Consider the following 142,505-nt stretch of genomic DNA (forward strand, 5'->3'; position numbering starts at 1 on the left):
GCAGGTAAAGATGCGAGACTTGGAGGCGGAAAGAGAGAAGGGAATGGCACAGAGATGAAGGACAAGGAGAGATAGGGGGGAGTTGGAGGGAGAGAGAGGAGAACCCTGGGGGTGGGGGGCTTGTCCAGATCAAGGGGACAAATGGACGGGGCCTCAGAGCAGGAGTCGGGGAAGTGGGAGGGGGAGAAGAGGCCTGTGGGGAGTATTGAGGGGCAAGGGAAGTGAGGAGAGAAGAAAGAAGAAAAGCAATGGGAGTACAGGCCGAGAGACAAAGGAGGAAGAGCAGTATCTGGAGAAACAGCAAGCCGAGCTGGTGCAGCTCATTACACAAACGTGATTCCAGGCACCGCTCAGCTGCCCCCTCCTCGGCTTTCATTTTCAGCTTGGCTTCCCCCTGGCCTCCCTCCTGCATCCTCCTGCCAGCCTCTACCTTCTCAGCACCTCGCCCAGGGGCAGATGTGGCAGCAGAAGGGTGAGGGGCTTGGGCTCTGCTCCCCAGGGTGTGAGGAGGAGAGGAAGGAAACAGTCCCCAAAACAGAACAGAACCTGGGGGTCCTCCCCGCCTTCTGGCAGCTTCCCCCTTCATCAGCATAAATACAAGACAGTGGCCGAAAGAAATGCAAGAATGGAATAATAGTAATAGCAGCTAAAGCATTAGCAGTCTGCAGTTTACAAAGTGTTTTACAAGCCCTGAGTCTCCCAGCACCCCTTGTGATGTAGGCAATATCACCCCCATGTATCACTATCATTATCATCAAGGTTTCTATAATGCTTACAACCTGCTAAGCACTATATTCTCTTACTCCTGACAACTCCATTATCCCCATTTTACAGCTGACAAGCTGGGGCCTAGATCCTATGCCCCTACCCCTTTGCCTCATCTCTGACCTCTCCCGGCTTTGCTCAACCCTCTTTTCTATTCTCTCATCTCCTCTTGTCCTCCCTTGATTCCCCTCTTCCAATCATGCTGCCTCATTAAACTTCAACTTGGCATTTTGTTCACTCTCCAGGCACTTCCCCCCTCACAGTGACCTGCAGGAACTGGTGTGATTACAGATGACTGGCAGCCCCTTCACTGGGAGGGGCCACCTGACAGGGAGGGACAAAAAAGAAATCACATGGCGGTGGAAGTGAACAATGACAATGTCTTCAGAGATGCTGTTTTTTCCCCACATTCTTCTCCAAAAGACCTGAGACGATCTAGCATGTAAGACACATAAAACAGAACCATTAAAACACACATGAAAGGGCTTCCCTGGTGGCGCAGTGGTTAAGAATCCGCCTGCCAGTGCAGGGGACACGGGTTCAAGCCCTGGTCCAGGAAGATCCCACATGCCGCGGAGCAACTAAGCCTGTGTGCCACAACTACTGAGCCTGCGCTCTAGAGCCCGTGAGCCACAACTACTGAAGCCCGCGAGGCACAACAACTGAGCCCATGTGCCACAACGACTGAAGCCTGCGTGCCTAGAGCCCATGCTCCGCAACAAGAGAAGCCACCTCAATGAGAAGCCCGTGCACTGCAATGAAGAGTAGCCCCCACTCGCCACAACTAGAGAAAGTCCGTGCAGCAACAAAGACCCAACGCAGCCAAAAATAAAATAAATAAAATAAAATTTTAAAAACTGTTTTAAAAAAAACACATGAAAGAGTAAGACAAGATCAACAAGTCGGGGTGAGAGAATGTCCCCCAAAAAGGAAACCTAAGGTTGGAGAATTACCACCGAGGAAACAAAAACTTAGCCCTCAGCTCTTGAACACTGAAAATAAATGAAACCAGGGAGTAGCTAAAATCCTCCTCGCCTCCACCGGAATCCCTTCACCTGTTCATTGGTCATGAACTCAGCACCCACTGTGTGCCACAGATCAAAGACGTGATCAACACCAAGGACATGGGCTTTTCACTCTACAAGTTCAAGGAGGTTTTACCTGAGATGCGCTGGGTGCAGTTGGTGTAGAAGAACTGACAGGACTCTGGGCTGAATGAGGTGGAGAGCAGTGAGGACTGCAAAGGTCAGAGGCCGTGGGACGCAGGGAGAGGAAGGGCCCACACACAACGTTGTCCCAGAACTGAGAAACCGAGGCTGGGGTGTGTCAGTGGCAGCCCTTGGTTTCCTGCCCCTGAGCCCTTTCCGGAGCGGCCTATTTGGGATGAGGCCCCTGCCGGCCCGTGAATCCGTCCACCTTGCACACCATGCTGATGACGGCTGCTCCTGGCTGCTTCTGCTTGTTAGCACATCAGCATGGGGATCATCAGGAATGAAAATAAATCAGATGAAAATAATATTCCATGCTCTCCCACAGAAACAAAATCTGCCCTCCGTGTTGGCACAATTTCCAGCCTGCGGGAAAGGTGAGCATAGGTGAGAGTGACAGAGGGCAGGGGCATGCAGGGAGGAAAGACATGGACCCCTGTCAGGGAAAACCCCAGATCTGTGCGGGGGGGGGTACCCTTCCACAATCACAAAGATGCCACCCCTTCCCCAGCAGCCAGCAAAACAGGGCCTACACCCACACGTGTCTGTGGATGACATACATACGTGTTAAACTGAAAAGCTGGTTCTTAGGAAGGCTGACACCTGGCCTGGCCAGCGCTGGAGGTACCTAAGTATATGGCACTGGTGATACGCCCACTCCAATGTCTTAAAATGCTTCGAGGGGTTGTGAATGGCTGGTGTGGCTTAAGACTGAAGCACAGTCCTGGGCAGGTAGGTGGGTCCGAGCATTCACCAGCTCGGAGCACGCACGCTTCACCTGCTCAGCCACCATGGAAAACTGGCCTCCTTTTTCCCCTCCCGCTCCCTTTCCTGAAGCATAGTTTGTCCTCATCAGGGACTCCTGGGTAAAAGAACCTGGAGTTAGGACAGAAGATCATTAAACTTCCCACAGAACAAAATTAGCTCTTTCCCACAGTGGGGGAAAAAAAACACCACCACCCCTAGCTCCTCCCAAACCAGGCACCACTGTCACCTTCAGAGCCTGACCAAGCCTCCAGAGATGAACAAGACAACTCACAGAGCACAGTTCCTCCCTGGTAGGCCAGGTAAACCAAGAGATGGCAAAGCCTTTCCTCCAAGCACCTCTTCCAATACACAGACCTGCCTTCCACGGCTCTCTAATGCATGCAGAATAAACCTGACTTCATGCCACAGCGCTGATTCCTCAGACCAACATTTAAAGCCCTCCTTAATACAGACCCATACTGAGCTCCTACAGTTTCTCCTTCCTCCATCACCTCCCCTCTCCCCAGCTACTGATCCCCATGTGCTTCAAGGACCATGCCCTGAACCATCCTGCTTCCAGCCCATGTTGCCTGGAATGCCCTCTCCACCACTTCCTGGAGCTCCCATAGGCTCATCAAAGCTCTCCCCATCCTCCTCCAGGGCAAATGCAAACCCCACCTTCTTTCACTCATGCAAGCTGTCTCCCTGCCCACTAGACGGGCCTCCTGGCTCTTGTTCACCCGTGTGCCTGGTACTGAGAGGCAGTCTGGGAAATGTTCGTGGAATTGAGTGAAAACTCCAAACCTGTTCCCAGCTGAGCTTTCTTTCCTGGGACTCACAGTGGTCTCAGAAATAAGGAGGCCAATCAGGGACGCAGAGGTGGCAGATGTCTCTAGAGCCCCATTGCCCCAAGTCAGGGTAGGACCCTGGGGAGACGGAGGCTTCTGCGGGAGACGTTACAGGTGCTTCTAGGCTTCCTGAGACCATTGGGATGGGCACTGCTGAGGGGCTCTAGGGGCCGTTAGACCAGCAGTGGAGGGTTTCCTTTCTTCCTCTGGCTCCTCTCTCTGTCACTCTCTCTCAGTCCCTTGCAATCGTCATCATTCTCTCTTTCAATTAGACGGGGGCTTCCTTCTGCCTGAGAGACACCTCCCCTTAGAGCTTTGCTACTCAGAATGTGATCTGAGAACCAGCAGCAACATCATCGCTGAAAATGCGCTAGAAATGCCAACTCTCCGGCCCCAGCCCAGACTGGTCAATCCAATCCTTCAGTTCAGCAAGATTCCCAGGTGGTTTGTGTATACATTAAAGTTTGAAAGAACTCATTTAAAGAACCAGAAAAGCTAGGCCCAGGGCCCAACAGGGAAGCTGAATGCTTCAGCTGTTCATTCATTTATCCTTTCAATAAATATTTAATAAGCACCTACTGGGTGCAAAGTGCGGTGCTAGGCATTGGGGAGGAAATGGTGAATGATTCAGCCCCGGGTGCACAGGCTGGAGGGGGTGAGATCAGTGTTCCCAAGCTGGTTGTCCCAGCTCCGCAGGGTTGGGGGGCTTAGATCAGGAACAGGGGTGCATTCCACTGGAGACTCTCTCAAGACCCTGAGGCTAGTGGGAGGGATCCCTCCCACTTCCCAATACAAAGACAGAGAATCAGTCAGTGAGATGGAAGGGAAAGAGTGAGAGCGAGGGAGAATGCTGAGTGGGAAGAAACGGAGGATGGAAATGAGGAAACGTGAGCCTACAACAGCCTCTCTGAACCACCCCTGCCGGCCACTGCAGAGACACACTCGGTCTTACTTCCCAAGCTCCCTGTTGAGTGCCCCCTCCAGGACGTGCCCCATCCCAACTCCAGGCAGATGGCCTCCCACAACAGGGGTCCTCAGTGGCCCATGAACGAAGGACAGCCCCAGCCCTCCAGCACCCTCCACCCCAGGGGCTGAGAGGGGAGAAGATAGGTCACACCCGGAGGAGAAGTGTCCACGGCAGGGGGACTGTTTGGAAGGGCGTAGGGATAGTAAGAAGCACACAGACTCAGGAGACGGGGTGGGGCTCCAGGTGAAAGGGACTGCGGTGTGGAGAGTGAACTCTAGGGAGGCCCATCAGGGGTCCCTGTGCTCAGCAGTGCAGGCAAGCCGGTGTCTTGGCTAGAATTGTACAAGTGGAGATTGTGAGATGTGGTCAGATCTGGGATCTCCTTGGATGATAAGGCTGATAGAACTTGCATATGGATTCAGTATGAGAAGCGAGGGAAGGAGAGTTAACGAAGATGGGCCTGAGCTACCTGTCAGATTAGGGTAATCCAAGGTGATCTGGGAAGGGCTCCAGAAGAAAGGGTTGGGGCAGGGTTTGGAGGGAAGGAAAGACCTAGGGCATAGAGTGGGGAAGAAGAGAGTCCATGCTGGGAAGTCATAAGGAATGAGAGTGAAGAGATGGGAAAAGAAGGGAACAACTATTCAGGGGTCCTTAGTTCAAGCTTCTCGAGGGCAAGATTGCATCATCTGTTTCCACTGGATCCCTTAGGGTCTTCCATTGATACTCTGCACATGGTGGGTTTAATCAGGTACTCAGTAAACATTTGTTGATTGTTGAGAAGTGACTGAAAAGGCAGGGTAGGGTGGTATAAAGAGCACTCGACTGTGTCTTGGGAGCCCTGACCACCTACTGGCAGAGGGACCTTGGGCAAGTCACTGTCTCTCAGGGTCTCAGATCTTCAGTCCTTTCTCACCCCAATCCTCTTTCCTTGGCTCTAAGACCAGAATGCTGAGCTTCGGGAGCCACTGTAGGTCGTTGAGCAGAGGTGGCATGAGGTGGGCAGTGTGGAGGGGAATGAAGCCAAGACCCAGAGAGTGGGTCGGAACCATCTAGATATGGGTCAACGAGAGTTCACCCACCAGGGTAGCTGGGAATGAAGAAAAATGATCAAGCCAAGAGCCCCACACATGCCATGCTCAAATTTTCCTTGCTGAGATGTCTCAGCATTTTGGGGGAGTTTTTGCAACTCCATAACTTCTAAATATTGAAATGCTTGGACTCAGTCATTGGATGCCCTTTATTTTCTATCTGTTCTCACTCCTTAGGGGATCTCATTCAATGACACTGATGACCCCAAATTTATATCTCCAGCCTGGACTTCACCAGGAAACCCAGACCTGTACATCCCTCTGCCTACCAGACGCCTCCACTTGGTTGCTTAACAGGCATCTCAAACCTAACATGTCCAAACTGACTCCCCCCAGACCAGCTCCTCCTGCAGTATTCCCCAAATCTCCATGGTTCTGGTCACTCAGGCTAAATCCCTTGGTCTCATGCTGATTCCCCTCTTTCTCTCACACCCTCCATCCAGCCCATCAGCAAATCACTGGGCTCTCTGAAAAGTACATCCAGAATTTGACCACTCGTCACCGCCTTCACTGCCACCTCCCTGGTCCAGGCCACCATCATCTCTTACCTGGTACTGCAATGGGCTCCTGCCTGGTCCCCCTCCCCCACCGCCCTTGTTTCCTCAATCGAGTCTCAACAGAACAGTAAGAATTTTCTATACAAACACAAGGCAGATCATGTCAAACCTTCTGCCCTGCTCCAAACCTTCCAGTGACTCTCCATCTTACCCAGAGCTAAAGCTAAAGCCTCACGGGGGTTATTAGTCCCCACGTGATCTGGTTCCCATTACCTCTCAGTCCCACCATTCACTCTCTCCCTTATTCTCTCTGCTCCAGCTGTATCAGCCTCATCACTGTTCTCCAACAGTAGACACGCTCGCATCAGGGCCTTTGCCCTTGCTGTTCTCTTTGTCAGGAATGCTCTTCCCCCAGAAATCTGCATGGGCCCATAGCATCTGGTAAATGGCAGGCTCCATATGCTGGGGGCCTGAGCAGGGAAAAGAAAGGGAATGAGGAGGAAGAGGAGATGATAATGGAGTCTGGTCCCACACAAGAAACAAAATGGTTCATCTTGCTTTCTCTGTCTTCCTCCTTATAGGGAACTTGCTCCACCCTGGTTCCTCAGTAAGCACCCCACTCTCCATCCCACCCTCAGGAGAGCCTCAAGCTCCAATGGCATCACATCCCTCCAGGACTCGTGGACCTCCTGAAAAGGAAACACCTCACTCCCCTGACGCTGAATGGGACAGCCCTCTCTGCTCTGCTCCCCGGGGATGTGGGGAAGAACGGTCTCATCCAATCATTCACGCAGACACACTTATCTCCACCACCGTCCTGCTGGGCCTGAGCCCATCACGTCCATCACCGCTCCCCGCCCTCTTCTTAACCTCTGCTTACTTTCCCTCCTCGGCCCTGCCCTGCTACTCCCAATCATCAGGGCCCCATTAGCACACACTGGAGGCAGGCTGAGGCGTGAAGGCTGGTGTGATGAGGCCAGAACAGCCCGGCCACGGGCCTCCAAGTCGTGGGGGAAGGCCAGTAGACTTGTGGGGCAGGCTTTGGGGGTGGGAGGCTGCAGAGGCCAGAGAGACAAGGAAACAAGCAAAGAGAATCAGAAGCCGTAATGAGATGGTGATCTAGAGGGATGCCGAGAGGGCATCGGCCAAAAAATGGGGGTCACACTCAGAAGCAGAAATGGGGAGAGAAGCAAGAGCCGACAGACGTCAGGAGCTGGAGACAGGGGGTGCGACAGAGAGTCTGACCCCCAGAGACAGACAGACGGACAGAGACAGACCAGAGGAAAGAGACAGAGACGCAGGAGCAAGACCGCTATAGGCGGGGAGGGACGGCGGCAGAGGCTACCCAAAGAGATGGAGAGATGCACGGACAGACCAGAAGGCTGCAAGGAAGGCGAGAGAGAAGAAAGAGCGGAGGCGGGAGTGGCGGGAAGCGGCGGGCGCGGGGCGGGCGCAGCGGAGCGGGCGCGGGAGCCGGGAGCCGGCTCGTAAAAGCCGCGCCGAGCGGGGAAATTGCCGCCAGAATCGCTGAGCTCCACAAAACGCTGCCCACGCGGCCCGCCGCCGCACCCGCTCCAATCTCCAGCCTCATCGCCGCGCGGGCTGGTTATGCATTTAAATGTTATTTAATTGGATTGCGGAGGAGCTGGGGGCCAGAGCGGCCCCCGCCCCCGCCCCGCACACGCCGCGCGCAGGGGCTGCTGCCTCCACCACAAATCTGTTTTCCGAGTCACAGATTGCAGCGCACCCCCTCCCTACCTCCTCCCCCAGCCCGACGGCTCCCCTCCGCGTTTGGGGTCCTTCTTCTGTTCCCCCCTCCCAAACGGAGCCAGAGGACACTCAGAAAGACACAAGTCCCCAGAAGATGCGTGAAAAGGCAGGGGCTACACAAAAAGACTCCAGACGCACAGAGACCCAACGGCAGCAAAAATGGGTCACACTGAATTACACGAGTGTCCATCTGGGAGATTTTTCAAAATGTAGAGACAAAGAAGATCCCCAGGGATCACAAAAGTACACAAATGCATGTAATACACTGGAGACCCGCGCTCTGTAAGGAACACATCACCGTTCCCCTTGGAATGGTTCTTACGAAGTGACACGACCACACAGGGGGGCAAGATCTTGCTAACTCAGTGACTTTCATAGACCTTCCTAAAGCTAGGTAAGGAGTAAAACGCACATTCACTCTCACACTCAGAGCCACCATCACACCCCAATCGCTCCACTGCGGTGCCTTTCCACGGTTGGAAGGCAAACCCTTTCTTCAAAGACTTGTGCCTCTCCCAGTGCACAGCAGAAAGCATCATCGGATGAGGTTCTGAGAGGCAACTGCATCAGTCATCAAGTTTCTTAAAACCGAACAAAGAAACAAAACTGAGCCAAAATCACAACAGGTAGGCTTGAGGGTAAACACCGGGAAGGCCCTCCTCAGAAGACAAAGTTTGAGATCCCAAGGGGTGAGACTGGGCTTCTCCCCTATCAACTGCAATGAGAGACCCATTTCTGCAGCCTGGACCAGGAGTCAGCACCATCAAGGTAGATGGAAGGACAAAATGACCTGCTGAGGCATGTCCCCCACACACTCCCAACCAGTCGACAGGAAATTGCTGGCCTGAAATGATCAGGGTCAAGATGCTTCAATTAATGAAAATGGAAATGGCAACCCAGCTTGGCGCAGGCCACCATGGAGGACTGTTCTGGGCTCTCGGCCACCCCCTCTGTGAGCTGGGCGTAGAGACTGACATCAGGCTGAGATCCTTGAGGAGGAGTTAGGGGCAGAAGAACAGGCAAGAAGATGTGCAGGAAAATTCTATTGCAGTTGTTTTGTTTGTTTTGTTTTTGACAGAATGAGGGCCAAAACAAGGAGAGAGAAAAGAAAAAGGGAGAGAAAGTTTCCCCAAATACATAATTCAACCTTGACTGGTAAGCTTGGGCTGGGGCCAGGCTGGAATAAAGACCTCTGAAGAAGAAAGCAATTCAGCCTCCCCCAAAGCAATTTATTTCTGTATCACCTGATGGTCATAGCTGGGACGTTTATCCATGTGTCTAACCTCAATGTCTTATGCTCCAACTGAAATTATTTCCTTCTTTCGGGCATTAGGAAAAAATAGAAAACAGCTGGCCTACATCTTCCCAAACAGGAATATTTGGAGAATTGAGGCCTAGTCTGGGCTGGGCCACAATCTCTATTCCCTCCCTCCATTCCACTCATCTTCTCTGCCCGGCAATGCCCAGGCTGAGTTTCTGGCCTTTTTTGCTTCAGCACCTGGACACCCCGTGACACACGTATTGCTGTTTTCCATCCCAGAGGTTCACAGAACAAGAGATCAAAAAGGAAGCCCCATTTCCCATCTCCCATAGAGCCACGCCCAACACCTGGTTCCGGCCAATCCTGGCCCCTGAGCGCCCCCCCCCAACCTTGCGGTTGGGGCTGAGAAATTCTTGGGGCAATCTGACACCACTGGATGTTCTCCTTTTCCGAACACCCATGCCATGGAGGTGGCAAGATTGAGCAAGTGATGAGAGAAGAACTTTCCAATCATTGCCCTCTTTCAGTGGCACACAGCCTCCTATCCACACTGAGGGCTAATCCCTTCCTCAGTCAGTGTGCCCAGAGCACTGTGTTTAGAACTTGCTCACAGCATGTTTTCCATTTGATTTATACTATAATTATATGCTTGTATCTCCCAGCACCAGACAGTGAGCAACATGAGGGCAAAGAATCATCTAATTCACCTCTGTCACTCACTACAGTGTCTAGCGTGGGGCATGGCACATAGCAGACATCAGTAAGTGTTTGTCAAACTGGGAAAGGAAAGTCAAGGACCACACAGTGGTCAAACTCAAGACTCAATCTTGGGTCTTCACTGGTGGCTCAGTGGTTGAGAATCCCCCTGCCAGTGCAGGGGACATGGGTTCTAATCCCTAGTCCGGGAAGATCCCACATGCCGCCGAGCAACTAAACCCGTGCGCCACAACTACTGAGCCTGTGCTCTAGAGCCCACGAGCCACAACTACGGAAGCCCACACGCCTAGAGCCCGTGCTCCGCAACAAGAGAAGCCACCGCAATGAGAAGCCCGTGCACCACAAAGAAGAGTAGCCTCCGCTCGCCACAACTAGAGAAAGCCTGCGTGCAGCAATGAAGACCCAACACAGCCATAAATAAATAAATTAATTAATTAATTAATTTAAAAAAAAAGACTCAATCTTGCTTTAGGCCATCCTGTTTCAGTAAGGAAAAAAAACAGGAAGAGCCCCTTTCCTCCCCAACACACTCCATCCTGCAGAGTCTCAGAAGCACTCCCACCCCAAGCACAGTTTGGTTTCTATCAAGTTGAGTGTGTGTAATTGTGTGCGTGTGTGTGCGCATGCATACATGTTGGAGTGGGACCTTGAAGACCCCATCACTCCTCTGAACCAGAATTCGCGTCACCATCACTGGGCAAACACAACAAACTCTGGAGATGCTCATGTTACTGGATGGGTACCCTGGGGTAGATCTCCAAACCCAGATGTGAGCACCCAGATGTGTGCACCCAGATGTGCGCACCCAGATGTGCCTTCGTCCTGGACACCTACTTTGTACCAGGTGTGGGGTTACATACGGGGAAAGGAATATGAGGCCCTCTCCTTGCCTTCAGGGCATCCAGTGCAATCCTGTCTTCACCTTGGCTGCATATCCACAGCACAAAGAGAAAAATAGATGTGAGGCTATACTTCAGACCTCCCTAATCAACATCTCTTAAAGTGGAGCTGGGACACTTGCCTTTTTTAAAACCTCTACAGGTGAATTGATTCACATTATATCCAACAGAACCTTCCAAGAGGATGGAATGTTCTGTATCTGCATCACCCAATCAGTAGCCACTAGCCATGTGTGGCTATTGAGCACTTGAAATATGGCAAGTGACTCAAGAGTTGAATTTTTAATTTTGCTTAATTTTAATTAAACAGTCACATATGGCTAGTGGCCAACAGATCAGACTGCAAAACTCTTGACTATCCCAAATCACTTCAATTTGGCTTTAAAATACTTTTCACAACATTGTGTGTGGGGTGGGGTGGGGTGGGGTGGGGTGGGGTGGGGTGGGGGTGGGGGTTGCCACGCCGTGCGGCTTGCAGGATCTTAGTTCCCTGACAAGGGATCAAACCCCGGCCCGGGGAGTGAAAGCACCTGAGTCCTAACCACTGGTCTGCGGGGGAATTCCCTTCCAATATTGTTTTGTAGTAGCTGACATCACCATTCCCTTTGGCCCAGGAGAAAACAATGAGCTTTCCCTCCTTAAGGACACTCTCATTTGTACTGAAGAAACTGTTCGAAAATGGATTTGGGGGTAGGGGCCAGTCTGGTATTTTAAGGCCTATTAGCCAGCGAAGCCACCACACCAGCCCCCATGACCAGACTGGAGGAAAGGCACGGAGTACCCATTTGTTAGAGGTTGACATTGGTCAGGGAAGAAAAAGCGGTGACATGATTTTAGGTGCCTGTTATGGACTAATTGTGACCCCCCCCCAAATTCCTATTGAAGCCAAGTTAAACGAGGTCATAAGGGTGGGTGGCACCTTAATCCAATACGACTGGTGTCCTTCTAAGAAGAGAGATACCAGGGAGGTGCACACAGAGAAAAGGCCATGGGAGGACACAGCGAGAAGGCAGCCACCTGCACACCCAGGAGAGAGGCCTCAGGGGAAACCAAACCTGCTGACATCTGCATCTTGGACTTCCAGCCTCCAGCACTGTGAGAAAATAAATTGTTCAAGCCCCCCAGTCTGTGGCATTTTGTTATGGAAGCCCTAGCAGACTAACATGGTGCCCTTGGGAAAAAGCAGGCCCAGGACCCTATTCAGCCTCTCCCTGAAAAGATGCACCCCAAGAATTGAGGGCAACAACCCTCTAGAAGCCAGATCCAGCAGTGACTCTGCCACATCTAAGTCTTCAAGTCATCATCTTGGTCACCACTATTCAAGAACCTCTACGCACTGCCCAACCCTACCTCCACGACCTCATGATTCTCACCCCAATGCTAGGCTTTCACCCCAACCAACTCTATCCCCCTGAGACATCTTCCCTACATACTAATCCCCTCCCTTCCCATTCCTGACCCCACTGCACCTACACTGCCTCCTATATGGCTTGCCCCTCCATCCCCCATCTGTTGGGTGTTTTAAGTGCATGTTCTGTGCATCTCACTTCCTTCACTGGACTTCAAATTCTCAAAGATTAGTCTAGCATTCAAGACCTTTCACAAGCTGGCCCCAACTTAGCTATCCACCTTGTTCTCCCAACTGGGCCAAGTCAACATTAATCTACTCGCCAGCCCTTGAACAATGCTCTTCTCTAAGCTCTCCAAAACTTTCCCAGTCTCTAAAGCCACCTGAAATGCCACCTCCTCCAGAAAGCTCTCCCTGACTACCTTAGCTAAATAAGAGAACAATGGCTCCTATCTCTGTGCAATTATTCCAGTGCCCAGTTCTAGTGCTCTAACTGGGGCAATAACTACTTAGAAAGAGAGGAAAGGAGTCTAAGGAACATGGGGGTGCAAAACTGTAATGTAATTCGGATGCCAACCACCCAGAGTTAGCACAGACCCCTCAGGTTTAAGGACAGAGCCCCCAACAAGACTGCCCTCACTGTAGATGCCAACTTCAAGTTTGGAGGTCCCCAGGCCACCTGCACTGCTGACTAACTGGCTACAAATTCAAGGGTTCCCACACCCTCCTCAGGCTCAATAACTTGCTAGAATGACACAGAACTCAGGAAAGCACTCCACTTACAATTACGGTTTTATTATAAAGGATACAAATCAGGACCAGCCAAATGAAGAGACACATAATGCAAGATCTGGCAGGCTCCCAGTTTCCACGTCCTTTCTCCCAGAGTCAGGACACATCACCCTCCTGACACATCCATGTGTTCACCAACCAGGAAGCTCACCAAAGCTTCCATGTCCAGAGTCTTTATTAGGGTTTCATTATGCAGGCATAAGTGATTGAAATCATTGACCACGTGGCTGAGCTCAGCCTCCAGCCCCACCTCCCCTCTCTGGAGGGCAGGCTGATATCACCTGGCTTGAAGCCCCAGCCCTCTAATCACACTGTTGGTCTTTCGGGCATGGTCAGCCCTCCTGAGTCAAATTTCAGCATAACCTCAAGTGTGGTCTGAGGGTCCCACCATGGATGACAAACTCCCAGCACTTGGGAAATTCTGAGGATCTAGAGGCTCCCTCCCAAGAACCAAAAATGGAGGCCACTCAAATTATTTATTATACAATGGGGGGGACATATATTAAAAATCTTATTTATTTTGAGGGCTTCCCTGGTGGCACAGTGGTTGAGAGTCCGCCTGCCGCTGCAGGGGACACGGGTTCGTGCCCCGGTCCGGGAAGATCCCACATGCTGCGGAGCAGCTGGGCCTGTGAGGCATGGCCGCTGAGCCTGCGCGTCCGGAGCCTGTGCTCCGCAACGGGAGAGGCCACAACAGTGAGAGGCCCGCGTACCGCAAAAAAAAAAAAAAAAAAAAAAAATCTTATTCATTTTGAGAGCTGGAGATGACCTGTCCTAGGAGCTAGAGTCCAACCATGTGTTCCTTATTAAGCTGGTCTCTGCCCCCAACTGAATTCACTCTCCCAGCCCTTACTAAAGGGGCAGCCATTCAGCAGACGTAAGAAATGAGTCAGCTGGAGATACCAGGCTCCCATCCACCCATCACAGTGCCCCAAGTAGCAGACAAACCACTGGACAGGCCCCTAACAGAGACCCTGCAGCTTTGGTAAGGCAATTAGAGACTGTTCATACCACCTCCGGCTACCCAAGAGAACCCTTTGCAAACAGGAAGAGGTAAGAAATGGGAAAATATAAACTACCACCTTCTACCCCTGACATGCAGGAGGGAAAAAGAGCCAACACAAAAGGGTTTAGGAGCTTTTAATGCTTAGATGGAAACATCACAGGCTGGGTTTGTCATAAAGTCATTAGTCCATCTCTGGTGGGGCAAGAATCTGCCCATCACTCAGGCTACAGGTGGAGGCCCAGACCCCTACCCCAACCCGGGTCTTTGGGTCAGAGGGGCTTCCTGTGTAGTGTAGTGCAGTGCCTCCCCAACCTGGGGGCAAGAAAGCTAGAAAAGGTGTAATGAGCACCCACGTGCCAGGCAGTACGCAAGGCACTTTTAAGGGTTACCTCAGTTAATCCCCACACCAGCCCCATGAGGCAGGGACCCCATTTTATAGACGAGGATCCTGAGGCTTGGAGAGGTCAAGCAACTTGTCCAAAGTCATAAAGTGCACAAGTCTCAAAGCTGGCACGGAAATCCAGGTCTTCTGGCCATTCCCACGCTGCCACACTGAATTGTCTCTCTCTGATGCAGCCTCAGTCTCCCATCAGAAGCTCACTCTCAGCAGCCACGACCCACGCTTTGTCCTGGTCCCTGTGAGGCAAGGGGTGAGCTGAAGGAAGCCATTCTAGGAGGACGGGTGGGGATCCTGGCAGGATCTTTCCTCTAAAACAGCAAAAATGACCTCGGAAGTCACAGTTCAGGTCACTCTCCGCCGAAGAGAGGCTCCAGGGAAACACTGAGGCGGAGCAGTTTGCAGGTGCTGGCTCTCTGTGGAGCTGGGTACCACAGACCAAAGAAGCAACGCTCAAAGGAAGGTGAGGCGGGCAGGAATCGGGAGGGCAAACAGGAGTAGTGTCCAAACTGCCAGGGAGCCGAGGGGGACCTCGTCGCTCCAGTCCAGGAGGCGCGCGGCCATCTGCTTGCCCCAAAGGACCCAGGGGACCTTGAACACGTCCTGTGCCGGCCGCAGGGGCGCTCACTTCGTTAACAGCGGTAGCAGCCCCAGCTCGTTCAGTCTCTCCTTGGCCACCACCTCCCAGCCCTTGTTGGCCTGAGGGCTGCGAGGGGAGGGGTGCAGGAGCCCCTCCACCTGGACCTCGGGCATCAGGCCGGCCAGAGCTCGCCGCGCCCGCTGCTCGGCCAGGCGGCCCACGCCCACCACCAGCCTCACCCCTAGCAGCTGCACCTGCCGGCACAGGGCCGCGTCACAGGCCCCAAGGAGCTGTTCTCGCTGCTTGGCCGGCAGCTCGGCGGGGGTGAGGTTGCGGCCGCTGGGAGCCAGGAGGAGCAGAGGACACAGGTTGTGGACGAAACAGTGACGGAAGAAGACCTCGGGCTGTCCACAGAGGGTGCGGAAAAAGCCCCAGAACCGGGCACCGCTCACCTCGGACTGAGGGCACGCCAGTCCCAGCACTGGCCGCTTGGGGTGCTCTTGGGGAGGGGTCTGCACAGGCCCCCCAATGCCCAACCAGTCCCGGACTACACTCACTTCCCCAAAGGGTACCTGTGGGGAAGGAGAGACACACCAGGGCTTCAGACTGGAGACCTGACGCCTGGGCTCTGAACCAACCAGCCCCTCTCCACCCTCCAAGAGGATCTAGCTGCGCCCCACTCACCCCCCCGCTCCAACCACCTTCACCCAAGGGCCTGAGACACGGATTCCTGGCCCTCGGTTTGAGCCTGTCCCTCTTTCTCCTATTGTTCACGTGGCTTGCGGTCCAGGAGGATCTATTCGTTTGCCTCTACCCCACGAGCCTTTGGGACCAGGTACAGGAAACGCGTGGGGGATATGTGGTCCCACACAGGGCGTGACGGGTAGCAGGGGGGGACAGAGAGATGGCCCGAGACAGAAAGGCGGCCAGAGCTAGAGGAGGCCCAGGGACAGGGCTGACCACTGCTCTCTGGGCGCCCTCTCGGCCCCAGGCCTCAAGCTGTCGTTTCCATCGATCATCATGGATCACCTTTCAGCCCCCAGTTGGGATCAATAAAAGCGATTGAGCCTCCTGCCCTGAAGCCTCTTCCCCTCCCCCACCTGCCGAGCACCCCCACTGAGGGGCAGTCACTCATCCGGAGGTCTGAGAGGGAAGCAGGCAGGCCCTGGAGTCTGCTCTGTTCCGAAGCTCTCCTCAAGCTAAGAAGCAGAACCCGGGTTGCCGGAAAGTCCTGCATCTCTTCCCTACCCACCCTGGTCAACCAGTCTCCCCACGGACCCCATAAGTCCTGGTCCCTCTCCTGACCCCAAGCACGCTCTAGGGAGAGGGGAGATCCGGCAGGGTAAGGAAAGGATGGGGCTGGCGGAAGGAAGGGCTCTCAGAGGCAATTAGTGGACAGCTCACAGGGGAAGCGGAACTACCATTAATGTGCTTGGTTAACTAGGGGCCGCGAGGCCGGGAGAGTGTCTGAGACCACAGGAGCCAGTGTGTGGGGCGGGGGGGCCCACACACGTCCACAGCCGTGCACAGGCTCCCCACAGCACGCGCGGCCCAGCATCCACCCTGAAGCCTCCCCCTCCACCCAACAGGGGAAGCCGACCTCTTTACCCCAGTCTGGGCCATGCCAAAGGGTCCTGGGTTCATGCCCAAGAAGAGCACTTGCTTGGGCCCCTGGCAGTAGCGGGTCACGTAGCTGCGATGCGGCTCCCACGCATACTCCACAGGATTGTAGATGATGCCCACAGGCTCAGAAAACTGCAGCTGCTTCAGCTCAGCGTTAAGCCGGAGCTCCTCCTCCAAGAAGCCCTCGGCCGAGCTTCGAGGGGAGGGCTGGGGCTCCACCAGGGCACCCCCCTCATGGAGGGGCCCCTGCGGGAAAGCCTGGGGCACAGCCATGCCACTGTCACCTGGAAAAGAGATGGACAGGGGCCCCAACAGCCCCAGTCATAGCGTGGGAGGGTCCAGGCTGGCCAGGGCCCCTACTACCACTTCCTGGGCTCAGAAGAGACTGTCAGTCACCCCCAACCTCCAGGCAAGCCCTCACTCATCTCAGCTCCTGGTAACGAAGGGCCCTTCCTCTTCCGGATTCAAGTATCCTCCCTCTTCATATATTACCTGGTGAGCACAGCCCATAACCACCAATCATCCCCCACTCCAAACCTCCTTTCCATCAGGGACAGGTTTTGAGTCACTGGTTCCTAGGCCATGCCTAGGTTTTCAATAAATATTTACACGGCAAACTTTCAGCACCTAAAACAAGCCCAGCCAGGAGGGGCTGTGTCCTGGAAACCAGCATGCTGAAGGATGGGATGCAGGTGCACAGCCACAGCCCAGAGACTAATTACGGAGCTGATTACAAGAGCTTCCAGGTGGTGAGCAACTGCTCTGTGCCAGGTACCCCTCACTGATGTGCACAGCAACCCCACGAGGTGGGTGTTACTGTTCCCACGTTACAGGTGAGAGAACTGAGGCTTAGCAAGATCAAGCAACTTGCCCAGGGTCATGCACTTAGCAAATAATGAAGCTGGGATTTGAACCCAAACCATCTGACTCAAGGCTGTGCGCATCACCATCCACACCCATCTTACCTTAGACGGTTCCATCGGCCACCCTGCTAATTCTACAACCCCCCAACCCCAGCCCAGCTTCTTGCCCGCGTTCAAGAATCTTCAGTGGTGAGTGAGACGATTACCACACTCACATTAGACTCCTACAAGCTAGGTAACCATGGCCAGAGCCTCAGGTCTCCTCACCCAAATACTAAGAAAAACAATATCCACTTAAAAATATTGATATAAGAAATGGAATGAGATACTGTGTGTAAATGGTGGCCCAGGGAAGGTAAAAGGGGAAGGGAAGAGGATGAGAAAGAGGGAAGGGGGGAAGGAGGAAGAGGGAGCACCCCAGCGAGCTCTGTAACCCACAGAGGCCATTCCTTCCAATCTTCCTTCTAATCACTGCCATGCAAACCCAGTGGTCCAAACTGACCTTTCCATTCACACTTTCAAAACGCCCTTCCTACCTCAACTCCCCAAACCTTACACGTACTATTTCTACAAACCCAATTTTTCACAGACTCCTTCAGTGAAGCAGGACTGTGAGTCCCCTACCCCTCCACACAACCAAATCATACCTCCCCTTCCAGATGCAGCTCAACTATCCCTTTGGTAAAGCCGTCCCTCTTCGGGACGCTGCACCATTTGCTGTACCTTCCCAGCCTCGCCCAACCCAAGTATGGCTGGCGTGAGGCCTGGGAATCTGTATTTTAAACAGGCTTCTTCAAGTGATGCTGATTGTTGGTGACGGCTGAGAACCACTGCACATCACCATGGTTAGTTGCTTCTTCATGAATTCACACCTGGCCTCCCGGGCTAGACTGAGGCAGATCAGAGAGGAGACCCTGTTTAATTTTCCTCCATAGCTCCAAGGTCCTAGCTTTTATTAGGCAGTCAACAAACACCTGCTCAGCTGTATCCACACCATCTTTTCTCAATCCTGTTTAAAACTACCTTCTGGGAGTTCCCTGGTGGCCTAGTGGTTAGAATTCCGGGCTTTCATTGCCAGGGACCAGGTTCAGTCCCTGACTGGGGAACTGAGATCCTGCAAGCTGTGCAACACGGCCAAAATAAATTAAAAAATAAATAAAACTACCTTCTACCAAGAAGCCTTTCCTGATAGACTCCTCTCCACTTCTACATCCTGAGTTCACTCAAGGCTCAACTGCCTGCTTTGCCCTCTGCTTGCTTCTGAGGGCTTGCCAGGCTCTGGCATGTTTCCATCACATCTGGGCCTCCCACAGGGCAGGGACCATGGTTCTTCTCCCTCTCAACCCCTTGCCCAGGTCAAGAGTAACCTCTTCCCCGAGATGGGACCTCAAGGTTGACACAACAGCTTGATCCATCAACCTGTTCTCTGACCTAGCCTAGGGAAAGTGGGAGAGAGAGAAAAAAAAAAAAATCTTAAGTCAACTATACCCCAATATAAAATAAAAATTTAAAAAAAATCAGGGCCAAACTTAGGAAATCCTTCCCTAGACTGATCTCAGAAGTCTTTAACTGATCTGTCTGGGTGGCTACCCATGGCCAATTAAACTCAAACAAAAGCTGAGAAGGGAGCTGCGGAGAACTCAATTGTCTCAGGGGCCCTTGCTTTGCATCTCCCCACACAGTGCCAACATTAGTAGATTGGCTGCTCCAAGTCTGGGACCTCTCTCAGGCCTTAAGTTGAGCCTACCTTTGATCTTTAGGGACCCATGCTGAAGACAGCAAGGCTGGGGGTACACAAAAGAGTGACAAGGTCTTATTTTCAGTGTTCCAGAATTTCAAAGCCTGACCGGATGGCAAGAGCTGCAGGCTATGTGTCAACTGACTCAAATTCTAATTCTGGTTTTATCTCTAAGTTATCTTAAGTCATTTACCTCTCTTCTCTATGAAATAAAAATCACAAATTCCATCCAACCTACCACCAGCTGTTAACTCATTTATACTTTTCAATATTTATGAGTCTCTTACATGATAGGCACTGTGGTAGTCTCCCGGTGGGGAAGAAGTCCAAAATGAATAAAATGTAAGCCAGGTTCATAAATGACTGTGACAAGACAGATAAACAATTGTTATACACTGTGATTCCAGCTTTAATGTCCTGAACAAAACACCATGAAAGCCCACCAAAGGAGAAACTTGGATGTCCTATCTAAAGTCACCCAGGGCCACAGACTTAAGAAAGGCAGATACTTTCTAAATGACAGTGTCATATTACATTAAGTGCGAAGGAAATGGAGGGTGACCCACTGATACGTCTGGCCACCCAGGCTCTCTGACACTAAACCCAGCAAGTGCAGAAGGAATCCAAGACACTATCCACTCCTCTGTCCCTTGGGGGCACTCCAGGAATCCACAGGGACAATCAGCAAATCCTTAAACCAATAATGATAACAATAATAATAATGGAGCATGGACCCAGAAACAACATTTCATCTCTCCTCCTACTTCCGAGGGGGCTGACGGCTAAGCTCCACAAGAAATCTCGACCTCCGCCCGCGGGCTCCGCCCGACGGGAAAGCCTCGTCTCCGCAGGCCCCCCGGGCGGCTCCATGGGCTCGGCTCTCCCTGCGCCGGGCGAGCCCCTGACGGAGCGAGGGGCCCCGAAACACAGACATCCCGACTCCCCGCCTGCCACCCACGGGGAGCCCAGGGAGCTCCCAGCCCGCCCCCAGCGCCCCAAGTTGCCAGACTCCCACTTCCTTACCTCGTCCAGCGCCCCATCCGGTTTCCGGTTCCTTTTCCCCGCCCCTGGGCGCGGAGGGTTGTGGGAATTGTAGTCTACTTTGTTTAGGGAAGGCGATTGGCGTAGCTGCGGCCACTTCCGCCGGAAATACTCAATTTCCCGGAAGGTGTGCTAAATTAGCCCTAAGTGACGCTGGGGATTGTAGTTTATTCTTTACAGCGGGGCTAAATCCTGAAGACTTGAGAAGTGAGAAGCCAAGCTCTGTAAGGATCTTGGAGATCCTGGATTCTAGCCGTAGAGGGCATCACCTTTCCAAAAGTTCATCCACAACACTTTTCCCAAAGGGATTGTCAATCAAGGAGCTTCAACTATCCGCAGTCTCTCAACTCACCTGAGGGTATTAACAATGGCTACAGACCATTTCTAGCCCTCCTTCTGCCCCAGGTATAAGAGACGTCTCCTTTGCAGCTCTCCAAGGACTGTATATAGAACATCCACGGAGGCACTTCTGGCATCTCTAACAACTCCTTAATAATGACTTTGAGACTCTTGCATCCCCCATTACTGTCCAAGCCCCTGTCTCCATGGCTTTACTATCTCAGTTCTCTCCCTACTCTGCTCTGCTGTCTACCCAGCTCTACGACCTCCCATCCTTCCCAATCCTCCCCCTCGAATACTCTGTCCAGCACACCTTCCTAGACCAATATCATGGCCTCATCTAACAGTTCATTCCCTCCCACCTCCCCAACCCAATACTAATATCCAAAGCTGTCCCACTCCTAGCTTTGTTCTTGTCCTGTCTCTGGATCTGTTTCTGTGTCTTGACTATAATATTTTCATTAGACTGTAAACACCATAAGGCCTGTTATCTTGTAGATTCCTCCCATCCCCCTGCCCTGAATACTCCAGCACAGCCATGACTGAGACCAGGGAAAGCAGTCTCCCTGCAGGTGGAGACCAATGAATCCCAGAACAGGAAGAGGTGAGAGAACAAGGATGCTATCCCCTTCCCTAGCCTCCCCTGCTGTCCTACCAGCAGACAAAAACTTAAAGGATGCAGGAGGAGCTTCAGGGAACTGTGAGGAGTGACCCTCTGAACCACAGGTGACAAACCACCCCTACCCTTGCAAGACTTTGGAAACTGACTTAATCATCCACCTCAACAGATTCCATTATTTCCTGAGCTTTCATTTGTGCCAGATTCTCTCTGTGTCTTTGACTCTCTGCCTATGTAAACGTATCTCTATCCCTAGTCTCTTGTATAGCTGTGTATCTGTGTGTCTCTCTCTCCCTCTGTGTACATCTACCTCCCTATCTCTGCTTTTTTCTCTGGAATGAGTGAAATAAGAATATCCTGGGGACTTCCCTGGTGGTGCAGTGGTTAAGAATCTGCCTGCCAATGCAGGGGACACAGGTTTGATCCCTGGTCTGGGAAGATCCCACATGCCTCGGAGCAGCCAAGCCCATGAGCCACAACTACTGAAGCCTGCGCTCTAGAGCCCGCGCGCTGCAACTCCTGAGCCCGCGTGCTGCAACTACTGAAGCCCGCGTGCCTAGAGCCCATGCTCTGCAACGAGAAGCCACCACAATGAGAAGCCCGCGCACTGCAACAAAGAGTAGCCCCCGCTCACTCGCCGCAACGAGAGAAAGCACGCACGCAGCAATGAAGACCCAACGCAGAAAAAAAAAAAAAAGAATATCCTGAACTTCTAGACAGGTCCCTGCTCAGCCTCCTCTATCTCCATAGATCTATGCATTTGTGTATTTCTAAACAAAAATTAGGAGGGAAGGGGAACGACACCGGTGGTGTTATCTCATTGCTTAGGAATTCTTGGAGGGAATTCCCTGGTAGTCCAGTGGTTAGGACTTGGCGCTTTCACTGCTGTGGTCCCAGGTTCAGTTCCTGGTCAGGGAACTAAGATCCCTCAAGCTGCGTGGTGCAGCCAAAAAAAAAAAAAAAAAATTCTAGGAACCTCACCAACCCTTTGACAACCCTCCCGCCACCCTAGCCTTTGTCCATTGCTGCCAAGCGCTATCAGGTTATCATCATGGCAGCCCCTCCACACTCCAAGTCTGTTTACAGGACAGTAATGAGTCAGGTGAGTGACAGGCAAGCAGAGATCCCCAGGACCCCCACCCCCAATTCCAACTTCCTGGAAGTGTTGGATAACTGTTTCTGTCCCTGTAAGACAGGGACCCCAGAGATAGGGAGTCCCAACATGGGAGAAACTGAATCTTGGGCAACCCCCAGTGAGTGCCTGTAGCTGACCCCACAGGGGCCTGGGGGCCTTCTCTGTCTCTAGTCCATGCTACTCCTCCCCACTTGGTGAGTCCCTCTCAGGGAAGATGGAGGTGAGGAGCTCTCCCGAGCTGGAGGTGATTAGAAAGAGATCCATAGACTTTCAAGAGATGGAGCCTGAGAGATGAAACTTTGGCTGGGGTGGAGCCTCCCAGCCTGCCTTGTCCATGTCTTAGTCTCCTAGCCCTCTGGGAAGTCTCCATGGGGCTGGCTGACTGGGATTTACAGATAAAGCTTGTGGGGAAGCAGCAGAAGCAGACCCAGGCTGTGGCCTGGACAGAGCCTAGAGAGTTGGGTCACTCCCTAGGGGCCAGCCAGGCCTGGGGCAGCGCCCTCAGCTGCCCACCAGCCTGCTTCTGGGGCTGGAGCCCAGGCGGGAAGGGGTTAACCTGCTGGCTTGTTTTCCTTTGGTTTCCTTGGGCTGCCTGGGCTGTATTGGGCCACGAGCGCCATCTATCGGCCTCTGGAGGTCCTAGCTCAGACTCCCAGATCACTTGGGCTTCTAGGCTGATCTTTAGCCCTTGCCCTGCCTCCAGGCTCCTAGGGGAGGGAAGGGGAGCTGTCTAGCACAGGGCTCCAGTGCAGAAAATAGATATGGGGATTGGAGAAGGTGAGGGCCATGTTTCCCACTCCCCAAGTAACAGGTATCACCCTGTTGGCTCCTGCCACCTGCATCCTTGGGAACCCCAAAGGGCTTCAGGTGTTTGTCTGTCAGTGTAGCCGTGTCCCTCTGCCCCACTACAGTGGGCGCTGTCTCACTTGTCCTCTCTCAGTCAGCCCAATAAACATTCAAAGAGCATTGGAGGGCTTCCCTGGCGGCGCAGTGGTTGGGAGTCCACCTGCCGAGGCAGGGGACGCGGGTTCGTGCCCTGGTCCGGGAAGATCCCACATGCCGCGGAGCGGCTGGGCCCGTGAGCCATGGCCGCTGAGCCTGCGCGTCCGGAGCCTGTGCGCCGCAACGGGAGAGGCCACAACAGTGAGAGGCCCGCGTATCGCGGAAAAAAAAAAAAAAAAAGAGAGAGAGCATTGGAAAGGAGAGGCGATGTAGCAGAGGCCTTTAGAGTGTGATCTCTGGACTCTGACCACCTGCATTTGAATCCCAGCTCTGCCAGTTACTAGTGGTGACCTGAGGCAAGTTATTTAACTTCTCTGTGCCTCAGTTAACTCAACTGTAAAATGGGATAATCATTGTAACCAAGTCTTCTTTTGTGATAATTAAGTGACTTAATTACGTAAGGTGCTTAGTACAGTGGGTAGCACAGGATTGGTCCTCCATAAAGGCTAATTGTGTCGCTGTTATGGCCATGTGCCAGGGTCGCAGGCAGATGCTAGTCTGAGGACCCCAGATCCAGGCCATAGAGCCACATCAGACACACAAGCATGAGGACAAGACTGGGCAACTCGTCCCTGGAGATTTCCACAAAAACAGTGACCCATATGAGCTAGGTTTGGGGGCTGGAAGCTCAGGATTGCAAGGAAAGTGGTTTCAGGCCTCCAAGATCAGCAGAAGATGGGATGAGGGGAAGCTGTAGGAAGGAAGGGCATTAGGAAGAGGCATTAACAAGCCCTTAAAAGGACCTTGAATTAGGGAAGTGGCGAGGAGTCCCTGATGCATGGGGCAAGCAAGAACCACTGCATCCCAAAGACATGTCCTCCTTGGTAAAGTCTCAGAAGTCTCAGGATTTGATCAGGCTCCCCACGCCTCCAAAGATACGTCATATCACAGCCACAGCCCAGAGCTCCATGCGGACTTAACCCTCGATGTCTCTCCCCCAGGCCGGTGGGGAGGGGATTCATAAATGGAGAAAGCTATCTGTAGGTCCTGCAGGTCCCGCTCCCACCTCCTTCCTATAGCTGGAGAACCAGGGGAGGTAGGCTGTGAATTCATCCATTTGTTCCTTTTTTAAAAAAATAAATTTATTTATTTATTTATCTATTTTTGGCTGCATTGGGTCTTTGTTACTGCGCGTGGGCTTTTCTCTAGTTGTGGCGCGCGGGGGCTACTCTTTGTTGCGGTGCGTGGGTCTCCCACTGCGATGGCTTCTCTTGTTGTGGAGCACGGGCTCTAGGCGTGCGGGCTTCAGTTGTTGTGGCATGTGGGCTCAGTAGTTGTGGCTCGTGGGCTCCAGAGCACAGGCTCAGTAGTTGTGGTGCATGGGCTTAGTTGCTACGCAGCATGTGGGATCTTCTCTGACCAGGGCTTGAACCCGTGTTCCCTGCATTGGCAGGTGGATTCTCAACCACTGCGCCACCAGGGAAGCCCCATTCCATTTATTTCTTAACAGTTTCAGGCATCTCCCTGTCTCTGCCTTCTGTATCTCTGCCTTCATCTACCTTACTGGGAAATGGGTACGTAGGATTCTTTTCCAAGGGGCGAGAGTGAGGTGCAGAATGATGCCTTTTCAGTTAAGGCAGAAATGCAGAGCCAGCGGGGCCCCCGTCCCAGTCTTACCACCCCGCTGCCCCCTCCTCAGCCCAGAGGCAGCACAGACCAGCTTTATGGATTGGTGGCCTTTACTTAGCTGGAGGCAGGCGACAGCTTCCAAAGTCTCTCCAACTCAGGTGTTCTTCCGCTCCTGGGGCCTGGACGCCTGGGTCCCCAGGAGAGGAGCGGAGACTGGCTGGCTGGGCTGATTTGCATCACTTGCTTGGGAAGCAATTATCGGAGGAGCTGTCAGCTCAGCGAAGCGCTCTCCTCACTAATCGGATTTCACCAGAGCCTGGGGCTTGGGGGGGGCTGAGTAATTTGGCTTGATGCAGTGGTGGGAGATGTCGGGGCCAGGAGGCCGGACAATCTGTCTGAGTGGTGTTAGAGTTGTCCAGAGCAATTATCCTGAAGGGACCACACAGATATCAGACAGACAGACAGCCAAGCGGGCTCGTCTGATCGCTAGGTCCCGCAGCAGGAGGATGAAAGTTACACTTCGGGCAGAGTGGGAGGTGCATCTCCCACGGATTGAGCCAAATTAAGCAACTGAGAAGCCAAGATGAGTCTGGAAGAGGGTCCAAGTAGCCAAGTGGGAAGAGGAACCAAGAACCCCAGCTTCCAGCCTACCCACCACCCAGGCCCTCCCCTTCCCTGCCCTGCTCTGCCAGCAAACCAGCCACAGAGCAGGGACCTGACCAAGGCTGAGTCTTCCCAGCCCAGCTCCTTTCCCTACAGTGTTTCCAGACCACACTTTCCCTGCCCCTGCCTCTGGTTCTGTCACTTGTCTTCTCTGGTCCCCGCAGCCTTCTACCTGCCCCTCCTTCCCACACTCCCACCCTCCCCACGTTTTGCAATCGATGGCTGACCCCTCTCCCTGCCTCTGTCCTCCATCCCATACCTTTCAGAGTAGTGATGAGGATGATAACAAGACCAACCTTTACTGAGTGCTCCTTCTAGATGAGACGGCACCCTCAGAACTTTATGTGGATTCACCCATCTAATCTTCACACTTACACTGTGAGGGACATGCTCTCGTATCTGCATGTACTGATGAGGACACTGCCGCTGACCCAACTTCCTAAAGGAGGGACCTCACCTGAGCCTGGCATCCCAAGCTACCAGGGCAGCCCTGGCATGTGGTTCATGTCCAATAAATTTCTATTTACTGAATTCATGATTGAATGAATGATTGACTCTCTCCTCTACTTCCTGCTGACCTCCAGCCGGGTAACATCCACATCCCGGGAGTGGCCTCCCAGCTCTCTTGTGTCCTGACCCCCCCTTCCCTCACCATCACAGCTTAACCTCCCTCACACCTCTCCACACATCCTGTGCTCCCACACGTCAGAGAGCCTGACTCCCTCATCCTCTCCTGCCTTTGCGCCATGGCCCATCTTGCCCCCCTCACCTGGAACATTCTTCCCTCCCCATCTCTGTCACTGAATACATCCTACCCACTCCCCAAGGCTCACATCAAATGCCACGTCCCCCTGCAAGCATTCCCTGATCCTCCTTTTGCTTGTACCTCCCTGGTGACCCTTGTCACCAACTGTTCAGTTTCACTTATTGCTAAAATGCTTATGAACCTTGCGAGACTGTATATTTTGAGAGATCAGTCCTTAGTCTTCTCTCTTCTGAGCACAGGCCCACTGCCTTGTACCAAGTAAGTACTCAGTAAATACCTGCTGAAAAGATGAATATCTGTTCTCTATTTTTATCTCATTCAGAGATGCACTTATGGTGGGTTGAAAGCATCACTAAGCTTTCAAGGAAAGTGGAGGGTCCGGCACTTACCAGCAGTGTGACCTCAGGAAGTTCATCACCTCTCTGAACCTTGGGCCGGCCATTTCGTTCTTCACCTGGAAGAGAGGATGACAATGCCTTACCCCGCAGGCCACGTGAGGCATCCTCATCTTCTCCGCGTATCTGTCTCTGAGCTGTGGGGATCTGTCTCTTTCTACCTCTCTGCCTCACTGCTGAGCCTCTGCCTCTCAGACTCCCATCAGTTCAGGTGCATAGCCCAGGAGTCCTACCGCTCAGCTCCCTCACTGTCACTCAGGCGTGTCGATTTTTCTGATGCTACCATTCCCAGCGGCGAGAGGGGGTGGTCTCGTCCTTTCCCAGGGAGCCCAGAGGGACCAGCCTCACCTTGGCTCCCTCTCCAGCTTAGCAAGTGAGACCTTGTGTTCTCCCTCTGAAAATATTAATAATAAAGAAACAAGGCACTGGGCATGGAACTGGATGCAAATTGGCCCCAATTCTCAGGCCAAGGAAGAGAATGTCTGAGCTATGGACTCAGAGAAATCCTGTGCTCATTTGCATGTCATTTGCATTGTATTTACATGTGATCAATTTCATGTTCAAATGCGCAACCCTCCCTCCCCAGTTTTCCCCCCAAGGGTCCCCTCAGCCGCTGCCCCCATCATTCCCCCCAGCCCCTGGCCCTCTTCCCCTGGCCCCTACCACAACCCTCTCCATCTTTTTCCTCCTTCCTACCAGGATCCCCGGCTCCCCCACCTTTACCCTCAAGGACCCACTTGCCCAACACCCAAAATAGATTCCTAGGGTCTTATCCCTCAGTTCAGGAGGGGCATCCCTGCCTGTCCCCTCCCGCCCTGAGCCGGGCGGGCGCAGCAGACAGCAAGCGCGCCTCTCAGCAAATCCCAGCCCCATTCAGCCTCGTGATTAATGGTGCTGCCCTCCCCATGAACCTGCCTTTAATACTGAGGAAGTTATGAAACCGCTATACATCAGCAGCTCCGGCCCCGCTGCCCCCACCCGCCTCCTCCTCTCCTCCACCCCCCACCCTCCAGCTCCCTCTTCAAAATCTCATTTGGGCTCCTGCTGCCTGGGCCCACCCCTCCTCTGGCCTTTGCTGGGAGGAGGGGGTGTCTGCCCCTGCGGCCATCCTGGTGCAGACCCACATCTCATTTTCCCTTCCTCTCTCCCCCCTGCTCCGCCCTCTCTCCCTCCCCGCCCCCCCACCCCACCCCACCCCCACCCCACCCCATGGCTGCATCTCCGGACCCATTTAGAATTGCTGACATTTTATCTGCATTACATACATCACTCCGTCCCCAGCAGCCATCTCTCATGGATTGTCGGGTGGGGTGGGGGGGTGGGGTGGTCCTGAGCTTGGGAAGATGGTGGGGAAACAGGGTAGAGGTGGGGAGATAGATAGATAGCACTTCCTCTACGCCACTTTCCCCTCGGGCCCTCTCCCCCGGCCACCTGGGAAGTTGCGCAGGTGGGACCCTAGGGTAAGTTGGTACGCTAGCCTCCTCATGTGAGTCCCTGCTACGTCACAACAGCAAAAGACCTCTTCTTAGACTGCACAGACTAGGGAAGGCCATGTTGCCCAACACCCCCCTCCCATGGGGCTCCTCCACAGGAGATTATGAAGGTGGTTGTTTAATCTCTTTTAGCTGACCTGTCATAATATTTCCCATAACTGTCTATTGGGAAGTCCCTCTGAATGTCTAACCACTGTGCCTCATGCTGCAATCATTATTTTCTTCTTGCTTTGTCCTTAGAAGTTTGAAAAGCAGTATTATGTCTCAAGTGAATTAAACCTTTTGTTCCAATGCCCGAGCAATCATAAATACAGACACTGGCCCACACCTCTGAGTCTTATAAGCACAATAAGAGGCACAGGGTGGGGTCACCCTAGAAAGGAGGAAATTGAAACCCAAATTCAAGAAGAGGAAAGGCGAGAACCTGTCTGAGACCAGAAGGCAAGGACCCAGGGGTCCCACAGTCCCAGTGAGCAGTTTTCTCTCCATAGAGAGATGGACAAGGCAGAAGGCAGCAACAGATAGAGAGGTCTGGACCAACAGACAGCCAGCAGAGGGGAAAAAAGGAGGAGTTGGGAGAGAGACAGGTAAACAAAGAGACAAACAAACAAAGAGCTAAACAGACAAAGGGGCCATCAGCCTGGGACAGGCAGACAGGTGAGAGGAAGCCAACAGAGGCACTGGTGCAGCGTGTCCCAGGCTGGACACATGAGAAGGCCTCTCTCCGTCTGTCTCTGTCAGTCAGGGTCTCTGGGGCTTTTCGTCCACTGGGTCCGCATCTATCCATTTTCCTGGGAATGTGTGTTCTCCTCAGGCCTCTCCACGCCCTGTCCCTTACCCTTCAGCCTCCCCAGCCGTGCCCCATCCCTGTCGCTCCTTCTGTCCCAGGTCATCTCTCTAACCTGCCCTTCACTCGCCCTCTCAGAGAGATTCAGACACTTCCTGTGGGCTTTGGGAGGCTCCCACAGGAACCAGGCCAATCCTCCAGGGATGGACAGGATGGGCAAGGGCTCCAGCTTGGCAGGGGACAGCTCCCAGGCCTGCAGAAGGGAAAGAGCAGCATAGCATGTGTCCCCATGTCTGGCCAGGCTTAGCCAATGAGGCAGGAGGAGCCCTGGCAGGGAAGGTGAAAAGACCCTCCGCCCCCACCTCCTCCCGTGACTCAACCTCAGACCAAACAGACCTCAGGCAGTGGGTCTAGGGGAGAGTGGCTGATTTACATGCTGTTTGCATTGCATTTGCGTGTCCCTGACTCCCAGTCATCCCACAGACCCTGTCTCTCCAATTCAAGGCAGTCTCCAGCTCAGTCTGGTCCCTAGGAGGGTTGGGGGCAGAGAGAGTGTGGGCAGGAGTGAGGGTGGGGCTCACACGCTGGTGCCCGTGAGTCTTTCTCCGACACCCCCTGCCAGCACAAGTCACATTCCTGCCCTGCCAACAGGCAACTTCCCCCCTACCTTAGAGCCAGCCTCTCAACCCCATTCACCAGCCACACATTGTCTTCCAGACATGACTTTCACTGTCCTGCCTCTGACCTTTGTCCCCACATTTCCCCCAGCCTTCCCACCCCTGTCTGTTTAGCTCAATATTAGCATCTTTAAGGCCAGGCACTAAGCCCTCCTCTTCCATGAAGATCTCCCTGGTCACACAGCCCAGAGTGATCATAATACTACAGTTCTCAGTACTGGAAGGCACCTCAAGAAACCCCACTTACCCGTTTGTCTTACCCGTCTTCAAGTAGATGATGCATCACTATCCCCATTTTATAGATGAGGCAACTGAGGCCCAGAATCAGTTAAGTAATTTCCCCAGGGTAGTATAGGCAACAAGTAGGGAGGAAGTTCAAGCCCAGGACACTCTTCTCAATGTCCCTTGTTCTACCCTCTCCTTGTCATTCATTTGTCGGGGAGCAACGCCCTGTTCTGGAACCCTCTTGTCTGGCCGGTGAGCAAACCATTAGATCTTGTTGCTTAACTTCTCCTGGATTGGGATTTTAGTCTCCCAAAAGCTCCCTGAGAGCTACTACAGCAGTTCCCTGAATTCTCCTTTCCCCTTCCTAGCAACATGTCTTTGCCTATGGTGGATCCCTCTGAAAGGTCTGTCTTTCTTCCCACCCCCTTATGGAGCAGGAAGACTCCAGCTCATCCCTCAAAACCCAGCTCAACTATCACCTCCTCGGTGAAGCCTTCCCTGATTTTCCTCCATGGCTCCCCAGCACCACATTTAAACCTTCGAGGAAGCACTTGTCACCTGCTGCTGACGCCCCAGCCTCACTCCTTAACTGAGAGTCCTTCAAGGGCAGGTATCACCACATCCTGCTCAGCTCTATCCCCAGAGCACACATTGTTTAACTGGACCAGATTTCATTACCACCTTCCTTCCCCAGCCCAGCCCATGAACAGAAGCATCAACCTCTTGGGGAGGTCAAGAAAAAAGCCCAAGAAGTCGGAACCATATGCAAGAGAAGTCCCAGGAGATGGTCCAGGGGCACAGGATGTGCACTTCTTGGTTTTCTAAATAATCCCTTTCACCTAATTTAATGCTGCATGGAGAGATGAAGTTGGAAGAACAGAGGAATAGAGCTGAGGGGAAAAGGGGGAACAGGAAGAAAAGAGGTGGGGCAAGGGACAGAGGGAAGAAGGGTCAGAGAAGGGCAGTGAGGAAAGTGGGGAGGAGAAGCGGGGAGACCAAGCCTTTGAGCCTCAGGCACATCCAGCAGAGACCCCGAGCTTTGGGCCCCAGTATCATTTTGGGTCCCTTTCTCCCATCTGGGCACTTCTCTCCTTCTCCAAGAACAAGTGAGCCTGGAGTGGGGGTGGGGGTGGGGGATAGAAGCACCTGCTGTGCTGTGAGCCCTGAGGCCCTTCACACACAGTCTCACAAATCTCGCCTGCGATGCAGGAGTGCTTATTCCCACCCTACAGATGGAGGCACTGAGGCAGAGAGGTATGCCATTTGCCTCCATGCTGTGGGGTCAGACTCCAAAACTCTGCTTTCCCCACAACCCCAGGGCCCTCTTGGCATTGAAGACACACAAGAAAGAGGGGCAGGGCTTCTCTGGTGGCACAGTGGTTGAGAGTCCTCCTGCCAATACAGGGAACACAGGTTCGATCCCTGGTCCGGGAAGATCCCACATGCTGCAGAGCAACTAAGCCCGTGCTCTGGAGCCCGTGAGCTACAACTACTGAGCCCGCGTGCCACAACTGTTGAAGCCTGTGCGCCTAGAGCCCGTGCTCCGCAGCAAGAGAAGCCACCACAATGAGAAGCCCGCGCACCACAACAAAGAGTATCCCCCACTTGCCGCAACTAGAGAAAGACCGCGCAACAACAAAGACCCAACACAGCCAAAAATAAATAAATAAATTTCATAAAAATCAGAAAGAAAGAGGGGCAGATGACATTTCACACCCCATTTGGAAAGTCGAGGTGCTGAGGACAGAAGGGTACCAGTCACCTCCACACCCCACGGAGGAGTGTGAAGTGCGGGCCATCTCCCACTCCAGGAAGGGCCCCCCCACCCCGCATCAATGGAGTCTTTGCCTAGTAGGTTGATGACATTCAATCTGCTCTGTCATTTTATCCTTCCCTCTGCCAGTGACCACCAGCCAGTGGAAGGAGTGAGTCAGGTGTTTTCCTTTGAATGACCCCTCACAGGTCTCTTCCCATCCCCAAAGCCCAAGGATCCGGCAACATCCATGGTTCTCTGAGGCTCAGAGATACCCAGGGGCAAGCAACTGTACCCAGCGCTCCTCTCTAACCCACACTAGGGAAGTAGAGGTGGGAATGTTGGATCACAGAGGATTCTCCCCAGCCCCACAGAACCAGAGCCTCACCCCAGATCAACAGGCAACGTCCCTGTGTTTAGCCTCCCTCAGATACCAAGCCCAGTGGCTCATGTCCCTCTTGGTCAGGAAGTCCCCCCTGATGTCTAGCTTACGTCTTTCCTGCTGCTGCCTATCCTGTCCTTGGCTGTGACAGCGCAGAATCTGCACTCTAATGGTCAGGGGGTGTGGAAGAAAATAAGTTCTTTACTTTAAGCCTGGCAAAGGGAAGAGTGGTAATGCAAAAAAAAAGGAGAAGGAGAAGGGGAAGGGTAGCTCACTCAGCCCCATCTCTTCCCCCTAGTAGCAATAGAAATGGAGGCTAGACAGCTGAAGACTTCCTGACAGAATAGGATTATGAAGGCAAAGGCAGTGTCCCCCTCCAGTGGCCTCCCAGCCTGGCAGAGACCCTTTAGTGGCAGCTGCAGGAGGGTGGCCTGCACTCCCAGAAAAGCTCAGGGTGCCTGCCCTGCTGGGAATCGCTGCAGCTCCAAAGGAGAGGAGGAAAACTTGGTCCCAGAGCCCCCTTGTGGCCACATGCAGGCAGGACAGGCAGCTCTGCCTCCCGCTGCCCCAAAGGAGGGCCGGGTTGGAGACCCCGGAGCCCTTATCCAGGGAAGCAGCCCCCAGTGCCCCACCTTTGGAGAGAGGCCCAATCTGCAGCCCTGAGCTCATCACACCCACCAGCTAACCCCAGGGACAAGATGGGGACAGAGACCAAAGGGTCTCCACAGCTCTGGGGCAAGGGCTGATGCAAAACCACAGGGGGACATCCAGGCATGCACACACATCCACGCACAGCCATGCACACCCCTGGCTCCAGATGTTACAGATGTAACGACACACACACACAGATCTCCTGAGAGGCAGCTCCTGCAGACTCTCCGTTGCTCCCATCCTGAGAAGGTGAGGGAGGTTGGAGTGGGTGGTGAGAGCACATCGGTGCAGGGGTGAGGTTCCGGGGGCCCTGTCCAGCCAGCTTCTGCAGGAGGTCCACCCGCAGCCAGGAGGGGACCACCTTCTTGTTCTAGCCCCCCCCCAAGATAGGCAGGTCCCGCACTGTCAACCTCAGGGGGTCTGTCCACCCCAAAAGTCTCCTGCTGCAGAAGGCCAGGCGGGCACAGACCGTGGGAAGATCCGACTGAGCAGGAGAAACAGAGAGTGGGGCAGTCCAGACGAATTAGTCAGAGCCATTCACAATCACCCCTGTAACCGCGTGCTGGCAGGCTGGGAACAGGCGGGAGAGAGTCAACTAGAGATAGGGTGAGCTTAGGGACACCCAGGGCTTAGCAATAGCAAAAACAGCAAGGGACAGAGAAGGGGAGAGAGAAGGAGAGAAAAAGCAAAACAGACATGACGGCACCAATGCAAGGAGGGCAATCTGCTTCCAGCTGCCTCAGCTTCCCCTTTGACGCCATTACCCATAACAAGGACTCATCACACAACCTTGCAAGGGACCCCCCAGCCCTGCCAGTGTCCAGTGGCTGGGCCTCCCTGTGGATTCCTAGAGCACCCAAGACCCTTTCCAGGAAGAGTACAGGCCACCTGACAGAGGCAGGAATATGGGTTCTAGTTCAGGATCTGCCATGAATGTGCTTTGTGACTTTGAGAAAGAACCCATCCCTACAAGGGCCTTAGTTTTCCCAGCTGTTAAAAAACAGAGAGGGACTTCCCTGGTGACGCAGTGGTTAAGAATCCGCTTGCCAATGCAGGGGACACGGGTTCGAGCCCTGGTCCAGGAAGATCCCACATGCTGTGGAGCAACTAAGCCCATGTGCCACAACTACCGAGCCTGCGCTCTAGAGCCCGCGAGCCACAGCTACTGAGCCCGGGCGCCACAACTACAGAAGCCCGCGTGCCTAGAGCCCGTGCTTGGCAACAAGAGAAGCCACCGCAGTGAGAAGCCCACGCACCACAACGAAGAGTAGGCCCCGCTCAATGCAACTAGAGAAAGCCTGTGCGCAGCAAAGAAGACCCTATGCACCCAAAAATAAATAAATAAATAAATAAATATTTTTTAAAAAAGACTGGGCTTTCCTGGTGGTGCAGTGGTTAAGAATCCACCTGCCAATGCAGGGGACACGGGTTTGAGCCCTGGTCCGGGAAGATCCCACATGCCGTGGAGCAACTGAGCCCATGCACCACAACTACTGAGCCCACGTACTACAACTACTGAAGCCTGTGTGCCTAGAGCCCATGCTCCCCAACAAGAGAAGCCACTGCAATGAGAAGCCCGTGCACAGCAACGAAGAGTGGCCCCCACTCGCCACAACTAGAGAAAACCCGTGCACATCAACAAAGACCCAACGCAGCCCAAAGTAACTAAATTAATTAATTAAATATTTTTTTTTTAAAAAAAGACTGATTTAAAAAAAAAATAGCGGGCACACCAGGAGGTCTTTAAGATCACCTCCACCGCGACTCCAAGAGACGGTGATGCCAAGTGCTTAGAGATGGTATAAGGCAGTGGTGAGGGAGAGAAAGGGCCTGAACTGAGAATCCAGATTCATACAAGCCTCTTCTTCTCAGATGGGGACACTGAGGCCCAGAGAAAGTCCATCATGCCAGGACCGGGCCTAGCCATAGACCCTTAGTGATCGACGTATGATCTGTGCACCACTGTAAAGAGCTCATAGACTTGCAGCATCTCAGGCCTGGCCCCAGACCGACTGGACCAGAATCTGCTTTTTTTTTTTTTTTTTTTTTTTTTTGGCCACGCTGAGTGGCTTGTGGAATCTTTAGTTCCCCGACCAGGGATTGAACCTGGGCCCTCGGCAGTGAAAGCGTGGAGTCCTAACCACTGGACCGCCAGGGAATTCCCGAGAATCTGCATTTTAACAAGATCCCCAGGTGATATAAAGTTTGAGAGCACTGCACCAGCGGATGGCCAAGTGCATGGGTTTCATATGGAGCCACACAGGCCTGGCTCCTCTGCTTACTGACTGAGCTTCCATTCCCTCCTCTGCAAAGTGATAATAAAACCTACTTCGCAGGGTCATCATGAGGACCGGAGCCCACTTGGAATGAGAAGCGTTTGGCACAGCGCTTGGCCCATGGTGAGCCCTCAGTAAGCAGTCAGGTTACTGGAACTTGGGCTCGCACCATCATACGATACATTATCCTTAGCGCTTGGAGCTTCCTTGGGACAGCCTAGTTACCTGCTGGCTGTGTCATCTCAGGCAAGGCACTCAACCTTTCTGTGCCTCCGTTGCCTCACGTGTAGATTGAAAGCAGTCAGAGTGCTTCCCTTGTAAAGTTATTGAAGGATTAAGTAATTGAATGATCTGATGCATGTGGCAATAACTACTCGACAATTTTTTTTCATTTTCTTATTCGACAATTTTTTTTTTGGCCACCGTATGGCATGCAGGATCTTAGTTCCCCAACCAGGAATCGAACCCGTGGCCCCTGCATTGAGAGAACAATGTCTTAACCACTGGACCACTAGGAAAGTCCCTTGACATATTTTTACTGTTATTATTGCGAGAGCTCTGATGTCCAGAAACCTAGCTTTCTTCACCCAGCTGGGTCATGAGGAAGAGGCTGGGGCAGAACCTCTTAGAAGGGGAGCCAGGAAGGGGAGGACAGGACCACTTCCAGCAAGCAGCCACCGTGCCTGGGGACCGAGCAGGCACTTGTTCCGAAGCCCCGTTTCTGAATGAGACTGTATGTGCACCTAGATCACGCTGGTACACCCACTAGTAATAGCAATGGGGTAAGAGTCTGAAAGCTCTGCCGCAAACTTGCTGCGCAAGCCTTAACAAGCAGCTTGCTCTCTCTGTGCCTTAAGCCTCCTCATCTGAAGAAGAGCATTGGACCATTACACAATCTGAGTCCCTTTTTTTTTTTTTTTTTTTTTTTTTTTTTTGCGGTACGTGGGCCTCTCACTGTTGTGGCCTCTCCCGTTGTGGAGCACAGGCTCCGGACGCACAGGCTCAGCGGCCGTGGCTCACGGGCCCAGCCGCTCCGCGGCATGTGGGATCTTCCCGGACCGGGGCACAAACCCATGTCTCCTGCATTGGCAGGCGGACTCTCAACCACTGCGCCACCAGGGAAGCCCCATTTGATTGTAACATTCTGATTCGGTGGTTCTGGTACATTGAAAAACACACACCTGCCCCCGTGCAATGTCACAACATGGGTAACCACAGAGCAGGACACTGCCCTCCCCACCTCACTCTCACACACACACAGAGGACCAGGGGCACGAAGGAGGCACTCTGGAATCAGCCTGGTGGTGCCACAGACACACAATCTCTGGGCTCTCCTCATGGCCCTCCTTGGCCCCTGCCCTAAGCAGGGCCAGGTGAGCTGGGCACACCCCTTCCCAGGCAGCACCGTCAAGCGTCTGCTGCCCCCTGCTGGCTAGAGAAGGCATGGCTACCTGGCCCGCAGAGCCGCCCTGGGGGCCTGCAGGAAGGGGAGATAGAAGGTCCAGCAGGCACCCTTTCTTTAGAGTCAACTCCCCCTCAGTTGCTTCCATTCCAGGATCCAGGTGAAGGCTGTGAGAAAAGATGAGGACAAGAAAACCCACTGGCTAATTCGGATCCCTCGGCAGGGAACAGAAATAGGAAACAGAAATAAATACCAGATACACTAATATTTATTATATTAACAGACAATTAGATAACACTTCATATGAGCCAGGCACTGTCCTAAGTGCTTTACAAATATTACCTCATCTAGTTTCTGAGTTAGGCACTAGCGTGATTCCCCATTTTACAGATGGGGGATCAAGGCAAAGAAGTCACATGGTTACACAGCCAACAGGCTCACATAGAGGTTGATCCACCCCTCGGAGGAAGGAGCTGAGAAGGAGCAAGCCGAGGTAAAGACACATGGACACAGCTACAGAAACGTAGGGGAGGAGGGGGCGGGGAGGGGAAAGGAAAGAGCAGCAGGATGGCTGGGAGAGGGAGGGGACGGAGGCGGGCTCCCCTTTGACCCCAGGGCCCCAAAGATGCTATCAGGTCAGACCAGGCCGGAAAATCCTTCCTGGATCCCTCCACATTCCAGCCTCTGCGGGCTGGTTTTACAGCCTTGCGGTGCTGCCCGACACTGTTTATGGCAGCCCCATTCTCCAGCCCTTGTCTCCAGGCCCCAAAGGCATCTGGCCAGGCTGAGGGAGGCTCGTGGGGGCAGGGGTCCCCCCCACCGCCTAGCCTCCCAACCCCTCCTTTGAACCCTGCTGGGCGCCGGAAGGAGGGGACTGGGTGGGCGCCACGAGGGCCCCTTCCAGGCCCCTTCCAAGCTCCTTACTGAGTGTCTGGGGGGAGGATGCAGACTCCCAGGCATGGGCCACCCCACAGGGACCGAATCCCAGCTCTGCCAGTTCCTCCCTGTGTGACCTTGAGCACGTGATTTAACATGATTTAACCTTCCCCAGCCTCAGTTTACCATTATGTAAAATGAAAATAAGAGTACCTCATGGTTATTTTGAGAAGTTGACATATTATATATAAAGTGTCTGCCCCAAATTGTAGCTGATATGATTAGCTATTACAGAATTTGTAAATAAGGCAAAGAACTAGAGAGTCCCAGCCCATTTAGTGGTCCTAGAAATGTTCCGCTAATTCTACCCTCAAGCCAGTCCCTATGCTACAAGCTGCCTCGTGGGCCCCACCCCAGACCCTTCAGACTCCACACCCTCTGCCCGGGCTTGGGTGTGTTGCCCTTGCCCTCTGCTGGCAGTGGGCAGAACTGCAGCCTTCTCTCCCCTCTGGCCTAGAAACCTGAGGCTTAGGAACGAAAGAAGAGCCAGGGAGGTGGAGAGGTTTTCCCCAGTGGTCCAGGTATCAGGGAGAACCTCTGTGGAACCCAGAAAAGGACCAAGAGCAATAGGGCTCACAGAGGTCTCGCAGTAGGAGTCAAGGACTAGAACGTCTGTGTTCTAGGGAAAAGTCTGGGCAGATGAAACTGAATGGAGGAGGAGGGATGAAGGAAAGCCTTCTAGAAGGGCTTCCCAGTGATGCAGGGAGAGAGAGTTTAGGGGAAGGGAATGAGAGAAAATGTAAGACAGCTCCTTTCCAGCGACGTGCCCACCTGGCAAAGACAGGGCCGGGGGGCGGGGGACATGGATTGGGAGGGATGTATGGTGCCCCCAGAGACGCTCGGAAAGGGGGTCACTAGGGTTGGGAGGAGGACGCCCTCGCACACTCTCCAAGGATGGGGAGAGGTTAACTGAGTCTGTCTGCAGACAAGATAAAGACACCGGCAGAGCTGGAGCTGGTTCCCTGGAGTGTCTTGCAGATAACGCTCAGAACCTGGCTGAAGAGGAACAACTCCCAGGGAGGGTTGGGAGAGAAGAGCCAGGAACTTGGCTCCTCCACTCTCCCTCCCCCGTCGCCCGCCCCCGGTCCCTTACCGAGGGAAGCGAGGAAGTTGGACAAGAGGAAAAACTTGGAACCTCTGCTGAGATTGCGCTGCATTTCCCTTCCTGGCCCCCAGGCACTGCGAATCCACGGATCTCCCCATCCTCTGCTCACCCACCCGTGCCCACCACTGGGCAATTTCATAAGAAGGGAGGTCAACCTTCGAGGACTCTAGGTGCTAGACCTTTCCTCAAAGTCATCAGCAAGGAATCCTTGAGCAATGTCAAGGGCTGCAGGGCCGCAGTCCCTTTTGTCTGCATCCCCAGACCCTCCAGGAGGTCTGCTCTCCCCCCTCCAATTCCTTTCCCGCCAACTAGCCCCTCCCCACCCCACCACCATCCCAGCTGTCAAGAATTCCAAACAAGAGGCTGGGTTCCAGGCCCTGTGTTTGTGTTTATCTCAGGACAGGCTTTGTCTTGTCAGAAGCTGCCCCTGCGCCTGACCTCCTGCCCTGCCCCCACGGCTCTGCTAAGAGGATACACTGAACAGGGATGCCCCGCAGGCAGGCCCTCCCCAGGCCGGGGCCTCAAGAGTGTGGGGTTCATATCCTCACAGCAGCCTGAGCCCCAAACAGGTGGAGCTGGGCCTGCGAGAGCCCCCACCCGGCCCCTTTCAGAGGAGGGTCTTGAGGAAGCGCCTACAAAGAGGGCGTCAGGAACAGGAATAAACACAGTGCATGGGAGAGAAACTGGAGATACAGAACCGAAACTGACCCTAAGCAGGTCATAAACAAAGCAGGACTATGGCAAATAAAAAGTGAAATTCTGGGGCTTCCCTGGTGGCGCAGTGGTTGAGAGTCTGCCTGCCGATGCAGGGGACACAGGTTCATGCCCTGGTCCGGGAAGATCCCACATGCCGTGGAGCGGCTGGGCCCGTGGGCCATGGCTGCTGAGTCTGCGCGTCCGGAGCCTGTGCTCCGCAACGGGAGAGGCCACAACAGTGAGAGGCCCGCGTACCGCAAAAAAAAAAAAAAAAAAAGTGAAATTCACCATAAACAGAAGGTGAAATGGACTATAACAAAGGGGCCTGGGGTAGTTAAAAACATGATCACTGACCCCTTCCCAAGTGAGCCCTGAAGGGAAGGGGACCCGGGAGCACCTGGCCCAGGAAGAAGGAGGCCCAGAGAAGGGACAGCTTGACGGACAAGAGCTTACTGCTACCTGACGGGGCACCACACAAGGATGTGAGATGATGGAACAAGAAGGATGGAGGTGAGACTTACAGAATGATTTCCTGGTGTCAAGGGCAAGAGTCATCTGCCACCACTTCACCTTTTCTGTTTGTCCTCACATCTCCCCTCCCTCCAACCCCACAGGGCAGTGGGCAGAGTCCCAGGAAATAGCCAAGGGGAAAGATTCAAAAGCTGAGGCCTACTCCAAACCTCAGGAGAGTGAAGGTCCTGAGTAGGGTGGGTGGTATGGAAAAGAAGGTACAAAAGGAATCATCAGACACCCCAGCAAGAACAAAACACGGACTACTGGAGCCAAAGCCAAAGGTAAAGAACCAGCCCTTCATCCTCCCTTCCTCCCTCCTCCCTTCTCCTGACTGTCTCACCTTCCCTTCCTCCCTCCTCTGGTCTCTACCTCCTCTACTTCTCCTCTCCGGTGGCATCCACCCCGTTCCAAAGCATCAGGTTCAAAGGCAAAACTCTGAGTCCATCCCAGCATCGTTCTTCTCTATCAACTGACCAGTCAGACTGAGATTGTGGGGACATCTGGCACATTTAGGACTTGCCTCTGTCTCTCCACACCAGGTCCCTCTCTCTTTTCACTCTGTCCCCCCTCCACACACACACACACACACACACACACTCATAAGTGCAAGGTGTCATTTTCCCTTCACCTCTGTGTGCATATCCCCAGCCGCCAAGTCCTGCATCCATCTGAACTATGGAAATCAGGAAGAAAAGGATGAAGTTGGTACCTGCCCTTGGAAAGGGATCCAGGTAGACCCCATTTGGTTCCTAATCTCTAAGCATGCATCTGAGGGTGGGGGGAATGATGGGGCCTTATAACCCTTCCCAAATCTTCCTAGGACCAGTAGAAGGTCCAGACACTGCCAGACCTCAGAGCCACAACCTGCTCCACTGCTGCTCCCACCACCACCGCACAATTACTATTCATAGTGCACAGCTGGGTGATTAATGACCTGATTAATAATTACTCAGGCTAATAAAATAATTAATTAATTTGGCAAGCCATTATTTATCTGTTCATCCTCAACCTGAAACTCTGCAACTAGGAGTTTGGGAATCTCCCCTCCAGGCTCTTTCAGAAATGTGATCATTAATGTGAGTAAGGGAGGATGGGGGATGGGACATCTCCATCCTGAGACCCTCCCAAGGTAGAAGAGAAGAGAGCCTGAGGGCTTTCTGAGAACGCAGATGGGAAGGGCTGAAACAAACTGACAGGGCAACTTCAAGCCCTGGAAGGAGCTGATGGGGGTGTGGGGGTGGGGGAGCACATTTTTTTGCGGGGAGAGGAAACCATAACTGGGAATTGGGGGTGGGTAGCTGAACACCCAGGTTTGGGGAAATCTTGGATGTGTTCTCTCCAGCACATGACTGATGACACCATTTTCAACAAATGATCTTTATCTCACCTCTTGTCTCCCAAATTTATGATTTTGCCCCCAAGCCCCAGGCTAAACAACCAAGGACCAGGTGAGTCCTGGGGTGGGAAGGGGGCTGACTTGGGGTGGGGTCCAAGAATCAGTGGGGTGTCTCCAGGACTCTGCAGAGGGGAGAGGCCTCCCCCTATCATCTGTTTCTGGGCTCTTGAGAAATAAATCTCTGCACAGGACTTAGAATTGAGTTTCTAGAACCTACAGGGCCTGGACCACCTCCCTCCCAATAGGGAGGGGAGCAAATAACAGAGAGAAAAGGGGGACCGCTGATCTCCTAGGGGCTGGGAAGGGAGGCAGAATCCAGCCCCAGGGCTGAGGGAGGGAGATGACTGGCATATCCAGCCAGTCTTTAAACAGGTGGGGTATCTCTGCTACATTCAGGCAGAGGGGCAGACACAAGACACGGATTCTCCACGTCTGGGGCTGAGCTACGGGTCAGCCATTCACTGTAAGTTCAGACCTATATTAGACTGCCAGTATGTGCAAGGACAAATAACCAAACCTTGCCCTAGAGGAGCTCAAGTTCCTGTTGGGGGGAAAAAAGGCTTGTAAATAGGTAATTCCCCCGATAAGTGCCATAAAAAAGAGGTGTATATAAAATCCACAGGAGCACAGAAGCTTCCTGCCTGGGGGTATCAGAGAAAAACAATCCAAAGACGGGACATTTGAACTGGGCCTTGAGGAATGAGTAGGAATTTGCCAAGTGTAGATGGAAAGTATGTGCAAAGACATGGAAGACCAATATGTGCTTGGAGAGTTATGTAGGGAGGCAAGGAGGCAACCTGATAAGACTTGAGGCCAGATCATCAAGGATGGAGGTGGCTTGAGCAGGAGTCTGGACCTTTTCTTGCAGACAGTGGGGAGCTACTAGAGTTTAGGAGAGTGACCTGCCCTGATTTGTGTTTTGGAAAGAGAAAATGGAAGGTGCAGAGGAGAGATGGTAGGCAGCGGGGTACAGTTGGAAGGCTGAAGCATGTCCCGGCTGAGAGATCCCGAAGGTCTGGCCGGTTAGGACCAGGCAGTGGCCTGGGAGCTGGGAGCAGGCAGGTTAGATTTCAAGCCTCCATGAGTCTGGATATAGATACTCTTAAGCCTCGAGCTGCGGCGATTTTCCTCACCACCCACAGCCATCGGACCAGCGTGGGAGCGGAGATGGGCAGGAAACCTGGGCTGAGGGGTGGGGATGCGCCGGACCCTCCTCCACAGGGCTGGGGAACAGGGGGATTTAGCGCCAGGCCTGGCTGGAGCGTCGGACTTAGTTCAGTCCGGCTTCACCGGGGGGCGTGGCCATGAGAACAGAGATAAGCAGAAACCCGCCCAATGGGTGGGCACAGGGGAGGGGCCGCGCGGCGGTGCCCCCCGTCGCCAGCAGAGGGCGCGCGGGAGGCAGGCCGGATCTGGAGAAGACAGTATTGAGGTGGCCGCGCGGGCCGGGGCGCCCTCTGCTGGGGGCCGGTCCCGGAGGCCCGGACTCGCGGCTCCCACAGTGGGGTCTCCCATCTCTGGTTTCTGGGGCCGCGCCCGCTGGGTTACACCCAGAATCCTTCAGGGAACTGGGGTCCTGCCCTAGAATATTGGATCCTAGATCTGAGACAGCCAGTTCTGGCTTGAACTCCCATAGTTCACATTTACGTAAAATAATACTTTCTCATCCATTCTTCTTTCCAACCGCCTGGAAAGTGAACAAGACGGGGTACATCGCCATTTCACAGATGGGGAAATGGAGGCTTCAAACCGAGGTCACACAGTTAGTAAGTACAAGATTTTAAAACCAGGCCTCCACTCCAAGGCTATATTTGATGTCCCTACTATGTGCTTATCAAGGTGTGGTCACTGTTCGCAGATGAAGGGTCACAAGGCAAACAAACTAGAGTGCCAAGAGGAATACCGGCCCGGCTGGCGCTAGCAGGGCAAGCTTCCCGAAGGAGCCCTTTCCCAAGGGTACAGAGAGGACATTTAAGGAAGTGCTCTGAACGCGCCAAAGGAGGGGGCGCGGGGGGCCGAGGTGCAGCGGGAGCCAGTGTGCAGACCTTCGTGGAGATCTGTGCGGCCAGCGTGCGGTCCGAGACTCGAAACCTGAGCTCATCCAGACACAGCTCGCCGCATCCGGCTGGGGATGGGCCCCCAGCAAGCCCCAGGTGGGGGCGGGTCGCAGGACCACCCTGAGTCTGTCCCAGTGGGCGGTCAGAGTGAGAGCACCTGGTCGGACGCCGCCTACCCTTCGGGTCCTGCAGCCTCTTCCGTCGGGGAAGGTTGGCCGCCTCCACCTAGGCTTCTGCCAACTGTGTCTCTTAAATTGTATTACCTCTCGCATGCCAACCACCCCTGACGGGCTTCCATGATTTCGGGTAACTCGCCTCCAGCCCCTGGGTACGGGGTATCATCATCCCCTTACACCATACAGCGCCGGTCTGACTCCAACGGGGAAGTCCCTCCTGGTGTCTGACCACCATTCCTCCTGCTGCAGCTAAACCTAACAAGTTAAAATGGGTGCTTTAACTTTCCTTCTTTTAGCTAAACAATCCAAGCCTCCAGCCCCTTTTCCACATCCTATTTCCCCATCCTGACAAGGCCTCCCTTTAGCTGTCGTCGCGATCTTCGTTTCTCCTGCCTTTCGTGGTCAAAGTAATCCAAGGTGTTTTCTGATTGGTTGCCCCCTCCCTTCCATATCCCCTCTCAGTACAGGACCTCCCCAGCTGTACTGATATCCAAGTCCCACTCGCCAGGGTCCACAGATGGCCTCAGTTTCCCCGGTAGGGAGTTGCGCTGCCTCTGTGGCGCCCTCCTGTTTTGTGAGGGGCCCTCCCCCAGCTTCTGAACAGGACACCGCCACGTTCTTTCATTCATCTCGAAAACATTTATTGAGCGCCTACTCTGTGTCCGGCCCGAGTCCCTCGCCTCGACTCACTTGCAGCCCTCCGCTGCTCCCTAGGCTTAGAGGAAGGAGCGGGAGATCCAGGAGTGCCCATCTCCAGTCTGGAGCTCGAGGTGAGAGAGCTGAAGGTTATCTGCTGCCGAGTGAAGCCACCGGGGCAGGGATGGTCGGACGCCTGCGGGCCTGAGTGCTCCGGGGCCGCAGAGAAGACACTGCGCCAGGCGCCCTAGCCTCCCAGCCCTCTGGCCTTGCGCTGGATTTCCCATTCTTAGCGCAAGGAAGACCCCATGTGGCTGCTGTGGGAAGAGCAGCTGTTCCCAGCAATCCTTCATCCCATTTCCACACCCTAAAAACTCAACAACTGGGACTTCGGGAATAGTCTTCTTACCAAATCACAGGAAAGATAAGATAGAAACACTAGCACGTGTGACCGTGGTTAGACTTCTGGAAGGACTTCTCTAGAAGCGGTTGGGAGGACATCGCAATGAAAGGATGAAAGGAAACATGCCTTCCGACCCTCCCCTTCCCAGGCGGTGAGGACAGAAACATTTAGGAGGCTGGGGCGGGTGTGGAATTATCAGCCCCTGCCCCGCGGCTGCTTCCGCACTAAGGAAGCTCTCTCCAGCAGGGATGCTCTGGTAGCGTCGCCGCCGGGGACGGTCCCTCTGCCCACACCCTAGGGGTAGGGGGGTGCACAAGGTCGTCGGGGACAGGGAGGGGACTCCACGTTCGTCACAATAGATTGTCACGGTCCTGAGCGGGAACCGTCAGGGCAGGGAAGATGCACCCCGCACACACCCTCTCTGAATTCCTTTGGAGAGCGGAAGAGCACTCACAAGGCTGCGCCCCTCCCCCCACGGACGCTGCGGGCGACCAAACCTGGGTCCGGGCAGTGTGAATTTGCATACATTTGCATACCCAGCTGCGCACAGCTGCATCCGGTTTTGGGCCATAAATTCGTGGCGGGTGGCTCCGGGCGAGCGGGCCCCACGCTGGGCGGGCGCTCTCTCCTTGCATCTCGGCCGTGCCTGTTCACGCCTCGGGCGCTAGCGGGTTCTCACGCCTCCTTGAGCCACCTCCCCCAGTTCGCGCCACCTTCCGGGCATCTGTCTGCCTCCGCCAGCCGCAGGCCAGGCCTAAAACCCCAGATCCCCGTTCTCCGTCTCTCTGGGACGCGACCCGGTCAAGCAACGAATTCACGTTGCTCTGATGCCTCGGGCCAGGGGCTTCTGGGCGGATTTTCCTGCCAGGACTAGTGGTAGCCTCCTAGGTGGTAATCCGGCCTCCTGAGGCACCTTGCTAAAAAACTGGTCTAATCATGGTCAGCTGCTTAAAACTCTGTGGACTCCCTAGGCTTGCAGAATAAAGCTTATATGGTTTACTCTCACCAAGGAAAGCCCCTCACATCCTACCGCATCTCTCTTCTTTACCTTTAGCCTTGTCTCCTGCATTATAGCCAGACCCAGGCACACAACAGCATGTGCTTCAGTTACACAAAACTGCAGGAGAGTCATTAAACTCCTCAGGAGCTCTCCTCCTCTGCCTGGCCTTTACCTGCTCCTCCTTTCCACCTAGACTGCCCCTCCCTCTTGTCTGCCTGACTAACACATCCTTAAATCGGTGCTAAAACGTTCCCTCCTCTGGGAGAAATTAGTTCCCTCCCTAATTTCTCTCACCTTTGGCAATTTGTAATGATATCTGTTAACACTTACAGTATAAACGTTTGGTCAGTTGCACCCACCAGATTGCTAAGACAGGGACTATGTTCGTTGCTGTGTCACAGTTCCCAAGTTCCTGGCCCTACTGCCTAGGAGATGTTCAGAAATACTGAATGAATGAATGAATGTATGTATGAAGCTGCAATTCCCCCAGGCACTCGGAGTAGGACACAGCTGAGACACTGTGCTGGTCCCAAGCATCCTTTACATGACATCTGTGAGCCCACAGGAGAGTTCCTGCTCCCACCCCATTCCCTTTTGGTCCAAGCACCTCTCCAAGCAACAGAAAGATCGTGGGGAGTGAGAAACCAGGATTATGAGAGGAGAGCCAGTTCAGTGAAAGAGCCAGTGCAGTGAAAGAGCAGTGGACTCAAGAGTCATGGGGCCTAGGGTCAAACTCTTGGGCTGCAAGACCTCAACAAAGTAACTTCCTCCCACTGAGGCTGTTTCCTTAACTGGGAATAATAGGAATAATATTGACTACTTAATAGAGACTTCATAATGATTGAATGAAGTAGTTCATGAAATGCTTACTCTGTGTTAAAAAGTGTTGGATCCTAGGGCTTCCCTGGTGGTGCAGTGGTTGAGAGTCCGCCTGCCGATGCAGGGGACGCGGGTTCGTGCCCCGGTCCGGGAAGATCCCACATGCCGCGGAGCGGCTGGGCCTGTGAGCCATGGCCGCTGAGCCTGCACGTCCAGAGCCTGGGCTCCGCAACGGGAGAGGCCACAAAAGTGAAAAGCCCGCGTATCGCAAAAAAAAAAAAAAAGTGTTGGATCCTTTGATATTCCAGGCAGATGACGCGAGGATCCATCTTGTCCCTTCCCTGGGGAAGAGAGCACCTCCACTAACAATCCAAGCCAAGAAGCTTAAGGGATTGAGGTTTCCAGAGCCTCTGATTTCACCAGTGTGCATTCTGCAGGACCGTTTGGGACAGCAAGACATTCAGCGAAGTAGGGTGGAGGTCATACCAGCCTGTCTGATGAGGGCCGTCCTCACTGCTGTTCCCCTAATGGCTACCAGGGGGCAGCACAAACCCCCAAATCACCTCAGGCTGCCTGACTGCTAGAGGCAAGTACCCTCCTGGGCCATCCTCAGAACTGAGTCCTGGTCCCTGACTCTCGTGTCTGTTCTTACCATCCCCTCCCAGGCAAGTCTTGGTGTCCTGTCCGTCCTGTCTCCCCCACCCCCTCTCCCAGTGCCTCCTGTCTTTTCTGGTGGTTTCGTGCTCTCTTGGTCAACTTACAGCAGGCTCCCAGGCCCCCTAATTGCCCGGCCTCCCCTTGATCATGGCCAATCTTGCCCTAAGTAGGCATCCCAGGATTGGGGAGGGCACAACTAAAAGCTCTGGGAACAAAACACAGCATGAAGTTCTGGGGAGGACAGACCTGGGTTCCAGGCCTGACTCTATCACTAATCAACTGCGACACCTCAGGCAATTCACAAAGGGCTTGGTCTCCTCTCAGGGTTGTGAGGTGTCAATGCATTCATTGCATGGAAAGCTCTACTTTGCTCTGTGGGTATCTCGTTCAACATTGATCCCTCTGACTCTGCCCAGGGTTCACCCTACCCCTGCTCAGGCCAGAGCCTCCCTCATACCAGCCCTATTTCCTGTCTGGTCTCAACTTCCTTGAACTGGTGACAAGACCCATCATCTTTCTGACATCTTCTTGGATACACATACCCCTCCCCCGCCCCATTCCACAGACAGGACATTTGGTGAAGTTGTCCCCATCAAGAATCTCATCAACTTTCTTTTATGGCGATGGTGTCCAGGAGGCGCTGGACACAACTCGTGTGCCCTTCCCTCCTGTGGCGCCTTTCCTTTGCTCTCCACCATACCTCATCCTTCTCACCTTTCTTTTTACTCTTTTCTTTTCCTTTCCTCTTATACACCCACCTCTCTATTTCCTCTCTCCTCTTTCTTCTGGGACTTAATTTCGACTTAGTTTCTTCCCATCCTCTCATCCTCTAGAAAGCCTATCCTCTCTCCATCCCAGTGTTTCCCCTGCTCTCCTAGGGGAGCTCTCCATCATCTCCCTCCAATACCCACCTCTGTCCTCTGTGCTTCCCTCCCAGGCCTGAGACACCACCAGGGCACTAAGGATTTATGAGCCATTTTTGGAGACCCCAAACTCAGAAACCAACATCTTCTGGTGCTTCAAGGGACATAATGTGCAACCTCACTGCTGGGACAGCCTCACTGATAAGGGTATTGAGACCGAGACAGTCCCATGCAGAAAGCAGCAGGGCAGGAAGGAGGACTGGAGCTGGGGCCAGACAGTCCAGGCAGTGAAGGTCTTGCAAACCACGCTGGTGTTCTTGGTGAGTTTCACACTTGCTGGTGACGATGGAGACAAATCCAACCCACCTCGATGTCATATCACGTCATTCGTTAAATTATGTTCACATCCTGTTCACTGTCCATCTTTCAGAAAGTCAGTGTGTGATGACCATCCTCCAGCACCAGCTGTGTCCTGGACTGTGAAGTCAGAAGGCAGGGACGACACGCACTCCATCCGTAAAGCTCTTTGCTTTGAGAAGCCTCCAGGATACTCAGGAGGAGGCAGAAGGCACATGGACACAGAGGGGACAGAGAAACAGTTGAGGCCCAGACTTATAGGTCTGGGGTTCACAAGCCTTATCATAAGTAATGGTTGAAATTATGAGAGTGCTTGAGCTATCTACCTCAGGAGGAGGAAGCAGATGAGAACAAGTGTTGAGGGTGGAACACTGGAACCACCACTAGTTCGAAGGTACGAAGCTGAGTTGAAGCAGCCAGAGAGGCAGAAGGGGGCCTTCCAGACCCCAGGTCCTGATAGAATTCATATGTAATACATTCATAATCATTTTACTTTTATTTATTTTTAATTAATTAATTTATTTATTTATTCTTGGCTGAGTTGTGTCTTCGTTGCTGCATGCGGGCTTTCCTTAGTTGCAGCGAGTGGGGGCTACTCTTTGTTGTGGTGCGCGGACTTCTCATTGCGGTGGTTTCTCTTGTGGCAGAGCACGGACTCTAGGCACGTGGGATTCAGTAGTTGTGGCATGTGGGCTTCAGTAGTTGTGGCTCACAGGCTCAGAAGTTGTGGCGCACGGGCTTAGTTTCTCACGTAATAATTTTATTTTTTTATTTTTTATTTTTTATTTTTATTTTCTTTTTTTGAAGATGTTGGGGGTAGGAGTTTATTAATTAATTTATTTATTTTTGCTGTGTTGGGTCTTCGTTTCTGTGCGAGGGCTTTCTCTAGTTGTGGCAAGCGGGGGCCAGTCTTCATCACGGTGCGCGGGCCTCTCACCATCGCGGCCTCTCTTGTTGCGGAGCACAGGCTCCAGACGCGCAGGCTGAGTAGTCGTGGCTCACGGGCCTAGTTGCTCCGTGGCATGTGGGATCCTCCCAGACCAGGGCTCGAACCTGTGTCCCCTGCATCAGCAGGCAGATTCTCAACCACAGCGCCACCAGGGAAGCCCTCTCATAATAATTTTAAATGATAATTGTTAAGAATATATAGTGCTGGGCTTCCCTGGTGGCACAGTGGTTGAGTGTCTGCCTGCCGATGCAGGGGACACGGGTGCGTGCCCCGGTCCAGGAAGATCCCACATGCCGCGGAGCGGCTGGGCCCGTGAGCCATGGCCGCTGAGCCTGCGCGTCCGGAGCCTGTGCTCCGCAACGGGAGAGGCCACAACAGTGAGAGTCCCGCGAACCGCAAAAAAAAAAAAAAAGAAATACATAGTGCTATTTGCATCCCACCTGGGCTACCAAAAACAAAAAAGAAAAAGAAAGAATACATAGTGCTATGGAACTATTTTATGATAAGTGAAAACATACAAAATGGTACACAATGTAAAAATAGGAATTTGTCTCCTATGGACAAAAATCTGATCAAGTGCACAAACATAGAAATATGTATTGTATTAATGTGATAGGATTATGCTTTTTCCACTTTTTTCTTTTATCAACTTTCTGTTATGATTATAAGAAAAAATAAACTATTTTGTGAAAAATGAAATAATTATTCAACATTTCAGCTGACTCTTCTCAGGAAACTGACACCCAGAAGGGAAAATTAACTTAACCAATATCACACAGCCTGTGAAAGACAAAGCCTGATAGAACTCTCGCCTAATGATATTTTTCCAGTGCCCGGGCTGTTCCTAGTCTGGTGCTTTGGCTCCAGAGCAAGGTCAGTTGTGAGCTTCTATTGCTTCCTAACCTCTCTCAATCCACACTTTATCCTGCCACTCTCTGTGCCCTTGACCTTCCCACATGCTTACTAGCCTTGCATTAGCGTGCTGCCCCTGAGGCCCTTTGTGGCCTCCTTGCCTTTCCACCTGAACAGACTCAGTGCCTGCCATTTTCTGCCTCTGATCTGTATGGCTGTCCTGGTGCAGAGCTAAGAGCAGCTCTCCTTTGCCGTGATTAATGACTTCCTCCTCTTGGCCCACAAGGCACCTTCTAAAGCCCGTCCCTAGCACAGTCCAAAGCACATTTCAATCATATTCATAAATGGTTTGGGGGTTATCTGCTGCCTGGAATTACCTAGGCCATTGCTTCCCCACAGTTAGAGTGACTGAAGTTGGACGCCATGGAATTTAACAACTTCAGATGAGCAAAAACATATATTCAGAGAGTTATACTCAAATTAACACATCCCTGCAACTCTCATACACGCACAAACCTGCCATTTCCTTGGGGGCAAAATTGGAGCTGTTTGCCCCATCCCTTCTTTGGAGATGATAGCAATAGCTATTCAGTTCTGAATCTCTAATGAACATTAGTGCACCCCTATCTGCAGCCAATGGGGCCCCTGTATGGCCAACCCACCCCCCGCCCCCACCAGCGCACTCTCCTCTCAGACCCTTCCTGCGACCGCCTGAAGCAGGATCGGGGATTGAAGGGAGAAATATCAGGATTGCAGTTACTCCACCTCCCATGCCAGTGTGGAAACAGAAGTCATTCAAGGTGCAGAAGGGCCTTCTGAAGTAACTGAAAACATTTCTTAGATTTTCAGGGTGGTCATCCAGTCTAGAGCAAAGACTATTCTGACTCAGAACACATGAGGGTAAACACTACATTGATTCACTGCCCAGAGCTCTTCAGAAGTGAAGTTCCAGCCAGCTGTGTCAGAGCGAAGAAGACATTATGGCTGGACACAGGAGATGCAGCTTCGGAGGGCCTTGCAGGCCCCTCTGTGAGCATCCACATTCCTCGCATCTGTTCTGGCACATGGCACATGCGCCCCCTGCACATCATGTTTTTCCAAGCCTCTCATCTCCCATCTTTCCTCATTTCATTCCAGTCTCCCAGTTTTTCACGAGGACAGCCTTATACCCGCTTCTCTCCCTCCCTCCCTCTCTCTCTCTCCCACCTCCTCCATCCAAGCTTGCAATTTCACCCCCAACCATGCCTCCTAGCCCAGCTCCTTAATCCAAACCAGAAACCTTCTTCTCTGATCCAAACCCTCAAATTCTCAATGACTGAAAGAAGCGTGGGGTGAAGTAAAGGGAGGGGATGAGAGGTCAGATCACTGTTCCTCACCTCCCTCTACAGGCAGACTCGGCTGGCCTTTTAGGGTAAGGAAGGGAATCAGGGAACCAGTCTGGGTTTGACCTGCCCCATGATCCCCTAGGCTGAGAAATGGGGCAATGGGAGTCCCCCAAGAAGAAAGTTTTTACTCCCATGCTGAAAGGCTGCAACAAATTCACACGGAAATAAGGATCCAATTGGCTTAGCTGGACACTAAAAATCAGTGATTTCCTGCCTTGTTACAACACCCCAGACTCCAATCATCTCAAGGAGGGTTATGAAATTCTCAAAAGTGATCATCTTAAACATTCTAACGGAAAAATATCACACAGTGAACTGGCTTTGTAGGGATGGCAAGGTTTTCTCTCATCTACAAAATCATAAAGAAACAAATAAAAATAGAAACTGTTTTTCAAGGTTAGGAATCCCTGCTTTAGACATCATTGCTGAGAAAATCAGAAGGGCTGAGGGTGGAGAGAGGCTTCAACCCCCAGAAAGAGAAAAATGGGCGATACTCCTCATCCCCACACCTCCAAAGGGGAAGTGAAAAAAAAACCTGTGTACTTTTCTTTCCCTCTCAACCCCTTTCCTCAAGCCCCCTTACTTACTTCTACTCTTAGTAACATGGAAGTAAAAAACAGAAAAAGGGGAAAAGGAACTGAAATGATGATTAAAAAAGGGAAAAACAGGAACAAAGGATGAACAGGAGGAAAAGTCAGAGAGAGGCAGGTAGTTGGGGAGAGGAGAGAAGGGTAGAGAACACGTGGAAAGAGAGAGCATCCTGTGTCCTGGTCTAGGAGCCCACGTGCCTGCACCCTCCCCATCCCCTTTGAGGAACAGGTAGCCCCAGCCCTGCTCTCTCCCAGGGCTCAAAGCAGCAGCTCCATCCCCTCTACCACCCAGTTTCTCCTGCAGACAGGACTGGAGTGCAGTGGTAAGGCAGGAACTAGAGAAAGGGGGTGTGTGACAGAGGACAAAGGAGCACAGTCAGGCTCAGGTCTCTGAGAGCTGGCTCTCCAGGCTTTTGCCCGGAAGAGCTGAAACAGAAAGCAGCAGAGGGTTACAGCAGGGGTGCGAAGTTATGGCGGAAACAGGCTGCATAGAGAGGTGCTGCATGGTATTGGAAGTAGCAGGAAGGAAGGGTCCATGCCGTTCCCACACAGCACAGGCAAGGAGTTTAGCGCCCCTGCCTTCCTCCCCTTCCCTGCAGAGCTCACCTGCCCCCACTCCCGCCCTTGCTGCAGATGTAGAAGCAGAATTTCATAAGCTGCAGCAGCTGTGGCCAATACCTCGGCTCCCCATCAGCTTCCTTCCCCAGAAGACAGCAGCAGCAGGAAGGGGGAGGGAGAGGAAAGGGCGCAATAATAACCCCAAACCTTTTCATCTCAGCAGCCCCCATATTTACCAGCAAGCTCAATTCTAGGCAGCTCTCTCTCTCTCTCCTTGGCTCATAACCAGATGATCGCACAAGGCTCTGCTGAGAAGGGGCAGGAGGCCGCTGAGCCGGCCTCACCTCCCCCAGTCTGGGAGGGGGCGTCACATTACACTGAGAAAGAGATGCACCTGTTTCCAGAGGCGGTGTGGGGTAGAAAGAGCTCGTAAAGAGTCCCAGGTTGTTGCAAGAAAGATAATAATTTGATGGGGCTGAAATTAAATGTCCAAATGGAGGCTGCTTATGGACTTTGAAGGGGGTGGAGAGAACATGGGGTGTGGAGACCAGAAATGAGAAGAAAAAAAAGACAAAGAAAGAGAAAAACACACACGATGGAGTAGACAAAGGGGAGGAACCGTAAAAAAAATACAGACGCACAAATAAAGACAGGAGCTGAGAGAGGAGGGAGCTGGCACCTGGAAAGCAAGATGTGACAGCTGCAGAGGCGGTGGGGGAAGATAAAACAAAGGCTGAGGAGCCACGGAGCTGAGAACCAGACCCTTCCATTTACGTGTCTTCACCGTGTCCACGACTTTAAGCAGGGGAGTCCATGAGGGTTCTCACTCATCCTTTACCCCCACCCCGCTCTGCTGGAGTAACAGAGGGCACTGTACCCGTGTGGCACGCTCGCACACCAGTTGGCCCAGCTTTGCTTTGTTTGTCCCCCCTCCACCCCGCAGGTCACACCCCAGGCTTGGGGATCAGCTCAGCATATCCACAGGCTCTGTGTAGCCGCTCTCAACAGTGGGGCTCTCAGCCCCCAGCTCACACTTCCTTCCAAAGGGCGGAGTCTGCCTGGGGGGCTGCTTCCTCCTAGCAGGGCGATTTCAAGCCATGCGCTCGGCCATCCAACTAAGCGCAGACTCCCACACTGCAGCCCTCCATTTTCCCCAGGCTGTCGGGCCTGCCTGGACTTCCATGAGCTCTGCGGCCCTTTAGCGGAGACAAAAGGGAAGGCACAACTGGCCGGCGGGGGCCTGGCCCAGCACACGGAGGCAGGGTTCCCGGGAGAAGAGGAGCGGTGCGGAGCTCATCTGAGTGACGGCCAGGCAGGCATATACCCCCCGACACACCAGAGGGAAACAAAAATCAAGACACAGTTGCTTAGGAGTGGGAGTGGGTGTCAAAACCCCCGAGTCGTGCTTTCTGATGAGCCCAAGGCAAAGTGGCAAAATGGTGAGAGAACTAGAAAAAGATGGAAAGAGAAGGGGGTGAGCAGTCCCAGGCTTCAGAGTTAGAAAATAAATAATGTCCAGAAAGGTCTGGCTCTGAAGTGGACCAAATGGCTCTCCTGTCCCATGTTTATGGGGTCATGGACCATTAAACTAGCCAACCTACAGATGTCTTCATAAGACTTTACGAGATTAGGCTGGGGAGACCCTATAACTCAGCAGCAAGAAGGGAAAACAAGAGGGAGAATTGCAGATAAGAGATGGTGAAAAACGAGCGGAGGCGCCTCCCGGGAGGATGTCTGGGTTCTGGGATCCCTCCGTCTTCACTTCTCACTCCTCTGTGAGTTTTTGCCCACGTATCCATTAGATTCAGAACGGCATCAGGCTTGTATCACTCAATAAATGCTTGATTATCCACACACTTTTTCCTTCCTAATCCAACCTCCAACTGCCCCCACCATGACCCACAGTCATTAGATCCTCAGTTTCTTTGGTATTTGTGAAATCAAAATCAAAACCAAAAGCATAACCGCTCATACATATAATTCACGTGTATTGGGATTTTCAAACCTGATTCCGATTGTTTGTCCATGTGGTTTTCCACAAATTCTAATAACCAGGGGCTGACTTTTCCAGGGGTCCCCTGGGTTCCTAATGGTTAATGTTTATTCTCTGAGCCATTTCGAGGAGACACCAGCTCCAAGACCAGGAAGGCATACAGTCTGAAGGGGTTAAGGGAAGGAGCAGGGAACAGGATACACGTTCTCTTATTCCCTCAGGCTTGCGCCACCCTGTGGCTATCTGCACAAAGTCAGAGACTGACAATCCTTAGAAAAAAGCCCTTGTTCTCCAAGTCTCTCAGCTCTTTCACAAACGCATGCGCAGCCACTGGATGACATTTGGGGCCCAAATTAACGAAAGAGTGTAAGACCCAGATTTTGGAAACCACCACTCAGGATCCGTATTTGAAAAGCAACCATTTATTAGAACCAATACAAGAGTATGAAAAGAGGGAAAAGAGGAGAGTGGAAGAGGGGGAGAGAATGAGGTCTGCATCAGATGTCAGTTGTGGAAACACATAAATTGCCTACTTTTAAACATTTACATTTAAAAGGCGAACATATATATATATATATATATCACTTATCCTAAAAAAAAAAAAATCAAAAGCAGACATGTTTGGCTGAAATAAAACCAAGAAACACAACCAAAACTCCCCCACAAACCAAAAAGGTCCATAGAGAATTCAATTTCCCATTTTTCCATTCAGAAATCTGGCTACAAAGTGTGATTTGTTTTGCTACTCAGGATGGTACCGAGTGCTGAAAGAAACCCAGCCTCTGGAGTCTCTCAGATCCCATCCTGTGGGAAGGGGTGAGAAGGCAAATCAACTCCTGGCTACTTGGCAGGATGGCAGACCGTGCTCTCTCCATCCTCCAGGACTCCACAGAACCGCCTGGTGCCGCCAGTGCAGTGAACAGCGGAGCAGAGTCCACTCAACACTGAGAACCAGGACGTGACCACAGCAAGGGGCCAGGACCTTGTGCTTTTTCAGGGGTTACACATCTAGGGCCAAGGAGAGGGAAAGGAGAAAGAGCCCTGTTGGGAAGAGGAGCCAGCTGAGCCCCTGAACTGAGACAGAGAGCAAGGCTCTTGGGCCCACACCTGGGCAAATACAAAGTGTCCAAAGCTTTCCCAAACCAGAGGGAAGAAAGGTCAAAGTCAGGTTCAGACAGTGGACACCGAGAAAGAGATGACAGATGCTGAATACAGTGAACTGGATGAAGCTGTCAGGAGCATCACTGCCCAATTCTGAGTGTTAAGCTTATCTCTAGAAAAAAAATTTTCCAAGATGTGGCTCTTTTTTGGTGGGGGATGGAGGAAGTGGTTATGCTTATTGAACCAGCTGGTTCCTATGGGGAGGCAAAGGCTCGGGTACAGATACCACGAAGGGGTGAAGTGAGCCAGCCGTCCTGGGATCAGTTCAGGGAGCAGCAAGCCAAGATAGGAATCAAACCCACTGTGTGCGCCCCGCTCCCAAGACAACCCAAGTCTGTTCCAAGCCCATGGGGTATGGGACCTTAATCCCCAACCAGCAGCAGCATCCCTGATTCCCGAATCCAATGTTCTTGGGTCTCAAACGGCCTCTCTTTGTGGATGCAAGACATAAAATATACTAAGCGCTTTCCCCCGTAACATCCTAAGTTAAGTCTGGACTATTAAGACTTCAACATTCATGGAAACACTGTCAACATCTGAACTAGCAGCTTTGATGAGGGGTGGGGGGCAGAGAATTTGCCAAGGTCACTAAGTAGTTCCAACCTTGGGACAGCTCAGTGAGGACAAAAGCCTATGGCAGGCCTAGACCTCAGCTCAGGGCATCCTCCGTCGAGGACCCTAAAGTATTCTATCAACTTTGATTTACAATGCCTCACAACACCCCTGTGAGGTAGGTCAGTATTATTATCCCCATTTGACAGATGGGGAACTGAGGCATTGGAAGGAGTGACTTGCCCAAGGTCAGCCATTATGAATCAGTTGAGGAGGTTGGCACCATAGTCAGCATCCACTCAATTCTTGTCCATCCCCAGAGCATTTTACATCTTAGACTGCACTTGGGAGCAAAAGGAAGCGGGTAGCACACCTCACCCTGCAAACCAGATGAACTCAATCAACCCACAAGTATTAACTGATGGCCCACTATTTATCTAGCACAAGGCAAGGAACCTTGGAGTAGAAACAAGCTGCTTCTGAAAGTCATGTGTTAATGGGTGTCTTGAAAATAAAATTACAGTTTAAACATTAAGGGCATGAATCCTTTTGTAAACAGATACTCACTTTACCCTAAGAGGTGAAGGACTAAGTCACACCAGTTTCTCAAAGTTCTATACTGAGTAACCCAAATTCCTAAAATTCAGAGTGAAGCAAGACCACACTCAAGCAGAAAGCTAAGAACAACTTCCTCAGTGGTGGTCTGGGTAGTGCTCTGAGCTCCAAGGTTGGTGGGGAAAGGCCAGCCACTGCGGTGGCAGCAGCAACATTCTCTACAGGCTCAGCTAGGAACCCTAGCACCACCCAACACGCCCTGCTGCTACTCATCCCTCCCCACAACACGCAGGGCCAGCGTCTTTCCAATCTTTCTGCCTCAGCTCAACCTCAGGAGTTGCAGTATCTTCAAAAACAGTTAAGGATATAGATGGTGACACTTACTTTTCCATTCAGGGAGAGGGTATAAAGTGATCTCTATAACTAGTCAGAAGACACTTGTAATATTCTTGGCTCCTGCCAGAGGCATAAATCTTTAACAAAAGAAAGGCAAAAGAAAAAACATGTTCCCCCCTCCTTTGGATTTACACTGGATTCTGGTAGAAATCACTATGACCCTTACCCTAAAACTAAGGGGAAAAAAACTAAAACCACAGCCAGTCCTGGTTTAGAATCAAATCCTAAAGCTCCTGGAAACTGCAAAACAGTGACTCGAGCCTTAAAAGGGCCATAACATGATGAAACTCTATCTTCTAAGGTGTTCTGGAAGGATCTCCAGGCAGGAAGCCCCTCCTTTCCTCCATACCTGCTTGCAGTAGCCAGAGCAACAGGACCCTACGTACCTCAGAAGCTCGAAGAATGATTTATCAACACATACACTATAATGTTCACCAGGGATGCTCTAGTTCCAAGAAGGACCAACCGTCCCAAGACCTAAATATAAACCTTTTTTCATTGATGGCTGATCACACTGGGTAAGACCAGGTGATGAGAAAGTTCAAGACTGATTAAAGCAGCAGTGACAGTTCAGGTTCAGTCTGTGTTGGAATTTCTCAAAAAGCATGACAAACTGGCCACTGGGGCCTGGGTCAACTGTGAGGGTCACACCTGCCAATGCCAGGGGACATCGCCAAATTAAAAAAAAGAAAAAAGAACAAAAGGAGAGGAGAGAGAATGGCAAGAAGTTCATTGCATTCAATTTGGCCTAATTTCTTGATAATAGTTTCCTATTAGATTTTCTGATTAATACTGATGGCTCTTACCTAGGCAGTGATAATTAGGTTTTGATCTATTGTGACATTAATGATCACAATCAGTTGACTTTGAAATTGTTTTAATTAATGGCTCGCCCGCTGTCGGCTGCCTCCAGTGCAGGTTCTGTCCCTTCCCCCACCACCTTGTTTTAACTCCTTCTCTCACTGACCTCAGAGACAAATATAGCATTGGAGGGTCACTTTCTTCCCATGAACCAAGATTTTAAACTATCTTAAAATATTTCTCTGACAGGGGAGCAAAATGAGATGATGTTAGGTGAAATGAGAGGATCCGGATAAAAGGCAAGAAAACACGCTCTCAACGAATAGGAAACATTCCATCTTAGAAAACCACCACAGTCAAGCATGATGTTAAAGTGGCAACGACAAGCTGAAGTAACTCTAAAAAGATGAGATGAGGTAGTTTAAAATCCAAGAAATCCAGCGCAAGCAAAAAGAAACTAGAATTTTTATGAAGCTATCCAAAGAACCTTCACACTTTAGTCAACTTTCAATTATCCAACTCTCAATTATGCAGGCAGAGAAAAGTAGCATTTTTCCTGTGGTCACAGGGTCAGAACTAGGACATTTCTTAAAGTCAGACTGTTTCTTCACAGGGCTAGGCCTCACCCTGGACCTCCCTAGACTGATTAAATCCGAAACTCTGGGTCATGTGTGTTTCTGGGAGAGGTTTCAACATAATTGACACAAGTCTCTGCTTAGAAATCACCATCTTGAGGTGTTAAATAAAACTACACTGCCCAGAATAGATGCCCAGGTGTTACCAGATGTGCCCCAAACCTTTTTTTTTTTTTTTTTTCTTAGCAAATCTTCTGTCATTGGAAAGTATGTCCCTGTTTTAGGCTTCAAACCAGCCTCATGTTAATTCCTTCAAAAGGGATGAGAAACTGAAAAGGTGTGAGCAACACTGATAAAATATCCACAAGGAATACATTTTACAGAACCCACAATAAAGTAACAACACATAACTGGATCTGCAACATAGGTAATACTTTCCACAAGCAAGGATTAACTACCTTTAAATACTTTGGCAAAGAGCCTCGAATAGGGACTGAAGCCAGGGTTCTCAACCTCCACTCACCTTTCTCTTGCAGTAGCATTTCTAACCAAACCTGTTATCTTTATTCTCTGGAATAAAACAACCGTTGTTGTGGTCCATCTATGGTCAGTTAGTTCAATTCACCCAAGGTCATGTCTTTTCTACACACGAACCAGTTGTCACCCTCCTACTTTAGGGCCACAAACTATACCAACCAGTCAGTTGTCTCTGCCCTCAAATATAAAATGTGTGCCCATTTGTAGCATTTATTACAATGAAGTATTAATAGTTCATCCCACACCTGTATGAAAATTCTTTGAGGTCAGGGACTGCATCTTTTTGAACTTGGTATCCCCAGGGCCAAAAAATGTCCGTTAAATGAAACGCATGTTGATGTACACTAAGGTGGCTGGAATGTGGATGGCTCAATAGAAATCCAGCACGATTAACTGGGGGGCGGGCAATACCGAGCATGTGCTCTTGGGGGCAAGGCTGGTAACATCTCTGTTTTTGAAAACATAACTTTTATGATTAGTGGTAAAGCCAAAATGAAACTGAAATACACTGGGTCCAGACCTTTCCTCTCTCTGCCCTGACACAGGTATGCTTGGTTGGTGGTCTAATTAAAAAGGTACAGATCTCAACACTCCAAAAACCTAAACCAAAAGGATGGAGTCATGGGTGCAAAATGAGCTTTTCCTTTGACCTAATTTGTGAGAAACCATTTCCACATTTCAAATCTAATGATATTACCCTTCCTGAAGTTCTCAGGTCACTGCAAACTTATTTTAGGCCCTCAAATTTGAACCCTAAAGGCAAAAACAATCACTCCCCAGCCCAAACACAGATCCCTCTGATCCCCTACAGTACCTTAGGTAAGCTGGGCTACACACAGATCAGACAAAACCACAAGATGAAAATCACAGGCACCTTCCCTGAGGCCAAAGGATTTGGCCTAAAGATAAGGAAATTGGATTGCAGGGAGGCTACAGCACAAGTAAGAAGAGTTAAGAAGAATCTAAAACTGCAGGAACTACACGAACAAGACCAACTTTTCTTCAACAAAAAAAAGTAGTACGGATATACGGCTGGGGGCCAGCCAAGGACCATAGACTTTCCAGCATTAAGGAACACCACAGGTCCAAATGCTCCCTTGAGCAGATGAAAACTGGACTGCAGGGGGAAAAATGATATGGCTCTCTCCAGGTTAAAAATGGGCGCTACCATCAGGGTTGACGTTCTCTAACAGCTGATCTTAATGTGAGGGGATCTGCCCCGCCCAGGGCTCAGAAAAGCAGCTATGCTGACCTTGATAGACTCTGCTGGTCAAAGCTCTGCTACATTCTCTGGAAAGAGAAATCCTTGAATGCTGATTTCAAGAAAAAATTCAGCATTAGAAAGATGTTTTGAAAGAGGACTTAACATAGGAAAAATATACTTTGAGCACCTGAGACCTAGATGTTTAAGAGTGCTTAGCCCAGGGCCACTAACTCTTCTGAGAGGAGAAAGCCCCATGAAAGCAGGTTTCTCTTTGAGGCTGCAATCCTCCAAAGGCCTGGACAGCTACTCAGCACTAACAAATGCCAGAGGAACAGGCAGGCACCCATCTCCTTTCTGCTGAGGGCTAAGATCAGTATTGGCCTCTGGCTCCCTCCGTTCCTATAGAAGTAGCAGTGGGTAGGCAGGGAGAGAACAGGTTGTTTGGGCAGCACTCAGTACAAGACCATGATTCAGTAAACTGTGCACAGAAAAAGACGAATGGAGCGGAGACTGAAGTACTGAAGAGGTGATGAGTAGATGATACTGGGGTTTTTTTGTTAAAAGAAATCAGATTTTGATGAATGCCTTACGTATTACCTATAACCCTGGCAACCATGTGTCCCACGTTTCTCAAGACCAGTCTTGGTACCAAATAATTTGGTCGTGTTCTTTGTCCACAGGCTAGATTTGGGCTCTAAAACTATGGTCACTGTACTTTGCTTACATCCCCACTGCTCCTGGGAGACCCACTCTGGCTACATGGATAAGCTGTCATTTTCTCCACCTGCAAACTCAGAGACCCAGATCACCTCCTCAGTGGCTCTGGCCTACTTCTGTCCTATTCTAGTATACCCTAATTGATATCCTTAGTTACTTGTATGACAAATCTCTTTTCTGACTATCCTTTCTTTCAGATGCCCATCAGATTAAGTACTAACAACTGTCAACTATCCAGCACTTTATCTAGGCCTTTTATTCCTTCAGAGAGTTAAGGGAGATGGAGAATAAAACCCCTACCCACTTGAGGTATGGGTTATGAGTTCTCCCCCAATCACACTGCCATTCAGAAGGATTTTCCTGGATGGCTGAAACCAAAAGCTTCATTGTTCCAGTCTGTCATGTCGCTGCAGCAACAGCTGTCTTCTCAACCGTGCAGTATAATTTTTGACATAATTTATACAACCACACAGAATTCAATCAGCAGCTGGGCAGGGGAAGCAATGTTAACAAATGCTATGAATGGGTGTATGATTTGCATGTTATTTGGCTCATCTGTGGACTGGAGCAATCTCTGCACTCCCCTCGTTACTCTGAATAATCTAGAAATGGTTGAATGCTCCTGGCCAGACAGCTATCTGTTTTAAAACTCAAAAGCAACCACAAAAACCTCAATGGCTGGTGAACTCTAGAGTTAAGGCTATTTCAAGCATTTATTCTTATCTCCTCAGCTTTGGGCTGGGACAAGGATGCTCAAAACCCTGCTATTTCTTTACTTTTAGTCTTGATTCTCTAGCCCCCTTCAACTACAAGAAAAAAAAGGGTAATGAGAAGTAGGGTGTTTCTTGGGGAACAAAGGCAGAGGATATAATCAGAAAAATAATCTCTCAATATAATGGTAAAGCAGGAAGAAGCCAAAAGGGAAGTATTTTGCTGAGTAGGGAGAGGTCGTGTCAACATGCTACTGCCGGGGCCTGTCACTCTCTGAGGTTGATAGTCTTCCATGGAAATGCATTAAAAAAAAAAAAAAATAATACAACTAAGAGTTTGAGGGCGGAGAAAGGGAAGAGCATTAATACTTTGGGGACTCTTGGTGGCAAATCCAGGAGTCATCAAAGCAGGAAATTTATGATTATAAACACTATGAATATTTAAAATTGATACTGTGGCCAATGGCTCCCCTCTAAGAATTCCCTACTGAAAATAATGGCATGGAGGGAAACTTGGGTCCACTGAGAAGTGAGGGTCAGGTTTGAAGCCTCTTTGGTAACAGGAATGCTTTGGGAGGCCACAAAAGTTGGCAGGGCTGGAGGGTGCCTAGCACCTTGGCACAAGCAAGCACCAGGCAGTCACTCACACCTACATAAATAGATAATCCAAATGGGAGGGATGGAAGGAAATAATACATATATGCCATATGTGATAATAAAGACAATTGTATCCTACCCCATCATCCTCATGTACTAATAGCTACAAACCTCCACAGTCAATAATCTTGTCATTTTATGACAGACTACACCAACTTGCAGAAGCAGAATCAGGGATTGCTAAGAAACAAGGCCAAAAGTCCTGGCGCTAAAAGGAGTGCCTTGACAAACGTGAATGTAAAATTTCAAGCCCTCCAAAGGATGGAGCTATTCTGGGAGGATGGGTGAGGATGAACAACAGAGGGTGGCCCAAAAGACCACACAAGGAACCCTGTATTCTCCTGGGTAGAGCTGAATGAGGTTGGGAAAGCCCCAACAGGTAGGCAGTTGCTATTGGCTTTTTAAAAAGATGGGCAACATCTTTTCCAACCCAACATCTCAAAACAAAGCCTAGCTGGTCATCAACATGTTCTAAGAGCCAAAGAAAGAAACCAAAATTCATCATCATTATAGCAAAATCCCCCACTAAAAAGCGACCGACCCTGAAAAGATCAAGACTCTAAGGTGATTAAAAAGTTAAGACTCATCTTGAGGTCACAGGGGAGCAGAAGGAAGAGAGCAGGGCAAAGGAAAAGCTGGTGAGAATTACACACAGTACGTAAATGCCTGGTCTTCACAGAGAGACACTTATCATGAATCAGACCATCAGTTATGTTACAAGAGAACCAATACCAACATCTCTCCTGTGGAGCACAGTGATAAGCACATTTTTTATGGATGTGTTTAGGATAGAAGGGGGTGGGTAGAGGGAGAGGAGGCAGGGAGGTGAATGTATTATGTACAAAGAGAAATGGCAGAGACCACCCCCTCCTTTAGCTCTTTGCTGTTTCTTTCTCTTTGTTTTCCGCATCCTCAGGATATGCATGCCACGTCAGTCTCTCTTCATAAAATGCTATCACAATTTGTGGACATTTAACATTAGCTTCTTTTGCAAGAACCAGGTCTGCTTCATCTGTGTCTTTCCTGGAGAGAAAGAATATGAGACTTAGAACGAGAGAAAGAGCAAGAGTCTGTCCAAACATAGATTTATGTTATTAAATTATGATTTAGCTGACTTGATTTCCTCTCCATCTTGATTTCAAAGGGAAAAGGATCCTAACAGTTCCACACTTTCAAGGAGAAATTTAAGTAAATGAATCAAATTGTTAGTAAATATCATTTAACCACTACATCAGAAAGAAACAGAAGTCTGCAGCTAGAATAGATCGAAAACAGCAGGCTTAATCAAAAGGCTGAAAATTAAACTACTATATGAATTCTGCTCCCATAATTTTTATTTGTGTGTATGAGCATGTGAGTGCACACACAATCAAACCTACATTCAGCCCTATTGATTATGCATAAATTGCTCAATCCAGTTTCTGGATCATCTGGATCATGAAAAGGTCCTAACCCTCCTCATCTTGTGGCCTTTTTAAACACTCATCCTTTTGGTCAGAACTGTGGATTGAACAATAAGAAAACAGAAATTTAAGCCATCAAAGAATGTAAAATCTAGTCACTAAAATGAAATGTAGGAATTAGTTGCAAATTTCAAGTACCCAAGTTACACATGCTCTACTATCCGGTATAACAAAAAAATCTAGCAAGTTCCTTAACTAACCAGGATTCCAAAACAAGAAAAAAAATATTTTAAATTAAAATTCCACTGAGATGTGAGCAAAGACAACTAACTCCTTCTCTAGAAAACAGAGATGTTGAATTCATAGAGGTGAGCATTATGGATGAGAAGAGGAGGGGGAAAACACACAGCTCAGAGAGGCTACCCAAATTTGGACTGTGGTCGAAAAAGCTAGTTAATATGTGAATGTAAGTCATAAGTCCCATATATGGCTGAGTGGGAAAAGCAGTCAATACAGCTCCTTACTTCAGAGAGAGTATAGTGATTCTTCAAATATAGACTTTTGGGTAATTTACCAGCAAAATTTCGATCAGATAAAATATTAAACCTCTTGACTATACAACTTTTAATGTAATTAGCTTCCTTTGTGGCACTGTAGCATGAACCCTCTATTTAGAGACCAAACTTAAATCACAAGCCCAGAACACTTGGAAACAGAGAAGTAGTGAGGGCCACACCATAAATCACTTCATCTTTAAGAAACCAAATTGAAGGGAAGTAACCACACTTTCCTTTAAGAGCCATTCCCTCTACCGGATGAAATAACTTGTGCTTTGGCTACTGTTATTCTTAATGCTTTTTTTTAAGATTATTTTTCTCTTTTAGACATTATTCAGTGGTCTTGGTCTTCAGCGATGGCAGAAAGCGTCACTCAACTCCTATCCCATGGCCACAGGCTCATGGTGTGACGGTAAATGATTCAGAACTGTGTAAATAAACGATTAGGTCACGTATATATGCTTCCTACCTCAAGTCTACCATTCTCTGGTATGTGGGCTAATATAATTTGGCTTAATACCAAAGCTTTACAATGTCTTAAATCCATTCTGAACCATAATTCCCATTTAATACTGACAGTTGGTATCAGTTAACAATTTAGATCACTGATGATCAAAATTCTTAGTTGGGGAATACTCAGTCTTCCCTCCCTATCTTCCATACGAATTCAAGCCACTGGTAAAGAAACACAGTCGCAGAGTGAGGCCCAATCTCTCTCACCATTTCATTAGGAACATTAAATCGCCACAGGAATCTGTCGCCCCAATGATCTTTTCTGGTTCCAATCCTCTCTCAAAGCCCCGAGCGATATCATTGCTCTGCTATAAATAGAAGATGAAGAAAGGTTACAGCTTGGAGATAAGAGCAAAAAACCTCCCCATTTCTCAGCTCAACAAAGCACAACCTAAGTTAATATCACCGGATACCATTTTTGTCACCCAATTCATAAAGTTCTTAGAACTTAAACACAATACTGGGTCAGCCAGTGACAATGATGCTAAGACATATTTTTGCAGGAAGATGCAGTTGTCCTTTAAGTATTCCTTCAAAGGATTAGGAGTGGTCCCTAAAACTGTGTAATATCCCTTAAAATATTCTGGAGTCATCACCTAGGAACTTCTCTAATCCCCTAATCTAATCTTGATATGATAAATGGACTACCCCTAAACTGTTGCTTCTGAGATGATAAACAAGCCCCCCTCAACTAAATCCTTTTTCATTTTATAAACTTCAAATATACCACCCCTCAATCTTTATTTTCTAGACTTTTAGTTCACCTAACACTGACCAATATTTTTAATACTTCTTTTCACACAGTCATCTATATATTTATGAAAGAACAGAGATAAGAATGATTCAAGGCACTACCATAAAATAGCAAATTTCTTTCAGAGCTCACATACTGTAATACCCACACACTTGGGGAAGAGGCCCTGATCTGTGCCTATCCCCTCCTGATGGAGATAGGTCATTAGCTTTAGAGAGCAGAACTGGACAGTGATTTAAAACAAACTGATAATTCCGTAGGGGATTATCCAAACTTGGTCAAACTGCAATCTAGATAAGGCGCATAGGGTCTGATTCAGGTGTGATGGCACTGGTGAGAGCAAAATGGTGAAATTTTATACAAACCAGGTAATTTTAAAAACCTCATTATGGAGGATAATGCCACTTATCTAGTGGCAACACAAAAAAAGATTTAGAAAGACTGCCCAAGTGAACTAAATCTCTGTCTGATTGTCATGATAAAATCTCTTTGATCTGACATTCACCTTGCTTTCTTCTGAGAGATACATTCAGCATCCAGGTGGTCCCCAAAGATACCAGAACCCACACTGGGAAGGAAATTCCATGCATGAATCAGGGGACATACAGACTCAAAAGCATAGCCTCTTTTGGGGGGTGCAGAAAGGGAGGAGGTTCCCAGATGTGCACACAGCTGCTCACAGCTGGAATGCTGGTGCACAAACTAAGTCGTAAATCATAGCTGGCGGCTGAAAACAGTTTGCCACATAGGGAGGGAAGGGAAGAAAATCGTTCAAGCTGCTGAAAAGGAGCCGAGGTGAGGAAAATGCTAAAATCATTACACAGGCAGTAATCTTAAATCAGGCATAATGCCGACTAACAAAGTTCTTCTGCAGTGGTCTAAAGAAGGAAACGAAATCCCCTCCTGCACCTTTAAGATACACAATCACCTATCTTCCCAGCTGCCTACCTGACAGCCGCCAGCACTGCTGAGAATGCTGTGGGGCCCCCAGATGAACATTACAATGTAAGGGACACGTAGGGGTGGTTCTCAAGGTCAGCAGCATCAGAACCTGGCCTAGGAACAAACTCTCTGCACTGGCCAGCGTCTCAAAGCCAGGTCACTTCTTTGAAAAGGACAGAAGCCTTAGGTTGAGCCAGGACACACTATATGTCACAAATAGCTACAGAAGTCTTATGCTGTGTTGTTTTTTGGTCTTTTTACTTAGCTAGAAAATGAATCAAATGACAAGAGCCAGAATACAAAGGGCTAAAAAAAAAAAAGAAAAAAGAAACAAAGTCTTAGCTCCTTAGAGAAGGGAAGGCATTCTCAAATTATTTACCAGTACACTGTATCACAATGATATACACACCTCACCAGAATAGGGCAGTTTTGAAAATAAGATTGTAAAACATAAAATTAACTAGGGAAACAAATAAGGAGACAAACAAAAACCTAGAGTCCACTTTCACTGGCAGCCTCCAATCTTTCACTCTTATTTCAATTCTTTTTGGAAAGCTGGTCTCCCATTTTCTTTCCTCGGGAGACCAGGAATCACTTGTGTTAAGCCTCTAGAAAATACTGATGCCTAGGTCTGACCCACAGAAATCTGAATTTAATTGGTCTGGGGTGCATCTTTTTTTTTTTTTTTTTTTTTTTTTGTGGTATGCGGGCCTCTCACTGTTGTGGCCTCTCCCGTTGCGGAGCACAGGCTCCGGATGCGCAGGCTCAGCAGCCATGGCTCACGGGCCCAGCCGCTCCGCGGCATATGGGATCCTCCCAGACCGGGGCACGAACCCGTATCCCCTGCATCGGCAGGCGGACTCTCAACCACTGCGCCACCAGGGAGGCCCCTGGGGTGCATCTTGGGCACTGGAGGTTTTTGAAGCAACCCCCCAGTCCCCTGCCATGATCCTAATGTGCAGCCAGGGCTGACAACTGATGCTCTAGAAAGATGGGTATCCAAGGAGAATGAAGATAAATAAGGATGCTTATGGCAGTGATGCTAGAAGATTCAGAAGCAGACTTACGCTTTTATTTTATTAAACTTTAAGGGTACAGTACATCCTTCACCACAAAAGGCTTCACAACCTTGAAATAAATGAAAGGAGTGGAAGCTGATGGGTGGGGTATGTGTATATGTGTGCCCAGATGGAAAAGATATAGACGAAAAAAGGAGAGAGGCAATAACTGCTTATGGCTAGTTACTTGAGAGCTAAAATTCAGAAGAATTAAGGCAACTGAATCAAACCAAAATTTCATAAACACATTTTTCCAAACTGAACAATAAAAAGATTCAAAAGAAAGATGAAAATTAATTTATTTGGAGTATGTAAAAATATAATAGGATCAAAAGAGAATATACATGCCACTGAACTGTTCACTTTAAAATGGTTAATTGTATTTTATGTGGATTTCACCTTAATTAAAAAAAGAAAGAATATAAAGGGTTGAAAGTAAGTGTTACCTTTGGAACAAAAGAAAAGTGAAGCTTTTTAAAAGCTCCTTTTTATCCTTAAAAAAATTCACCAAAGACTCCCTCTCTAAGATAATTAGCCACTTATTCATGGATAAGGCACAGAGTAGCTGAATGTTTTATGGGATTTATTTTTGCCACCCTAACGCAATTCAGCGAACACATATTACGTTTCTCACTCATCCAGGAGGGGGCGCTGTGGTCGATCAACATGTCTCCCTGGAAGCTCTTTTGTTCAATAATTTACCTTGCAGGCCATCCTTAGAACAGAAATAACTAAAATAATGCCCTTGCTTTGGAAGGAGGGGGATTGGGGGAGGCAGAATAATAGTTTGGGGGGGGGGGAAGGAGAAATAAAGCTTACCTCTCTCTTTTTTTTGGATTTGATATCATCAGCACTGTTTGAGAAATTGGATTTCCTCTTGTTACCTTCTGACTTCTCCCTGGGTTTGTTATTTTCACCCTCCTTCATCTTCTTATACTTTTTCATAAACTCAGAAATTAGCTCAGGGCAATCCAAGTTTTTCTCAGGTTCCCAAGTATTGTGCTCCCTGGGCAAAAAGAATGGAGAAAAAAGGAAAGAAATGAGGGTGGCGGGGAGGAGCAGGAATCCAACATCTTTATTTTAAAGACGACAAGTAGGCAAAAAGGAAAGAACTTTGGCTTAAAGAAGATAACAAATTTGATCCTAGAAATCTAACCAAGAGAAAAAATATATCCACAAAAAAAACTTGCACACAATTACTTATAGCAGCATTTTAACAGCCAAAGACAGAAAACAACTCAATTGGTGAATAGATAAACAAAATGTGGTATATCCAGACAATGGAATACTATTTAGCAACAAAAAGGAACATAATATTAATATATGCTACAACATGGAAGAACCTTAAGAACATGCTAAGTGGGCTTCCCTGGTGGTGCAGTGGTTAGGAATATGCCTGCCAATGCAGAGGACACAGGTTCAAGCCCTGGTCTGGGAAGATCCCACACGCCGTGGAGCAACTAAGCCCGTGCACCACAACTACTGAGCCCGCACTCTAGAGCCCGTGAGCCACAACTACTGAGCCTGCGTGCCACAACTACTGAAGCTCGCACGCCTAGAGCCTCTGCTCCGCAACAAGAGAAGCCACCGCAATGAGAGGCCTGCGCACCACAAGGAAGAGTAGCCCCCCCTCACCTCAACTAGAGAAAGCCCGCGCGTAGCAACGAAGATCCAATGCAGCCAAAAATAAATAAATTTATATATATATAAAAAGAACATGCTAAGTGAAAGAAAACAGATGCAAAATACTATACATTGTCTGATTCCATTTACATGAAACCTCTAGGAAAAAGACAAATTTAAAAACAGAAAGCAGGACAGTGGTTCCCTGTGGCTAGGGCTTGGGATTAAATACAAATATTTAGGTTCAAGGGAATTCTGGGAGGTTACAGAAATGTTCTAAAGCTGGAGCATGCTGATGGTTGCATACTCTGTAAATTTACTACAAATCACTGAATTTTATACTTTCAATAAATAAATCCTATGGTATGTAACATACCTCAATAAAGCTGTTAAACACTCAAATATAAGTTCTGCTTTGTAAGTGGCAAAATAATGTGATTTCATACATATAATCATCTATGCAAATGCTGAAGAGAAGACAACCTAATTCTAAATGCACTCCAGTTTATACTGTCTTAAATATGTTACTTATATTTTGAAGAAATGCCAACAAGTTATTGGAAGATTAAAATAATTAGAAAAGAGACAGTAAGGGCTTAAATCATTAGAATACAGACGAACCATAAAAAGGAAAAGACTCAAAACTGGAATTTGGAGTGCATTAATTCAAAGCTCTGGATTCAACTTATGGTTACTAGGTATACATTTTTCAAAATACATTTTTATATTAGTAAGCAAAAACAATCCAAATTTAAAAATTGTGTCTAATTAAATTTGGATCAAGGGAGTCCTACTATGAGGAAAACAAATAGTTGGTATTCACAAAGTTGTTCTCTGTATCCCCAGCATAGGTTTTAGAAAAGCAAACCACCAACTACCACCCGCAGTTTACGGAATCAAAGCAAGAAATCTCTCTACACGGGAAAAACTAGACCAGGTATCCTCTTCACTCCTATAACCAAAAGACCCGTGGCAGAGGTTCTTTTGGTTATATAGTAAGAATTAGCTACATTAAGATATATCTGTAAATATACCATAGCAGTTTCTATAATCCATTCATTGACTGAGGAAAAATTTTTTACATTTATGCACCATTCATTTTAGATCCTTCATTGTTTTTGTTTTTTGAATAAGGTATCTTTAAATTGGAATGGTTTGAACACATGCCATAATAACTCAACTAAGTAGCAGAATGATGGGGAAATCTGAGATATTTACTCTAGACTTCAACTTTCTGCAAAAAGAGCTTAAGAATGAAACAAAATTTATTTCTAAATCATTTGAGCCAAAACCGGAAAAGCCTCTTCCTCATAGCTCTTCTTTCAGCAAAAAAAAAAAAAAACCAAAACAATTTCCTCATACAATAACTTTCTCCTAAATCCACAGAATATATATGTAAGTTTACTATCCCAGGAGAAATTAAGGCACGAAATTCAAGAGACGTGCCAACACTGTAGCATAATAAGCAAGCAGATGCAGAGGTAGGAGAGAATCTCTGTTGCTAGCAAGGAAAGCCAGTCTTCTAATGAGATTATCCCTTTTCCTACCACATTGGTATTGTTGTTTCTACATCAATCAATTTTCACCCAAAAGATAGCACGGTATAGTTTATAAAGAACCTGGGTTTTAGTGCCAAAGAAATCTGATGCTGGGGGCTTCGCTGGTGGCGCAGTGGTTAAGAATCCGCCTGCCAATGCAGGGGACACGGGTTCGAGCCCTGATCCTGGAAGATCCCACATGCCGCGGAGCAACTAGGCCCGTGTGCCACGGCTGCTGAGCCTGCGCTCTAGAGCCCACGAGCCACAACTACTGAAGCCCACGCGCCTAGAGCCTGTGCTCTGCAACAAGAGAAGCCACCACAATGAGAAGCCTGCACCCCGCAACGAAGAGTATCCCCCGCTCACTGCAACTAGAGAAAGCCTGCGTGCAGCAGCGAAGACGCAATGCGGCCAAAAATTAAAATAAATGAATAAATAAATAAATTTATTAAAAAAAAAAAAAAAGAAGAAATCTGATGCTGGGTCCTTGTTTCAGCACGTACCAGTTCTGTTATCTTTGGCAAACAACTAATTTCCTCATATGTAAATTGAAAATACCTCTAAAGGCTGTTATGAGAATTAAAGAGAACACATGAGGTAGAATATGACCACTGCCTAGTAAACAGTAGGTACTTAGTTGTAGACAATGCTGAAGGGGCACAATCTGTTCCGGTCTTTAATGATAAACTCTGGATATTTCTGACAAAGTAAGGACAAATGTTTAATCTGGGACTTCCTTTGTGGTCCAGTGGTAAAGAATCTGACTACCAATGCAGGGACGCGTGTTCGATCCGTGTGGTCGGGGAACTAAGATCCCACATGCTGCGGGGCAACTAAGCCCGTGCGCCACAACTACTGAGCTCACACGCCTCAACGAGAGAGCCCACATGCTCTGGAGCCCGCGCGCCACAGCTACAGAGAAGCCCACGCACCCCAATGAAAGATCCGCATGCCACAACTAAGACCTGACGCAGCCAAAAAAAATAAGTAAATACTAAAAAAAAAAAGGTTTAATCCATCTACCCTAAACCTTTTCTTTCCCTCTTTTATGTATGTAAGGTACCAGTAGCTCAATTATATAGTCTTGAAATTCTTCAAAATGCCCAACAATTTCCAGTGGTGATTCAATGGGCCAAATAAACACCCCCAAAGTCTTTAGGTGTATCTTAATTCCTTTCTCATGGTGCTCTAGGTCTCTCGAATTTATAGTTCACACCTCTAGGTGTTGTGATAGCACTCCTCTTTAGAAATACGGAGGGCACATTCTGATTGCTGTGCTACCCACATTTAGTGCTGTGTGTGTGTGTGCTACAGATGCTAAGCATCGTGCAGTGCATAAACTGCCCCACCTAAAACACCAACAGTGCTCCAGATGAGAAACTTGATTCACATAGTAAAATAACCTTAAATATATTCTGAAGGCTCCTGATCATAACTTTGTCCAAAGGTACTGGCAAAACATTCAATCTTTTATTATATTTAAGCCTCACACTTCAAAGTTGTGATGTTCAGTATGGTAACTACTAGCCACATGTGGCTAATGAGCATTTGAAATGTGGCTACTATGAAGTGAGACGTGCTACAAAATGTAAAATACACATCAGACTTTGAATTCTTAAGCATGAAAAATAATGTAAAATTTTATCAATAATTTTTGTATTAATTTTGAGATAGCATTTTGATGTAGTGTGCTTAATAAAATATATTATTAAAATTAATTCCACTTTTCCTTAATGTAGCCACCGTAAAATTTGAAATTACATATGTGGCTTGCATTACATTTTTATTGGACAGCACCACTCTAGGAGCCTAAACCAGTTCCTAAAAGCTCACTGGGGTTCACAGAAACCCATTCTTTGTTATCAGGCATCCTGGGAAGAGAATTAATGAGAAATTGAGGCAAAATGCCTAATGATTACACAGCTTCATGTATTTCACTTTTCAAGCTACCTCTCCTATGTGCTTGTGTGTCTAGTTCTACTTATTCCAAAGGAAAGAATAACCTACTTTAGCACTTCAACATAAAGTCAGTTACTGCCTAATTCTGAATAGTCAACACTTCGGTACCATTCTTAAAGCTCATTGACCTAAAAAGAGGGGTTTTATAATAATAAAAGCTAAATTGAGAGATAAAAGGATAGATTATATTAAAATGTTAACTGTAGAAATGCGGTGGTGTGTATCTGAGTGTTCACTCAATTTCTTTTGCCTCAGCTGTATGTATATTTGAAATTTAAAAAAATAAATATCGGGGGCTTCCCTGGTGGCACTGTGGTTGAGAGTCCGCCTGCTGATGCAGGGGACACGGGTTTGTGCCCCAGTCCGGGAAGATCCCACATGCCGCGGAGTGGCTGGGCCCGTGAGCCACAGCTGCTGAGCCTACGCGTCCGGAGCCTGTGCTTCGCAACGGGAGAGGCCACAGCGGTGAGAGGCCCGCGTACCACAAAAAAATAATAATAATAATAAATAAATAAAAATAAATATTGGGGGTAAAATGTGGTCTCAGATTTAAGTCTCTCATTAAGATGAGTGTTTCAGCCTAGGACAATCTTGAGGTCCAAGGATCATTATCGAAAGCTATGGGCTATGGAATCAACTACAATTTCTTCTGCCTACATGTATGTGTTTTAGCTTAGTTACATCCAAAAGAATAGTAACAGTAGCAGTTTATACTTACATTGAGCTTATGTGTCAGGCTCTACACATCTCCCCAGTGTCTCTATGATATATACTATTTCTAATCCCTATTTTATTGAGGAAGAAAAAAGATTAAGGAACTTCACCAAGGTCACCCAGCTCATATCATAAGTGGTAGAGCAAGAATCTGGACCCAGGCAATCTGGCCCCCAGTCTATGCTCCTAACCAGTTCATTATACTGCCTCTCAAAAGCATTCTCATTAGAACATCAGCTCCAAGAAGGGGGAGATTTTGCTTAGTTTATTGCTGTGTCTTCTGACTCTTAGAAAGGAGTGCAAGTAGTGAAAGAAAAAGATGGTGATGGTTCACAGGGAAATGTCTGTGTCTCCGTCTACCTGCACAGAGTCCCAAAGCCTGAGAGAAGGCACTTACTCGGAAAAGCCTTTCCACTTCAGTAGATACTCCACTTGCCCCTTAACCACACGCCTGTCTAGCACCTTCTCCACGACGTACTCCTCCTCATCCTCTGAAGAAGAACTGTCAGCTGTCCGCTTGGTTTTCTTTCCCATGTCTCACGCTGTTCCACCTGAAGGACTAAGGCCACCGGGTTCCTGCAAATGGGAAGGACAAAAATGGTCAGAATCCATGTGAGCAGTTAAAACTCTGTCTCTTCTTGATGGGATGCAGGGGGTATAACACAAAGTTGCCATGTACCTTTTTCTTGTGTCTTAAAGCATCCTACAGATGAGTCCTAAAGAGTTTAATCAAAAATGGGCAGATCCCCACTTTCCCAATTACAACTTTCTCTTCAGCTAACAAGATCAAAATTATTAGATGGCACAACTATCTAACTCCTCTAATTTCAGATTCCATAAGACAAGTAATGTGTGGGATTTTACTCCTAGCTAATTCTATAACTGTTAACAAGTCATAAACTCAAAGACAAGTATGGAAAACTTTCAGTTAAAAGAACCGTGATAGAATTAACACATTTCCCTCCAAAGTTAATAAGGTTTTTTATAAAAACGGGGGGAAAAAAAGTAATAAGAAAAGCCACCAAAATCTAACTTTCTTCTGCTCTGAGCATCCTGAACAGTCTTTTAGCAGCACAAAAAAAGTCCTGCTCAGGCATCTTTCACCACATTTTCAGTGACTCAGTACATTTCCCTTAAACAAACTGAGCTTGTCCCTTCTGAGCATCCATCAGCTCACAAAAGCAAGGCTGACATCTCAAACACATTAAGCCTCCCCTTTCATTTGGGGATGGGAGGGAGGCAGGAAGGAGAAAAAGATTTTTTAGTCCTAAAAATCAAAATTAGTCATTGAGTTGTTCAATAATTCTTAAGGCTCAACTCATCCAATTATTAAGGAGGTACCTCTCCTCTTAACTGGAGTTGACTTTGGGCCAAAGGAAGAGGAGGAGGAAAAAGAAGTCTGGTCCCAGACTCACATCAACATGAAGCCTCAAAACACAGAGGAACCATTCATAGGCCCAAGGAAAGCTGAAGCAAGGCAACACAAATGGAAATTGAGTTAAGCTCAGAAATATGCACAACCGGGGGTACTCAACAGAGAATCTAGTTTTTTAAATTCCCACGTTGCTGTTACCATAATCATTTTTAAGAATTCTTCCTTAACCATGTTAAATGGTGCCTAGAGTCTGGATTGCAGAGTAGCAGGAATTGTTTTCTTAGCTGAACTCTATTTTTATTTTGCTGTAACCTTTAAAGCTTTTTTTCAGCACTAAAAATATTTCCATCCTGATCGGAAGACCACCCCAGGAATAGGGAAGGTCGCTACTGATCTCGAAATTTTGTTCGAGTAGCATAAAAAGTTGCATTTATCAATTTACTTCAAATTAGCAAATTTTAGGGAATTACTCCCAGAATATATAGTTGGAAACCATACCTCCAGAACTTACTAGCAATAGGTCTGCCCACCCAAAAAACTGTTTGTACCCATTACTGCCTCGTAATAAAACTATGTCTTCATTAACATACTTTATTTGGAAGAGGGGGTGGGAGGATGGGGTAATGTAGGTGAGGGGTTTCAAAATAATTTTTCCATGAATTCAGGGGAAAGTCCTAAGCTTCAAGAAAAAAATCTGATTTATTTAAAATAAAAGCAGCCTCCAACCTCACCAGAGACAGGAAATGTCATATTCCAAGGAGAGTAACCCACCCCCACCCCCACTCACCTTGGAATTTCCGGGAGCTGAGCAGCTTAGGTCAGAGCGCCAGGGTTAAAACCAGCCCCGGGTTAGATGCATGCAGTGAAGCATTGTGGCTATGGCCTCCCCTGCCTCACAAGGAAAAACAAGGATTTACATATGTGCTCTTCAGTTTGAGGGAGGAAAGAGGAAAATCTACCTTTACACCTTCACGCAGAAGAGGAGCCCCAGAGGCAGCAGATGAATGGGGGTTCCCTCCTTTACCTACCGGATCGCCCCAGTTCTTTCTTTCCCTCTGGGCTAACAGAAGGGGCCTCCCCTCCCAGGTCTGGGGCTTGGCGGGCTGGCAGCTCCCCCGCCCCCACCCAGCTGCCTAGGCGCCACTGCGCAGCTGTCCCAGTCCGTTGCCATGGCAACTGGCAGCCTTACTAGACTAAGGGAGGGGGGGAGAGGCAAACGGAAAAGTTAAAAGGCTTAACTTTTCTTTTCAGTGAAGACTGGGTGGAGAAGTTGGAAGGTACCTCCCTTGGCCTCAAGGCTAAGGCATTCAGAGCTCTAGGGAATTGGCGCTTGGATTTTAAACCCAAAACTTGTGCTTATTCCTCTAAGAGCACTGGGAATTAATCAATAGCATTTTAAGATCTAACAGGATTATAGCGCAACTGGAGGGGGGAGGGGGGCGGGGAAAGGCTAGCGCCTTCTACAAGATCAGTACAAACTACCCACCCCCTAATCCAGCCCACCAGAAGCACTTTAGACGAGGCCTTTTCTACCATCTGTCACTGAACAGTTAATTAAGATTGCTGGGGTGGGGGTGGGGTGCAGGGACTAACCGGAGAGGGGGAAGGGAAGGATTTCAAAGATGCTATACAACTTTCCCTTTGGGGGGAATCACTGGATACAGAAACAGAATGTAGGGACTTGAAGCACTACCAAAGAACCTTTCAGCTGAAATTATAGATAGAAAAAAAATTTAATTCTTAAGTAGTTTTAAAAAAGAGAAGGGAGGGAGCAGTCCAGTCACAACCATTACTATTAAAACCACTTCTCATTAGTTGTTCTTGTAATGTTATAAAACAAATTTTAAAATAATTACCTACCTGGAACATTAATTATACAGTATAGTAATTTAAAATTTTGTATATCAAGAATCCCTAATACTTGAGAAAAGGAAGACTGAAATAAAGAAAAGAAAATTAAGACTTGCAGTCCCATGAATTCCTTTCTCCTGGCCCTAAGAACATTTTAGAGAGCTCCAAAACTGCTCTCTGCTTTACAGATATGGGTCTTTTAGAGATAGAGGCTGCTGCCATCGGAGATTAAGAAAAAGGGACAATCGAAAGCAAAGAACCCGACCGAGGAAAAAAAAGAATGGTGATTCTTTTACAGTTTAAGGGCTAGAGCCTGGACCAGATAAAGCATCAAGACTGGTTATTATTTTGGTTATCAAACAGAAGAAACTGTAGGGTATGAGGGCAAAGTGGACAGTTTTCAACTACGAGGATTTCTTCAACCTTGAATAGACCCATCAGGAAATCTGAGTAAAAACTGCCTTTCTCGATTCTTCCTAACTTTTAAAAACTTTTTGTAGTTAAGGGATATGAAAACAATGCCAAAGGAATTAGATCAGGGTTTTGATTCTGTGATTAACTTGCCATGTGTGATCTTGAGTAAATAAATTTTAGCTCTAACCCCAGAATCACTAAAGTGGGCCAAATAAATCCCCACTGCCTACCACCTAGGGAAAGAGTGAGTTTATGTTGAAACCAAAGGGCTGTTAAGTCCCCCAACGAGAAGCTTTTGTAAAAATATTACAGGGCCTAATACAACAGCAGCAGGAAATATGTGACCTTCCAAATTCCTAAGCCATTAAACCATATCACATGCAGTAACTCCTGCAGTTCAACATGTTAGAGAGCAAGAAAGGAGGAACTGTGTCTTTGTTAACCAGGTGCTGGTAAACTAATAAACCTTTCTCTCAAGGGCAAAATTCTTACTCCTTAAAATTCAGGAAAGCATTGGAGATGGCAGAATGAAAAGACTTAACAGCAATTCTGTAAAGGGATAAAGGACAGGAATGCTAACATTTTAGTGAAACCTTTAAGGCGAAACAAGGGAATTCAAGGAGGAAAGGGGCAAAAACATTCAGGTGTCCATCCTTCTCCTTAAAACATCAGGAAATAAAGGGTCAGATCAATTCCCTCCTTCCCACTCTTAAGAACTGCCTAAAAGGCACATGGCTAAGATCCCTTTCTCTTTGGGAAATGGGTTTTTTAACAGCTGACAAATCAAATTGGGCCTTATGCCAGGAGTCAGAGTCCAACCATAATATTCTGTAAAGAATGGCATGCAATTGTCTTGTAAATCTCCTGGACAGTCACAGATCAGAAGCTGGCAAGGATGACGACATAGTTCTGATGGAATGTGTCTTATCTTAACCTTGAAGTTACAGATCGGCTCAGGAGCAGCAGTAAATGAGAAATGTACTCAGACACTGGAGGGGACGTAATTCTCTTTTAGACACTGCGACCCAGTGTATTAGGGTCAAATGAAACACAGAGTCAGACGGACAATTTAAGGGCTAGAGCCTGGACCAGATAAAGCATCAAGACTGGTGGTTCACACTGAGCTTGGAAGGAGGGAGCATTCCAGTGTGAGAAATGAGACATGGCTGGCAGGACGATGGCTTGATTAAGGTAGAATCCCGATACCAAGACAGAGAAAGAGAGGCTGAGCCTCTGAGCACAACCTTATTATCCTTATGGAAATCTCCACGGGAAGGGGTGAGCTTCTCAAGTTTCTAGAGTCTTTCAGACATAACAGCTCTCACTCAGCCTTTTCTTGAACATACACAGGAACTCTCTGGTAAAGGCATCAACAACCACAGAGTCGAGCAATTTAATGGCCCATCAGATCACGAGAAAGAGCAGGCCCACCAACCCTTCATATCAACGATGCAAGGCAAATTCACCTTACAGGCCTCTGAGTGCTGGGGGAAAAACACCTAAACCAGGGATCTGGTGAAAATTCAGCCTTGGACAAACATCAAAGAGCTCTGCGGTCAGGCACAGTCAGAACCCACATTCCAAGTCGATGACAGGAAACTTCTTTTTTTTTTTTTTTTTTTTTTTTTTTTTTTGCGGTACGCAGGCCTCTCACTGTTGTGGCCTCTCCCGTTGCGGAGCACAGGCTCTGGATGCGCAGGCTCAGCGGCCATGGCTCACGGGCCCAGCCGCTCCGCGGCATATGGGATCCTCCCAGACCGGGGCACGAACCCGTATCCCCTGCATCAGCAGGCGGACTCTCAACCACTGCGCCACCAGGGAGGCCCCAGGAAACTTCTTTAACACATGAATCTTCCAGAAAAAAAAGGGGGGGGGGGGAAGAGGTGAGGAGGTGAAGCAGAAAGAGAGGGACAAAAAAAGCCCCACACATTATATGGGTAAAAGAAAAAAAAAAAAGGTAAAAACTGCCAGTGCCCAGAAATTACAGAGAGGGCATTACTGAAAGCTGGAGCAATCCAGAAGAACAACAGATGTAATGATTAGCTGTTTGCATCAACCAATCAATCCTGGAAACAGAGAACCACCCACATGAGATCTCCGGTATGTGTCTGCTCTGTCTAGTTCAGGCTCTGCTCTAGTCCCTCCAGTCACTACTTTTCAACGTCAACTGTCCTGGTGGCTTTTCTTAGATCTCGGTGTAGCACACTGTATTTTCATCACGACTTACGAGCAAAAGCATATATATGTATTATATATATTCTACGTTTTTCTCTAAGTTTTCTTTGTATTGTTTAAAAAGTAATGAAACCAACTGCTAAGCTGCCTCACTGAACTACCTACTAAACTGACATTAGTCAAACCAAATGTCAAAATGCATAATCAATGAGCTCTTTATTTTAGAGTTTCAATATAAATTTTATAAGCCCACTAAAAAGGCAAAATCTTCTATAAAGCAAGTCATTCTAAAGAGTAGGAAAGGGCGAGGGCGTATGCTAAGGTCCCTATCACATGTATTAATAAGCCACTGATGGGTGACTTCAGTTGGTCTAGGCTTGAGAAACTCCCATTTCTCCCCTAAGTCCCTTGGGGAAAGCTGGTGGCTTATGTGAAGATTAAACTGTCAGCTACAGCATTGTCTTCAAGGCATCCTCTTTACAGCCTTATTGCAGCAAATAAAACAGATGAAAAGCAACCAAATTTACAGAACCATTTTAATCTGGTTTGTGTTCTTTCCTCTTTATAGATCTAGAAGTACCAATGGTTTCAGGTTTGTAACACATACAGCATAAAACTAAAATACCCTCTATAAAGATGTTTTCTTCCACTAGATTTATGATTTCCAAAGTATAAGCCATGTGACATTTTAACAAAAACACAGCATAGGGATGCACATTACAGCTGTCCTGGCTGTCTCAGGTTTTGTTAAATGGGCTGATAACTATCACTCCACCTCCACCAAAAGCCTATGAGCACCCAACTCAAGAGGAGTTAAAAGCTTTCTAAATGTCTATTTAAGAGACTGGATTAGGAAAGAGTTGAGGAGGAAGATTAACTGTGGTCATTAACACCCCTGTCATTAACAAGCCACATACAGAGAACACAAACTTTATTAATAGACAGGAGTGTGGAAAGAGGAAACGCTCTCTCCCTTAGCTAGCACGAGCTCCAGTTCATGATCCTTCAAAAATCAGGCCAAGGCACTGCTTCAACCAGTCACAGAATTATTCTGGGGGCAAAGTATCCTATTTGTTGATTATCTAAGCCGCCTGCTCCAGCGAGCAAGGGAGTAAAGAGCCTTTTGTTCTTTTAGATTAAAACATCTACATTATAAATGGAGATAAAGGGTGCCTTATAAATTTCATTTGACTGTACTGTCCTCCAAGCTCTGAATGCCATTAAAAAATATAAATGAATGTGTACTACAGCAATTCTCAGAACTGCTCAAAGCATTAAGTCTGGTTCATTGGTATATTTACCACTAACACACAAATTGTTGATAACCCGTTACCAGATCACAATTCCACAAAATAATAATTTTACATGAGATTTTTCTTTTTCCTTTATTCAAATCTACCGAATTTCTTCTCCCAAGTGTCCATCTTCTCTAAATTTAGTTAGGGCACACCTAAACCCATTGCTGGGCAAGAGGTTAGATAGTCAATTGTTCCAAGATTCATGAGAAAGTAGAATTTGTATCACTATGGGCAAATGTCTTCCAGATGGTGCTTCCAACAACTCTATCCTTGGAATGTACTGAATTCATCTCAAAGCCCCACAGTCTCTAGTGAGTGTTAATCTCACACCCACTCCTCTCTATTAATTAAATGTGATGAAGCATGAACTAGTAGATCTTGTCACCTTTCATGAAGAACCTAGCAATTTCATCATAAATCTTAAGAAAAATGAGTAAGAGTAACGTTTCAGTAGATTACCACGAATCTTAGCTTTTTACATACCACTTTGGCAATTCATGTTCACAAAATATGGAAGGGTTAAAAGAGAACTGAAGTATCCACCACCAAATAAAATTATGGTCATAAAGCAGTTTCTAAACAGCCATAAAATTAAGACTCACGCTTATCTAGCTTGTACAGATTTTGGCCATCAGCAGCTTAAGGGTTACAAGGGCCCCTTCAGGTCATTTCAACAAATCCTCTATTTGAAGGAAGAGCTTCTACTATGCCAAACAATTTACATTCTAACATAGTCTTAGTTTTGCAAAGACATTCAAGAGACATAAAAACTAATGTGCATAACCAAACTAAAATCTCTAACTGCTGAGATGGTATTAGACTTCAAATCAATATGCTAAAACCTGATTAATACATCCGGACAAAAAAAGGAGTTTTTATATAATTGGAATAAGAAAGATATCTCAGACTGTAAAACTTCAGGAGTAAAAGAGAGCATTCCTTCAACATATGGCTTAGTTTTGTGCTCTGCCATTACCTTGGTGTATTAGCAACATGAATTATATTGAAGTCATAGCCTACAATTTAGATAAATAAAATCAAGCCAGTATTGAACTTTTTCCCATCCCATACAACGGTATCCTTGGCAGCTCCTTGGCCATCTATTATGATCCTGACCAATTTCTCTCTGTGGCAATTTAAAAGCTGTAAAAAATATATATATAATGGGTGGTGACAGGAGAAACAAACCTACACCAGAAATTATTGAACCTTGTACGTCTCTGCAAGTGTCTCTATTGACATTTAAGTGTGAGTTACTATGCCACAGTATCATAAAAGTGTGCTCTACACTTCAGATATCTTGATAGTTAAATGCAAAGAAAGGCCATCAGATAAAGCTAAAGGGATGGCCAATCTCAGACCACCCAGCTCTTCCACTGAGCACTCTGACACATTGCTTATGCCAAATAAGATGTTTCTTTTTTTTTTTTTTTTTTTTTTTTTTGCGGCACACGGGCCTCTCACTGTTGTGGCCTCTCCTGTTGCGGAGCACAGGCTCTGGACGCGCAGGCTCAGCGGCCATGGCTCACGGGCCCAGCCGCTCCGCGGCATGTGGGATCTTCCCAGACCAGGGCACAAACCCGTGTCCCCTGCATCGGCAGGCGGACTCTCAACCACTGCGCCACCAAGGAAGCCCTGACTCTCTTTTTGTCTAGCTTCCAACCATCATCCCAATTCAGATCCTATGCCAAAAGGATGATACAGTAATACTGATCCTTGCTCTAAAATTGGTTATGGGACATTTATTGAGGGCCAAGTAGGTGTCAAGCATTGCATAAGCAGTGAGTCTAGCCCAGTCGTCAACTTAAGGACTAAGGTTTTAAGATTCTCCTTAGTTAAGTCCGCACTGGTTAGCACCATCCCCAAAGGTTATTACAAAAAAGCTACTAAAGGGGTAACTAGTTAACAGTGGCAATATCAGGACTAGAAATAAGGAGATGTGGGTCCTATCCAAACCAGATCACTGAAAGGTTGAACTGGACAGTTCACTTAACCTTAGGGGTGTTAGCTATTTGCCCTACTTATCTCATAGGTCTGCTGTGGGGGTAAAAAAACTAAACGCTTTTTAAAATATAAAGCAGGGGCTTCCCTGGTGGCGCAGTGGTTAAGAATCCACCTACCAATGCAGGGGACACAGGTTCGAGCCCTGCTCCGGGAAGATCCCACATGCCGCGGAGCAACTAAGCCCATGAACCACAACTACTGAGCCTGCGCTCTAGAGCCCGCGAGCCACAACTACTGAAGCCCGTGCACCCTAGAACCCGTGCTCCGCAACAAGAGAAACCACCGCAGGGAGAAGCCCGTGCACCGCAACGAAGAGTAGCCCCTGCTCGCCACAACTAGAGAGAAAGCCCGTGAGCTGCAAGGAAGACCCAACACAGCCATAAATAAATAAATAAATTTATTATTTTATATATATATATATATATATATATATATATATATATACACACACACACAAAGCAGGGAAGTTAATAGTAGATGAAGTTAAAAATAATGAACACGTTGGTGTTTCCTCCTCTTTTATTTTCCGGAACAGTTTGTGTAGAATTTGATATTATTTCTTCCGTAGAAGTTGGGAAAATTCACCTGTGAAGCCATCTAGACCTGGAGTTTTCTTTGTGGGGAGGCTGTTAACTACAAATTCCATTATCCTTGATACGTATAGGGCTAGTGAGGTTCTGAATTTTTTCTGAAGTGAGCTTTGGTAGTTTGTCTTTCAAGGAAGCCATTCATTTTACCTTAGACATTGAATGTATTGGCATAATTGTTCATAATACTCCCTTATTACCCTTTCACTGTCTGTAGGATCAGTAGTGATAGCCCTTCTCTTATTCCTGATATTAGTAATTTGTGACATTTTCCCCCTGATCAGACTTGCTCGTTAATTTTATCATCTCAAAAAACCAACTTTCAGTTTCATTGATTTTTCTCTACTAGTTTTGTCTTATACTTCATCAACTACTTACTGCTTTTACCTTCACTATTTCCTTTCTTCTGCTTACTTTGGGTTTAATTTGTTTTTTCTTTTTTTAATTGAATAAATTTGACATGTAACACTGTAAGTTTAAGGTGTACATTGTGTTACTTGGATACATTTGTGTATTGTAATATGGTGGACAATGTAGTGATATTTATGTTACATAATTGCAGTACAATATTATTGTCCATATTCACTATACCATGCATTAGGTCTTTAGGGTTATTTACTACTTGTTACAAGTCTGTACCCTTAAACACCATCACTCTTATCCCTTCTTTTTCTAGGTTCTTAAGATAGAAACAGACTCTAGATCTTTCTGCCTTTTTAATTAAAGCATTTAATAATATAAATTTTCCTCTAAGCACTGCCTTGGCTATATCCCACAAATTTTGACGTTATCATTTTTATTCAGTTCAAAATATTTTCTAATTTTCTGTGTGTGATCTCTTCTTTGATCCATGGGTTACTTAGAAGTGTGTTTAGTTTCAAATATTTGGGGATCTTCCAGAGGCCTTTCAGTTACTGATTTCTAATTTAATTGCATTATGGCCAGAAAACATACTTTGTATGATCAAATCCTTTTAATTTTGAGATTTGTTTTATGACAGAAGATGGTCTGTCTTGGTAAATGTTCCCGTGCACTTGAAAAAAATGTGAATTCTGCTACTGTTGGATGGAATATCCTATGAATGTCAATTACATCAGACTGGTTGATAGTGTTGTTCAAGTCTATTCCGTACTGACTTTCTGTCTACTTGTTCTATTAATTACTGAAAAAGGGTGTTGAAATCTTCAATATAATTGTAGATATCTACTATTTCAGTTCTATTGTTTTTTTTAATTAAGAGGGTGTTGAAGTCTCCAGCATAATTGCAGATGTCTATTATTTAGTTCTATTGTTTTTTTCTTTCTTGTACTTTGACACTTATTATTAGTTGTGTAAAATTTAGAATTATTGTATCCTCTTAATGAGTTGATCCTTTTATCATCTAACCTAGTGTTAGCTACTTGCCCTACCTACCTCATGTCTGTTTCGGAAAAAGAACAAGAAAACACTTTAGAGAATATACAGGAAACAGAAGGTAAAATGTTGGATGTTAAAAATAACTTTAATGAATTTGCTGAACTATTTGTAAGTTTCACCTATGCTTGTCTCCAACTACACATATGAGGTTTGCCTATGTTTCATCAGATTCCTAGATATAATTTATTGTTGTGAAATACTGAACAAATTAGCAGTATATTACCCTCCACAATTCCCTGTGAGGTAGTGAGTGAGTCTTACTGATTTAGGGATGAGAAACAAGGCACAAGGAGTTCAAGGATTTCCCTCAGAAACCAAACTTAAGATAGATTTCCCAGCCTATTGGCTGACCTCTTTAGCAGAGGGCATTTTATTCCAACATAATTATGCCTGCTGGCTCAGATATGAACTTGCTTTATTCTAATTGTAGATTACAATCAGAGAAATACTTGAATTCAATCTGGTTCCTCCTCTCCATGGAAGAAATAAATAATGAGTGTGTTATGAAACTTGATCTTAAAGTAGTCCTTTCAATGACACCATCTCAATCCTATGCTTTCTGGTGTCCTTCCTAACAATGAAACACAATGGAACAGGCACTTAGTAAGTCTGAAGAATAAGACTGCATGTTGGGACTTCCATGGTGGTCCAGTGGTTAAGAATCCGCACTTCCACTGCAGGGGGCACGGGTTCGTTCCCTGGTCAGGAAACTAAGATCCGGCATGCCAATTGGTTTAAAAAAAAAAAAAAAAAGACTGCATGTGAAAAATTTTAAAACTAGGTCCATGACCTATTTTCAGTTAGAAAAATCTGTCAGTGCTATTTTCTTTTCTTAAAATTCTGCTTACTCCCCTCTCTTTAAAAATAATTTTAAATTGAGGTATAATTGATTGTAAGTGTTTAAATTTGATGAACTATTCTTACTGGATAGGAAATCCAGACTACACAGTCCACAGCCTCATTAGAATGAGTGAAAAGTGGCCCAGCTAGTCCATTACATTCTTTTTAGAAAATCACACACAATTAACAAGTACAGTTTGTTATCCTGTGTTAACATCCTGAGAAGTAGACAAGCAGCCAACAAAGTCTTCTGTCCCTCAAGTCCTAGGCAAAACCACCAGTGGACTACATTGGCCCAAAATATAAGACTGAGTTATTGATTTGCATTTAAAATTAACTTCACAAATAAACTCCAAGACAATTTAGGAGTCACTTCATAAAAGTCTTAGGTCCAGAAGGCTATTAGTTCTCACCTATCCAATTTCTTCCATATGAGAAACTAAGGACTGGGACTTCCCTGGTGGCACAGTGGTTAAGAATCCACCTGCCAATGCAGGAGACACGGGTTTGATCCCTGGTCCGGGAAGATCCCACATGCCACAGAGCGTCTAAGCCCATGCGCCACAACTACTGAAACCTGCGCACTGGAACGAGAAGCCACTGCAATGAGAAGCCCACGCACCGCAACAGAGTAGCCCCTGCTCGCCACAACTAGAGAAAGCCCGTGTGCAGCAACAAAGACCCAACACAGCCAAAAAAAAAAGAACTAAGGACTGAAGAGGGCAAATGGCTCACTTGGGTCTCCTGAGCCTTCCCCCGCCCCATAGCTGCCCCTCATTTTTAAAAATAACCTTTCCTTTTTTGAATTAGGTAAAATTTATTTGGATAGGGGTTAGAGAACCAGGGTATAACAGTCTGAACGATGGCCCTCCAAAAGTTATCCATGACCTAATCCCTCAAACCTGTGAATATTACTTTACATGGCAAAAGATGTGATTTAAAGATGTGAAAGGAGAAATTTATCCTGGATTATCAGTGGGCCTTAAGTGCAATCACATGTATCTTTTTAAGAGCGGCAGGAGTTCTGAGACAGACACGCAGAGAAGGCAACATGAAGACAGAGCAGGGAGAGATGAGGCCATAAGCCAAGGAAAACTGACAACCACCAGAAGCTGGAAAGGCAAGAAAGGGACTCTCCCCTAGGGCCTCCAGAATGGGCTCAACACCTTGATTGCAGACTTCTGGCTTCCAGAATTGTGAGAGAATAAATCCCTGTTGTTTGAAGCCACCAGGTTTGTGGTAATTGCAGCCACAGGAAACCAAGACACAGGGGAAATAAAATTTTAAAAATCATAAACCGGACATATATAAAACCAATTACTGATGCAAAAAGAATTGTGCTTTAAATGACCCAAAGAATGCCTAAACCCTTTCATCTTTCATTTCAAAGGGTAAGTTGAGGCGATCACAGGATGCAATTTATCTAAAATTATGGCAGATCTGAGAAGATAAATTCGGAAAGATCTAATATTTACACAGCTTCTAACAAGAACAGTGTAGGTCTTCCCCCAAACATGCTAGCTGGGAGAGCTCCCGAACAGACTAAACACGGGCAACAGTTGTCACTGTGGGTGTTCTGCCAACACAAGTGTAAAGTTGTCATCAGAAATGAACACGTGGCTTCGAGTGGCTTACAGAAATCCAACAAATCTGCGTCCTGGACTCTGCACAAGCCAACTCTTCTCAGGATGACCTGGACTCCTTCCCATTAGTACGACGATCAGCTAAAGCCATCCTCTACAAGGAGGGAAGGAAAATCAAAGTTTATGTCAGCGAAAAAAAGACAACTGCCCAGAGTCCAAGTCCAAAGATAACAATATGTAAATATCAGCCATACTAAGTCAGTTGTGATATCTCACACTGTAATTTATTGCTTTTTAAATCAACATCCAGAGCATTCAGGCCCAATTTCACATAAGGCAAACAGAAATAAAAATAGACCAAGTAAAAGGACAAGAAAAAATGCTTTACCAGGGGATGTTAAATGGGCTATTTCAATAAGATATATAAATCATGCTATGTGGTTAAATAAAATACCTTGATAAAAGCAAAAAAACAGTAGTCTTCCTCAGGAATCTTTGTACCCTGATACCTTTCTCTCTTTTCCCAGAGGTACTGTCAAGGGCAGTGAAAATCACCAGAACTTCCCTAGATAATATAAAAATCCAGTCACTTCAGAGGTATGTTCTTTCTTTCTCTTTCCTCAGTTATCATCTTGCTCACCTCCTGCCCAGACTTCTACTTACTGTATTTCAGACAGACCAGTGAAGATGTGTTATTTTCCCTTTTAGTGAATAATCATTTCATGTTTGGATGCAATAATATGCTTCTAAATTCTAAGTGCAAGTGCCTGAAATTTAGTTTTTGTAACAAAGGCTCAGCATTTTATATTGTTAACAGAAAGGAACAAATTAACAACCAAACCAGGTTCTCCAAAGGCAAGAAATAAGTCTAAACTTAGGATTTTCGATGTGATAGTCTCAGAATTTCAATGAAAAATTACCCACCAGAAAGAAATGTTTAACAAATCTATTAACTGTGACACTGTAAGAGAATTTACAATAAAACAAACAACTTTTATTTGCACACCACAGTAAACCAAAAAGTCTAGCTTCAAGTCCTGAAATTTTTCAAATTAAAATATACCATTAAAAACATCAAATAAGGGGTCACTAATTACAGCCAAGTAGCTGGCGCTGGAAATGAGATGAATCTACTCAGAGTAATCTAGGGTGGCATGATTTGGTTACCTATTTTTCAGTCAGTATTTCTTTTCCCCCAGTGTACAGCTGAAAAATCAGATCAGCAGAAATCGACCTGTGTTTCTAAGAAAATGAAATAGAGTACTATAGATGAGAAAATGTCAGAGAGGGGCTTCCCTGGTGGCGCAGTGGTTGAGAATCCGCCTGCCGATGCAGGGGACACGGGTTCAATCCCTGGTCCGGGAAGATTCCACATGCCCAGAGCAACTAAGCCTGTGCGCCACAACTACTGAGCCTGTGCTCTAAAGCCCGTGAGCCACAACTACTGAAGCCCGTGAGCCACAACTACTGAAGCCCGTGTGCCTAGAGCCCGTGATCCGCAACAAGAAAAGCCACCACAATGAGAAGCCCACGCACTGCAACGAAGAGTAGCCTCCGCTCGCCGCAACTAGAGAAAGCCCGCGTGCAGCAACAAAGACCCAACACAGACAAAAATAAATTAAATAAATAAATTTATTTTAAAAAAAGGAAAATGTCAGAGTGCTTTGCACATTTATTTGCATAATGAAACTTTAAAGGAAACAGGATTAAGTCAAATGAGAATGTAATAAGCATCTGAAGCAAAGTCTACCTTCTTCAAAAACATATTTGCCATTATTTTAGGAAGCCAAACAAACACAAGATGCAATCAACGTTCAAATTGCAAGAAATGGGGGCTTCCCTGGTGGCGCAGTGGTTGCGAGTCAGCCTGCCGATGCAGGGGACACGGGTTTGTGCCCTGGTCTGGGAAGATCCCACATGCCGCGGAGCGGCTGGGCCCCGTGAGCCATGGCCGCTGAGCCTGCGCGTCCGGAGCCTGTGCTCCGCAACGGGAGAGGCCACAACAATGAGAGGCCACCGTACCGGGGGAAAAAAAAAAATTGCAAGAAATGGTAAAAACCTTAATGAAATTTTCCTTTTATCCAATCAAACAATGATCAGCTATATCTGAAGAGATAATCATGAGGATTTAGTGATCCATTTACTAAAGGACACTTCCTAAACACTTCACCCATCTTCTCCCTCTAAATTCCAACTGGCAAAATAAAAGATTTTGACAAGATAATCAACTCTACCAACTGTCATTTCAGTCAATGGTTTTCAAGTGGAGATTTTGCACCCCTCCCTCCCAGGACATTTGGTGACATTTTGATTGTCACAAGTAGGGGTATGGTGGGAGGTGAAATGCATTTATCAGGCTCAAAATATCAATAAGTGCTGAGCTTGAGAAACCCTGTAGTAGATCAAGATTGTATTCCTTTCAAACCTAAATAAATTAGGGACAGATACCCTTAATCTATTTCACTTTAGTTCTTATAAACTAAGTAGCTGCATTATTAGCATACCTACGAATAGTTTAGAAGCAAATACAAAATAGGTTTTCCTTTTGCAAGTACCAGAGAACGTGAAAATCTCTCCTTCATGATAAGCTCATCTAAAATCATCTTCCTTTTGTACAATGTCAGGAAGGTCTCTACTCATATAAGATAACTTCATATGTATTTGAACTTATTACAGTATTTAAACATTTTCCCCTTGACACTAAATAAATCAGTAAATATTAGAGCAGTATAGACTCTGATACAGCCAATATGCAATGAAAATTTGTTTTACTAAAATACACTCGACTGATACGAATGGGCATTACTAATGGGATATGAACTGCATATAAAATACTTTGAAGGAAATATAATCAAAAGGCAAAAAAAACCCCAGGTGATGGATGAGTCCTCCTGTCTCCAACACCCTAAGTATCATCCTCCTTAAGCAACTTCCTTTTTATCCAAATCCAGATATCCTCAATGGAACAGCAGAAAGGGCTTAGGAGATCTGTAATGGTGTAAAGAAAGAGATATATATGGAGAGAAAAGTTCCACAGAGAAGAGCCTAAGATAAAGGCACTGGGGACATGGATGATACTTGCAAAGCATTTAGCATAATGCCTAGCAGGTATCAATACTAAGTACTCAAAAAAAGCTACCTTTTTAAAATTTGTATTTTTAAACAGAGGATCACCTTAGTTCTTAACGGAAAAATAGAACTTTTTTGAGGTGTAAGGAGGTGTTGAGAAGTACTTGCTTATAACTGAAAACACAAAAACAATAGGCTTTTAAATTTAACTTGAATCACAAATTATTATCCCTGAAAAGATTTAAACATTTGAAATCGGACCTGTCTCCATCCCACTGTATCCCTAGAGGTAACACGCTTTGGTATGTAGCTTTCCAAAACTTTTTCTATGGATTTACAAATCTCTTTGTCCGTGAAAATATGCATTATTACAATTATGCTAATTTTTCTTGGGTACCTTTCCACAACAATACAAAGAGATTTATCCTATTCGCTCTAACATTTCAAGTCCGTCTTCCTTAAGAAGCGAGTTCTCAAAGTCAAAAGACCTCCCTTGTTGCCCGCCCCCCCCCCAAACCTAAACATTGCAGGATGGTGGGATGTACCCACATAGGGAAATAAAGCCAAACTCGAGAAATATAGGAGTAAACTTACAGGTTCCCTACCAGAGAAGTGTGCGGCCTAGAGACCCAAAGGATTCGTTCAAGTCATTGTGAATAAAATACCCACCCCCTCGCGCCATCGCAGGCAGTGACTCCCCATCCTTGCATCCCCAAATCTAAGACCTCCCTCTTTTGGAGCGTTGATTGGACGGCCAGCCCGAGCGCTTTCCGTAAGCTGTCCGCCTACTGGCTCCAGATTTGGTCCATCCATTTAACCGCCCGACTGCCGCATCCCCCATTGGAGTCAAACCGCTGCCTCTTGGAGAAGCCCAACCTACCGCGCGCTTCGTGCTCATTGGCTCAGTGAGCCGCTGCTCAGGAAGAGAAAGCCCGCCTCCTACATACCGATGGCCCAAGGACCGGTCAGTCGGCAGCTAAAGGAGGACCCAATTGGCCTATTCACTCGCCAGTCAAACTCTTCGGCTGCAAAGCGCCACAGAAACTACGGGGATAAAACATCCCGCCCCTGTTCTTCCATTGGTTGGGTGGACCCACCGCTCCCCCTTCACTAGCCCCCACCCCGCGGTCCATTCATTTCACACAATAACGGGGCCAACTGGAGTCGGTTCAAGACCTCGTATGCGTAGGCAAGACTGTCCGCCACTTACCCGGGATCGAGACCGATCACTCACGCTAACGTCTCCCCTGTTCCTCGGTGGTGAGGCCGGACCACAGGCCGCCGCTGCCGCCGCGTTCTGCGCAACGCCAACCGCCCGCCAAAACGGATCCTTCTCTGCGCCTGCGCGACCAATCCTGGAACTGGACCCTTTCCCCGCCCATTACGCCTGCGCAAAAAGGGGCCCAACTCCCGCCACTACGCAGGCGCCTTAGGTTCGCCGCTGTCTCCTGCCCGCCATTTCACGTGTTCCAAGCGCGAGGCGGAACTTCTTAACGCGCCTGCGTAAACTCGCCATTTTACTACACATGCGCTCAGCAGGCAGTCGCTGCCAAAAAAAAAAAATTGTTACATGGTAACTACGTTTCTGATACATAGTATTAATCATGGTTTGCCAGATGAGCTGAAGATAAAATTCGTAGCGTAGAGAATTAAAAAGTTATCTAAATACCCTAAGTGTATTCAAACATGAATGATTGGCTGACTAGCCAATCAAACTACTTACGAATAGTATTACTCGGGACCCCATAGACACCCCCCCCCCGAGGGGTGGAGACTGCGTAGAACGCCCAAACGGATGACGTTACACCGCACTGCAGTACCAGAGACCAATAGTAAGGGGGAGCTATTTCAAATATCCAATCAGAGCTACTCAGGGGCGGAGTCTACCAATGCTGAAAGCGAGGAGGCGGGATAAAAGAGCGAGGCTGAAGGTAGGCTGGCAGATACGTTCGGTAGATTACTTCTTTCTGCTCGTGGACGCCGCCGAGTAAGCATCGTTAACGTCTCCCCCGCCCCCCTCCACTGCCGTCATGTCTAAGTCAGAGGTGAGTAGGACGCTCTCTCCAGCTAAATTTTCTTTCTCGCGCCTTCCTTAGTTCAGTAGGGTTCGGCCTGGTTTGACTGCTTGCCCCAGCCGGTTCAGCAGTTCTTCGGTCGCTGCCAGGGCCTACCCCTCCCTAAGTTGAGGTCGCCATTTTGTCCTCTTCGCCATGAGGCTGCCGTCCTGCAACCCTTAGCTATCACGCAGGCTCGGTCCACCTTGCAAAACTCTTAAGCACATTCAATCTTTTTTTTTTTACCTTGTCTCAGCGGGCGACTTTCTTAAAGAGCATTTATAGTCGATATTGGCGATGTACTCCTCCCTCCTAGTCCTTTTGTTGCGCGTGCGTCGAAGGGAGTGAGGGACGCATGCGCTCGGCGCCTCCCGGCCCACCCAGCGCCCAACATACCGCCTCCCCCAGTGCGGAGAAGCACGTGGCATGCTGCGACCAGAAGGAACAATAAATGTTTCGTACGTTGCTATCTAGTTTTAGTTTTGGTTCTCGTAACTGGAAGGTGTTTTGCGTTATAGCCCTACTTACTGCTTTTTGTTTCCCCCTACTCATAGTCACCCAAAGAGCCCGAACAGCTGCGGAAGCTCTTCATCGGAGGTTTGAGCTTTGAAACAACCGATGAGAGTCTGAGGAGCCATTTTGAGCAGTGGGGAACGCTCACAGATTGTGTGGTAAGCCTTGAAAGAGACAAAGGACCATAGAACTCGTTGATTTCTTTGCCTTAGCTTGCTGTAGTTACCGTCTGAATGCTAATGGGATTATAATTTTAAGTAAGGTGTGGCTTTAACTGATTAAAAAACTCCCAATTAATAGATTAACTTTAGATGGTTAGTGGGAAATTGAAGGGCTTCAGACAAAGGGTTGGTATAAAGTCTCCTGTTGCCTTAAGGTAGAAAAGACAATAGCTTCTGGGGGCTTACCACGTATTAAACATTAAAGGTAATGAGGGATCCAAACACCAAACGCTCCAGAGGCTTCGGGTTTGTCACATATGCCACTGTGGAGGAGGTGGATGCGGCCATGAATGCAAGGCCACACAAGGTGGATGGAAGAGTTGTGGAACCAAAGAGGGCTGTCTCAAGAGAAGTAAGTGATCTTCCCCCCCCCTTCCCTTAGTCATTTGGAAGTGTGCCACTAGGGGGACTTAACATTTGGGGGTGTAGCAAACTTAAAATTCTTAACTTGTGGATAGGTTTTGTTAATATAAGTTAACTTAATTTTTTTCGTGTTAGGATTCTCAAAGACCTGGTGCCCACTTAACTGTGAAAAAGATTTTTGTTGGTGGCATTAAAGAAGACACTGAAGAACATCATCTAAGAGATTATTTTGAACAGTATGGGAAAATTGAAGTGATTGAAATCATGACTGATCGAGGCAGTGGCAAAAAGAGAGGCTTTGCTTTCGTAACCTTTGATGACCATGACTCTGTAGACAAGATTGTCAGTAAGTATCAGGTAGCTGGCATTTGCTAAGGGTTCTGAAATCCATGCTGTATTCTAAATGCTGAGTTGGTGTTTTCTTTATCTTCATATTTTTTCAGTTCAGAAATACCACACTGTGAATGGCCACAACTGTGAAGTAAGGAAAGCCCTATCTAAGCAAGAGATGGCTAGTGCCTCATCCAGCCAAAGAGGTCAGTTTGTTACTTAATTAAACCTTAAACATAATTTTGAGTAATTCCAATTTGTATAGCCTAACACTTAAAACTTGTCTCTTCAGGTCGAAGTGGTTCTGGAAACTTTGGTGGTGGTCGTGGCGGTGGTTTTGGTGGGAATGACAACTTTGGTCGTGGAGGAAACTTCAGTGGTCGAGGTTTGTGTGGTTATAGTTTACTAATGAGAGTTAATGGTAAAATTATAATTATCCCCGGATGTCTTATCCAAAGTTACATTTTAATCCAGATGTAGTTCTGGCTTCTCACTAACCGGTTGTTAGTCTTGCATACGGAAATAATTTACTGATTTAATGCTTCCTAAAATTTAGACTTAGAAGGGGGTGACTTGTATGCGATCCACATACTTCAAACCTGGTTTTTGTTTGTTTGTTTTAATTCTGCTTTTCTCCAGGTGGCTTTGGTGGCAGCCGTGGTGGTGGTGGATATGGTGGCAGTGGGGATGGCTATAATGGATTTGGTAATGATGGTAAGTTTTGTTTGTTTTATTTGAGGAACCACAGATTATAAGTTTTGGCAACCTTTAGAATAGGCTAATAGAGACTAAAACTCTAGTGCATGATAAGCTCAATTCTGACCTAATAGCATGTTGTGAGCAGGCCTTTAGCTGTCATGCTAGCACAGAATTTGACTGTTGAATACTTTTGTCTTATTGAGAAGAATTGTATTCTTGTAGGTGGTTATGGAGGAGGCGGCCCTGGTTACTCTGGAGGAAGCAGAGGCTATGGAAGTGGTGGACAGGGTTATGGAAACCAGGGCAGTGGCTATGGCGGGAGTGACAGCTATAACAACGGAGGAGGCGGAGGCGGCTTTGGCGGTGGTAGTGGTAGGTATCCAGTGATCCAAGTACTGGTGCAATAGCTAGATTAGCCTTTTAGAGTTTATCCATATGGGGACTTGATGCTTGTGTGTTACGCTGCATGGTACTTTTTTAACGGGCTTGCAATGCTACCTCCTCCTAGCTTTAAGCTGGGGCCGCCTCACTCCCAAAATAGATAGATGGATAAGTGGATAGGGGTGTCTTCAGTTGGAATTAGATTAGATTCTAGCAGGATTTAGTGTCTTAACTCTTGGGGTCTTAGGCACTTAGTTGATGTATCCAGCATGTGTTTGCTGTGCCCCTGGATGGGTAAAGGTCTTCAAGGCAAGAGAATATATTGTTTGCTATACGGTGGTGAGTTGGGTAAATTTTTTTAGATTATTGGATTATTCAACTGAATGCCTGGCCCAGAAAGGATAAAATACAAAGATAAACATTGGAGCCACCAGTTTTGGGAGCAAGGCAGATCAAGCAACTTTTTTACTTAGAACACCAGAATTTATCATTTTCCCCGAGTAACAGATAAAGGCCCTCTTTTCCATTCTTAGGAAGCAATTTTGGAGGTGGTGGAAGCTACAATGATTTTGGCAGTTACAACAATCAATCTTCCAATTTTGGACCCATGAAAGGAGGAAACTTTGGAGGCAGAAGTTCTGGCCCCTATGGTGGTGGAGGCCAATACTTTGCCAAACCCCGAAACCAAGGTATGGTGTATATGTGGTGTGGGAGGGCTAAACTAGTACCGTTGAGGAAAATATTAGACCTTTAGGCAATGCAGGTGCAGGAAAAAAGCTGACAATTTAAAATCTTGAGGAAATTTTAAGTGACTGGTAACTTGTAGTTCAGTTAGGAAAATCATGTGAGCCCAAACTTGTGAATTTGATTTACATAATACAAATATGAAAGCCCCAAATATAAAAGCATTACCGTTATTATTCATACTTCTAAAGCCTAAGGGAACAAATTTGTTCTTAGGTGGCTATGGTGGTTCCAGCAGCAGCAGTAGCTATGGCAGTGGCAGAAGGTTTTGATTACTGCCAGGTAAGTGAACACCTTTTTTGGTTTTCACTTAATTTTCTTGTAATTGATAATGAACACAGTAACCCTAATGTAGCTGAGCAGTGAAACATAGTTAACATTATAATTACAGTAAAATTGTGGATATAAAGTTAATATTCAGATCAGCAAAATTTGTGGGAAACAACTTGCTATTGGATTGTAGCCTTGAGTCTTAATATGTTTAGATTAACAACTTTATTCCATATTGTTCAACAGGAAACAAAGCTTAGCAGGAGAGGAGAGCCAGAGAAGTGACAGGGAAGCTACAGGTTACAACAGATTTGTGAACTCAGCCAAGCACAGTGGTGGCAGGGCCTAGCTGCTACAAAGAAGACATGTTTTAGACAATACTCATGTGTATGGGCAAAACTCGAGGACTGTATTTGTGACTAATTGTATAACAGGTTATTTTAGTTTCTGTTCTGTGGAAAGTGTAAAGCATTCCAACAAAGGGTTTTAATGTAGATTTTTTTTTTTTTTTTTGCACCCATGCTGTTGATTGCTAAATGTAATAGTCTGATCATGACGCTGAATAAATGTGTCTTTTTTTTAAATGTGCTGTGTAAAGTTAGTCTACTCTGAAGCCATTTTGGTAAACTACCCCAACAGTGTGAAGTTAGAGTTCCTTCAGGGTGATGCCAGGTTCCATTCAAAATTTATTTACAACCTGCTTTGGTGGAGAAGCTACTGTCTTCCGAAACCTTGGTGTAGTTGAACTGACAGTTCCTGCGTTGTGACCTGGAGTTCACCGTGAAAAGGGTCACCCAAGCCAAGTGATGGAGTTTTTTGATTATTAATATATGATTGTTGGCATATCCTATGCAATATATCTAAATTGGATTATGGTACCAGATATAGATGGGAATGAAGCTTGTGTATCATCCATTATCATGTGTAATAAATAAACAATTTAATACCCTCTTGAATGGAATGACAACTGTATGGATTTGGGACTGGCAGAGCTTTGGACCTTCCCTACCCGCTACCCCTGATAATGTTAAATGCTTCTATCACAATTCAAGTTCAAAACTCTGCCAGAGAATAGAAACCAGATGCTGGCTAATGCCACCCCATAAATCCACAAATTAGAAGTTTTGGGGAGACCTTTTTAAACTGACCAGTACCAGTAAGGAATTTACTCTTAACACAAAAACAGGTTTACATTAAAGGAAAACTGCAGTTTTTGTTCTGGTTGGGTGGGTCTTTATATAGGTTTATGGATTGACAACACTAGTAATAATTATCTGGAGATAAAAATTTGTTATGGTGAGGAGCCATATTATCTACTTTAATTCATGCTAACTGCAGTTTTCCTTTAAATACGGCACAAGATGACACAAACATTCTAAAATGCTGATTGTATAGAAAATGATTTCTAAACCTTTATAACAGTTTACTTAATATCCAATCATTGTTATTTGTACATAGCGTCCTTTGAGCCCTCCCTTTGGTACCCTCAATTTCAGTGCCATTGTACTTAGTAGAATAGAGATTTGTTTATCAATAGGACTGTGTATTCCATCCCATGGGTGTGTTACTTGGAAGTTTGGGGAGGGGGTTGGGTGGGGTTGGGTGGGAGGTGGAGGTGGGTGGGAAAGCGTGGGTAATAGTTCCATGGGCTTGATACTGGCTGAGTTTGCAATGGCAGGTGGAACCTTAACTATTGAGGGAGTTTGCAGATACCTCAGGATTCGTGACAATGCCTTTAAAGATCCAGGAGAGATGTTCAGCTACTAGGAACTGCTAGCAAGTATAGCGCGAATGGCTCCGAGGTCAGACACTCTACAGCTGAGAGTAGACACTTGTGGTATGTGGAGTACAGATAAGCCAGGGGCAGGCCACGGCACGCTCCATGAAAGCTAGGAGGGAGTGAAGTTTCAGTGACCATCGCAAGGAAGGAGGCAGACAAGAGTAAGGCACACCTGACTCTTAGGACTAGCAGTCAGAACCAGGAGAAAAGGTTTTATTGCTATGCTGGTAGGTAAGAACAGATTTTACTTACATCCATATAGCTCTCTAAAATCCAGCTTTCTCTTATATTTTCTTTAATATATTGAGCCAAAACTAGTCAAGCTGAACTTGGTTTTTCTGGAAATGAATTGCTTTAAGTTGACACCCTGCTCTTGGTGGCTCCCAACTGAAGGAAGCGAGCACTTTAATTCCTTCTGCAGTGATACATTTTCACCCTTTAATTTCTATATTTCCTATCTTCTTTTGACCTATTAACTTAAAACAATGGCTCAAAGTAATGTATTAGAATCTTCCCCAGAATGCTGGTGGGAGGGTGGGTGGACCATTAGTCGGGGGGGTGGGAGGGTTTAGCCTGAGATGGAACTTGTCTCTGAGAAAAGCTAGTTCTAAAGGCTGTTTACTTTTCTAGGGAGGAGTGTGCTACTACAGGCTTAGCAACTCTTAAAAAACAAAATTCCAGTTCAAGCTCATGGCTAAAAGGTAGGTTTTTATAAAGTAACAGTGCTTAGTATTCCTAAAGTAAAATGCCAAGCTGTGCCTCAGAACTTAAAGTAAGATCTCATAATTTGTTCTATTATCTGATCTGACAGGCTGTAGCCAGCAAAAAGCTATTAAAGCAATTGGATTCTCAGTAAAGAGAATGGATGTAATTGTGGAATCTCACCTGCTTACGTATATACTTTTTTCTTTTTTGCAGGACCATCCTTATGAGGACCTTTATCTGAGCCACTGTGCACTTCATTTTCACTGCCATGCAGTAGTCATTAGCTGCTGTGCAGCTTTCATCATTCAATTTTGTGAATGGGCTTTTTAAAAATAAAATGCATTTAACTTGGTTTTGATTCTTGTTTTCTGTGTCTTCTTCATGATGTTTATGGTAAATAACTTGAGATAGTGCATATTCTTTACTAGATCAAGTTTGAGAATGGGAAATACAAGGAGTTAATGGTAAACCAGAAGAATTTTACCCTTATTCCTTACCAGTGTTTTTCCCTGTAGTCACTAAGCTGTTGAAAGAAAACTGCGTTATAAATGTTTTAAGGATAGCCGCGTGTTAATTCAGATGGAGGAAGTACTGGGTTGGTTTTATGTGATTGTAATACTATGTGTTACTATTTTTTATTAAAGTTTGTCCCATCAGCATCCATGGTTTAGTGAAATCAGAGGAACTGGTTTTTTTTCGCTGCAGGAGTAAATCTTGACCCGGTTAGGAGTGAGCTGTTCGCTACTGCTCCACTTGAGCGGGTCTTTTTTGTAGCTCTCCTGGCAAGGGAAAATGAAGGTGTAGTAAAGGCCGGCAGATGCTGTTGAATTTGAGTCTCATTTGTTCAGTTCCTGAGGGGCATAGTGGATCTCATCTTTGGTGAATAAATATTTAATTGGTCAGCTATTTCAGGCTTCAAAAATACTGAACCAAGGGTAAGAAGGTAAAGGAAGTTCTTTATGTTCTCAAAGGTAATGAACCTAAAAATATTTTAAAGCAATAGTTGAACTCTAGGAAGTGCTTATATTTTTTCTTCCATCCTCAGGAAAGGTCATTATCTAGCCTCAATTTCCATCCTTGATGAAAGAGAATGAAGTGTGTGAAACCATAGGTCAGTTATTTTACTACCAGAATTACAAGTAAGAATCTCCATTTACTGAATGAGGCTTCTCTGATCCATACAACAATGGTTTGGAGGGATAGAACAACTGAGGCTACTAGTTTGCTAAAAAGTAAATTCCCTATTTTTTAAATGAGGAAATAACCTGTAGGAAGATAATTACCTTGTTCAAATTCTTGTGACCACCCTTCCGTCTTTGGCCTTAGGTACTGTTATAAATGTGTATCTGAGGGTCTTCCCTGCTACAGTGTACTCCGTGAGAAGTGTCTCCTGTTCACTATCTCCAATGCCTAGAACGATACCTAAGCTTATTGGGTGCCTAGTAAATATTGGTTGAATGAATGAATGAATGTTTAAATTTGCCTCTGAATTAACCATCTTTGTGAGTTTGGTTAGAATGAAAAACTTCATTCTGAAATCCCTTAAGCAAACTAATCAAATGGAACAACTAAACTAATCTCACTACTTCACAACTAATCTCATTACTACTTGATCCCACATGTTCAGGTTTTTGGAAAGTTGACAGGTTGGACTGTCTTCAGATCTATTAGAAATAGGAAGCTTTCATTCCCTAGAGACGACTTTTTTTCTGAATCTGTAGGCATGAAGATTCCACTTTGATCACTTATGCCTGTGCTTTTTTGTCTCACAACTGTAATGAATATCAGAACTTGGAAGTGAGGTTTCTCTATTGAAATGGAGCTAGTAAAATTGAATAGAAGTGTAAAGAAGCAAAATACGCCAGAGGTAATTTATATAATTAGTGGTTGGGAAGAGTGGGAACCACCCCAATTCCAAGCAAGGAGATGAAGGTGTTTGGAGGAGCTTTGATTGATTGGACTTTGATCCATGTGGCTAAGAATTCTGAAACAGTCGTGTTCTAAGAAAAAATATACTAATAAAAGGCCCTAGGGCTTCCCTGGTGGCGCAGTGGTTGAGAGTCCGCCTGCCGATGCAGGGGACACGGGTTCGTGCCCCGGTCCGGGAAGATCCAACATGCCGCGGAGCGGCTAGGCCCGTGAGCCATGGCCACTGAGCCTGCACGTCCAGAGCCTGTGCTCCGCAACGGGAAAGGCCACAACAGTGAGAGGCCCGCGAAAAAAGAAGAGGCCCTAGATCTTCATGGATCTAGAAAGGGGGGGCGGAGGCACCAAAACAAGAATTGGGTAACATCTGTTTAATGTAACCAGGGAGATGGAAGATTTCACTGAAATGCATACTGTGCTCCACTGTGGAGCAGACTTGGTACTCAGACCTGGGTGTGAAATCCCCTGAAACTTGGGTGTCCAATCAAATTCGTTCCAATCAAGAGCAGCTCACTCAGTCTTCTGAGAGAGCTCTGGCATACCAGGACCCAGGCTGAGGGAGTCCCATAGAAGCAGGCATGAGGAGGGGAAAACGGCCTGTGGGCGTTCTAGGATTTCCAGTGCCCCCAACTTTGAAAAAGGAGTGGCCTAGCACTCAGGGAGCTCTCACAGAGGGTCTAGCTGGCTCTGGCAGCAATCCCAGCTCTATAAATAGGGGGCCACCCGAGAAGGTGCAGTTCCTCAAATCATCCATGGCCCCTGGCTCTGAGAAGGGGAGTGAAGGTGGTAGATATCACACTGCTCAGGCCCAAGTGTCGTCATGTGTCCCGTCCTCATACAGAGCCGTAGGGGAAAGAAGCAAGCTCAGCAGAACTACCTCCCTGCCACCAACAGGCAGTGAGCTCTGAGGGGCACCCCCTTCATCACCCTCCCTCGAGAAGGAAGACACAGCGGAAAGCTATTTCTGTAGAGTGCTTTATATACCAAAGCTCAAACAAGAGATTGGAGACCTGGGAAACTGAATCACGGAAGAGAGATTCCAGCCCTCCCCTCACATCCTCGCCTCCAGGCAAGCCTCACTGAACACACCTTGGACCTTCCAAATGCCAGGTTTCCCATTGTGGTCCCTCCTGGTCTACAGAACTCAGCTCCTTCTGGGCCTCACGGTTGGGGAGTACCTTTATCAGAAGAGAATGAAGGAAACCTCCATCACCAGTCCCACCCCTCCGGCCAGCTCAGTCTGTGGCCTCCATCTTGGTCCCCCGGGGCACCAGGAAGATGGCCCCATCAGCAGCCTGGTGCAATGCATACTCTTCAGGGGAGTAGCTGTTGCCTGCTTCATCCCGCAGGTGCTGGAAAATGTCACGATACAGCTCCGTCAGCTGTTGGCGCATGACCTCCAGGGTCCGGTCGGCCTCGCCTCGGGCCCGGAGGAGCCGCTCCCGCTCACTGCCCAGCCGCTCCAGTTCCCGCTCCAGCTGCACGATGGTCTCCAGCTTTCTCTTGCGACAGTTCTGGGCGGCCACCTTGTTCTTGCCCCGCCTTCGGATGTCCCGGACTAGTGCCAGCTGGCTCTCCGTCAGCGGGTACCGTGCCAACAGCTCGTTGAAGTCATCTACTGGCAAGTTGACGATCTTGTCCGTAGGGAAGGGGATCTTCATGGCCAGGGCCCGACGCTCGTCCCGACTTCCCGCCTCCCCCCGTGCAGTGGGCTTGGCCCGCACGGGGCCCGAGGAGGGCTCTAAGGCTAAGGGGTTCTCGGCAGGTGGCAAGGCATAGTTGGGGTGGGCCAAGGAGTTGGGCATTAGTGAGTAGGGGTACTCCACTGGGTACATCTCTACGAACTCGCTGCGACGCCGACCAGCCTCCGTCCCCTCCAGCTCAAGAGATTCAGCGTCACTATAGTTGAGGGATAATCCTGAGTCGGATTCTGGGTCTTCTTGGGGCTTGGATGGCCCCGCTGACAACCCAATGTCCAGGAGGGCCAAGGGGTCTGGGAGGGGCTCACTGAGCAGGCCCGAGAGGGTCAGTGGCTTGGAGGCTGGTACGGTCATGTTGCCATAGGAGTATGGGGGGTCTGGGACATGAGATGTGGGTGCTGGGAGCTCATAAGGTGGTGAAGAAAGGGGAAAGCCGGCCTCCGGGTGGACTGAGCAGGGGCAGTAACTTGGAGGCGGCGGGGGCCCAGGGTATGGGGCCGGGGGCTCGAAGGATGGCTCACTTGGAGCGTTTAGGCCCTGCAAGAAAAGACACCAAAAGGTTTGGAGACAGGCTGAGGAAGAGAAGAAAGCAGCTCTCTCTCAGAACCAAACTGGGTCCCGCTGAAAGACCCAGTGAGATAATCACAAGGGAAGAGAACGGTGCTGAGTATCACTGAAAGCTTCTGGCAAAGTTGTGATACAGTTTGTTCACGAGGAAAGCGGCTTAAACAAGAAGGGAAGTCACGCAACAATTATGGAATCCCCGCCTCTTCAGGAGAAGTTCTTACTGTATTGAAAGGGCTCATGTCCCTTTATTTCCTTCAGGAAGACAAGGAGTGTCTCCATGATGACCCTCCGAACCCTCTTCCTGCTGCCCCTATCTAGGGTCAAAGGGTCAAGTTCAGACCCTGGCCATGCCCTGGGTGCCCAGCAGAGGGAGCTGCTGTAGGGCCCAGGCATGGTGGCAGGGAAGAAAAGGGGGTGGGCACAGAGCCAGGTCTGGGGCTGAGAGTTACCTTGGGGAGCCGGCACAAGCTCTGCCCTCTCCCCTTCAGTCCCTCCGTCCCTGCCCAGGTGCAGAGAGGAGGAGAGAACGTGCTGGAAAAAGGCCCCCAACCCACATCGGGGAGCCACCCTGCTCCAGCCCAGCTGGGGACAAAGGCATCATTGTTAGGCCAACAGACACCCCTTTGTCCAACTAGCAGGAGGAGAGGACCCCGGCATAGTCTGACCCCCCTTCCCAAGGTCAGAACTACAGCTCTGCTACCTGAGGGAAAGGCCCCCCCACCCCCCACCCTGCTGCTTAGGGCAGGGGGAGGAAATGAGGGAAGAAGATGGGCAGGATTGGAGGAGGTCAGAACAGAAGAAGGTGAGGAAGGGAAGGCGGTACAGGAGGTGGGGCAGAGAGATGTAAGCAGAGTGACTGCCAAGAGAGCTTACACCCCCAATCAGATCCTTCCTTCCCCACCACTCCTATCTCCTGCTCATCCACACTCCCTCCCCCTCAATGCTCTGATCTTCCATCCAGATCACCCTCTGACTCCAGCCCTTCCTTTTACAGTGCCTGGAACATTTCCACCTTGAGACCCTGGGCTCTGCTTGCTCCAGCCCCCTGCCTCAGTCCCAGCCAGACCCACTGTTTCTCTGCTCCTCCCTCCCCCCAGCCCTGCCCCCTAACCCCACTCACCTGCAGCTCAGTGATAGACATGATCTCTTGCCAAGTCAATTCCATCTCACCCAGCTCCAGAGTGGGCAACTGTGTCACCCTGTTCCTGCTCTGCTGGGGGGGACACGGGGGCATCCTACTGGGCCAGGGCCTGGTCCAAGGTCCCGAAAGCCCAAATGGTCCCAGCAATCTGTGTCAAAGGAGAAACAGGAGTTAGGGCCTCTCCTGCCACAGGTCAGAAATTTTGTCCTCCTCCATGGAGAGGCTCCCTCCAGCTTCACCTGAGGGAAGGAGATGCCTCATTCCCCGCCCTACCCCACCCCCATTCATGCTGTACTCATCATCGGACAAACTCCTTAAGCTAGAAAGCCTTCTTCTGCCGTGTTGTCTCTATCTCACCTGCTATGGCTGTAGGCAGTTCCTTTGGGAGCACAGTAGGTTTTTATCTTCTTTTCAGACAAGATGCCTTCACTTTCCCCTACTTCTTACTCCTCAAAACTGTATCACTGGCCAGAGCAAAAGTCACATCATCCAGTGTTTTTTATTTTTCCTGTTTCCTGCAGCAACATCAGGGATCACTCCTGCTCTCCTCCTCTGCCCTCACTTTTAGGATCTCAGTCTTTTCTTTCCAAGATGAGAGCGAGTGTTTGGGGATCCCCAAGGAGTGTGTTGTGGGAAGAGACAAGCAGACAGCCCCTCCCCTTCTCTAAGATATGGCCCAGGCCTGGTGACTGATAGCAGCCCTGCCCTCTCCTCCTATCCTGACCCTAGGCTCCCCTGCCTGGGCCAGATAAGAGTTTTATCAGCAGCAGGCAGCAGAGGAGGAATGGTCTCTGGAGACACTGGACCTCTGCCCTGTGTCCCAGAGGGTCATCTTGGCTATACCCCACTCCACACAACCAGGGGTCTTTTCTCTCCTAAGGTCATGGAATAACCACAGCAAAGACTTATTTGGCATTTGTCGAGAACCGGGCTGGTAGTTTATAAGCACTCATTTATGAGATTGATTTCCACAAAGATCCTGTAAGTTCCATTCAGAAGTTGAGACTCAAGCTGATAAATAGCAGAGTCAGGTCTGGTACCTAGAGTTGCCGACTCTACTAGCCTATCCCACCTTCCAGGCGCCTTCCCAATCCTGCTCCCATGTCTCCATAAGACGAGACTCTATTGGCAGTCGACATCAATCAACTCTTTCTGTGGAATCTCGGACTCTTTTTTTTTTTTTTTAATTTATTTTTGGCTGCACTGGGTCTTCGTTGCTGCGCACGGGCTTTCTTTAGTTGTGCCGAGCGGGGGCTACTCTTCATTGGCAGTGCACGGGCTTCTCACTGCAGTGGCTTCTCTTGTTGCAGAGCATGGGCTCTAGGCGCACAGGCTTCAGTAGCTGTGGCTCACGGGCTTAGTTGCTCCGCAGCATGTGGGATCTTCCCTGACCAGGGCTCGAACCCACGTCCCCTGCATTGGCAGGTGGATTCTTAACCACTGCGCCACCAGGGAAGTCCTGAATCTCAGTCTCTTTTCTCTTCTAAGGAATAGTTCTTTAGAGGCTTGAATACACACTTCCCTCCATCCCCTTTTCTTTGGATCTGGGCTCTAGCTGCAGCTCTGCCACAGAGCAGCAGCATGATGTTGGGCAAGCCATCACATTTCTCTGAGCCGCTGTTTCCTCATTTGTAAAACCAGGGAATGAGACAAGTTGATCTTAGAGGTCCCTCTCTGCTTGGATAGCTCAACATTCTCAGCAACCCCTCATCCCACCTTCATCTTCTCCTCTCTGTCAACCTCTCTCCTCATCCCACCTCCCTATTCCCTGACACCCATCTCACCCTCATCTGTTCTCCCTGCCTTTGGCATGAGACTTCAAGTAGATGTGGCAAGGACCTCCTGATCTCTTAGGGCCAGACACCACACCTTACCTTTGCCATGTAAGTGAAGGCAGGCAGGCTGGGTGGGTGAGGGAGACTTATAGAAGGACAGAGCATAGGACTGGATGACCTTAGATCACCACAAGGTTGGCCTATCACAGCTATTTAATATGGGATCCACTCTTTGACTCACCACAAAATTGGTGAGAACTTTAAATTGTCCTTTCGAAGGAGGATCTCCCCTAGCCCCTGCCCCCTAACCCTAACCCTAACCCTTGTTATATTGCCATCCCCAGAGCTGGGAGTTGGTATAGGCACAGGCCCTTGGCAAGCGGGCAGAGGGTGGGGTGTTTATGTCTGGCCAGGATGCCATTTCAACACCGGAACCCCACCTTCCCCCACCCAGGTTCTGGCGGAAATTGCCCAAAGGCAAAGTGAATGGAGAAGGGGTTTAGGGGGCAGGGACAATGACTCTTGCCTCACAGTCCTTCACACACACACACACACACACACACACACACACACATACACACACACATCCCATTTTGCCCCTCATAGTTTCCCGGATCTGACTCTTAGGTGCAGTACAAAGATCCTGCCCTAGGAGGCAGGAGACCAGGTTCTCTGGCCTTCCAGATGCATGATCTGGGGCAAATCGCTTCTTATTCAGACTCTCTTATTAAATTGGGACAGACTTGGAGAACCTCCTTACAATAGATTGCATCTGGCTCAGGCAGTCACAAACTTTATTGTGGCCTGCATTCACCTGGGGTGCTTGTGAAAATACAGAATTCTGAAAGCCACCCTGGACCTATCGAATTGAATTCATAGTCGCAGGTACCCAGCAATCAGCATTTTAACAAGTGGCCTGGTGTTTTTGATGCCAGAGGCCCACTCTACTTTGAAAACTATGAAACTGGTCCAACCATATGGACTTAAAAGAATGCAAAGCCAGAAGAGCGCCTGGCAAGTAATCTCCAGACTTCTCCTAGCTTCACACCCTTGACCCAGGCAAGGCTGGGTTCTAGGCTGCCCTAGTCTCTGAGACTAGATATCAGCCCCTCCTCATAAAGACCAGAAATTTAATCTTCCCCTCACCCTGGGACAGGGAAATGAGAATCCAGAGGGCTGCTGGGGGAGGCGGGAGGTTAGGAAAGAAGCAGTTAAGGAGAACCTAAGGATCAAATCCAACCAGCTCTCTGGTGCAGTGGCAAGTTTGCACCAGGCCAAAAAGGCACAGTCTGTTTTTCCCTAGACACTCAGAGATGGGTGGTGGTCTATACAACAAGCAAGGTCAAGAAGTCTACCTTCAACAGGTCTTAGGAGTCTACCTTCCTGAAGACGGGCCAGGGGGCAGGCAGCCAGAGGTATAGCTCAGGAAGGAGGGTATAGTCGGAACTGGATCAGATAGAACATCACAGAGGGTACAGAAGCTGAAGAGATACTGGGAAAGTGGAACATGCCTCCCTGTGTCCCTTTTCTTTTACAACAGACGGTTCCCACTTTCCATTTTAGCCCACATTTTGAGGTCACACAGGCATCTTGCTCCCCAGCATTGCACATCAGGTAGGATGGACATCATTTCCAGGGACTATAACCCACCCTCTTTACTCTCATCCTGATGGGATTACCCAGAAAGATCTTATCACAATCCTGAGTACACACAGAATGACATGGAGCTTTATGTTTCAGTATACAGAATGAGGACCATTTGGGGAGGGATGCTGGGGAAAGGAAGATATTTGGCCTCATCTGCAGCCCAGGGCTCTAACACCTTGACAAGGGGGCGAGACAGAGAAAGGGCTTGCCTCTGGGACACTGTTGTTGTTGTTTGTCTGGGACCGTGTACTGAGGCTTATTAGACAACCCCTCCTCTCCAGGTGTCAATAGAGGCAGGGAGAGGATGGGGAAGAATCAATAAAACTTGGGGTGTGGTGTGGCAGATGAGCAGCCTATTTAGAAATATTCGGAAGAATCCCCAAGGAGGGAGAGGCACACAGAAGTGAGAGAAAGAAATAGCATGGAGGGAAAAGGGGAGAGAGGTGGGGAGGGAGACTGAGCGGGGTAGCGGGGGGAGTTTTGATCACAGTAAGATTCAGTCTCCTGGCGGCATACATGACTCAAACAGGTTCACGGAACAAGGGAGACAGGGACAAGTTTCTGCCATCCTGTCACTTGGTCACTAGACCCCCAACTCCAGTCCTTCGGGGGCCAGTGACTAGAGAATCTCAGCCCCAGCAGATGTGATACCTGACCTCTTCTCTTCCACTGTTTCCCAGCCCTCTACCTCCCAAGCTGCCAAGATTTCCAGTCAAAAGAAACTATGCTGGGGTGGGATGCCTTCCTCTCCCTTCCAGTTCCAGCTGATCCCTACTGCCCTAGGCCCAGAGAAGAGAACGGGCAAAGGGAGGTAAGAACTCAGCACCCCCTACCCCTAGCAGCCCATCCTGCTGCAGCGACACTTCCCAGCAATCCACGCATCCACTGTCTCGGATTTCTCAGCTTTCCCCAAACCTCCCAGATGGCTGGACAGGGCAGCGGGATAGAATGGAGTAGGGAAAAGGATGGTACCATATACCTGAGAGTCTATTGGCTGCCCCAGGGCAGCCAGCCTGCTGAAGGGTTACTCAGTGTCACTCCCCAGCCCCTCAGGCGTGCCTCAGGGGACCACTGTCTGGTCCCCATCCATAGCCTTTCACCCCAAGAATCCCAGAGGGCTCAAAAAGCCATCTAGGTCTTCTCCCAGAGAAATTCCCAAAGATGTCAAATTCCTAAACCAGGGGCAGCCTGGAAAGGTCTGAGATCCCCTAGGAATGCACGGCAAGTTGCTTATTTTCTCCCGCTGCCTCCTTCACCTCCCCAGCTTGCCCCTGGATCCCCCTGGAATCCTCCTCCCACCCTGCCCCTCAGGCACCTGTGGCAGGGTCCAAGCAGGGTGAGGAGAGAGATGTGGCTCCGGGTGCTGTCTCTGGGGAGGCTGGGCCTGGGCTGACACCTTCTGGGTGAGGATCCCTGCTACCTCTGAGAACCGGGGAGGGCCGTGCCCTGCCCCCAGGCCATCGCTGAGCGCCCAGTGTGTAGGCTCGGGCCCGAGTGAGGGGACCTCAGGGGCCGGCACACCAGCCTTCTCTCTGAAGCCCTCAGCCTGAGTTCTCCGTCCTTCCTCCAACCCTCCCCTTTCCCCGTGGCCCTCCTCTCCTCCTGCCCCTTCTGGCCAAGAGAGGAAACTTGAGCCCGGTGTGGTTTCTGCCCACACCCCACCCCCACCTTGCTCCCAGCCAGCGGGGGCACACATGGCTCCAAGCCTCTCCCAGCCCTCCTTTTGAGCCCAGGAGTCCAGCCAGCTTTGCGTTTCTCCCTTGCATCTGATGGATTCCAACCTGATGATCCGTGGCAGAGTGACCTCTAGACTTTATACAAGTTGTAACCTCCTTCCCTTTGCCCCCTTGACTCTCTTAGGGACAGGGAAACTGAGTCCTGGCAAGGTGGAGGGCAGCTGAAGAAAAGGACCAGATGTCTAGCATCCCAGCTGTTAGGAAGGTGGGCATTCAGGGCACTGCTTTTATTTCAGGAAAGCCTGGGTTCTGGGCAAGGGGTAGGGGAGCTTTTGTGGGGAGGAGGGGCCGGCTGCTTTGATGTGTCCTTTCACCTGTAGCCTTCTCCCCTCCCCCTGCAGCCTCAGATGTCCTAGGACAAAGGCCTCTTTCTTGGACAGGTTTGTTGTCAGTGTGTGAGGGGAGTTGGGGGTGGGGGAGGCTCCCGGCAGGGACATTATTCACCTCCCTTAAAGGGGACCCTAGATGCCCTCTGTCCTTTCTTCCAGGCAAGGCACCCCAGCCACATGGCAGCCACATACACTGGACAGACCAGGACACGTGTGTAGGATATCAGGTCCATCCCCCAGCACCCACAGCAGCTCTGGGGCAGGCCAGTAAGTACACCCCAGAAGTCACTCATTCATCCATTTGCCTCAAACTCACAACCCAAGTCCCAGGCCAAACAGATCTCTCTGCAGAGACTAGGAGAAAAGCCTTGCTTCCTCCTAGCTTTTAGTGGTTTTCAGATCTAAGAAAAGTCCTTCCTGTGTCTAGCTTCACTCCTTATAGCTGCAGCTTACACTTTTTTTTCTATTTTTTCTTCTTATGATGTTCAAGTTAAATTGGAAACAGTTAAAGACTGGGGAGGCAGGCAGGTGCCACCCTAAGGCAGAGCAGGCATTCAGCCAGCATTCTCATATAGGGTTGTGTGCACTATTAAAATAATGAAAATATTCTGTCCCCGTTGGTGGAGAATAGCTTCTGGGAGTCTTCCAAGTGTCCCCACCATTCCACCACTATGTCGGCTGCCCCAGTTCTCTCTCAGCACCACCCCCACAACCCAATAACCCAACCAAGCAACTCAAGAGGCAATGTGATACCCGCCTCTTTGCAGCCTCCTTGCAGCCTGTGTGTGTGGGTTTGATCAATACCCATGCCAAACCCATGGTTCAGTGTTTTGAATTCCATCCCCATCCCAGGAGATCATAATTCTACAGGTATGATCTGTGTAGGGCAGGAGGTGACCCCTGGCTTCATTGCATGTTACAAGTGGGTTCAGAATCTCTTGATGACCTGGGTATGAATCTGGGTCACATACATGAGCATTCAGATAGCTTTCTCATTTATATACTTATTTGGGCCCCTCAGAGGGGATGAGGGGTGGAGACAGTCACACTTGTGACTGATTCAGTAATGATATCGGGTTACAGCTAGTCAACAAACATTTACTGAATGAAAGCTACCAGTTGAGGACGCTATTTGTGGCATTGCAGATACAACTATGGATAACACAAGTTGTTCAATGAATGAATGGATATTTACTGAGTGTCTACTCATTCATTCATTCATTCAACAAATATTTATTGTGTATCTACCATGTTTCCTACTCCAGGAACACAAAGATGAATAAGACATAGTCTGTGTCCTCATTAACAGTCTAGGCAGGGAATTCCAGTAGTAAAGGTCTATATAAAGTGCTATGGAGCTGAACTGCTGCTGGTGAAATTCAGAGCCGGCTTCACGAGGAGATGACAATTGAGCTGGGCTGTGGAGAATGACTCAGGGTTCACCAGGAAAAGAAGGGGAGAAGGGTATTCCAAACAAAAGTGTGAAGACATAGAGGCATCAAACACAGAGGAGTATTTTGGGGTTTCCTAGGATGGGGTGTGAGGTAGGAAGTAGTAAAAGGTAAGCCTGGGAAATTTGACTGGGGCTAGATAGTAAAGTCTTGAAAGTTAAACTAGGGAGGTTGTATTTCATCCCATGCGCGGGTCATAGATGTGTTTTGTTTTTTTTTTAAAGGATACATTGTTGATTTTTTTTTTTTTTAATATTTATTTATTTATTTATTTATAGCTGTGTTGGGTCTTCGTTTCTGTGCGAGGGCTTTCTCCAGTTGTGGCAAGTGGGGGCCACTCTTCATCGCGGTGCGCGGGGCCTCTCACTATCGCGGCCTCTCTTGTTGCGGAGCACAGGCTCAGTAATTGTGGCTCACGGGCCTACTTGCTCCGCAGCATGTGGGGTCCTCCCAGACCAGGGCCCGAACCCGTGTCCCCCACATCGGCAGGCAGACTCTCAACCACTGCGCCACCTGAAGGGAAGCCCCATAGATGTGTTTGAAGCAGTTTACTTGTTTGCGGGGACAGGCATGGTCGTGCAGGCTGAGCTAAGTGAACAGACAGCCCTCATTTAGGCGACGGGCCAGGGTGTGTCTCCCACCTCACTCCACTCCCCTCCCATAGGAAGAGGCTGTTACTGCAGTTCCCAGGCTCTGTCCTGCCTCCAGAACGCTCTTTATAGCCCTCAGGGGTGCGGATGATTCCTTTAGCTCCCTCCTCTCAGACCCCTGAGATCCAGAGTCAACCTCCTTCTATCTTAAATCTCTTTCGCTTGATGTAAGATGAACAGGGGATTAGGAGCCTGAATGGGTTGGATAGTGTCTGCGGCTGGGCAAGCCAGGATACCTAAGATTTTCCTATCCCTAAGATGGGATACCTAAGATTCTCCTGCTTCAGCAAAGGTGGCAGAGACACAATATGGAGAAAAACATGACCACATATCTTTACTGTTATACCATTCTCCATCTATGCTGCTCACGCACCCCCAAAAGGCTGACTTGTCGTCACCCCCCCATCAATCCACCCCACCCTCACCCCAGCGCGTGTGCACACACCACCAGCAGCATCAGGGCAAGCCACAAGCAGTGTTGCTAAACACCCCGCTGGGTTATGCAACCAGCTTCCCGAGTAGGGCGGGGTGGGTAGAGGTGGAACCTGGGGAGGGCCACAGGTCCCAGAGGGAGCTGGCTGCCTGGCCTGCTTGCCTGCTGGGCTGACCGCAGTGGCCCCAGGGGGCGGGGGCAGGGCTGGCCCTTTTATCAGTGCCCTGCAGGGTTGCACCCGCCACCCCCTGGCTTCCTCTCTCAACAGACGGAAAGGGAGGCAGCCACAGGGTGCAAGGGAGGGCTGAGCGTTATCCTAGGCTGCAGAGCCCGGCGGTTACCCCGGATGGCTGGGGGAGGTGTTGGAGGGGGTCTGGGACCAGGGAATAGTGAGGCCCCTCTTACTAAAGTAAGAAAAGGGAGATATAAACTGAGGCCCAGATGGTGGAGACAGATCTCCTAAGCCATCCACTGGTTTTTCCTTGTGTTCTGGTTTGGGTGAGGATAGGATAAAAAAGTCTTTGAAGAGGTTCCTTTCCACAGATAAGAATTCTTAGAGGATTGACTCAGGAGTTGAGGACACTGAGCCCCACTCTCAGGCCAAAAGGGTCCAGAGAGTTGGGTAGGACTGAGGTTCCCAGACCTGGGCAACTGTGAGTTATGCCCTGCTAGCAGAGCCCTGCACTGAATCCAAAACAGATGAAGGCTGATAAATGAGTCCAGAATAGTCCAGAAGAAATAACCCCTGGAGCTTAATTCTAAATCTAGAGAGAGGAGTAGGTTGCATGGTGTAGAATAGAACGAGGGAGGATCAGATCTTGAACCTTAAAACCTGAAAACCTGGACTTGAGTCCCTGCATTCACGGGTTACGTGGCTTTGGGCAACTCAACCTTTCTGAGCTTTCCTTCCTCACCGGGGAAAATGGAGATAATGGAGTTTTAGAGAAGATAAAAGGAGCTTTGGGGAAGCTAAAAAGAGATCAATAAGAAAGTGAGTCTGTTATTATTAGGAGACAGAAGCTTAGAAACCTGGAGGCCAGAGTGCCTCAGGGGCTTGGGAACTGAGAACAGTCTATCTGGAAGCCAGACTCTGGTGGAGAGATACCTGAGCCAGAACTGAAGCCAGTAGGCAGCCTGGTTCTGGGAGAGAACCAGGACCAGGATGCAGCAGTGTTTGGGGGGAAGGGGTGGTACACTTCCAGGAACTAGCTCTGGGGCCATGGCTCTCCCACCCCAGCACTATTGGGCGGGGCCAGTTGTAGCCACACCATGGGCATAGTGCCAGCCTTATGGGCTTCAGTCACCTTCCAGGAACCCCAAAACCCCCACCCTCACCCCACCCTGTTGCAATCCTCTGCAGTGGGTGGAGCTGCCTAGGAAGTCCCACCCTCTGCTCCTTAGAGGATGGAAGGCTTGATGCCTGACTATTTATTTCCTCCTTTAAACAGGCATCCTGCTCATTCCAGCCTCCTGTCTTTGCTCTTCCTGCTCCCTTGCACCAGAATGCTCTCCTTGGCCCTTTTTACCAACCAGGGGCAGTACAGAGTGGAAAAGAGATCTGGGTTTGAGTCTCAGCTCACACTTAGCAGTGTGGAATTGGGCAAATTATATAGCTTCCTTGAGCCTCGGTTTCCCCTTGGTAACTGGGGAGAACAGAGCTTCTTGTTAGGGATCAGATGAGACAATGTACATAAAGTGCTTATACACAAAGGACATTAATGTTGGATCCCTTCCTCTGATCTACTCTCCAAGACACAGCTCAGTTCAAGTTCTGTCTCCACAACATTTTCTCTGGCTACCTCAACACTTACACATATTTCTCTTGTCTAACTCCTTTTGCAGTTATTATATGTACCAGAGAATTAATAACCTCATTTAAATATTTTCTTTTCTGGGACTTCCCTGGTGGCACAGTGGTTAAGAATCTGCCTGCCAATGCAGGGGACATGGGTTTGAGCGCTGGTCCGGGAAGATCCCACATGCCCCAGAGCAACTAAGCCCGTGCACCACAACTACTGAGCCTGTGCTCTAGAGCCCATGAACCACAACTACTGAGCCCACGTGCCACACAACTACTGAAGCCCTCGCGCCTAGAGCCCATGCTCCGCAACAAGAGAAGACACCTCAATGAGAAGCCTGCACACCATAACGGAGAGTGGCCCCCGCTCGCTGCAACTAGAGAAGGCCTGCACGCAGCAATGAAGACCCAATGCAGCCAAATAAATAAAATAAAATATATAAATAAATTTATAAAAAAAATTTTTTCTTTTCCAATTGAACCATATGATTTTGTGTTTTGTTACATCATCTTGTAATAGTGATGACAAAACAGTATTATACAAAACTTATCACGAGCATCATAGTTTAATGGAGAAGAACACAAGTTTTAGAATCAGAAATGCCTGCATTCAAATCTTGGCTCTGACAGTCACTTTGAGATCTCAAGCAAATTCTTTAATCTCTCTGAGCCTAATTTTACCCATCTGTAATTTAGGGATAATAACAATACTTACCTTACATGTTATTGTGAGAAGTTAACAACTGGGTATGTATGTTTAATTTAGCGATTCAGTGTCTGGGATATAGTAAGCACTATTAAATGGCACGTATATGGTACATCTATTATTATCAAATAAATATTAAATATATTAAATTAACTTATTGTTAACTAATAGGTAAATTTCTTGTGAGGGGTTGCATTTTATGTTTTGTCTTTTTTATATATACCTCAAGGTGTCTAGTTCTGAGTACAATATACTGTCACTCACTCAACAAATATTTATAGAGTATTTAACAGATTGCTAAATTTGGAGGATACCGAGATGACTAAAGAGTGAGCTTTGGGACTCCCTGCTGGTCCAGTGGTTAAGAATCCGCCTTCCAATGCAAGGGACACGGGTTCGATCCCTGGTTGGGGAATTAAGATCCCACACGCCGGGGCGGGAGCAGCTAAGCCCACGTGCCACAACTACAGAGCTTGCGCGCCTCAACGAGAGGGCCCACGCGGTTCAAAATACAGAGCCCGTGCACTTTGGAGCCCGCACCACACCTAGGGAGAAACCTGAGCGGACCGCTTGCTGTAAGGAAAAGACCCCGCATGCCTCAACAAAGATCCCGTATGCCGCCACTAAGACCCGACGCAGCCAAATAATAATAACAATAATAGGGAAAATAAATAAGTAAAATAAATGCCACGCCAACTAAAATGAATAAAGTGCTAAATTGGTTCAAATAAATAATATTGAAAAAAGAAAGAGTGAGCCTTGCCTTTGGGCAGACACATGTATAAACATGTGATGTGATATGAGAATGGATAAGTTACATTCGGGGAAACAGAAAAAAAGGAGCAACTAACTTTCTCAATGAAGGCCTCAGGGAGGAGGTAACCTTTCAACTAGCCTTGAAAAAAGAAGAATCTGAATTTTCTAGGGAGAAAAATGGGGGACAGAATTCTGGGAAGAAGAAACAATATGTGTAAATACATAGCTGTGGGGGAAAAGTCTATAAAGGTTTGATCAGTTACAGAGTCTGGAAGTCCAGGGAGTATAAAAGGAGGTTTGGGTGGGGCTTCCCTGGTGGCGCGGTGGTTGAGAGTCCACCTGCCAATGCAGGGGACACGGGTTCGTGCCCCGGTCCGGGAAGATCCCACATGCCGCAGAGCGGCTGGGCCCGTGAGCCATGGCCGCTGAGCCTGCGCGTCCGGAGCCTGTGCTCCGCAACGGGAGAGGCCACAACAGTGAGAGGCCCGCGTACCACCAAAAAAAAAAAAAAAAAAAAAAAAAAAGGAGGTTTGGTTGGAGGGCAAGTTTCCCACACTTTCCTGGGACAGTAGGGTATGTCATGGTGACCAGGCTCAGGGCCCACTCCCTGCCAGGAGTCTAGTTACCTATCAAAGTTCTCAGATAGTCCTCTCCTTCCAAGGACACTGGGGCAGGTTGGTCTGGCCTCCCCTGGGAAGACTCAGAGGGCTTTCCTGAGGTGCTTCCAGTCTCTTGGAGTGACCATCTGGGCCAAACCAACAAGAAGGGAGCATCCTGGGATTGTCTTCACTGTGTGAGCCCGGGTCCCTTTGATTCCCCAAGTCTCATGTATGGTGATGGAGAGCCAGGATGAGGGTTGTCTAATTTGCTCAGTGTCCCTGGGTCACTTCCCAAATTCTCTGGTGTTGAAAGTTCTTCCCCTGAAGGCTGTCTCCACACCAGGTCCTCCCACTCTCCCTGGTTCTTGTCTGTGCTCTTTCTGGTTGCAGCTGAAACCACGTTCCTAGCCTGGTTGCTGCTATCTCTGGCCTTGTTTTCCCCAAAGAGATCATTTGCCAGAGAATGAGACACCCAAGGGGAGGGAGGTCAAGGGCTCCTGGGCCGCATCATCCCCCAAATATCAGCTTCCCTTTTCCAGAATGGAGAGAGAGAAAAAGAGAGATCCGTCTGAGGATTGGTGGAGAGCCAGCCTCTCAGTAGTCCAGACAGGAAATGAAAAGCAGACTTCATTGCTTCTCTCTCTCTGGTGGGGGGAGAGATGGAAAGAAGGAAGAAGGGAAAACCAAGGGTTGGAAAAGAAGAGTGAGCTGGAGCAATTCAATCCAGATAAAATCCTCTGAAACTGAAAGTACGTATTCCCTTGTGGTCCAGTGTTTAGGACTCGGCACTTTCACTGCCAGGGTCTGGGTTTGAACTAAGATCCTGCAGGCTGTGAGGCATGGCCAAAAAAACCCATTCTCTGTTTACCATCTGCCTTTCCTTCTCATACCCTAACACCCCTCCTCCCAACCTAATACCTTCCTGCCTCAAGGACCTCTAAACCATTTGTACTATTTTAAATTTTATTTTAAAAATAATCCATCCACTCCCCTTCATATCCAGAACTATAAACTTGTAGACACTGTAAATATCCTTGCCCCCTCCGTCTCCACTGAACTTTCCTGGAAAGCAAAACAAAACAAAACAAAACATTTCTGGTTAAGTCCAACAATTCAGCTTCTCCACATCTATACCTGGGCAGCTAAATACTGATGGAGGAAATCTCAGAACCTTGCTGACTAGTATACTTCAAATTTATGCCCCCCAAACTCAACATTGCCAAATAATTCTATAGTTCCCTAGTAGATTCTTTTTTCTACTCTGCTCAATAACTATTTCACACTTTCCCTCTTCTAAAATCTCCAACACCCCCTCCACTTCCCTCTCATTAGATGACCTTGCCCATATTTCATGGATAAAATAGATGCAATTAGATGAGACCCCTATCTTTCCAATACCAAATCTACCAGCTTACTTGCATCTACATGCTTGACCTTCTACCTTATTAAGATGAAAGAAGTATCCCTGTTCCTAAGCCATACCCTCTCAGCTCTGTGAAGAGCTGAGAAAATTAGATTCCTCTGAGTGTATAGCTAACATTCAATTCTGCACCACGACAAAGTGCCGCCGACTGCATGGATTCGGTCATGAGGAAGAATGATAAAATAATTCAGAGGTACGGCTGAATCACAAGGTGCCAGTCTTAAGACTTATCCAGGTAGAACTCCCCACCCATTCCCTTGGATGAAAACAGCAGCTATATAATCCCAGGAAGCTTCCTCTTTGCATCTTAAGTTTCATCATAGCTGTATGTTGGGGAGACACTTCCTACACCTCTGAGACAAAGCCAGACTGTTATTAGGTCAGAAAGATGCTACCTTCTTCTGTTGTCTCCTTAAGACCTGCTTCACTGTCAGGGAGTGCCCCACTGAGCACCCAAGACTTGAGGGAGGTGTCCTCACCAGTCATCCTGTAGAGGGCATGTGCCCACATCTCCAGGCCATAAGCTGTAGCTGCCAACACTGCTGTCTGTGATTACCGCTGTTTGTGCTATTTCCCATTCTGCAGTGGCTGGAGTACAAGCAATCTATGATTGCTTTAGCAAGAGGCAGAGCAAGCCTTGGGCTAGGAGTTAGAGTGCTCAGCTAATAGAAGTGCATTCATCTCCTTTGGCTTTTTGGGTTTTTTTTGTTTTTGGCTGCACGAGGCTTGAGAGATCTTAGTTCCTCAATCAGGGATTGACCCCGGGCCATGGCAGTGAAAGTGCCGAGTCCTAACCACTGGACCACCAGGGAATTCCCTTATTTATTTAAAAAAATTTTAAATTTATTTATTTTTATTGAGTACAGTTCCCTGTGCTATACAGGAGGTCCTTGTTGGTTATCTATTTTATATAGAGTAGTGTGTATATGCTAATCCCAAACTCCTAATTTATCCCTTCCCCCACTCCTTTCTGCTTTGGTAACCATAAGTTTGTTTTCTATGTCTCTGGGTCTATTTCTGTTTTGTACATAAGTTCATTTGTATCTTTTTTTTTAGATTCCACATATAAGCGATATCATATATTTGTCTTTCTTGGTCTGATTTACTTCACTTAGTATGATAATCTCTAGGTCCATCCATGTCGCTGCAATGGCATTATTTCATCCTTTTTTATGGCTGAGTAATATTGCATTGTATTTATATACCACATCTTTTATTATTATTATTATTATTATTATTATTTTGGCTGTGTTGGGTCTTCGTTGCTGCGCGCGGGCTTTCTCTAGTTACAGTGAGCAGGGGCTACTCTGTTGCTGTGCATGGGCTACTCTGTTGCGGTGCATGCGCTTCTCATTGCAGTGGCTTCTCTTGTTGCGGAGCATGGGCTCTAGGCATGCAGGCTTCAGTAGTTGTGGCGCACGGGCTTAATTGCTCCGCGGCATGTGGGATCTTCCTGGACCAGGCATCAAAGCCGTGTCCCCTGCATTGGCAGGCGTATTCTTATCCACTGCGCCACCAGGGAAGCCCTATACCACATCTTTTTTATCCATTTATCTGTCGATGGACATTTAGCTTGCTTCCATGTCTTGACTTTTACAAATAGTGCTTCAATGAACATTGGGGTGCATGTATCTTTTTTTAATTAGTATTATTATATATATATTTATTTTTGGCTGCGTTGGCTCTTAGTTGCAGCACTCAGGCTCTTTGTTGTGGTGCGTGGACTCCTCTCTAGTTGTGGTGCCTGGGCTCCAGAGCATGTGGTTTCTGTAGTTGCGGTGCACGGGCTTAGTTACCCTGTGGCATGTGAGATCTTAGTTCCAGGGATTGAACGAACGTCCCCTGCATTGCAAGACAGATTCTTAACCACTGGACCACCAGGGAAGTCCCTATTTATTTATTTATTTATTTATTTATTTATTTATTTATTGCGGTACGCAGGCCTTTCACTGTTGTGGCCTCTCCCGTTGCGGAGCACAGGTTCTGGACGTGCAGGCTCAGCAGCCATGGCTCTCGGGCCCAGCAGCTCCATGGCATGTGGGATCTTCCCAGACCAGGGATCGAACCCGTGTCCCCTGCACTGGCAGGCAGATTCTTAACCACTGCGCCACCAGGGAAGCCGAGGAGGGGGATTCTATGCAGACTATCTCCTTCTATGAAGACAAAGTACAATTCAAATGATTAGGTTTCAGCTTCAGTCAATCTTGTGAACTGTGTATGGCCCTAGGCAATTTGAGTCACTTTTCTGAGTCTCTGGTTCCGTTCTAGAATGGAAAAACAGAATAACAAAAACTCCTCTCACTATCTCTCTCTGAGGACATGAAATATGGTTCCTTCCACACTTAGGTTTATGTTAGAGTGACAAGAGATAGAAACATTGTTTTTTTTTTTTCTTTAAGAGGATCCGAACCTCAGCGTGAATTCCCAGAAACTGATTTTGGTCAATTAATTCATCTTGGGAGAGCCCACTAAACTTAAAAGAGCATGATACATTAGCCATACAGTTCATTTACATAGTTCGACATAAAGCTTACAGTAGCCTAGGCAATTCTATTGACTGATCGAAATAGTTGACAATTTTGGAAGTCAAATATTATAATTAGAAGGCTGTTTAGTGAACAAGTGATTCAAATTAGCTGGATAATTTTAATGGCTAATAGAACTGCATCCCTCACCTTTGTAAATATGTAAGATATTCACTTGGCCAAACGGAATGCTCTTCCCTAAACATCGCAGGAGACATAGTGACAAAAAAAACTTTGTTTTTTTGGTTGGAGAGGGAGAATTCTATGCAGATTATCTCTCCCTTCTATGAAGACAAGGTACAATTCAATTGATTGTGTTTCAGCTCCAGCCAAGTTAATATAACTGATTCTGTTTATGTCCACTTCAGCCATTTTATTATAATTGATCGGGTTAGAGTCTGATTGTGTTAGGGCTTCAGCCATTTTACTTTAAGTGATTAGGCTGCTAGAGCTTTAGATATGTTGATAGAATTATGCTTTCGTGGGCTTCCCTGGTGGTGCAGTGGTTAAGAATCCGCCTTCCAATGCAGGGGACATGGGTTCGAGCCCTGGCCCAGGAAGATCCCACATGCCGCGGAGCAGCTGGGCCCATGTGCCACAATTACTGAGGCCCAGGCACCTAGAGCCCATGCTCCACAACAAGAGAAGCCACCACAATGAGAAGCTCGCGCACTGCAACGAGCCCCTACTCGCTGCAGCTAGCGAAAGCCCGATGCAGCAACGAAGACCCAAAGCAGCCAAAAATAAATAAATTAATTAAAAATTTTAAAAAAAGGGATTCCCTGGTGGCGCAGTGGTTGAGAGTCCGCCTGCCGATGCAGGGGACACAGGTTCCTGCCCCGGTCCGGGAGGATCCCACGTGCCGTGGAGCTGCTGGGCCCGTGAGCCATGGCCGCTGGGCCTGCACGTCCGGAGCCTGTGCTCTCAACAGGAGAGGCCACAACAGTGAGAGGCCCGCGTACCGAAAAAAAAAAAAAAAAAAAATTATGCTTTCCTGAAACTACACCAGGTTATTTGCTCCTTCTAAGTATGGCTCTCATCCACTACACTTTGAGTTTTCCTAATTTCACTTGTGGTACACAATCTTTTGGGGGCATTATCCTACTGTTACTATTTTGCTTTCACTGCAAACTGAAGACGTGCAATGGCTTCCTAGTCGGTCTCACTGCCTTTCATTTCTCCTCCAATCTTTCCTGCACACAGAGTTATCAAATTAATCATCTTGAAATCTGTTCCATACAACCTACAAAATAGGAGAAAATACTTGCAACTCATATATCTGTTAAGAGTCTAGCATCCAGAATATATAAAGAACTCTTAGAGCTCACCAACAAAAAGGCAAACAATCCAATTAAAAAATGGGTAAATGTCTTGAATAGATATTTCTCTAAAGGTTATCCAAATGGCCAACAGGCACATGAACATATGCTCAAATCATTAGTCATTAGGAAAATGCAAATCAAAACCACAATGAAACACCACTTCATGGACTTCCCTGGCAGTCCAGAGGTTAAGATTTCCAGCTTTCATTTCAGGGAAAGTGGGTTAGATCCCTGGTGGGGGGAACTAAGAACCTTCAAGCCTCACAGTGCTGGCTCCCCCCACTCCCCAAAAAATGGCCATAAAAAAAAGTGAGAGCATTTCTCTACAATGTGAGTTGTAGCACTCCAAATTGTGCAACATAGTGGAATTGCCCCCCAGCCTTCTTTTCAGTTTTCATTTTCTCCATGACACTTATCACTACCTAACCTCCTATAGAGTTTACTTATTTCTTTGGTTATTGTCTGCTTCTGCTTCCCAACTAGAATGCAAGTTTCACGATACTTGTTTCTTTTGTATCCCAGAATGAAAGGCTGGCCCACTGATGGCATTCAATAAATATTTGTTGAATGAGTGAATGAATAGAAAGAAACATTTACTCATGATTAGAGTCTTAAGTTTTTTGTTTTGTTTTTTTTTTTTTTTTTGCGGTACGCGGGCCTCTCACTGTTGTGGCCCCTCCCATTGCGGAGCACAGGCTCCGGACGCGCAGGCTCAGCGGCCATGGCTCACGGGCCCAGCCGCTCCGCGGCATGTGGGATCTTCCCGGACCGGGGCACGAACCCATGTCCCATGCATTGGCAGGCGGACTCTCAACCACTGCGCCACCAGGGAAGCCCAAGTCTTAAGTTTTTAATGAATAAAATGGAATCATACCACATAAATTCCTCTGCAACTTTTTTTTTTTCTTTTTTTTTTGGACTCACTGCTAGGCATGTGGGATCCCCCAACAAGGGATCAAATCTGTGCCCCCTGTAGTGGAAGGGCAGGGTCTTAACCACTAGACCACCAGGGAAGTTCCCCTCTACAACTTATTTTTGTCATTTAACATGCTGTTGCCATTTCTCCAGGTAAATGCAACAGCTCTAACATACTTTTTTATAAACTGCTTATTATTCTACAGTCCGAGTGTACAATAATTTATTCAGCTATTCTCCTATTGATAGACAATAATTTTTTTACCATTATAAACAATGTTGCAATAAGTGTTCTTATGTATGTATCATTATGTGCTGGCTGTGTTTTTAATTCTCTAGGAGAGGAGATGTCCACGTTTAATTTTACAGTATATTGCCATAATACTTCCCAAGAGAGCGTAACAGTTCCAACTCCCACAATCATCTGGTCCCACTACAGCAGCTACCTAAGTTTGCATTCAAGGTGTTTCACAATCTGGCTACCTTTCCAGTTTCCTCTCCAGCCTCTTTCCTATTTCTTTATTTGAATCCTCTGTCCCATGAAATCAATCCCTCAAAGATTTACACAACTGTGAAGACATTATATTAAGTGAAATAAGCTGGACACACAAGGACAAATATTATATGATTTCACTTACGTAAGGTACTAGAATAGTCAAATTCGTAGAGACAGAAAGTAGAATAGTGGTTACCAAAGGCTGGGGAGGAGGAGGGAGAATGAAGAGTCATTGCTTATGGGTTCAGAGCTTCAGTTTGTGATAATAAAAAGTTCTGGAGATGGAGAGTGGTGATGGTTGTGTAACAATATGAATATACTTAATGCCACTGAACTTTACACTCAAAAATGGTTAAAATGGCAAATTTTATGTTATTAATAAAAATAAATGAAAATATTTTAATTTATTTTACAATTTAAAAAATGAAAAATAATTTCTTACACATCCCAGCCTCTATCCCTTTGTTCATACCAAACCCTACCTATCATTCCATCAATGCATGAATGAATCAAGTCCTAACTCAACACCTCCTTTTCTCCTGAACTTTGACATCTCCACCCACAAATCCCCAGGGACTACTTCCTTCTCAATAGCTGTGCCCCTTTTTTGGCATTTAATCCTAAACTCCCCTTTGATATTGCTCATTCTTCTTTATATTTTGCATTTTCACAAATATTCATTCCATTCAGTAAACACTGAGTATTTACGATTTGAGGGCTAGGTGCTAAGGAAATAAAATGAATGGGACAAAGCACTGCCCCAGATGGCAAGTCTGATGACTTAGATTGATGTATTACAATATGACTATGACCAGAGCCATGGATGGCAGCAAGGAGGAAGTGTCCAACTCCACCTGGGGATATCATGCAAGGCTTCATGGGAGAGGATATTGATTGATTTTATCCTTTAAAAAATAGCTTATGTTTCTCCTTTTGAAATAGCACCCACACATTTTTAAAAATTTATCTATTTATGTATTTATTTTTGGCTGCATTGGATCTTCATTGTTGCGTGCGGGCTTTCTCTAGTTGCGCCGAGCGGGGGCTGCTCTTCATTGTGGTGCGAGGGCTTCCAGGGAATTCCCCAGCACCCACACATTTTAGAACACCTGGAAAACATGGAAACATTAGGCTTTCCTGGTGGCGCAGTGGTTAAGAATCTGCCTGCCAATGCAAGGGACATGGGTTTGAGCCCTGGTCTGGGAAGATCCCACATGCCATGGAGCAGCTAAGCCCGTGCACAACTACTGAGGCTGCGCTCTAGAGCCTGTGAGCCACAACTACTGAGCCCACGCGCCACAACTACTGAAGCCCGTGAGCCTAGACCCAGTGCTCCGCAATAAGAAAAGCCACTGCAATGAGAAGCCCTCGCACCGCAACGAAGAGTAGCCCCCGCTGGCCGCAACTAGAGAAAACCGCGCGTGGCAATGAATAAATAAAGAAATAAAATGTAAAAACAGAAAATATGGAAACTGAAAAAAGTCTTAGCACTTCAAAACAGCCACTGGTTACATTTTGGTGTATTTACTTCCAGTCTTCTCCTCCACATATTTTTAATAAACTGTTTGTAACCATATATACATGATTTTATACTATGTGGGTATAGAGAGAGAGTAGGAGGAGGGCAACAGGCATTTTCCATTTGATTGGTTCTTAAAGGTTTTCCAGGTGAAGAGGAGAGGGAAGCAGGAACAGCAATGACCATAGAGCTTTAACGCTAGGTAGGACCCGAAAAAACCCTGGTTTGGGGCTTCCCTGGTGGCGCAGTGCTTGAGAGTCCGCCTGCCGATGCAGGGCACACGGGTTCGTGCCCCGGTCCGAGAAAATCCCACATGCCGCGGAGCGGCTGGGCCCGTGAGCCATGGCCGCTAAGCCTGCGCGTCCGGAGCCTGTGCCCCGCAATGGGAGAGGCCACAGCAGTGAGAGGGCCGCGTACCGCAAAAAAAACACAAAAAACAACTCTGGTCTGAGCCTCCCCATTTTCCAAAGTGGCAGCTGTAGTCCAGAGAGGGTACAAGGACTTTATTAAGGCAAAGTCACGACAAGAACTAATGCCTCCTATCCAGCCAGTTGTCTTCCCTCCACAGCGCATTTACTCAAGAGTCTGGAGAGCTAAGAATCAGCCATCTTCTGGAACAATGTCTGACTGTTAAAATTTGTCAGTTACTCCACAAAGAAAGAGGAGCCAACCCCCTCCCCGAAACCAACCACATCACATATTTTTCCTCCTCGTGGTCCCTATAGAACATCTGGCACTGGTATAGGGTACTTCAGGTAGGACTGGGATACAGGGAGGCTGTATCACAGGTCAGAGGAGTGGATTGTGGGTAAGAGCATGGTTTTAGAACCAGACCTCCCATGCCCAAATGTATAGCTGTCAATTAATAGTTGTATGGCCTAAGTAAATTATTTAACTGCTCTGAGCTCCACTTTTCTCATCTGTAAAATGGGAGTAATAACCATCTACTTCATAAGTTTTTAAAAAATATATTAAATTATGTATTCAAAGATTTAGCATGTGCCTGTTACATAGTAAGTGGTCAATAAATATTAGTATTATCATTAAACTGCCAAGCCAAGGACTATCTTGTGATTCCAGGCACAATGCTAAATGTTTGAATGACTCCTCATGGGAATAGATAAAGGATATACCCTTGCTTCTTCCAGATTTGGGGCTTGTCACCTAGGACTTTACCAGAAAATCATATATCTTCCTTCATAGCATACGTTAGCTCTGTAGTTTGTTTTGTATTGTTCTATACTTTTCTCTTAGGCACTCTGACTCTGCTCTGAAATTATTAGAAAAACTCCTGGGTTTGGATGCTCTTCTTGGAGAGTTCCTAAAGACATAATTTTTAGAGATGGAAGAAAAAAAACCCCACAAAAACCTTTGGGGGACAATACAACGCAATAGAAGGTGTCGCTGACCTAAGGGGGTGTCAGGGACCAAGGAACTGAGGGGTGGGGAAAAGCTAAACTTCATCAAAATTCTTCCCTATTGTGAAATCTCTGCATTCAGTAAACTTCTCTTTTCTCATTTTGCAACGGTTTGTCCCTACTGGAAAACCGCAGGCCTTGTTCCCTATACCCTTCCTTATCCTGGACTCTTTATCCCTTTGTCCTTCCTACTCTCCCCTCTCTAGTCTCCAAAGCTCTAACATCCCGTTTCACGTCCGGCCAAAGAAAATCTGCTTTTAGAAACTCCCTGGGTCAAGCAAAGTGTAGGACTCCACCTCAGGAAGATTGTTACTGTTAGCAATCAACCTCTAGAGGCCTTGGTTTATCTAAATAACACGCTGGGCATCTTGTGCCTTTACTCTATGGCTGTGCAGACTTTCTGCGAGTATGCTGAAGGGATCTGAGCGAGTCTGAAGGAAGAGCTAGCAATGTTTCCCAAAGCAACCGTGGACATCAGGGACCTAATGGAGGCTCTGGAATGGGGATTAGGGTAGGATTCCGTCGAGAGCTGCCTGTGTTAAGGGCTAAAGAGACACAGCGCTCCCTAAAGGGAGTGCGAATTAAAGTTGCTAAATCCGGCCGACGATATCATGTGCCCTCAGCCCGGCCAATTGAAAATTAATAATCGCTTCCTCTGTTCCCCATGGAAACAACCCCCGCCCCACTGACCCTCCCGCCCCATTCATTAGTGAGGTTTTGTTGTTTTATTGAGAGTTTAAACTGACAATCAAATATCTGCGCCTTCTGGCTGGACACCTTGCTTCCGCTAAGTAAGCTAGTATACTGATTGGTCAATACAGTAATAGCTGACACCTGGGAGTCCAATAACCCTCATCCTGGGCGGGATCTAATGAGGACTTAGGGCCAATCAGCGGCGGCGTTGTCTCTGCGGCTCCACGTCGGCATCAGCTGCGGGGCAAGATGGAGGCGCTGATTTTGGTAGGAGCTGGAGGGGTGGCCGAGATGCTGCGATGTCCAGAGGGGCCGGGAGTCGGGGTTCAGCCTGAGTGGGAGGGGGTAGAAAGGGGAGTTCCGGGTAATTTTCGGGGTCCGAATGTTCTGCCGGTCCCTGGAATAAGCGTGTGGCCTAGCGCAGGAGCTTAAAGCCTCGGTTTAGAGTAGGAAGCTCTGCCGGGGAGAGGGCAGTCAGTGGAAAGTTGAAGGGAGCACATGGAGTTCTTAGGACACATAGGGTCATGAGCGTACTGGATTGGGTCCTTCAGATTCCCTCTGATTATGATCATTGTGGATGATATCCTGATTTGAGTTTCCCCAAAACTCCAAATTCGCCTCAAATTGTCAGAATAGAGTGCAGGTGTTTGTCATCACAGGCTTCTCCTGAAAGTTGTCACAGTGTGACTCTCCGTTGATAATTCCCTGTCATATTCCTTCGAAAAAAACGATTTTCTTCTTCGGCTTCCTTCTATGTAGATTTGTCCTCATGAGGAATCAGTATTCCATCAGAGTTCTGGAATACCTGATAGAGTCAGCATGGATTGTGGAATATTTTTCCTTATTCTCAACTCCTTATTCTGTTCTCCTTTCTCTCTTCATTTAAACTTTGGGAATTCTTATTGTAGGATCTGGGATGCCAACTATTCCTCTGGTTATATAAGAATTTTGGTGGCTAAAGGGCGCCTTTTCGCTCCCCTGTCCATATGATCCTTTTCTCTTGTTCAAAAAAATAAAATACTATTACCCCTTCTTTAGAACTGAACCAGAGCGTGTCTCTCAAAAGAGCGCCCCCCCCCCTTTTCAATTTGGGGATTTTAACATATATATATATGTGGGTGTAGGAGTTTAGCTCCCAGCTCCTTCCTTAATTGAGTTGAACTCTAGGCCTTTTTTTTTTCCTTCAGCTCTTCACATGTACACATCCAGATCCTCATCAGGTAAAAGAGAATAACAGGTTTCAATTCCCCTCTTTCAAAATGGCAAAGATAGGGATAATTCCTTCCCATGATATGGGTTGGTTAAGTCTAGGTAGAAAGCTTTAAAATCTTATTAAAGACATTTTCTGTACCAAGCAGTTAACCAGTATTTTTTTTTTTGCACATGAATATTTATAGCAGCTTTATCACAATAGCTAAACAGTGGAAACAACTCAAATGTCCATCTCCTTCTGAATGGATAAACAAAATGTGGCATATCCATACAATGGAATACAATTTGGCAGTAAAAAGAAATAAAGCACTGATACACGCTACAACATGGATAACCTTGAAAACATATGCTAAGTGAAAGAAGCCAGTTGCAAAAGACCACATAGTATATGATTTCATTTATATCAAATGTCTAGAATAGGCAAATGTGTAGAGACAGAAAATAGATTAGTAATTGCCTAGTGCTAGTGGGAGAAGAGTGATGGGGAGTGATTGCTAGTGGGTATGGGGTTTCCTTGGGGTGATAAAAATGTTCTAAACTTAGATTATGGTGAGAGTTGCATAACTTTATGAATATACTAAATACAGTTGAATTGTACACTTTAAATGAGTAAATGGTATGTGAATTATATTTTTTTAATTTTTGAATTTTATTTGATTTATTTTTTTATACAACAGGTGCTTATTAGTTATCTATTTCATACATATTAGTGTATATATGTCAATCCCAATCTCCCAATTCATCCCACCCCCCCCCACCCCCCCCCTCCCCTGCCATTAACCAGTATTCTTAACCAGTTAACAGACTGGGATAAATTCTAGGGAATTAGTTTCTTTGGAAGTTTAAGAAATTTTTAGACTGCCCCCTAGATCTGTTTAGAAGGGAGCCTGCCTAGAGGTAAAGGAGTGAGGGCGATATTCCTTGAGGAGCCCTTTTAACAAGGGATTTGTGTGTAGTGCTGAACTGAGGGAGTTACATGTGAAAGTCTCTCTTACCTCAATTCTTGTCTCTGCTTCCTCAGCGAAGTCTGTTTCAACCTGCTTCTTCCTTATATCCATTTTATTCTATACCTAAGATGCTGCATTTACAGATCCTTGCTGACCTGGTCAGGTACCTCTGAAGTTTGCTCTAAAAGCCTTGCTGATTCTTTGTCATGAGGAACCTGTTCGATGGGGTAAGGGGAAACGAAGGTTTAGGGCAAAGGGCTTCCTCAAGGAAGCCCAATCAAGACTAGGATTAGTTTTCGACTCCTAATCCTCCCAGACCAAGTGTCTCTCTGATGTTATCTCATCATGGGCTTTCCACATCTTCAATATGCCAAATTGTACTTTCAACTATCAGTTATATAAAGCTTTTGTTGGGGACAAAGTACCAATAGGTATCAGTTCTTGTGCTGGTCACCAGAGTTCTTAGGATATTAAATTAGTATTTTCCTTCCTCTGTGTCAGCCCTTCCCAACATGTGTGTGTGTGCGTGTGTGTGCTGTTTACTATTTTCAATATATTTTGGGCCCCCAATTAAGAATTTATGTACCTTTCTCATCATTCCAGCCCTTCTCAACTGGAGTTCCAGGGGAGAATTAAGCCCTAATGCCCTAAGGCATCATTGTATGTAATGGATCAGCTTCTCTGTTTACACAGTGACACTAGTTTTGTACTATCCTTGGGAGAAGTGACAAAATAGTATTTAAATAATTTTCAGTATTCAGTGGTTCAGATGAGGAACTATGGTTGAGAATCAGATGGTATTTCCTAAATTTTTATTTCTCTTCTCACTACCCTCACATACTGGCCCACGAAATTTAGCTCCATCTGGTTCAGAATCACCCTTCCTTACTGTTCCTTTTTATCTCATCTGCTCTGTGTACTCAGCGGCAACCCCTAATTCTTAGGTCACATCTTTGTTATGAAAAGTATAACGAATTCCCTGGATTTTACCTTAGCTCTCTGCTGAGCTAAAGAGTTTACTGTGCCTGGATAGTATTTAACAAACCACTCCTTAGGGCACATACCTTCTAAAATTCCTTTAGGCTTCCTCCTCTCACATTTCTGTTTCCTGGTTTGCCTGGCCCTCTGGGGAAACCTGATCAAAGCATATTCTTGTCTCCTCACCTCTACGAGACACATAGCCACAGGATGTTTAGAAGGGAAAAGTAAGCTAGAGGGGGGCAAGAAGAACCATCATTTGAAATTTGATCTGATGATGGGAATTTCTAAATACCAATAGGTTCCCTTCATTTAGGTACTTTACAATGGGTGACGTTTCTTTCTTGAATTAAGTAATCCAGCCCTACCTTTCAAGCAGATTTGTCTGATCTTTCTCGGGTCTCTTTTCATCTCCTTCCATTCCCAGTGCTTGATAATAATGCCCCCAGCCCGCATCTTTGGACTCAGCTTCCTCTTTCCTGCTGTCTTCTGCTGGTTCTCTCTTAGTTGTGAATAGAGAGGGATCTCTGCAGGTCACCATTCTCCATTAATAACCTATGGAATCTTAAAGATAATGACTTATCCCCTTCCTCCTTCCCCTCTTTACCCTTTTTTCCTCAAAACTGAATTACTCTAGCAGTCTAGATCCTTACATCTTTCCTCATAGGTTTCATTTTTTCCTAATCCTCTCTGGATTCACTTTCTGAGTGCTTTTCCAGTGCTTTTTGGACTAAACTTCTTAATTTTATTCTTACTCTCCCCTTAATAAATTTCTATCCTAAAACAATGACCAGATCCTGAATTCTAAGCCTCATTCAAAAATCAGGGCATCCAGAGTGCACAAGAGTATGTGTATATATGGAGGAAGAAACTGCAGAATACATCAGTGACTCTTAAAGGTTGATATTGCTCTGTGGCCTTTGCTTCCTGAATCATCTTAATGGGGCTTTTGTTAAATTCTTTTGGCACTAACAGTAGAGGTACTTGGCCTAAATGCCCCCTCCCCCTGCTCTGGGCAAAGGTATCAATTACATTAAGCCCCCAGAGCACTCCCATCTCGTTCCTGGCAGTCCCCTGTGCCCCTCTCCCAGCTGCGTCCTTGCCGGTGCCTGGCCCGTCCATTTCGTTAGGAGAAGCAATCTCCTCGTTCCTGCACTGTGGAGATATATTTCTCAGCTAGGGCGCGAGCAGTGCCAGCACTGCCCCCGGTGAGGTCCCTGGCAACCATAAAAATTTTTATTGTGATTATGTTGGTGTCGGGGTGTCCATCTGGGTTATTGCACACCTAGTTTAATTGATTGAAGTTTAATTTATTGACACTTCAAATTAAATGATCAGAATAAACTGTGCTGTTACTCTGGCCGGCTTGTTTTAATGGTTGATTGCTGGAAGCAGACCTCGGCTTGAACTAAAACCCCTAAAGAGCAATTGACGCTGCTTCTAACTCTCCCCATGTCCTGCCCTCCAAGAAGACCTCGTTATAGATTTCCGACGTATTTATATATATTTTTTCCCTCTCCTTCACAGTGGTGGGAAAGAGTTGGTCCCCGGCAAGGTATAAATTATATCAGAGGTCTGGGGGAGCTGTCACATGGTCGAAAGAGGAGGAGGGGGCCTCCATGTGAAGAAAGCCAGACCCTTGAGAAGCCAGGTATTCCCTGGGAGGCAGAGGATGAATGCAATTATCCAGATATTTGAGGGAGCCTAGTGGCAGATTTAGGGTCTTTTTCAGCTAGATACTTGCTACTGTTTTTTACTTTACTCCATCAGCGTGACTTGGTTAGAGTCAGGATACTGACAAGAAAACTAGTTATGGAAAGGGGAGCTAGAGAAGCAAATAAAGGATGGAACAGGGGTAAAGAATTAGTGCCTACCTACCCACTTCTGTAGAGTAATTAGGAAGATGGAAGGCACAGTGCCCATGGGCAGCTGATGAAGCTGGATTAGGAGGTTGGGTCCATGCACATTATAAGAGATCCGTACTGGCAAGGGCCCTTTCACATTCTGCCTCTGCTGATTCTGCACGGAATAGGCTTTTCCTCAGATCAGATTATTAGAGGAGTTCTGTCCTTAGATTCCCTAGCCTGTGTCACCTCTTCTGGTGTTTGACTACCCTCACCTCTTCAGGAAGTCTTTCCTGTTGTGTAACCTAAGTCTTACATGCTGCAGATGAAGCCTACATCTCCTTTTTTGGCTTTTTTTTTTTTAATAAATTTATTTACTTTTGGCTGTGTTGGGTCTTTGTTGCTGCTTGTGGGCTTTCTCTAGTTGCGGTGAGCAGGGGCTACTCTTTGTTGTGGTGTGCGGGCTTCTCATTGCAGTGGCTTCTCTTGTTGCAGAGCACAGGCTCTGGGCGTGCGGGCTTCAGTAGTTGTGGCACATGGGCTCAGTAGTTGTGGCTCACGAGCTCTAGAGTGCAGGCTCAGTAATTGTGGCGCACAGGCTTAGTTGCTCTGCGGCGTGTGGGATCTTCCCGGACCAGGGCTCGAGCCCGTGTCCTCTGCATTGGTAGGCGGATTCTTAACCACTGCACCACCAGGGAAGCCCCTTTTTTGGCTTTTTTTTGTTTTGTTTTGTTTGTTTGTTTTGTTTTTTTGCGATACGCGGGCCCCTCACCCCTGTGGCCTCTCCCGTTGCGGAGCACAGGCTCCGGACGCGCAGGCTCAGCGGCTATGGCTCACGGGCCCAGCCGCTCCGCGGCATGTGGGATCCTCCCGGACCGGGGCACGAACCCGTATCCCCTGCATCGGCAGGCGGACTCTCAACCACTGCGCCACCAGGGAAGCCCTGGCTTTTTAATATTCCCACTATTAAGGCAGATATCCCCATCCACAGCCAGTTGGCCTGGACAGCTCTGTCTACCAATTTTCTCCAACTCCTTTTCTACTATTTGTGTAGTTTTAGAGGGAGGCTGAAACTAGGGGAGAGGATAGCAGTTCTGTCTTGGGGGTTGATTTGGGGGAGCAAGTAGACTGAAAGATGAACACAGAGGCTGTCAATTCAGTCTTTCAGAGACTACCTTTTTGTTTTCAGAAGCAGATGGAGGGTGGGGTGGGGAGTAAATTATGATACAAATCATGAGCAAGGACTCATCAGAAATAGATCTAGCCCCATTTGATTTTTCCCTTTGCTGCATGATATTTGAATGAGAGCTCTTGGATTATCAAACTGGTCAGGCAGGAAGTTCTGTTGTTGCTCTCAGGCCTCAGGTGTGGGGTACTGTGATTTCTGCTTGTTCACTTCATCTCTTCCCAGCAGTGCTCCTCGCTTTGTCCCTCATTTCTGTAATTCTTTCATTTCCAGAATAGTTGAAGAGTTAGGGACTGTGTGACCCCCTGGGCAAAAAATTCCCTAGCAGACAAGCTTTTGGAATTTTAAGAAAGGACCTGAGACTTTGCATTCCTGAAGAGCTTGGGGCCTGGTTATCTTTGTCCTGCCTGTCCCACAGCAGCGAAATTTAATACTGAAAGCTGGAGGGGTGTGGTGCTGACCTTAGCTCCCCCTGCTGGCTGTGCTAGTTTTCTCAATCATTTATTAATTTATGAAGGCCACACACATACTTATTGAAGTCATTATTCGGTGCCTGGCAGAGGAGAGGGGGTGATTTACAAAAGTATCACTCATTTCCCCCTTTTTTCCTCCCCTCCCTGCACCGTCTTCTTGTCTTCAGAGAGAATCTCATTTAATTCTAAACCTAGGTCTATGAAATCCTTGAAATCATAAAAATTTGTGAATGTGTATTTTTTCTGGTAACAAGGTCCATAGATTTCGTCAGCTTATCAAAGGGGGTCTTCTGTAACTCAGAAAAGTTATTAACCTTAACTGATCTAGCTCAGGCCTCTCATTTCACTGATGAGAAAGCTGAGTCCCAGAGAAAGGTAGAACTTGAGTTAATGGCTGGTGCAGACTATAATAAAGGATTTTAGGAGTTTAGAGACATTTTTTTCCTGTAGTGGCAGACTTCTGGTGACCGTGCTTTCATGGTTTGTATCTGTGTCAGATAGGAAGACTCTTTCTAGGTGGCTCTTCCTGCCAGCAGTTCTTCTTTCTTAAGACCTGTGTTCAGTTTCCTCTTAATAACTAATATTTGGTCTCAGGTCAGGTGGGTAATGTTCTGTGGTACCTGTGGCTCCTATTCTTTCCTGAGCTGTGCTGCCTGAATCTAAGCAAACCCCTGGGTAGTATGTGAAAACTGCCCTTCTCTGGCAAAACCTTTGCCTAATTCTTCTTTTCTTTTCATCTGAAGTCCCCAGGCTTGTGGCTGGCAAATTGGAGCCCTCAATCCCAGAGGAGCTTTTCATTTTAAAGAAATTGGCACAGAATCAGGGAGCAAAATACCTGCTTAGCCATGTGGAGCTGGGAGTGGTATCTAGAAATTTCTCCTAGTTTTTACTGTCTTGGTTTTACTTTATAATTCGGGTTGAGGGAAGAGCATCTTGTTTCTAGTTGATGGAGACCCATTGTCAAGCCAGGGTACTACTTTTTGGCATGGCCATAAAGATTTCTTTACAAGTGGGGAATGAAGAACTTTCTAGGAATCTCAACCAGATTCTTACTTGTGTCCTTTCAGCTTTGTGGATAGCATCCTCTGACTCCACAAAGACCTCCCTCCTTCCTCCTCCTCCATCCCCCACAAAGGGTCAAATAAAATAATTAGTCATAGGCCTCAAATATCCTGTCTACCTGCTCCAAACACTACCCTAGTCCTCTTCTGGTGGCGTATCATGATCTTACTATATACATTGTGGATAGACTTAATTCAGTGCTTTTTCAGGGCCCATCTCTCCTAGTTTGACTTACAAGACACACAAATAGAGAGCTTTTCTCCAAAGCTGCCTCTTTAATATTTTTGCTAATGACTATAATCCTGAGGAAGCTGCAGGTCATCTGAAAGCCCACAGGGGGCAGCACGAGGAATGCCTCTTCCCTTCTAGTCCTCTGTGTGCTGGGGTAGGGGATGCTGGGAGATGTTGATGTTTTTCACCAGGCTTCAGAAGCCCCTGATTGAGATAAAAGACGTGTTTGCAGCAGGCTCATTGCTCGTTCGGTGTTGTTTCAGCTCTCCTGAGGAGTCCAGTCTAGTTTTCTTGATAATAAAAATGGACATGATAATCTATCTGAGCCACCCACCATCCCAAAAACCAATCTGCCTGCACATCATTTCCAGGCACCATTAGCATTTGAGGTGAAGTTCTGTTATACACTCAGGCTGTGGCTCTCTGAAAGTCAGTGCATCACAGAACTTTGTCTCGAAAGCTTTCTAGCAGCTACCCATTTGGGAATGGGAGGGAAGAATAGACTTTTTAAATCCTTTGAACATGGCCCTAAGCTTGTAGTGTCTTTCTCAATAATCAGCATTTAATGTGTTACAAGGTCAAGCCTAGTCCATTGTCCAGGAAGCCCATTTCTCAAGAGCTGGGAGTTATTTATAAACTTGCCCTTTGCAAAAAACTTAAAATGAAATTACATTATCAGTAATGGCTTCTGGGCCCTTTAAACTGGCTGGTTTTATGATATGAGAGGAACTCCAGGCCCTCCCCACTCCTGAGAGGTAAAGGCCCCAGGCTGAAGTGGAACCAGCTGCAGTCAGGAGGTGGCAGGAGAAGTAAAGGAGAAGCTGCCAGTTCTGGCTGTAGCAGAGTGGAGAATTAAAGCAGCATTTAAGCTCTTGCCTAAGTTCTCAGCTTTATTTAGTGTGGTCATTTCTTTGGAAGTTTGAAATGACCAGCCTTTTCTCTAGTGCCATCTTACCCTTTTCATACTTACGGTCCCTTCTGGTCTTCTCCTTGCCTGCCTTTGTCTGTATTTTATCCTTCCCAGGAAGATCCACGTTTCTATTTTGGGGGTTTCCTTGATTGCGTCTTCTAGGAAGCCAGTGAAAAGAGCCAGGAGCAGGACCCAGGAATCTGTCTCTCTCTTTGCCGGCTGTTTTAGGCACTCTCTCACCCTTTTGGCCACAGAGGACTGTCTGACTGTCCTAGTTGGCTGGTGGCCATAAGGGCTTTTTTGTTTGTTTTTTAATTTTTTGGCTGCATTGGGTCTTCGTTGCTGCGCGCAGGCTTTCTCTAGTTGCGGTGAGCAGGGGCTGCTCCTCATTGCGCTGCGCGGGCTTCTCATTGCGGTGGCTTCTCTTGTTGTGGAGCACGGGCTCTAGGTGCATGGGCTTCAGTAGTTGTGGCTCCTGGGCTCTGGAGCACAGGCTCAGTAGTTGTGGCGCACGGGCTTAGTTGCTCCACGGCATGTGGGATCTTCCTGGACCAGGGCTTGAACCCATGTCCCCTGCATTGGCAGGCAGATTCTTAACCACTGCACCACCAGGGAAGTCCTGCCATAAGGGTTTTTCTTTGCTTTGGGATCCCATTCTTTCTAGAGATGCCAGACTTTGTGGCTGCAGGCACGAGTTACCTGCGCCAGATCAATGCCCGGCTTCAACCATTGGGAAGCTCTCTAAGGTTGCTGTGAATGCAGATAGTGAAACAGAGCCAAAGATTTCCAGGGAAAATGTTGTGGGAAAAATGATTTCTTCTAAATTTCCTTCCTTATGGACTTGTTTTCCTCTATTAAGAAAACTCATTCCCATGACTGTCTCCCTGTTGGTGAATCGAGGATCCAAGTTGCTATAGAACTGAGCCTGCTTTATGGGAAGATCTTTCTGTGGGGAATTAGGAGTTAGGAAAGCTGCTTTATTTGTGACTTTTTAGATGAGACTCTAGAGGACGTCCTTCTGCTAGACAGAGTCCCTTAGTTTGAGAGAGTGTTCCAGAGAGTAATGTGTGTAGCATGGGCATCTTTAAGGAATGTCTGTCAGAGGAGGATGACTTGGTAGTAATATCACCCAAAATGGCCACACCAAAAAATCTACCTGTACGTGGATGTCTAATTATAAGAGAATCCCCTAGATCCTTACTGCATCAATAAATTTCTACTTTACTTTCAAACTTCATTTATTCTCATAATCATTCAATAAATATTGAGAGCTTAGTATATGTCAGGCATTGTTCTGGACGCTTGTCATAAATCAGTGAAAGAAACAAAAATTTCTGTCCTCAAGAATCCAAGTGGGGAAAGCTTACATTCTTTATCACCCTGTTCTCAAAAGACTGGGTTGCCTTTACTCTCATTCTTAACTCCTTGAGCTAAGGTTGGCTCTTTGCATGGAACCATAAACCTCCTGGAGCCTTATGGGATAGTTTACCTTTGTAGAGGCTGCAGATCCTTGGCAGTGAATCTGTCCTCATCACCTTTGGGTCTTTGTTAAACATACGCTCAGAGAATATGTTTGGCCCTGTGAAGGCTGTGGGTTTCCTAAGTAGGGCCAGGAAACGGAGGTAGCAAAGCAACACTCTTGTCTCAAAGCACAGGAGAAGGATATCCACGGTAAGTAACGCTGATGAGAAAGTCAAGGAATGTGAGCCTGCAAACACCTTCCGTACACATCCCACGGCCTCCCTTCCCTTCCTCTTCTTCCTTTCCTGTTAGCTGGTTCCCTGGAAGTTGCAGGAGTGAATGAGCTTTTGCAAAGTGATATGCTTTGAGTTTTAGTGTAACTGTTAAGGCTGAGACTCTGATTTCTTTTTCTTTTTCTTTTTTTTTGTGGCTGTGCCATGCAGCATGCAGAGTCTTAGTTCCCCGACCAAGGATCAAACCCGTGCCCCCTGCAGTGGAGGCACGGAGTCTTAACCACTGGACCGCCAGGGAGGCCCCTGGTTTCTTTATGGAGCCAGTTTCCTCAAAGGTTGCTTTTTGGTTGTGAAAGAACACTCCACTCCTGCTCCTTGTCTCCAGGCTCCAGAGTGTTTCTTAGACGGAGCCTCTTCTTACTGCTTCTTAACTACTACAAATTCAGATTGCTTTTTGTCTTGGCAACTTAAGTGGTGGTCGTCAGGGTATAGTAGGGGAGTTGAGATCCTAGGGGAAGTCTTGGAAGATGGATGTCTCACTGGGCTGCATTCAGAACTGGTGTGTCTGTGTGTGAGTGTGTGCGTGCATGCGTGCTTGTTTCCATCTGCTCAGTGTGTGGGTGGTTTAGGGAAGGCTTTCTTTATACGTCTGCATTGCTACTGCATCGGGATTGCAGGAACTTCCAAGTACACTAGGGCAGTCAACGCTATTTTCAAATAGCCTCGTGCAGTGCCTATTAATTAATCTGGTTACATTCCACATTCCACACCCACCTGTGCATGGGAGACCAGGGAGGGAGAGTAATTTGGAAAATAACTGTAGCATAATATTTGGAAATAACAAATATTAAGGGCTCTGTGAGTCTGGCTCATAGAAATTGTTTCTCTGGTGCTGCTTTGGGTCCTTTGTTGAAATGTCCCCTCCCTCGATTCAGTTCATTTACCACTTGGTCATTCTCAGTGGGAAATGTCAAACTCTAACCAGGTTGGGATAGGGGGCCTACAGAGGCACCTCTGTATCCCCTTGCAGCCCCAGTGGGACCAGGGGAAGGAATCTGGTTTGCTAATGGTGGCAAGAGCCTTCAGGACTGAAGGTATGTTCATATCTCTTCAGGAACCCTCCCTGTATACTGTCAAAGCCATCCTGATTCTGGACAATGATGGAGATCGACTTTTTGCCAAGGTGAGATTCCCTTTCAGATTAGTTTAGGAGCAAAGACAGACTTTTTCTGAGCTTTGGATCTTGGGACTGGCCCTATTAACTCATATTCATCCACACATAATTTTGAGAATTCTTCCATCTACCTCTGACTACTCCAGATAAAACCTAAACTGCTCCTGTCTCTTAGTTGCCCTGCTTCCCTACTTGCCATCCTTAGACTTTGTCATCAACATCAGAACAGGAAAAAACTTTGGAACCTTGGTTTCTGAACAAAGCAGTGTCTAGATGTGAGAAGCAGCCTGCCTGTGCCCATCACTCCTGTCCCTTTCTCTTCTACCTCATCATCTGGGTTTTTCCAGGGAATTCTCTTGCAGCTCCAGGGTTTCAGTCCTAGGTCTCCAGTCACCACCAAGCTTGTTACCTCCTGAGTTCCCCAGTGGGATGTTTCTAACTTTGGATCTATTGAAAGAGAAGAGAAAGGACACCCCTCTCCTCTCCCTCCATATTCTCCCCCTCCTGGAGAAATTTTTTCTGTCCCTGGTGGATTAACTCCGGGCGAGCATAGCATAAATCAATCAGCAGGTAGAGATTAGTTTAGAATTCACCAGCTGTTCCTCCCTGTAATTGGATGTAACTATGCAGGACACCTTTTGAAACAGTTATCCAGTTACTAAATGCCAGGCCTGTTTTAGGTTTTCAGCTGACTGCAACGGATTAGCCCCTAAAGAGCAGAGCGATTTAGCAGCCTGCATCTCCACCCCCTTGCCAGGGAGAGCTTGGGAGTGGGCTCCACAGTGTGTTAGCTTGCCTCCCACTTCTTTCAGTTTGCTGGAAAGGAAGCTAAGATACAGAAGATCAGAGAGCACAGGCAGGGCTTGCCCTTCTTTAGAGGAGGTTTTTGCAGCCCTTCCCCATTCCTCAGCTCCGCACAGTGAGGGCCTGGTGCCTTTTGTGTTCTCTAGCAGTGCTCCCTGACCTGGGGTGGCGCCTGGGAATGGCCTCAGGGTTGCTGCCCTAGAATGCAGATGGGGCAGAGCCTCATCACAGGGCTTCTAGGCCTCTTGCCCTTACAGTCTGAGAATGGTGAGGTGGGGTGGCTTGTAGCAGGGTCCTTAAAAACCCTGTTTTGTATCTGATTACTCACTGCCCATTCCCTGCCTCTGTAGTTCTCCCTTCTTCGTGTCAGTATTTCTCCCTCACCCCACGCCTTGAAGGAGAGAAATCCAAGATCCAGGGCAAAACAGTCACTAGCATTCTGGGCTCCCAGCTCTAATGACCCAACCCATCTCCTTTCCCTCTGACCAGTACTATGACGACACCTACCCCAGTGTCAAGGAGCAAAAGGCCTTTGAGAAGAACATTTTCAACAAGACCCACCGGACTGACAGTAGGTCATCTTCCTTTCACTACTCCCTGCAGTGGGAGAGCCACAGCGGGAAGCGGGCGGCGGCGGGCGGCGGAGAAAGGGCAAAGTGACTCTGCCTCTTTCTTCTCTTTCTTCCTCCTCCCCTCATATAATAAACTCTTCAGAAATGTAATGGGGAGGTGAGTGTACCTCACGCGGGAATACCGTGCTAGAAGGTTGGCTGTTAGCTACCTGTCTAGTCCCCGGATTTATGAGCCTCACTTGACAAATTTAACTGCAGCTCTGCTTATTGTACCGCATCCATTAGGGCAGGTAAATGGAAGTCTGTAAAGGTGACCGCTCTGCATTTTCACCTCCGAAGGATTGACTAGTATCCTGTCTCGTATACAAGGAGGGAAATAAGGCTACTGGTGGCTGGGGGGCAGGAGCAGTTAGAGGAGAAGATACTTAGACTCCCCCAAGTTTACACTTGCTGCCCTCTGCTACCACCCAAAAAGAAAAAGCAGGTCCACTTCAGTCTTTGGGGGTCATTAAGACCTGCCTCACCTCAGCCCCACACAGCTGGATACCGGGAGTTCATGGTAACTCCCTCTTTCCTACTTCTTTGTCTCAGGCCACCCACTGTTTCCACCTTTGTTCCCCCCACAGGTGAAATTGCCCTCTTGGAAGGCCTGACAGTGGTATACAAAAGCAGCATCGATCTCTATTTCTATGTGATCGGTAGCTCCTATGAAAATGAGGTGAGAATCCCCACCCCTCTTTGCTGTCTCTGCTCTCCCTTCCTGAACCACTGGCAGGACCTCGTGACTGGTTCTGGGCCCTAGGACTACCACGTCCCTGTGTCCCTCTGGCATCTGACTGGCTAACGAAGTTGTCGGAGATCCCTGTCAGCCTCACAGACACGGCTGAGCAACTGAATCAACCTAAAATGGAAGCTTTCCCAGATTTCTGTGTCCGTGTAGGACACACCGTCTATGTTTTGATACATACTAACGTATAATATCAATGGCCTTCCCTGGATAGTGTTTTTAAGATGGATTTCTGAGGTGGGGTCAGGGTTCAGGGGATGCTTGCTCCTGCTGTGAAGGGTCCACACCTGACTGAGTTTGGGTCAGTTAGGCAACATTGTGGGTCACGTCGAAGCCATACGTTCTGAGTGGCTCTCTGAAGACTGGGGGTGTAGTCCTAACCTGCTTCCTAAACTCAGGAAAAGCTATTTACCTCAGGTCACAACTTCTAGGAGAGTAGATAGGTAAAAATAAGCCCCTACATAATAATTTGAGGCAAAAGTCAAAGTTGGAGAGAACCAACTCTTCCTGAGTTCTTATTGCTGTAAGTGCTTTGTAGAATACATTTGTTATTTAAACCCTACAGCACTTCTATGAGTTTTGGGCATTAGTGCCCTTGTTTTATAGGTGAGGAAACTAAACCTTGAGGAACCATATGAAATTACTTATATTTGACCACTGTTGGACTACAAAAGTGGCAGTTTCATGTGGTTCAAACTGATAACTTGCCCAGGGTCACACATCTAGAAATGGCTCGGCTGGGATTTAAGCCCAGATCTGTCTGACTCCAAAGTCCATTCTCTTTTGACAACAGTCTGACCTCAGCTATTGCTTGGTTAATGATTTTTCTACTGAAGACATAGGGTAACACATATACAGTTGGTAAAGACATGAAGAAGACTGTGACAGGAAAGTTCTGTTTGAACAGTCTGGTCAAAGAGAGACCTAAAATTATGGGGTCATGAAGCAGAATTTATTTCTGTGGGAAGCCACAGGTCCTCTTCCTGTTTTACCCTCACTTCCACCTTATGCTGTTGGTCCTTTGTGAAAGCCTGTGTCTTTTGATGCTTAATGAGTTAGAGGGCTTTGTTTTCAGGTAGCAGCTTTCAGGGCCTTGAACCTTATCCTTCTGCTTCTTCTGTCTCCAAACAGCTGATGCTCATGGCTGTTCTGAATTGCCTCTTCGACTCATTGAGCCAGATGCTGAGGTGAGCAGGCCATTCTTGACATCTGTTTGCAAGAGACAGTCACTGTTCTTCAGGTCCAAGGATTTGTGGGGGATGAGCAGAGGCTCTGGGGAGTTGATTTACCTTGAGAAGCCGGGCTTATTATTTCAGAGTAATTTGCACTGATGGGGGGACTGGATGGGAGAGTGTGTTACTCCTGTGGAATAATTCTCCTGAGAAAAGGGACTGGGAGGGAGCAGAATCTTTGCCTCTGTGTCTACTCTTGCATCCCCCAGTGGCTCTGTCAGAGTTCCAAGCACCCTCAAGGTGCTTTCCCAGGCTTCATTCTTTACATTCAAGGTAGGGAAAGGGCGAGCATTGGGAAATGTCCCAGATGCAACATCAGCACCCTGGGAATGGAGGCAGCATTCACAATTTTTCACGTCCGGCCCTTAGTTTTTCCTTCTGGAGAGCAGGAAGAATGTGCATTTTACCCTCTCCTCCCCGTCCACCTCCCCGCCAGCCTCTGTTCCCCGTGCAGGTGGGCAATAGAAGAGATCCAAGATCCTTTTCCTGAAAACATCCAGGACTCCCAAGTGAACCCAGTACAGACAGCCATCCAGACAGAGCAGAACAGCAGGCGCTCTCAGCCCCACAGAATCAGCAGGGTGAATGGCTCAGATTTCCTCAGGAAGGGGATGATTTATTTCTTAGCCAGGTGATGGAATAGACTTCATTTTGGTGATCTAGTGAAAGAGTCCAGCTGACGGATGTGACTGGCTCTATGCACCAACCACCAGATCTGAGGCTGGTGGATGCCGGGCCCTGGCAGTTCCCAGCCCCCTAGCTGGGCTTCTTTTCAAGGCCTGAGCAGAGCTGGGGGAGCTGGTGGTGGGAGCAGAGAGAAGCTTGGAAGGCTCATCAGAGCTTGAGTGCAAACAGAGTTTGCACTCAGCCCCTCCTCACGTCCCGCCACCTCCGGATGGAGTTTGAGCTCTGTGTGTTGTGTGTTCCCTCTTTTCCACCCACTGATGTCAGTGTTCATGAGCAGTGTTGTGAGCAGCACCATGGCAGGCAGGAAAGAAACAGTAGCTCTGGAAATCAGCCCTTGAATAGTCAGAAGTTGACTGTATGTATGTTTTGAATCTCTTTCCCGGCATCCCTGATTGTTACTCAGCAAATAAGAGTAGGAAGGGGGTTAGAATGGGTTAGCCAGAAAGTGCTTATTTACTTCTTTGTGTGGTTCGTGGAGACACAGATTGGTCTAGTTTAGGCTCCCCAGCTCAGACAATGTCCTGGGATCCGTTTCACACTCAGGCTGGGTTTTCTCTTCTCTCGGGGACTCAGGAAAAATGTAGAAAAGCGAGCTCTGCTGGAGAACATGGAGGGGCTCTTCTTGGCCGTGGATGAAATCGTAGACGGAGGGTGAGTGCTCTGACCTCCCTGGACCTCCCGGGATCTGGGATGAGAGGTGGGGCCACTGCGCCTGTCCGAAGGCAAGTGGGCCGAGTGACCAGTTTCCCCACAGTAAGTTGGTTCTTCAGGACAGAGTGAACAATGATCTTTTCTTTGTCTTTTCAGGGTGATCCTGGAGAGCGATCCCCAGCAAGTGGTACACCGGGTGGCGTTAAGGGTAAGCAGGACGATCTCCCCCCTACATCCCCCATCTACTCACCCTCCAGGGCCAGACCTGCCAAATGATCTAAGGGTTGGGCCCTGTAGAATACATACTTGTAGAATACTGTCTCCTTCCCTTTCAAATTCTCACTGTCTCAAAGAGGGGAAGCAGGAGGAATATATTTCTGCCCCTCACCTGGTACCTAGCATCTCATACAGTCTGCAGAGTGGACATTCAATACATACTTATTCAATCAAAGATGAAATAAAGGGAACTTTAATATTGATGCTTCTGAAACGATAAAGGAATTTGAGGTTGGCTGCTTCTTCCTGTGGGGATGAATCCCAGTTATCTGAGGCAGAGGAATGTCTTCCTTGTCTTTTAAAGTCTTTTAGGACTGAGAACAGCACCTCTCCATCAGGAAGTACTTATTTGCCAGAACCTCTGTCCTCTTTGGTGCTAGTGATAGCAGAAAGAGGCCTCTGAGTTAACCAGAGAAAGCTCCAAGTCTGCTG

The 142,505-nt window shown here is 47.7% G+C and overlaps 5 protein-coding genes across 10 annotated transcripts in view; 2 read left to right on the plus strand and 3 right to left on the minus strand.

Moving 5' to 3' along the window:
• Positions 1-14,031: 14,031 nt before the first annotated feature.
• SMUG1 (single-strand-selective monofunctional uracil-DNA glycosylase 1) lies at positions 14,032-19,471 on the minus strand (the record flags this gene model as incomplete). The annotated part of the gene is made up of 3 exons (XM_079716009.1): positions 14,032-15,462; positions 16,499-16,797; positions 19,402-19,471. 3 exons carry the CDS (start codon positions 19,469-19,471, stop codon positions 14,935-14,937), a joined length of 897 nt encoding a protein of 298 aa, XP_079572135.1. The 3' UTR covers positions 14,032-14,934.
• A 43,437-nt stretch (positions 19,472-62,908) lies between these two features.
• On the minus strand, positions 62,909-91,093 carry CBX5 (chromobox 5). Its single transcript, XM_079715183.1, has 5 exons — positions 90,979-91,093; positions 73,554-73,732; positions 68,142-68,328; positions 64,776-64,876; positions 62,909-63,118 (listed from the first exon to the last, which is right to left on the minus strand). The coding sequence occupies exons 2-5, from the start codon at positions 73,688-73,690 to the stop codon at positions 62,968-62,970; spliced, it is 576 nt and encodes a 191-aa protein (XP_079571309.1). The 5' UTR covers positions 73,691-73,732; positions 90,979-91,093; the 3' UTR covers positions 62,909-62,967.
• A 672-nt stretch (positions 91,094-91,765) lies between these two features.
• HNRNPA1 (heterogeneous nuclear ribonucleoprotein A1) lies at positions 91,766-98,180 on the plus strand. Of its 6 annotated transcripts, none has more exons than XR_013811156.1 (12): positions 91,766-91,813; positions 92,377-92,493; positions 92,762-92,908; positions 93,055-93,265; positions 93,363-93,455; positions 93,542-93,634; positions 93,889-93,963; positions 94,171-94,320; positions 94,863-95,018; positions 95,290-95,355; positions 97,754-97,824; positions 98,042-98,180. XR_013811156.1 is itself a non-coding variant. In XM_079715517.1 (11 exons), the coding sequence occupies exons 1-10, from the start codon at positions 91,799-91,801 to the stop codon at positions 95,343-95,345; spliced, it is 1,113 nt and encodes a 370-aa protein (XP_079571643.1). In that variant the 5' UTR covers positions 91,766-91,798; the 3' UTR covers positions 95,346-95,355; positions 98,042-98,180. The 6 variants fall into 6 exon arrangements, 3 of the variants coding, with proteins under 3 accessions (XP_079571643.1, XP_079571642.1, XP_079571644.1); XR_013811158.1 differs by lacking the exon at positions 91,766-91,813 and adding an exon at positions 92,150-92,280; XR_013811157.1 differs by lacking the exon at positions 94,171-94,320.
• Positions 98,181-100,989: 2,809 nt separating this feature from the next.
• On the minus strand, positions 100,990-103,299 carry NFE2 (nuclear factor, erythroid 2; the record flags this gene model as incomplete). Its single annotated transcript, XM_079714196.1, has 2 exons — positions 103,142-103,299; positions 100,990-101,991 (listed from the first exon to the last, which is right to left on the minus strand). Exons 1-2 carry the CDS (start codon positions 103,253-103,255, stop codon positions 100,990-100,992), a joined length of 1,116 nt encoding a protein of 371 aa, XP_079570322.1. The 5' UTR covers positions 103,256-103,299.
• A 33,687-nt stretch (positions 103,300-136,986) lies between these two features.
• COPZ1 (COPI coat complex subunit zeta 1) overlaps positions 136,987-142,505 on the plus strand; it is a gene marked incomplete at both ends in the record, with an annotated part of 7,144 nt that continues 1,625 nt past the window's right edge. The window contains 6 exons of the mRNA XM_079714942.1: positions 136,987-137,073; positions 138,358-138,439; positions 139,067-139,158; positions 140,359-140,414; positions 141,690-141,797; positions 141,954-142,005. Of these exons, the coding sequence (XP_079571068.1) occupies positions 136,987-137,073; positions 138,358-138,439; positions 139,067-139,158; positions 140,359-140,414; positions 141,690-141,797; positions 141,954-142,005 (477 nt within the window). The remainder of the gene's footprint in view (positions 137,074-138,357; positions 138,440-139,066; positions 139,159-140,358; positions 140,415-141,689; positions 141,798-141,953; positions 142,006-142,505) is intronic.

This window comes from Hyperoodon ampullatus (assembly GCF_949752795.1).
Source record: "Hyperoodon ampullatus genome assembly, chromosome: 11".
Lineage (NCBI taxonomy): Eukaryota > Metazoa > Chordata > Mammalia > Artiodactyla > Ziphiidae > Hyperoodon > Hyperoodon ampullatus.

Coding starts and splice junctions, on each gene's coding strand:
- CBX5 (XM_079715183.1), bottom strand. CDS start 73,690: ATGGGAAAGAAAACCAAGCGGACAGCTGACAGTTCTTCTTCAGAGGAT. Junction 64,877..68,141: donor AATCCAAAAAAAAGAGAGAG/GTAAGCTTTATT, acceptor TTCTATTTATAG/CAGAGCAATGATATCGCTCG. Junction 63,119..64,775: donor TTAATGTTCCTAATGAAATG/GTGAGAGAGATT, acceptor CTTTCTCTCCAG/GAAAGACACAGATGAAGCAG.
- HNRNPA1 (XM_079715517.1), top strand. Junction 93,266..93,362: donor CTCTGTAGACAAGATTGTCA/GTAAGTATCAGG, acceptor ATATTTTTTCAG/TTCAGAAATACCACACTGTG. Junction 94,321..94,862: donor CGGCTTTGGCGGTGGTAGTG/GTAGGTATCCAG, acceptor TTCCATTCTTAG/GAAGCAATTTTGGAGGTGGT.